At 42.5% G+C, this 144,179-nt stretch overlaps 4 protein-coding genes across 10 annotated transcripts; 2 read left to right on the top strand and 2 right to left on the bottom strand.

Annotated features, from left to right (window-relative positions):
* Nucleotides 1–75,870: 75,870 nt before the first annotated feature.
* On the bottom strand, nt 75,871–92,449 carry LOC112559406 (transcription factor AP-4-like). Of its 2 annotated transcripts, none has more exons than XM_025230639.1 (5): nt 92,238–92,449; nt 88,762–88,921; nt 82,759–82,930; nt 80,512–80,747; nt 75,871–80,295 (listed from the first exon to the last, which is right to left on the bottom strand). In XM_025230639.1, the coding sequence occupies exons 1-5, from the start codon at nt 92,324–92,326 to the stop codon at nt 79,804–79,806; spliced, it is 1,149 nt and encodes a 382-aa protein (XP_025086424.1). In that variant the 5' UTR covers nt 92,327–92,449; the 3' UTR covers nt 75,871–79,803. The 2 variants fall into 2 exon arrangements, with proteins under 2 accessions (XP_025086424.1, XP_025086425.1); XM_025230640.1 differs by lacking the exon at nt 92,238–92,449 and adding an exon at nt 90,106–90,668.
* Nucleotides 92,450–106,531: 14,082 nt separating this feature from the next.
* LOC112559459 (zinc finger protein GLIS2-like) lies at nt 106,532–129,204 on the top strand. 5 transcript variants are annotated; one of them, XM_025230740.1, is made up of 6 exons: nt 106,532–106,659; nt 107,356–107,482; nt 118,603–118,952; nt 122,821–123,023; nt 126,818–126,936; nt 127,364–129,204. In XM_025230740.1, exons 3-6 carry the CDS (start codon nt 118,614–118,616, stop codon nt 128,113–128,115), a joined length of 1,413 nt encoding a protein of 470 aa, XP_025086525.1. In that variant the 5' UTR covers nt 106,532–106,659; nt 107,356–107,482; nt 118,603–118,613; the 3' UTR covers nt 128,116–129,204. The 5 variants fall into 5 exon arrangements, with proteins under 5 accessions (XP_025086525.1, XP_025086523.1, XP_025086522.1 ...); XM_025230738.1 differs by having other exon boundaries at nt 106,598–106,659; nt 107,335–107,482; XM_025230737.1 differs by lacking the exon at nt 106,532–106,659 and adding an exon at nt 106,738–106,764 and having other exon boundaries at nt 107,335–107,482.
* Nucleotides 129,205–129,437: 233 nt separating this feature from the next.
* On the bottom strand, nt 129,438–135,502 carry LOC112559461 (mitochondrial import inner membrane translocase subunit Tim16-like). 2 transcript variants are annotated; one of them, XM_025230744.1, is made up of 4 exons: nt 135,424–135,502; nt 131,602–131,775; nt 131,007–131,129; nt 129,438–130,735 (listed from the first exon to the last, which is right to left on the bottom strand). In XM_025230744.1, the coding sequence occupies exons 1-4, from the start codon at nt 135,424–135,426 to the stop codon at nt 130,640–130,642; spliced, it is 396 nt and encodes a 131-aa protein (XP_025086529.1). In that variant the 5' UTR covers nt 135,427–135,502; the 3' UTR covers nt 129,438–130,639. The 2 variants fall into 2 exon arrangements, with proteins under 2 accessions (XP_025086529.1, XP_025086528.1); XM_025230743.1 differs by having other exon boundaries at nt 135,314–135,442.
* A 146-nt stretch (nt 135,503–135,648) lies between these two features.
* On the top strand, nt 135,649–143,814 carry LOC112559460 (leucine-rich repeat-containing protein 59-like). Its single transcript, XM_025230742.1, has 7 exons — nt 135,649–135,807; nt 136,774–136,833; nt 137,905–138,168; nt 139,646–139,718; nt 140,410–140,556; nt 141,802–141,849; nt 142,216–143,814. Exons 1-7 carry the CDS (start codon nt 135,649–135,651, stop codon nt 142,551–142,553), a joined length of 1,089 nt encoding a protein of 362 aa, XP_025086527.1. The 3' UTR covers nt 142,554–143,814.
* The last annotated feature ends 365 nt before the right edge of the window (nt 143,815–144,179 follow it).

Genomic DNA, 144,179 nt, shown 5'->3' with positions numbered 1-144,179 from the left:
CATAGGCAGCTATGCAAGCACGTGACCGGAGATGAAAAGACGCCGCGTGGCGAAGTGTTGTGTAATGGACACTTAATGGCTTGTGATCACTGTTGTCACCCATTCACAGAGCACAGCTTTCATGGACCGTGAACCACGGCTGGAAGGTGCCAGACACCATCCTCACAGTAATATATCTGACGACATGTATGTGCGTGTGCGCGCGCTTGACTGGGTTAGTTGTTGTTGTTGATGTTGATGTAGAGTCAATTTCAGTGTTTTTGTCTCTCGTTGCTGGATTTTCTTTTGTGTGTGTATGTGTGTGTGTGTGATCATTCGGTGCTTTGTTACCATCTTCCTGTCACGACTCAAATGACCAGACTGTGTATCAAACACAAGCACGTCACGTGTGTCTGCAACCTTAACCGTCTCGGTCCGGTGAGCTCGTGCTACTTTAACAACTGGACTTGGCATCTCGCCGACCTGACATGTCCTGTAACAGGCACGGTAGACTAGAATATTTGTAAACTGTTGTTTATAAGACATGCTTAGACAATTTTTTTGTTGTTGTTGTTTCGTCTGCCACTTATAATATACATTTCACAGAATCACTGAAAGTAATTTCAAAAGTTCTGTCTCTTACACACATACACACCTCTGTCTTTCTCTGTCTCTTTCTCGCTAAAGAAAGAATAAAAGAATTAAAACAGTCAACGGCTGATAATGAAGACATAATGAAGCTCTCAGGAAAAATCATAATAGGGAGACCACGTGACAAAAAAAAAAGATCAGCTCTAGACAGGAAGTGGTACATGGCACGAACAAGGCCTCTCTGACGGAAAATAGTAAACTTGAGACCGGAAGCAGGGAAGAAGAAATTAGCACAAGAAGGGTGGAAACCGGAAGTGCACAGGAAAGGGCAGGAGGAAACTCAGGACGTGACAAAGGACAGAAAACAAGCCGCATCTCCCTCCTCACGTGCACGAGAACGGACACCAGATGCCGAGGGACTACTTCTCGTGGCATTGATACGCGCCCAACATGGAGCGTTGACCTCCGCGGCCATCTGCTGGTCTCTCTGCACTTACATCGGGAATGAAATTTTTTTTCTTACCTCTACAAATAACAACAGAGTTAATCAGGTTCTGTCGAATCCCTCGCGAGTCTTATTCATTTCAGCTGGTTTCAAATTCCCATCTTTTCTGTAATGGATTTGCAAAGTAACAAATTCACAACAAGAGCTGGGAAGGAATCGTTTCTTAAACAATGAAAGGCTGGAAATAAAATGAAAAAGACACAGGTTGATGGATATACAGTGGAACCTCGGTTAGCGAACGCCTCGGATAGCGAATGTTTCGGATAACGAACAAAAATTTTGTTAAAAGTTTGTCTCGGATAGCGAACAAAATTTCGGATAACGAACAGCTTTCCAGAACGGATTAAGTTCGTTAACCGAGGTTCCACTGTATATAAATACATTTTTTATGAATATTTTACCTTTCACTGGTACATTCATTCCCAATACCTTACTCACGTGCTTACCTAAATGCATGAACGCAGACAATGTCCAAAGTATGTGAAATTCTTTACAATGCACACGTACACACACTCACAAACAGACAAGTAGCTAGCTCATTGGAGAACTCGTGTGCTGCTTCCCATACCAGTTTGGTTGTTCGTGATTTTGTTTCTCTTAATGAAGATTCGCTGATTCGATTTCGACGCTTCCTAGAATAAACTCAGAAAGAAAATTCAATTTATAAAACCTGCTCAGAGACGATGGCAAGGTTTCAGTTGTCAGAGATAAAGACGACTGGAGTCTTTTTTTAAACTTGCTTTTCCGGAGGCCAGCGTCTAAAAAAACAGCTCTACGACATTATGTTATATTCTTGAAAAAGAAAACAACTGCAATTTTTTAAAATTGAGATATTTACACATTCTTCTAAAAAAATTTGATTTTCGGGAACCAACAGTCTACGATCGAGACTGGTCACAGCTTCAAATTTATTCAAGTTTATTCAAGTGGCTTTAGAAAAACAAATGTGTTTATCGCCGGTTTATTAGTGAAACACAATTCCACACCCGACTTGCCTATGTTCAGTCTGTTTATAGCTGCTTCCGTCTGCTCGATGGCATCTCATCCTATAGTTCTGTTCCAGCACCTAATTTCTATAACTCACCCTTCAGTAATGTCTTCTCAACACCACACAAATTACACATATATCCCACTTAATTAGTGAACAGCTACGAAGAAACCCAAAAATATTTTCAGAATGCTCCATAAAATCAAATAATAAACGTTCTTGTTGCACTTTTCCCCGAGATAAATCCTTCAGAAGTTACCACTCCCCACAATAATGTCCTTTTCTTTTGGAGATGTACAACACCTTTTATGAACTTCCTTTTTGTTAACAAGACCAGACGACTTTGTATTATACGCCAAAAGTTAGCTGACATATTAAAACTATCATTGGACAGGAATAATTACTTATCTTGAGCAATACAAACTTCATTACAATTATTTCCATAACCCCGTCCAACATTACTATTGTGATGTAAACCGAATGCTCCATTCACTAAACTCATTTTTCTGAAAGAATTTTAAAAAGACAAAAAAAAATCGTTGAAAAAAAAGGAAGTGAGACACAAAGGCGAGACTATAAGCTTTATAACCTGGGGTGGCTTGCTCGGACTAATTCTGATTGCCCATAAAAGCACACCTAGATGTGGGTCAGGGCTGGAAAGTTGCAGCCGTTGACAGAAAGGACGAGCATCTTGAAGTACAGTCGTCCTCAACATCGGGCACAAGGCTACAAAGCCTTCGGTCATACAATGTATTCTCAGTTTTGTGTTCTTTCCCCGAAGCTTTACAACTTCATCCCAGGCAAATGCCACCAGCTGCTGTGACAATGCAGCTCTGGTCTTAAATACTGATTTCTGTCACCAGTGCCTGCTGTCAAATTAGAAAATAAATTTTAAAAATATTGATTTGTGAAATATCCTTTCGAATGAAATGCCGCTTTCTTTAAAAAAAAAAGACAGAAAAAAATATCCTTCACTGAAAGGATATCGAGAATTTAATGTAATTTTTTTTTATTTAATTGCAGAGACAGATTCGATATATTTGTTCGTTTAGTCATTTATTCGTCAGATAAAGATGTAACAAATTACAAAAATTCTCTACTACAAAAAAAAAATCTCGGGGAAAGAAGAAAACCCTTACAGGCAGGTCTGATGAATCCCATGGCTGGGAACTGAATAGCGGGGACAAACATGACAGGAGAGAAGGGTTGGTCGCCATAAAACCTTTAGTTTCCTGTATTTCTTTAGCTGTCGTTAATATAACTATTACTATTTTTTGTAAATTCTTCATCACTTGTAGCTACTTTTAGAGCTGCTGTAAAATCTATTCCCTATAAATCAGCCATTGACATCTTCCTCCTACCCGCATCTCACATTACATCATCGCCATTCTTTCAGTTTGATTGTAACAAGGAGGATATACATGGATAGTATACGGGGTATTCCCCTTGGCGATCTTTGTTACTAGCGCGAGTTCGGGTTGTGCCTCTTACAGTCTAGTGCACTCATCCCCCAACCCACCCGAAACAAAAAAAAGTGTTAGGCAGCAAGGAATCGATACCCTGAGAAAAGTCCACAAGAGGTTCCTGTCCCCACCGCTTCCCACTTCGACTTAAAGTGCAGCTTGAAAACAAGTTCGTGCCGTCGAGCAAAGTATCGACAGATGCAAGCAAGGGACCTAACCACCTCGTAGCTAAAATTGCTTGGCGACACCTGGCGGGAGCTTAGGTAATTAAGGCACTCGCTTAAGACGTCGTGCAGACGGGGATGCACGTGCATCACGGGGACGGAGGACGGAGGGCGGGGTAATGGCTTTGTGGTCACGCTGGGTCACATCCTGCATCGCCTAAACTTTTTCATGACATTACCCTCTGACCTCTTTTTTTTTTTTAAAAAAAACAACAACAACATTCACAGTCTATCCTTACCCTCAAGTTCCAAAACATTGAATTGAAGATGTGGAGGGCAAGTCAATGCCCGTCGTGCTTCGGGTCCCATTTGTTGCGGAGTCATGGCGGGCAAACGTTTTGCGGTAATTGGTTTGAACGTGCTGCACGTGGGCTACAGGTCCGACATCTTGATTGTTTTCTTCGTCTATGGAACAGGGCAATATAAGATATAACAGCACCACTCGAGCACTCACGACGAATGCAGATGGTGGGTGAGGTCAAGTTTATTTAGAATATCAAATGTGACAAATGTAGATACTTTTTTTCTCATCTACAAACGAGGCACTATGGTCTAAAATTTCATCTTAAGAGGACAAGCTTTGAGGGCTCAACCTAGTCAGTCAGGGTGGACTGCGAAACACACCTTGCATGGTTACCCTACCCACAGGGCTAACCCCATGAGTGTTGCCGAAGGGAGCTGACCTCCACACCCAACTCTGAGGGACGGGAAATGACCTCCGCCCCACCGCCAGCTTTGTGGGAGACCCTCGGGAAGAGGATCTGACTGCACACAGACATCGATCACAGAAGATGAAAATGATGGTATATGAAATGTTGGGCGCAGACCGCAATAACATACAGTGGGATGTAAACATACAAAAGTTATGTCTGCCAATGAATATTCACTTTGTAAGACCCCCACAAAAACTCCAAAATTCTACTGTTGAGATAATGGAAACTTTGTGCAAGACTTTGTTTATATTTCTAACAAATTTTACATTTTTATGACATTTACATCGATTTCTGCACATGACATCGATTATGATGTAAGAAAAGAACGGATATTTAGGCTAAATTTCCGTTAAGTTGGAACGGCATTGAAGCTTGGAAGTTGGACAGCAAAATCTTGTTGCCTTCTTCTGCGAAGCTCAGATTTATTCTTTACCACTCTCGCACCACTCACTCATTCGAATGTACGCGTGTATACTCAACCCTCTCACAAACATATATATATATACGTATATCCACATATGCAATCACTTAAAATCTCATTTTTCTTTTTGTCTTACACACACAAATGTACAGACATACACAAGAATGTGCACGGATCGTGGACATCAGCTTAAAAGCAACAGTAATCTCTCTATCACATAAATTGCTAGCGCGAAATTGCATAATAATCAACAGCAAAGGGACACAATCAGCGAAATGGATCGCTGGCCGGCATTGTGGCCAGCCACCCAGCCACCCAGCAATGGCACGAGACTCCAAAGGAAGCAGGAAGCAGGCAGGCAAGAAGACAGCATCACAAAGCCGCCTCATCTTCTAATGCTCAGCAGAAGAGACAGCTGCATCCGTGGGCGAGTAACTCAGAGAGGGATTTCCTCGCCTTCACAATTGTCTCCCGTTTCCAAAGCACGAGCCAGCCTGTCCTTAAAATCTATAATTTTATTTTCAGTACTTTGCCCTTTCCTTTAAAGGGAAACGCACATCAAGATGAGAGTGAGGCTTTAAAGATAGAGACTGGCTCTGGGATTAACGTCCGAACAAAATGTCGGCTTGTTGCAGCCTGTGGTCCTCAAAGGAGCAACAAGAATAAATTAAAACTAAAATGTCGGCTATCATCATGATATTTTACTTACACTAAAAGACAGATCTGAGGCGGTTCAAGTCGGTGGTCATGTGATGTTGTCGAGTGGCTTCTCTGAACCGTCGAGTGCAAGAGCTGCCTGTCTGTCTCCTGAGTGATCGGGGTAGTGTGGAGGGGTCGTTAAACTTCTGGCAACCTGCATTTCGAGATCGTGCAACGATAAAAAGAAGACTGTGATGAAAAGTGGAACGACTTGAAGAATAGTGGCGTGACAGAGGATAATGTTGAAATGTAGCTACTGCATGCTTCGACATGGCAATCGTTGTGGAGGAAGATGGAGCTAACGATTTCTTTGAGGGAAAAATACAAAACAAAAAACAAATAAAAAGCAGGCGCAAAAGGGAATGAACCCTCGGCGTGGCTTGCTTTGAGACATGTTCTACTGGCAGTAGAGTTTGTAGAAATCCTCACATACAGACGAAGTCGGTGATCAGCACTCACCCTTTGTTAGAGTTGGGACCAAAAGTCTGTTTACATTTCTCGCACGCTCTGCTTTTCCACATATTGAAAACCTTCCATGTTTATCGAAGATTGCAAGACAGAAATTAAAGTCAGGCTGGCCAGTCTGTAAAACTAATGACAGCACCTCAGCATCGCTCAACTGGTTTGTTTTTTGTTGTTGTTGTTGTTTTTCTATTTTGTTATTGTTGTTTTTCTTTTTGTTTGTTTGTTTTTTGTTTTTTTGTTTTTTGTTTTTTTGCAAAAGAGTTCGCTAACATGGCGGCCTTCATGAATAGACCTGTGTTTTAGATTGTTGTAAATAACAACCTGAAATGTTGGCTGGGCATAATACAGAACATCAGTATCTATAATTAAAACAAAACTTACCATTTGCGTTGCTGGTCCCCTTTAAAAAAAAAAACTCCTGATTTTGTTGCTATTTTGTGTGACTGACATCATCCTTCAGTGTCTAATCCCAAAGCCTGTCGTCTTACAAAGGTGAGCTACCTTACATTTGCATGTTCATGTGCCACAGTTGCGACTAATCGTGAACTATTTTTAAAAGAACAAAATCTGGGATTTTCCACTCCTTCCTACACGTGTTGCGTGCACTCAAATGCCCTCAAGTTGAATCGGCGTGTGTGTGTGTACAGGATTGGTTACAGGCAGGATGAAAGTTCAAAATAGTCGCTTTCTTTGATTTACAAATGTTTCTCATTATATGAACTATGTTAAGCACGTATATTTTAATTTTTGCTGTTTTCACAAATAGCGATTTGATGAAACACACTCACTGTCTGTCTTCTTACCACTGTTCGTAGTGCGTTGTATACATAGCATTGTCAGCTGAAGGTTTCTTACACTTTTGTTTAAATTGTTTACATCTTCTAAGGCACATCTGGCTGTATTCGTGCCTGAGTGACTCAGAAAGGAATTCCCTCGCCTTCGCAATCACTTCCCGTTGCCAAAGCACGACTCAGCCTGTCCTTAACATCTGTTTGTTACTCTCGGCTCTTGTTGTTGTTATTTGGTTCCTCTTTGTGTTTCTGTATTTGATTTTATTTTTCGCTTAGTACTGTTTTTTATTCTTTTATAGTTCATATGCTATTCATTTGTTATTCCTGTCCCTCGTATACTGTCCATGTTTCGTTCTTGTTCTTAAGCGGTGAGAACATGCTCCTTAGGAGTGTGAGTATGTATGCACTTTACAAATTTTGCATTTATTTTTTTTTTCAATATATTACCATTCCCTTTAAAACACAATCTCTTCTATTTTTTATTTTTTATTTTTTTTGCTAGTTCTTTTGGAACTCATTCCTAACTAAAGCCTGTGGTCTTACAAAAGGTCAATGACCCGCGCTTACATATGAGCAGCTCTTCTTTAAGAGCAACAAGACTGTTATTTCCGAATGAAAAATTAGAGTATCTTCGCAATATGCCCAAATAATCTATTCACATTTTTCTATAACTCCTGAATGCTTTTATCTTTTAAGCTGATTTGCCTGCTATATGCTCATATGAAATTTGTCTGCAGCACTTGTTCATATTTAAGATGCTTTCTTACCGTGTTCATGCACAAATACTCACATCACACGTACATTTGACTTTCACACTGTACACTTGTCTATTTTCCATCGGTTTCCTAGCTTCATCACATATTAGTTCGATAACTTTGAATTAAAATCACCTTTCAGGATTTCCACGCAAGAGAGTGCTGATTAAGTTCTGTTCATATTTTCTAGACATCTCTTCTGTCTCTAATTGCGGACAAATGTGACGATCTGTCACTTCTGTTTTCATGTCTTTCTGAAATTTCTGAAACTTTCGGCGCACACGTGCTGTTTGGTGAAACAATGTGTGAGGCAGAGACTAGTGAGTCCATCATAAAATGCATCAAAATAAAGAAAAGAAAGCGGGAAAAATATACGGAAACAAAATTCCGGCAACGCGGAGTGGGTCTGGGTTGTCTGTTATCGACTAATGAGTCCATTTGTGCAAAATGTCGATGTCAGCAGGTACAAGGGAACTTGTGTTTTGCCTTATTGATCCTCCCGCTATTCTGGGAGCCAGGGCGTGGTCTTCAAGACAAGTCCTCACATATCTGTACAATATGCCATGCAACAGACGAATTTCATGGATTTCTGCAGGTACACGTGTTATGGCTAAGTACGAACGCCAATCCAAACAAATTTTAAAAGTAAACAAAACACCTGTAAGTAAATAGGAAAAGTAGATGCATTATTCTGCTCAACACGTGCAACTTTCAAACCAGAAAAAAACCAGATCAGCAGGCAAGAAATGAAGTACAAAAATGTTGCCAGCAAACTCTTTATCAGCAAACATTAGATCGAGGAATAAATTAATTCCATCATCAAAACATATTTGTTTGGAAAACATTTCATCGAAAAAATATAATTATAAACAATTAATAACTAAACCAAAGAAGCAACAAACAAGTTGGTTAGCATACAAAACAAAACAACAGGTCGGCAAGCGCAAGTTCTGAGCAAACAAAATTGTGTGTCCAAAATAGAAATTACAGAAAAGTTTGGAGAAAAAAAAACTTTTGATTACCAAGGATGCACTTGATCAATATGAGACGACAAACACATCACAAATTCTTTAGTCCGGGCGAAAAGGGAAGCCACTCTAAGTAGAGCCATTTCTCCATCAAGCTCTTGACGAAAGGAAAGGGAGGTAAGCACTGGATCATTAAATGCAAATGAGCAATTAGTCAATAGTTTGCAACGATATAACACAAACTACACAAAAAACTTGACCGAACAAACATTTAGTCAGTTAATGTAGAAAAAGTCATTAGCTCATCAGACAGTGTTTGGTTAGCATGGATGTTGTCAACAGTCTGTGGTGAACTTGTTGTTCTCTTCATGTGTGTCTGCGTGGGCTTAAGTGTTTTTTGGTTCTTCTCTCATCTTTCGTTTCCAATCTTCTTCCCCTTTGGTATCTGTAGTTCATCTTGGGTTTTGCGGGTTTTTTTTAGGCGGGTGGGGATAATGGGGAATTAAAGGTGGTCTTTTCAGCTGCAGATCTTCAGAAATCTTTTCGTCTCTGTCTGTCAATCTGTCCAGCCACATTTCCAGCAAAAAAACAACAGAGGGAGTGTTTTCCTTAAAGAACATGAGATACTGTTCAGTCATGTATGGTCGTCACTGTCACTTCACTGCTGCTACAATCTGGGAGGAAAACAAATAGTCTAAACAACTTGATAACTGTAAAGTGCGCTTTTGACAAGCGCCCATCTCCTCCCTGGCGTCCGTAACCCTTGTTTTCTTGAACTTATTGTACTCTTGCACCATTACCTTCGCTCTTACATGCCAGACTATAGCTTGTGAGATGTTTACGAACCTGAGGTGAAACACAAGCTCCAGTCTGTGCGTGTATTCACTTTTGCTTTCTGCCACCCACGCTATCCCCCTTGCCCTTACCTCCCACCATCTCTTTCCCAGCCTCCACCAGCACCCCATGCCCAGGCCATCAGTTTGAAGGTCTATCATTTCAGTGAAGTTTCAGGTTTTCTTGGCATTTAAGTTTCTTTTAAGGAAAAATCATTGTCAATGCCGCTTGTCTGTAACTGTGTGGACTATCATGCCAATTTTTAGTGTCAGATTAGAAAAGTCTGAAACACCACAACAAAAGGTGACAAATAATGTTTTCTCGTCTTGCTTACTAGTCATATTATTTACCCTCAAGCATTCTTTTACATAAATATATAAGCATCCATATATCTGTATAACCTAACATTATTTATATACAATATTATTTATCTTGAACAAAGCCACATCCTAGACTACTGGCTAGCTCATGGCGCTTTACTAATAAAAATAATAATCGTTGCAAATACCTTCTCCTTCTCGAGGACCTCATGGTGTTTACAGTCTACACACGCACACGTGTACAAATAACTTAATGCATCCAATTGCCGTACATCTCTATACAACCAACCATTCCCTTAAATAATATCTCATACATTCGAACAGTAATAAACACCGGTGGAGGGGGAAGGGTCACAATCAGGAAAGAAGACATTCGAAAAAAAAATACGTTCTTACAAGCAAGATAAGGAAAGAGCGGTCTCCCTGAAGCTTCCTTCTGAGAAGAGAAAAGTACAAGAGGCAGATGAGTGCAGTGACTCGGTGTCGTTTACACGAAAACTCATCAGATGAGAACGTAGAAAAAGTCAGTGATGAATTGTCAGTACTTTATGGGCTCAAAGGCACAATAAACAATAGGAGTGCAGCACCAACTGGTCCACTCCACTGCTGATGTATGTTGGCTGTTTGGTGCTGAGGACCTCTTGCACGCAAAAATCCTGGCAGATGATTTGTTTTGTTTTGTTTTGTTTTTGACGTAGACCTTATCTCAGAATGGTTTAATGGTGTCCCGCTTGACAATGGAAAAGTGCACATACACACACATGCACAAACGCACCTACACTTTCCTACACATGCATGCTTCACAAACGTACATGTGTCGTTATTTATTCCCTACAATTACACAGTTATTACTTACAGTAGCAGCCAAGACCTGCCGACACATGCCACAACAATATCATCTCTTGTTGCCATTAAAAGCCGCCCGTCTGGCCGTAAAATGCCTCCCAGTGTTTCATCTCCGACCTCTGATCTCTGGCCGGTGACTGGAGCCACTTCTGGGATTTGACGGGTTGCTGCTTGAAATTGTTCCCTGGATTTACCCCTGCGCTTGAAGGATGGTGATTGCGCTTTGCCTGAAAGGCCTGAGCGGCCATCTTCCGATCTTTCATTTGTTGAGTTACGCCGGCGCGGACAGAGTCGGAAACGATTACGGGTAAATGAAAACAAGCCCGACAGGATTTCAAAGCACCTCAGAGGTTTGTCTTTAAAAAAAAAGCAAAACAAGACAGACCGCAAACTCTCCTGAGAGGGAGGTGAGATGTCACGGTAACACAAGATTTTATGGTCTTTCAGCATGTTGCAGCTGTAAACGGAAAGATGGACGAGAAAGAGAGACAGAAGTAGAGAGAGGGAGAGTTACAGTGAGGGAAAGATTAATTAATGGTCGGCCGTACATGCAACCTCGCGGATTCAATCTGGATGCCAATGAAGTCTGGAGACTTTCATATTTGCTTTGCCGACAAGTTCAGAGAGGTACTGTCGCCAGCCTTCTTAAGGTCTTTCTTTCATGTGGCTCTCAGAGCTGAGAGCATAAACTAGTGATTAACCCCTTTCATTTTCAATGGCATGTCCTCAAACATCATCAAAACCATGACACTACCCATGTCAGTCATACGTTGACCTCATGAAGACTACAGCCAATGGCAGAGCTGGGACCATATGCTGAGTAAGCGTATCCCTAGAGATTTGTATCTACATTGGTTGGACACTACGAAATGGTGACTTTTGTATATCTGTGTCTCAAAACCAGGAGAAGACTAATTAGTCCTAATTAACTGTTGCAAATTCAGGTCTGGGAAGCGAACTTCAGCCACCGTCATGCTCAGCTGCTTGCAGGCAACCTCTCTACTGCTGGGAATCTGTCAATGAATGGGTATGCGCATGCGCACACTGGCAGTCGGCTGAACCACTCTCAGCGCGAGGCACTCAATTACTGTCGTAAGAGCATGCATTGAGCATCAGTAAGATTACACACTTCACGGATTCCTCATTGATTAAAAACCCACTCTTTATTCAAACCCCTTGTACCGTGTCTGAGTATTTTCTAATGAAGAACATGATCCTTGATGTAGCCCAGGAACCTACAGGTGCGTATGCAGTCTTATCAAAATTCCAAGCAAATTAGGAAAATTGAACAGCTACCCTCCCCTCCCTCCCCCCTCAGCTACAACACACCTCCACTACTTTCCTACTTCGACACTTTCCGTAAAGCAATTTCCGGCTAATGAATAGTCAAGAAGGTTTTCGTAGCCAGGCTAGCATTCTTTTTTTTTTCAGTCTAACGAGGAACCCATTTCTAATGCATGACTTCGTAACCAAAGCAATTGCCCAGCCGCTCTTTCCCAACTGTCAATCACGAACACCTAGTTCCCTCACAGCAAAAAAAAAAAAACCAGATTGGTCAGGGTTCATCAATTTCCCTTAAACCACCGCCACCCTCGTCAAAATTCAAGATGCGTGGACAGTAACATCGATGAGAATGACCTCTCACCTTCCACTCCTCCTAAATCCTCTCTCTTTCTTCTCTCTCTCTCTCACACACCGCAGTACGCACTACATTAATATCTCCCCCCCCCTACCCGCTCGTCCCCACCCGGCATTGCGCATGCTGTATGACGTGGGACGTTCCGACCTGCTTAGCGATCGATTTCTTGCACTCAGCAGATCGATTACCAGACGGCGTGGGCGTCGTGGCGGTTGCGTAGCTGCTGTTGCAGTGGATGATGTCTTGGCTCGACTACGGGGGACCTTGCTGGTACTCAGGACATCCATGGCGGGCATTCTATTCTGTCTTCGTTCTTTTGTCTTCTGCTAACGCAATAGCGAGAGAAATCCCTCAAAGAATGGTTTTATCCCAGGATGCCATTCAGTGCTTGCGGGTTCACGAGTTCACTGCATAGCCAGCTGCACAATATCCTCTTTGTGCCAGGTTGTCTTGGACAGCAACAACCTCTGGAAATGAAAAACAATCTGTAACATAATGAATCGTCGATGGGACGTTTTCTGTTTTACATCAAAACACCAATCAAATTTTTTTTGGACCGCAGTGTGTACTTTATGATTATCAATAGTGAGAGCCTTTTCTAGATGCAGTTTTGACAGACCTATATTTGCATTTTATTATTATTAATAATAATACTAATAAAGTAACTGGGTGAACTGTGTATACAGGGATAAAATCACAATTAAAATAAACGAAATGCTTCATTAACAGGATGCAGGCTACACAGCAGGGACCATGACAGAGAGCAAAGAAAATGAGGAATGGAGGAGAGCAATATTCATTCAAACACTGCACGTGCCCACTCATGCACGAACACACCTACACGCGTACCTGGCGGTGTGTCCCGGTCCTTGGACATCATGGCGCGTGCAGACACGAGATCGATGGTGGCTGGTGAATAGCCTCAGCACTTCAAACACTCTGTCGATCAGAATTAAATTTGGTGTCAGCTGCACGATGGAGAAAATATATTCTTTAAGTCATTCGAAGGCAGTTCAGAAAAATTTAAAAAAAAAACCCAGCGAAATGGAGACGATGACTTGTGTTGGTGAAATACCAGGAGTTCACTGTGTCACTGGGTATTGTTGAACATTTTCCAATAAACTTTCGTGGACTGCGGAGACTTCTACCTGACAATACAGAGATTTACTGGAAACTTGTCATTCGAGGGGCTTTTCTTGTTGTTCAACACGACTAAACGGGTTTAAAAAGTTCGTTTCAGAGACTCAGAGCTGACTGTTGTGGCGCGCGCTTGTGTGTGTGTGTGTGTTTTATCTACGACTGAATTGAAACATTGCCATCAAAAACTGAAATTTGAAGCAATTATTTTGAATGCTAATACTCTTTAATAATCAAAAGGCTTACTTTAGAAGAACCGCCATTTTACGCGTTGATGCCAGGTATGATATGTCAGTCCCCCAAAGACGAAGGCAAACAGCATTTTTCAAAGGGCATGCACTGATAACGAAACAAAATAACTATATAAACCAATACAAATCAATTTCTTTTGTTTTTGTAAAGCGCATTTAGTGTACAGTGAGGAAATGCGCTCCATAAATGAATAATAATAATAATAATAATAATAATAATTATTATTTTCTTTCTGTTTTTCTTTAATTAATGTCAACATCACATTCTGGGTTTTTTTTTCATTAGCTCTGTCTTTATTACCTTTTCCCTTCGAGGTTCTAGACATCATTACTAGGAATCAGCAACTCTTTGAACATGTTAAAAGCTAATGAGAACATAATATTATTTGGAGAATCTTATGCCATGTTGGAAGAAACAATAGAACGTGAAAACGTTTGGATATTCGTGTAATGTTCTTTGATTATTCTGCTGAATTTTTTTTATAAAGCTGCATTCTACCATTATGTATTGACAGTCATTGTGTGTACATGTTTAGACAGGATTAGCAAGGAGGCTGGGCGATAAAACAAAAGTGAGAACCAGACAAGACATGAATGTATCTTTAAATGTAATATTTCTCAATCATAATAAGAGACAACAAAACCACACGAAACTATGGTGTTTCTTACCCTTTTTGCATTTTTTATTATTATTGTATTTTACCTTTATTTTCGAGGTTTCGTATTATTTTATAGAGTTTCATTTGTTTTGTTTTGCATTTTCTGTAGTTTTTGCTTTTGTTTTTAACCATATCTTTAAAAATTGACCCCTTGGAATATCGGGGTATCGGATAGGAGTAATAAATGGAAGTGTCCAATTATCCAATCACAATCACAGTTGCTGGCCCAATATTCCTGATGTCGACGACAGGATGGTTAATTAATTATAGTTCACAACTATATACACGCACGCAAGAGGATTCATTCAGACTACAGCTTTGTCCCCGTAACCAGGCTGGGTGTGATGTCGATACATCAATATTTAACAATGTTTACGATCGAGCAAACACACACGCACACACCCAGGGTTTTGCTTAGTCTGACTTAATCGTTGGCGACTTCACGCAGAGACTTACAGTGGAATATTTTAGCCCGAGGCAAACTTCGAGTGGATATGTCTGCTCACATGACACACTCGAGGGCCAAACACAAAAGAACAACTTCACAAACCAGAAGCTGAGGACCGCTAAGTTCTCGCGGTTTACGAACCTACGGGACGTCTGCAGGCTTTTCTTTGGAGTTGTGGAGGAGAGGGAGGGAGTTGGAGGCGACAGGTGGTGGCGGGGTTGTGGAAGGAGGTTTGCATGGGATTCCTGCCTCCTCGTCGTGATGCTTTCCCGGTGAACCACGCAAGTCCAGAGGGCAAGTCTACGTGAGGGAGGCAATGTATTTGACCTCCACTCCAACCCCGAAAATTCGACCCATGATGCTACAAGCGAGACTGGGGTTCATCCTCGCCTCTGTCACGTGACGGTGGGACAGGACTAGGTGGCGCGTTCTGCTGCAGTACATGCGCATGTCCGGTTGCGCAGTGGATGATTGATTTGACTGGAGGTGAATGACATTCGAGGGAGGAAACTGAAAACGAGTGATCTGATGTCAGGCAACGGTAACGTTCTGGAAGGTTCTGCGTGCCAACAGCCAATAGCATGCGTTCTTCTCTTTCTTTCTCACTCTCTCCATCCTCCTCATCGCCGTCATTGTCGTTTTAGTGATCACTCGTCATCAGTGTGGAGCGTCATTCGGTTCTAGTCATCTATGTGTAAGTGTCAGAAAGACGTGGATCCTGTGAAACAATTTAAGGTTGGTTGGTGTATTTAGTAGGAAAGTGCTTCCAACATGAGATGATTTGCACAATGGCGGAAGTGGGGAGCAAACCGGAGTATCAGAAGAAAACCCTCGATGCCCTGGAACCTGGAATATATCTGGTGAGCGGGGTGATCACCTTCTACGAAAGAGCGCTACAACGGACAAGCGCTTGATTAAAGGCAAAGCAGAGGAACAAGCACATTATGCGAAGTTACTGTTTTTTAAAGTTATTTCTTCTTTTTGTTTTGTTTTTTTTTTTCACTTATGATTAAGTCACAGAGAGAGAGTACGGAACAGACCAATGAGATTATCCCCTTTGATTTTTTTGAAATCTTATTAAAGTTTTATGCGACAGTCATCCTAAGTCACTTTTTCTAATGAGGAAAGCGTGGGTTCTAATGTTGCTAATAACTGCTTCCTCGATGTACCTTTGTTCTTTCAAGTGTTGCTGATTAGGGTCATTCAAATTACACGGATCGATATCTCATTAGGCTGGAACTGAAGTAGGTCACAGGAGATGCTTCCACGTGTTTAATCCGTGATATCTCTCTCTTACATATTCATTTCATCCTGCTTCCCGCTGTTTCCATCTTCTCTGGCTCTTCCTCTTAAACTTACATCAGAAAAACATACAGATGCATAATCAGACATACACACAAGATATGTCGCCTCCATTCACTGACCCTTTCCCCCGTATGCATAACACCAGTCATACTTTTCATCTACATGTGTGTATTCACACTCATACGTGTATGCACTCACGCATACTCGGAGAGAGAGAAAGAGAGAATCCGAGAACCATGAAAATATTTATGCACAACGGTTCAGTTGTAATCCATTCTATTTCAAACATACACATGTGATGCATCTAAGAAGTGCAACGTCTAGCTGTTGGTGTGATGCGTTATTATTATTTAAACCTTCTTCGCGCTCTTTCTCTTTCCCTCCCCTACCCCCGCCTTTTCTCTCTCAAAAAAGTCACTGAAATAGAATAACTCGCACTTCTGTCTGTGCAAGGCACGTGCACCTAAACAGTCTGGTACCGTTACACGCGGACAGAGTGAATGAGTGAGTCAGCTCTCCCTCCCTCTCTCTTTCAACGATATCACGTGATATAACCACCTTCTGACTGCCTAAAACATCTCGCCTCCACTCTTTCTCTCACAGAGAGAGTGCGTGGAAGTACACAGCCGCATTCCTCGCTCCATTATTCATCCCTTACCTCTGGAGTACTCAATCCCTGCCACACCCCTCCCTTGGCCCCTGCCGCGCGCAAGACGCTGACTTGGCGTTCTCGCTTGACCTTTGCCCTCCATTCCCAAAGCAGTTCTAAAGCGCCCACTACATTCCTGAACGAAGTTGAGCCGTGCACGGATCATATATCATAAAAAATAGAGGTTGCTGCTGAGAACTGATGTGGCATTTCCTTGGTCCTGGCTTCCTGTCGGCATGTGTGATTGACATGGCGTGGCCTCATTTCTTGTCCTGTATGTGTGACGCCGGGTCAGCCTCGTCACGGTCCAACAATCTGGGTGTGAAGTTACGGTCGAGGGCACCGCGGGGTAGGCGAGTTGGAGGGAAGAGAGGGAGGAGAGGAAGGTAGTACTGTTGCTGGCCGTCATGTCGAAATGTCGCTGTGTTAGGCTTCTTCTTTTGTGTGTCATCATATCATCGTCGTCGTCAATAATGATAAACAAAAATAGTGAATGAATTTGTAAACGAATAGCAAAGAAATTCTATTACCGATCATTTATTTTTCGTTTGTAATTTATTCGATCCATAAAGAAACGTTGCATGGGGTTAGAGGGAGACTGGTAACAAACAAGCTTTATCTTTATGAAAACAGTTTTGCTGATCTGGAATTTTACAGTAGAAGGTCTATTTTCGATATATTGTTTGAATTAAGCATCTTTTTTTACTTTATACGAAACGGTAGAACGATCCGTGCATGCGGACGACAGATGTCCGAGCTTCTGTGGTGATCTGGAACAAAGAGTTTTTGCCGGGAAGGTCTGCAAAGGGTGGATGCTGGTGGTGTCTCTCACTGCGCCATGCTGTCACAATGCAAGAGCGAGAATGTTCACGAGTTTCCTCTTCTGCTCATCGTTATCATTATCACCACCACCACCAACACCATCACCGCTAGCAGGTCAAAACAGTGAGTACCCATAGTTTTTCTGCTGCTGCGTCTCTTGGATGTCGCCGTAGGCATCCCCATCTGGCGACGAAGACTGACGATTTGGGTCAGTTCCTTTGGGTGGGTCGGTGGTGGAACCTCTCTGAGATCTGTCCCACCTGCAACTGCCCATTCTCGACGGACAGCCAGAAGAGTTTGTTTCCGTTTCATTGGTTTCATTGCTAGACGTTCGCCGGGCATCACATTCTTGCCTTCTTTTCAAACTCAAGATATGTTTACTCAAAGGGTCATCTCTGGCCACAGTGGAAAACAAGAAATACGAAAGCACTTTTTTCATTGCGGCGTTGTCCCTCTTCAACTCTGAGCACAGCATTCTCAACTGTGGAATATTGTCCCTCGAGGCTTTTTTCCTGCTACACATCTTTCACAAAGCTTCCTTCGATAATCTGGTGACTGTACACGCAGCTAGAAAGAAAACTTCTGCAAAGACTGGGTGAAAAGTCTCGTCCGATCACTCTACAGAAAACTGAATAGTGATAGCGGCGGAGACTAGCACACCGCTGACATCTTCCTCGTCCACGCGTGACGACCAGCTCATCGTTTTGACGTCAGCTCTTCGACGTCAAATGTGTCTTTCGTCATCATTTTTGTTTTAATTTTACGTAGACGTGGACTAGTGATAGACTGTATTACCATGACGACCAGGAGAGGGCAGGAACTGCTTCATAATCTTAAGGATGATAATGATGATTATTTTTATTATTATTATTATTATTATTATTATTATTATTATTATTATTATTCACCATAATGCAGGCTTCGTCTATAAAGCAGTTTGGCATGAACTTTATGGAATTAATACGAAACTTTGATTGTTTATGCTCGGCAGGCTGTGGACGTTTTTCTCAGTTGGGCGAACACTCGACGAACAGAAAATATCTGGAGAGAAAGGAAATCGTTGGCTGCATGCCTCTTCAGCACTGTATGTGTGTTCGTGTGTGTGATATGCATAGGTCCGCGTTACACACACACACACACACACACACACACACACACAGACACCTGCGCTCGCACGCACACACGTGACCGTTGTAATATTATGAAGAATGGGGAAATGTTTACCAGAAATGAGTAAGAGGTAGGCGAGTGCAAAACTGAAAGGATTTTCGCCTTGTCGAAAATTAAGCGAACACTTAATTCTTGTTAAAACCCTTTCAAGTCTCCCAATAAGTCCAAGTCTTCGTGTTGGGTCGACTTCACTCATCTGTTTGTGTGTGTGTGCGCGCGCGCGTGTGTGTGTGTTTGCCCTCTGTAGCCGGCCTAAAGACTGAACTTACCTGGAGATTGTGTGGGATTCAGAAGCAGCTACTCCTGTCGGAACAGTTCTAACGTGAACTCTCAATCCTCATGACAAAATATTTTTCATTAGTCAAAGTTCCGACAAAGAAATCGGGTCGATCCATGCTGGCGATTTCATACATGTCACTCGACTTCAAAGAGGCTTAGTCATAATGACACAAAGCTTTTGCCAATTCAATATCGCAAAATTGATCAAATCTGGTTAAAATCTGCGTTTAATTATCACTGTTATTAATTATGAAACGGCATTGCAAACTGTGGATCTCTCTCGGAGCAGCTGTCATTATTAATTTAAATATCCATTTTATATTATATGCATACATCTACATATATAAATTTTTTTTGCTTGTTAGCTTCTGAGGCAAAAATACAATCTGAACATGACTCGCAAGCTATGCAAACCTCAAAAAAAAAATTTTAAACGTCTTTTAAGCGTGCAAAAAAACTGTCTTGCAATACAATTTTTAATTATCCCGCTTTGCTTTCAAATTAACACCATCATTTTTTTAGCATTTCAAACAGCTTGTGAAGCCTCACCTTCACCCCAGCTACCACCATTCCTCCAGATCCTGCTTACTCTGCTAGGACATCGTGCCCTCTCATTTAACAAAAATTGACAGAAGTTTTTATTTCTTATCCTTAGTTTATATAATTTTTATTCAGAGTTTCTGAGTATATGTTTCAGATTTTAGATTTTTTTTCCCCTGGCTTCTAATGTGTTGACAACTGTCAGTCATCCTCCCGTAATCACCTTCCTATCTAGCGATGGCACGGTTTCAGAACCCGTTACCTGAGAAATACTGTCGAGTACAAAAACAAACCACGAGTTACTTAAGTGCCCCGGAGCTTAATGTTTAGTTTCGACAAAGTGGCATGCCAGAGTTTCTTGTTCCTTTCGAGTAAAAATAGGAAAGGAAAAAAGAAAGGAGACCCTATTTATTTGTTTGTTGTTTTTTTTTTTTTTTTTGTTTTGTTTTTTGTTTTGTTTTTAGAATAGCTGTGCGGTATGTTTGGGCTAATTCCTGCGGCAAAAGAATCTCAATACAGCTCAGCATTTCACCAAAGACGGAAAGCTAGGAAAAGACATCTGGGGAAGAATGCGGTCTTGTTCACCTCGTTACACAAACAAACAAATGGAGGCCAAGGAGAGAAACCAGACTGACGCAGTGTAACTATTTTAAGCTCTTTGCATTGCCTCCTCTCTCAGTGCATTTTGTCAACATGGTTTTTGTAGCTTTAATCTTTGTTTAAAGCTGTTAACACCTTCCCTCTATCTTAAAACGTTTTTCGGAAGGGGGAAATTAGACGGCAGGACTTACACAAACACCTCTCAGATCTTTTTATACTGCTTTAGTTGTTCCTCTTTCACATTTGCTTTATCCTTTGCTGGTATAGCGTTGAAAAAAATATTAATCTCTTTATTTTCTTCCAAGATGAGAGCTTTCTCAGAAAGCCCACCTGTGGCCAATTCACAAGCCGTTGGAGTGGAGCAAGGCTGAAAGGCAAGAGCACGATAGACGACCGATGCAAACCAGTGACAAAGATTTCTCCAAGGAGGAATAAACAACAGCAGTGACTGAGGCAAGCAAAAATACAAACAAGAAAAAAAAATGCGAGAAATTTGATCATGTGACGTACAAAGCAGACGTCAGCGGCTGTCACCAGCTCTCGCGAGACTTCAGTCTCCATAACAACACTTGATCGATGGCGCTGACAACTATAAAAAGAAAACCAAATTATGAAAGATGGCATCTACAACACATGTGCACAATGTCAGATCGATTCAGCAGAGTTTAGGAGAAAATTATCCAAGAATTAGCATAAAATAGAAGAACCATCATGACCAAGAGAGAAAGAGAACGGGAAAAAAGAGAAGCTTAGTCGAAGGAAGAAACAATGATGGAGAAAAAAATAAAGATTTACCTACCTGTATGCTTCCATAGAATACACACACATCGACCGACAGGTGGAGGAAAAGAACACTCGGTACTAAAGTAGAATCAAATTTTGCAGGTCTCAAAGAAAATGCAAGTCTTTCGAAAGCAAAGCAGGTGGCAAAATAATGATAAATTAGGGGAAAGAGAAAATGGGTCGCTAAATTTTTTTTAAACCAACCCAATATTCTACTTTCAATGTTTTTTGATTGAGCTTGATTTTGCTTTCCACTCTAGGCCGTAGGCTGCTGTATAGTTTTGAATTAATCAATCCTGAGGCCTCAAATGCAAAAAGGAAATTCAGGATTGACAGATGAAAACAGAGGCAGATAGTGGCAAACTAAAAACTCTCTCTCACACACACACTACACATATATACGTATATCAGTAGACATCCATGCATATATATAGAAATAAAATCTGTAAACATTTATTCACTACACACAACTTACAACTCATACGCATTTGCTTAAATAAGAGTATGCACACATACAATATGTAATGTATGTTGCTTTATGCAATCAGGCTCCCAGCCACGCTCACAAACACTTTCAGCGAATACTCGTGCACCCTAACCCAACAACACCCGACAGAAACACCAACTCGTCCAAACTAGAAAGACCTGACAAGGGAAAAGCGTGGACGGGTAACTTTAACAGGAGATTTACTAAAAAAAAGACACAGTCTGAACGACTCCATTTTCTCTCGTCTCTAATCTGTAAATGTGTTTCCTTGTATCACATTTTCTCTTCTCCATGTTGAAAGAGGGACAGACATAAAAACACAACTGCTGCTTCAGACTTCGTAAGCGTAATTGGAGCTGTTGCAGGAAAGTGCACCCCAACACTCAATTCCAGCCCAGAAATTGTTTTGTCTAGATAACCTCGGTGTAAAAACAAAATATTGCAGCTAGGTAATGAAACCTTATATACAACAAGGTTTTCTACTTAATGTATGCTCCAGTGATTTTCTGATGCCGGATAAAAAAGCTGACGTCACCTCTGGCGGGCATTAAACGTCTTCCATTGAGAAATCACGAAAGAGGAGGAGACTACTTCCGTCGAGGGGAAGAGGAGGCCTCAGCAGGCTTCAGCTCTTAGACAGATCGGTGTGTGGCAGTCTTTCTTTCTTCTGTCTAATATTTTTTAATTACTTTCATACAGCTGTGAGAGTGATGTCTCTTCGCCAAACAGGCAGGAGGGGGCGGTTGGGGCTGCTCTCTGTCCTTTTCTCTCGTCTCCGGGTCTACATCGACTTTTCGTGTCCCCCACTGAGCTTTATTTTATTATTTTATACTTTTGTAAACCACTAACCAAAGATTACAGCTTTTTTCAGGACAATACAATTTGGGTTTTTTTCTGTGATAACATCAATTCCATAGAAATCACACTTATGGCATTTCAAAACACTTTTTGGGTAAGAGCTGTCTGGGTTTGAGGTGGTGAAAAGGTTTTCCAGTGACGAAAGTACACGTTCTCTTCCAAATGAAACAGCCGCTTGCTATATATAAACTGTTGTGTTTTGTTATTAAAATATTTGATATAATAGCCTGTAAGGCATGCAGACGCTTTTGAGATATGTAAAAGATCCCAGGCTCCGAGGGACTGAGCTTAAAAAGTTGTGTTAATGTGACCCGCACTGTCTTGTGATACCTGGGGACAGAAAATGAAATAGAATTTCTTTTTTTTCACATGCACACAGCTCTAAAATGTTCATCGCGTGTTGTAGATCCTAGTTCTGTACACTTTTACTGTCTATATTCCCATACTAAACAAAATTTAGATATCCCAATCCAGTTATAACTTGTAAGCATACTGTTATATACGGTAAAAAATAATAAACAATTACAATTAATAATTAATGCAAGGGACTCGGAAGGGTCTTCTGCCCCAAGGCTCGTCCTGGCTTTTTCGGTGACACAAAATAATGTTTGTCCCAATAGACATCATCAACTCCTGTACTGTCTCCGACGATGGAGGTAAACTTCTGGCTTTCAAACTTTCAATCGTGAAGATTCTCTGCGTTTAGCCTTCTGCACAGATTTGTGATTGAGGATAGTCTGTCTACACCTAGCATGATTTTCTACAGCTGTGACCTTACTTCATTACACTCCAGCGCCCAGGCCAGCTGTGACCTTAGCTATACGCAGGCCTAAAGGTTAGCGATGACTGTGACCTTTAGATACACCTTCCCAGACAAGTTAGTGAGTCTGTAGCTGCGACCTTTGCTCCATCTCGGCACCCAGCTATGTCCTTAGCTACACCTCAGCACCCAGGTTAGTGTCTGTAGCTATGACCTTAGCTACACCTCAGCACTCAGGTTAGCGATAATGTTGCCTCTTCCCAGCAGCACAGCTATTGTAGCTGTTTGTAGCTATGACCTCTGCTCCAACTCGACCCACAGGTTAGTGTGTCGGTAACTACGACCTTGGCTACACTCCAGCCCTCGTACTTTGAGCAACAATGCAGGGCACACTGCACTTCCATGTCTTAAAGTGACATAATAAATATTTACTTTACATCGTTGAGGCCGTGGTTGTAAACAAGTATCGTAGCCTAGTTTCGATGAAGGGGCGCCAGGTAGTGTAGTGGTTCAAACACTCGCTTGCTACCACTTCAGTGAGCTGCTCAGGGTTCAAATCTCGTCTCGGGACACTGTATGTGACACCTGTCCACAGGGCTGGCCGTCGGGGGTTTTTTTCATAGTACTCCGGTTCCCTCTCCCCTTCCCTCTCCCCTCATAGTGCGAAATCGTCCAAGGGGGAAGCACTTTTCTAATAAATAAACCTACCAACCACCAATTAGTTTCGGGGAAGTGTAGCCCCAAATTCCTTCATTTATCTGCGCGCTCTGACCGTTACCCAACCATCCTGAAGTCACGACCAAGCTGTCAGGCTAATTAAGAACCCGTGACCTCCGGTTGTAATTGTGACGAGGGCGCGTGGTCTTCAGTAGGTCAATTAAGACACAATTCGCGTGCACTGGACAAAAATGGTCTTGCTTAATAAACCAGAATTATGCCGCCTATCTGAGTGTGTGGTGGGAGTATAGGTAGGTGGGTAGGTGCGTGCTATGTGCGTCTTCAATGTCGTGATACCTATTTTTAGAAGCAGATAAGCGATTGGTTTAAAATTGATCGACTTTTGACGCCTTGTGACTCCACCAGCTTGAGATTATCGTGGTCAAGGTCGAGATCAGCTGATTCACCGAGCTATGTTTATTCTCGCGTGTCCGCGGTTGTCAGGCTTTCATCATCAGACATCTGCTCGGTCGAGTGCGCCAATGAAGGGAGAGGCACACGTGTGCGCCAACTTGCCCACTCCACCCTCCGGGTCTGATTTAATAAGGATGTTATTACTTCGGAACCCTTGCATTGCTTTACACGGGTATCAGCTGCACGAGAAAAGAAACACGGTGAAGCCATGCTCGAGGGTCTGACAACACTCAGTGAAACCTAGTCAGGAACTGCTCTTACAGTTTGCCAAACATTTGCAGGAATCGCTCATCATAAGAGGCAGCCTGAGTGACGTCAGTGTATGTGTGTGTGATATATATATATACCTCTTATCTTCAGGCTGCATCACACGCCACGACTTTGTAAGCGAGCTCGACATGAACGAGACACCAGAAAGAGACAGAAGAAGACAGGAACGGGGGAAAAAATAAACGGCTATTCTTGTACTTTAATTAACCTTACTGACGCTATAGTCATGACAACAGACTCAAAGTTCACAATAAAAGTGACCATCGTTCATGTCCTAGCCCACTAAATCTTTAAAATGTATTATTGTTATTATTTACTTTATGATGAAGAATTTAAAAAAAATAGAATAATTAAAATAAACTTAAAGTGTAAACAAGTGTTCTTGGGTGACATGCCGACGACAAAAACAAAAACAAAAACTTAAAACCGGACGACATGCAATCCTACTCATTATTGTAAACACACGTCCCAGAAGGTCGTGGAAGACACTCGCCGCCGAGGAGGTTTGTGAATGCTGCGTGGCAAAGATTCTCACGGTGTGGCTGGCCTGCGGTCGCCTCCCTCTCGTGAGTAAGCGTCCTCCCCAGTGAACTCAACACTACGGTGCTACCTGATGCCGACTCAATGGCGCAGGCAGGTGAGAAGCGTAGGCGTTTGCGACAGCGACAACCCCCTTGTTTCGCCTCCTCATTATGTCCCCTACCCAGCGCCTGCCTTCGACTATCTACCTTCCAGGGTTCGAAAAATAAAGACCATCTGGTGTATTCTTTTCAGTAGCTCTGTCTCACTCCCTTCCCTATATTATCGTTACAGTCCCTCTCATGTTCAAAAGCTCATCGTCAACAGCCCGTGACAACAAGCTTCATCGAGCCATCTGTGCACGTGATCGCGAACATGGCCACTGCAAGGTAGGTAAAAATGTTGCCGAGCTGCTACCGTTCCCTTACCGTTCTATTCTCGTTTAATTTAGAAGCAACGAAAGCCGTAATTATCTTACCTACTTGCATATTGCTCTGTAGTAATGAAAAGGTCGTTCCATATCCCGCCCCCCTTTCTTTTTTAAGGTCGTTGGGAAGTGAGGTGTTGATGACCTCAGGGCGATGATCATTTCCTCTCCCTCGTTACCTTACTTTCTTCAACCCACGATGACGTCACAACCCAATCATTGCCTTTTTCGGCACAGGTATGATGATGATGATGATGATGTCAATTTGTAATGCGCAGGTATCCATTCAGAAGAATGCTCATTGCGCATATCGGCTGTAAACAATTGTTTCTTGTTATAACTTTAAACCTTTATCCATGCAATACATACCGTTCTGACAATTTTCACCGTTACTTTCAAAGTCCTTCCTTTAACCCTTTCCCACCACCACACCATCTCCCCCTCCCCATCATGCTAAAACAAGACATGAATGGTTGTGAGCGTGTTGAGCAATTCTATCTCGCTTTTCGTCCTGGACGTGACGAGACTACAATCTGGTGTGTGCAAACCGAGAGTTAAACAGGATAAAAAAAAACGTAAAAGGACGTGAGAACGCACTCACGTTACACGTGGATAAGATCGTGATGACGTCATATTCATGACCTGTGCCCTCCGCGCCACTGTGCGAGTCGATGACGCAACCAGCGACATTAAATTTCAGTCTGGTTTCAACCAGTTTAAACACTTACTTCGGTCTGGAAGACGAATTATAGGGGCATAACGGACTGAGCTATCTGTTAGAAATAAACGTTAGGGATTTATGAACAAAGTATGATATTAATAAATTTCGTTCACTCTAAAGAAGAACAAATAAAACAGGCTCTTTGGCATGATGATACCACGACGCCGGCATTTGTAAGCTTCCTTCAAGCCCACATTCCAGCCCCGTGTGTGCTTGTTTGTTTGTTTGTTTGTTTTTAAGTAAATAAAAGGGATCTTCTGCAAAGCGCAAATGATCTTCTCATCGTCTCTCTACTTATCACTGAGCAAAATTTTCTTCCAGTAATAATAAACCTCCAACAGCAAAAAGGTGAGGTTACCTCAAAGTTATCAAATGAATCGAATTATCGAGATTATCTACTTAATAATTAGCCTGCTGTATTTGGTGAAGCCTGTGGTTGTCGTTCCCCACCCCTGGTAAAAATCAGTCATGATAAATATCATTTTTACGTATTTGAAGTCAAGGCTATGAAGTCTCTGAAAAAGATATTTTTTATGGCGATGAATTTTATTATGATATTCCTCTTCTTGCCCTGTGGCGCTTTTTTTTAAGCATAAAAAATGCTGAGACACCCAAATAGGCTTAATGCATTTTTAATTGTATCTACAAGTAGCGCAGCTGGCATCTGAGATAAATAACAACCTCCAAGTGGCGATGATGGGTGAAAGACTGATGAAGAGCATGCTGCGTGTCCATATGGTGTGGACTGGTAGGCGGGGAGGGGAGTTCTTATAATCGACACTTAGCCACAACTATCAGTCTTACAAATTCTACCCCCTCCTCCTTTCCAACGACCGCACCATATGTGAAAGCAATTAAAGTTTTGATGGTTAAGGCCACTCACTCGTACGATGCACTTTTATCTCCTTACATTTGATCCCCTGCTTGCTGACTTTTTTCTCATTTCAACATCAGTTTGATTTTCAGTTTTAACGACTAAAAACACTTGTAAGGTTTTATCATAACATCTAGTTTCAGCCACATTTTGTTTACTCCCTCTCCCTACTTTAATTACCCTTCCCCCCTTGTGCTCCCTTTCTCCAACTTGCTGACCTGAATTTCTGTTAGATGACTTGTTTTCAAAAAATAAAAAGGTCCGATTTCAATCTCTGTTATGCATCTCTTCAATAAAGAGCTACAGGTATACAAAGCTAAGCTCAACCTTTGCTGTCAAAACATCGAGTTTCTCCTAGACTTTGCTTACTCCCCCTCCCTACCTTTGATACCTCCCCCCCACACTCATCCTATGTGGACTCCTTTCACCACCTTGCTGACCTGAATATTTTTTAGATGACTTGTTTTTCAAGCTATAAAAGAAGGTCCGATTTCAATCTTTGTTAGGCCTGTCTACAATAAAGTGCTACAGGTATACAAAGGTAAGCTCAGCCTCTTCCCACCATCCCTCACTTTCAGGTGTGGAGAGTGTGAGTCACTCGCGTTCAACGTTGGTTGACATCAGAAGTCAGTGTCCGAGCTGAGAATAGTGTGAAGGTGTGAACTCACTGTGAACAGCCGGTTTTCTTTTTTACCTATTTTGGGGAAATTTTTTAATTTGTTATTCTGCGTTTCCTTTTCTCAGTCACTGAAATCTTATACTCTGCATCACAAGAAGTAGCATAAAATTTTTCGATTATTTTCTGTAAAAAAAATTGATTCAGTTGCTCTTTCTTTGTTTCCATCTCTTTTTCCTCTCTCACACACAGTTGGACGGTTTTTATTCCCCCAGCGTAGGTCCAGAAAAAAGAAACCAACAGCCACATTTTTTTCAGACATCCCAGGCTATCTTTGCCCCCAAGTTACAACTACAGTTGCAGGTGTAAAGCAACTTCCATGGAGTCTGTAACCACGAAGACAAGTCACTGTCCCTGGATTTACTCGGGAAGTCGACTCGTCTTCGCTTGTTGAATACGACCACATGATACCGTCAAGGAAAAAAACGCTAAGCAAAATTCAGGGTACACTTTTCGATAGATGAGATTAGATGAAGATGTGTGTTGCCATGGTGCAAGCAGAGAGAAGAGGTGGTTGAGCTATTTCGCTGTCGACGTGCACAAAATGTAGAAACGTGACTGTACAAAATGGTGAGGACCTGTTGTTGGGAGGCAGAATCGAAGGCCCTAGAAGGAAACCACAATTTCACGATACCAAGCCAACTTCGAAAAAAAAAAACCCACAGGAAACTGCGTCAAACCAATGGGTGCTAAAAGCGAAATTAACTCAAAAAAAAAAACAACGCACAAAATGCAGAGCATTCCTCCCACCCATCCTCACCCCCCGTCAAGTCAGTAAGGGACATCACTCTCACACTAACGAAAAGCTTTGAATCTAACTGAATATTCATTGTTTCCTGCCTCGCGGACAACTCCGTCAAGGCTAGCAAGCCTCCTTCATCCTTCTTTGACAAAACGTGTGACACAGGACGAACAGGATTTCGAAGAGAGTATTGTCACGTGATCAGAAACAGACCAGTTCTCTAATATTTTTTCCCTCTCTTTTTTTTTTTGTCAAAAAGTGAACGCCAGAATTTGCATTTTATATCTATTATGTCTTCACCGTAAATCCTTAAGAAAAGGTGAAGAATTTTCTTGCTGACTGAAGAGAAACTAGTGCCTGGTGTCTTCCTTGCAAGACAGTGTGGTGCAGAACATTTTCGTGTTCTTGTTGTTTCTCCTCACTCTACAGATACATTTTACTTACCTCCCTCTGTCGTTTTCTCATGCCTTTCATGCGATCCGTTACTGCCCATCATGCCGCCTTATCTGTATGAAAAGTAACTGTAGACAATAGCATCCCTCTGATAACATCTCTCATCGATTAATAAACTAAAAGCGGAGTCAAGATCACTGACGTCAGTGATGTACAAGGATGACGCTAGCGGTGTCAAGGTCACAGATGATGGAAGAAATGGCGGCATGATGACGTCACGGGTTTGTCGAAGAACGCAAATGAAACCAAGCTGTCCAGCAAGGTGGTAGCCTTCTTTCACCTGTCCTGTGGTGGACGGTCCTACATTGCCAGTGGCGTAGGAACCCTGGTGGCAAGGGGGTAAGGGTACTTACTACTCAGGGGATAAGAATGTGAAAGTCGTTCAGTGTCATCATGGAGCCCCCCCACCAAAAAAAAAAAAACTTTGTAAAAATTATGAACATCTTCCTACGCCAATGGCTGCAGTCATGGGTCGTTTATAGGGGAGAATTCAAACTCACATAAGTCGAAATATCTACAGGGCAACATTAAAATAAAGGCGTTTGCGTAAATAACATTTAATAATTTATATTTTATATTACCTTACGATTTGTTTAGTTTTTACAGCGTATTGCTTGCATATTATTTATTATAAATGCTTCCCCTGCGGGTTTTGAATACAACCTTCGGACTTAGACTTTTAAAGTCTTTGCTGTTGCAATTCCATGCAGGCCTCCCGTCAGTAAATGATATGTATCGGATAAAAAGTAATAAACCGTTGATCCTTTGGTGCACATGCTAACACACACACACAGAGATCGTTTCAAATCGCAGACATCGAATGCCCCAGGGTTGGTTAACTGTTGTTAACGAGTGAGCTGTGAAGCTCGTCTGTCTCGGCAAAGTTGGGATCGTTTACACCCCTGCACCATTACCGAGCCACCCATACCCACTCCTCCGACCTCGGGGGTATCCTATGTGGCTTCTAAATGAGATTATTTACCTGGCTCTCTGTTTGTCCGCTGGTGTGAAAAGGAAGGTATTGTCAGCAAACGCGGGAGGGATCGCCCTGCGCCTTCACAGCCTTGTACAAGAAGAGTGATGACTGTTTTTGTACCTCCGTGTCATCAGAAGGTTAACGGTTTTGGGGGGGAGAGGAGGAGTTTCGGGAGCTTCCTGTTCAGTATTCCTGGAAGTTTCCTAACTCGTAATTAGCATCTGAATGTAGCGGGGTGTGTGTGTGTGAAGGAGGTGGAACGGGAGTGAGGGAAGAGAGGGGACAGGGGAGAAGCATCTGGCAGGTCGCCGCCTGCTTCGAATATTTCGTTAATGACTTTCTGATCGTCAAGACGAACACCGCGATCGCGAGCTCCTGTTTCAAAGAGAATCGACAAGAAGTACAATCTTGAAGGAAGAAAAGCATAGGTTACAGGTTGTCTTCTCGTTATTTAAAAATTATAATCAATTGCCGGGGTACCAAGTACAGTGTCTCATTACAAAAGAGTTAGTCAAACTAATGACTTTTCGACTGGACATTAATTACACCGCAGGTACAGACACAAAATATTTTAAAACAGGCAGAAGACGAAGCAGTTAAAAGACTCATTCAATACTGGGGTGGGGGACTTCGTGTCTTGTTTGCCCCACAGGACCACTTGTTGAGATCAAAGTCGGATGACAGAATGTGCTCGCCAGAACATGTCACGAGGGTGGCCAGCCTCGTGTCGCCTTGGAAAGTGCGCGGTGAGGCAAGATTTGTGTCTGTGTGTCGTTGTTAAACTCTTGTCGTGTGATGCTGCTGCTGCTGCTGCTGCTGAAAACAATGGACCCCGTGTAAGCCAGATGTTGTCACCAAGATCAATGACAGCTGACAGGTGCAGGACATGGGGAATGCAGACCCAGACAAGGGCAAAAGCTAGTTCACAAGGCATCTGTTCTTTTTGGCTTGGGGTTGATTTTTTTGTTTTTTTGTTTTGTTTTGTTTTTGTGTGTAATACCTGCAGAAAGGGTTGAGGTGCTGATAACATTTTGCAACAACGAGGAGAAAGGAAGAAAATATCGGAGAACGGTGACAGCTTATTCCTTTTTAAAACTTTACTTGATGGCCATGCAAACTTATCGGCAAGGTTGAGGCAAGGCGGAGGGGTGAAGGCAAGAGGAGGCATCTGATGGCTGATGGCATCTGAAGGATTTGATGGGAGGAGAGCAACGGGCGACTGTCCTCTCTCACTCATGTTGTTCGTGTTGACCTGTTTACATGAGATGTGTACTAGTAGTGGACACAAACAGAACTCGGTGGACTGTAGTCGCCTCTGGCTGAAGGGTCGAGTCTGGGTTGATTTTTAGACATTCGCCCGCATCTGTAAATGCAAACCTGTCCATATATTTATAAACATGTATGCTAACCGACACACATTCACATCCTTGTGCCTGTCCTCCCACCGACAGTTATTTATTAATAGTTTGCCTAGTTTGGTGGGAACGGTTCACGAGGGCTTTTTGTTGCATTTTTTATGGGTTGCGAAGTACTCGAGTCCTGCGAAAACAAACGCTCATCAGCACACCCCAGAGAAAAGAAAGAAGAAAACACGGGTGGGTTAGGGGAGGTGAGCACAGGCCAGGTCAGTGCAAGGTGAAGGACAAGCCAACTGCACGTTCTCTCTCTCTTTCTCTCTGACTTGTCTTCTCACACCTCAGCCGCCGTCGTTTCCAGCCCCAGCAGCCGCCTCTCCCTCAGGTCCCACGACATTATCAGTGAACAGGTCACTGGCGATTGGTTGCCTGAAACAGGTGCACGTGTGTCCGCGCCCTTCTGTCACCCACAAGGAAACAAAGAACACACACAGACAAGGGAGGCAAGGGCTCACCTTGGGGGCTAATAGTTCAAGGCTTTTGTTTTGTTTTAGCTTAGTTCTCATTTACTGATTTTTGTGGTTTTGTTTTGTTTTTTTGTTTTGTTTCTTTTGTTTTGTTTCTTTTGTTTTGTTTTTTGTTTTTGTTTTTTGTGTTTTTTTTTTTGCTTTTTGCTTTTGTTTTGTTTTTGTTTTTGTGTTTTGTTTTGATTTTGTTTTTGTTTTTTTTGGTTTTTTTTTTCTTTTTTTTTTTTTTTGGGGGGGGTCATCACCTAAAGTGTCTCAATGTCAGTACTGTAGTGGTGGCAGTATGGGTGGCAGTAAAAAAAAATTGCTCGGCCGACATTTACAGCAGATAATTAGCGGCGACTAATGAAACGGTATCTACATATCTATAGAGGTTTCCACTCCAAGGCGTTAGTAAATGAATGAAGCGCAGGATATTATATAATATACAATATGAGTCGGTGTAACATCTGTTAAGGTGAGAATCCAGGTGAGAAACCCTACTTAACGCACAGAGAATTAAAATACAACTTTACTAATGTGCATGGGCGACTATATAAGAGTCAGCAACGTCTGTACCTCCTGTGGACACTCAGATCTTTCTCTGTCACCTCTGTCATCTTCACTCTGTTCTATCAGTCCTTCATTGAAAGTCTCATCACTTTTTTTTCATCTCTTGGTTCCACAGCCTCTCCCAAGGGAACAGGAACAGTCTTGTCTCACTTGTTAACATGTTACTATCATGGCTGAGTGCGAGGGGCGGTTAGGTTATTGATATCGTCATCAACAGAGGTTCAGCAAGCCAAGGCTTTAAGTATGGATCGGCAAATCTTCTATAGGTGTCATGTTCCTGCTCTGTAACTTACCTTTACACACACATATATCAAGGTAAAAAAAAAAAACAAAAAAAAAACACTTATTTGATGGGGCCTGTCAGATGATAGTCGGCTAGACAGTAGTTTCGATTGCGGTCGATGCTGTAAAGTGCAAGGTGTAAAAAGTACAGGTCCTACACTACAGGAAGCACTTGCTCACCTCTCTCGGACCAGATAAATTTGCGAGACACTTCTCAACATGTGTGCACCCAGGAAGCGCCGATAAATTGATGATAAGGAAAACGACGGCAAAGATCGATGTGGGTCTTATGTGCAGTTGCTACAGCTGTCAACAACTGAAGTGGGTCGCTGGATAGTCTGTCCACCCCACGACCCACAATCTCCCTCTCTCTTTCTTTCTTCTCTCTCTCGTATACAGGTGAACACAGGTGTACATACCCAGGTAAATCTCCCTTAATGTCAAAAAAATAATAATAGAAAAATAAACACAGTTCAACGTTTGTTTTTACACCTGCATATGGATCTCCAACCCTTTAAACTTCACAGTTTATGTACCAAGAGACCTATTTTTCTTTTCGGGATCCTTGCACCTGTGAAAGCAAAAATATTTACTAAGCGTATACTTAATCATCTCGCCCGTGTTTTAAAGTCTCTTGGCTGCTGCCTGGAAACAAGGTAAGGAGGGGGAAAATACCGATTCCCATATTTCAGTGTCCTTACGACCCGGTGTGTCACTCAAACTTTTTTTACCTGTCACGTGGGCATTATTAATGTCAGGTACTACCGCTAAATCTATTGCCATTCTTATCGTTCCTGATGCTGCTACCACTACTACGTGACTACTACGTGACTACTACGTTACAGGCAGTCAAATGGCGGTAGTGTTGAAGGTAGTAGGCTTATATATGTCTCATAAAGCTGTTCTCTAATTTCACAGGTTCTTGTCGTCTAGGCTGGCTATGCGCTGCAAGTAGGTAATAACTCTTTCAGGTATTGTCTCTTTTTCTGTGCATCATTCTATCTCGTATACCACGTGGTAACTGGCCCGGACTTGTAATCACATGAAAGACAGAAGCCAGTGAAGACTAGAGGACGCTGCAGGAAGGAGCGAGTTGGGAGAATGAAGGATGGTGATGACAAACAAGACACGCCGATGATACAGAGAAAAGGGAGAGAACAGACACTTCTCAACATGGGTGTATATTTTCAACATTTTTGTTTTTCCAAACACGCGTGCTTGTCTTCAAGACAATTTCTCATGAAAAGAAGAGAGGGTAGAAATTGTGGATCTTTGTAAGCCAGTAAACTAGTCTATACGAGGCCAGAGAGAAGACCTGGCGAAAGATCCATGTCCAAGGCGCTGAAACCGCTCGTCTTTGGAAACAAGCAGTTATTTTTTTTCAAATGTTGAGAGAAAGATTATCTTGCTTTCTTTTTTAGTGTAATTGTTTGGTTTTTTTTTTGGGGGGGGGGTCTCTTTCTTCGTCTTTCTCTCTTTCTGTATGCTCCCTTTCTCCTAACATTACTTGAAAATATAGTTGGCGCGCGAAACACAGTGCAAAGCGCCGAGGTCGCCGAGGTCACTATTCAGTGTATGCATCTGGGTCACGAATGTGTAATTGTAGACCACCAGTAACAGGTGGTTGCAGCGGCTTAATCGATCTCAAGACAACAGAAGCTGGTCGAAGCAGGAGGTGGCGGGAGGGAAGGAGGTTTCAGCCTTCTTTACACAAGCTTCCTCTCACAGTACATTCCTTTGTCATGGCGCTTCACTCTCACAATACCTGTATGGCCATTTCCTATGTATTTCCAACTATGACTTCTAAATGTACAAACGACAATAATATCACCAATATCTATTTATATCTGAAATAAAAATGAAGTACGCTAACTGGTCTTTAACATCAACCTTGCCATCTCCACCTTGACCCCACGCGCCTGATGACGGCTCAGCTGACCTCTCAGAACTGATAGGAGGACTACTTGCGGGTGGCAGAAGAGTCTCACTGAACAATTCAAGCCAAGGTGGCGCTTGTTATGTTGTACCCACTGGCTCCCTTTCCAGTTGTTGTAGCAGCTAACATGTTGACTTCACGCACTTCCCATGGAGAGACGGAAACGTGCTTAAAATCTTCAAAGAACCTCAAGACGACAATGGCAATAACTATTTGATGATAGAATGTCACAGTACATTGTAGGAGAATATAAAAGAAACACAAGAAGACAAACAAAATGTATCTTTACGTTTTTGTTATAACAAGAACAGAATTTTAGATAATGTTGGTGTTGATGGCAGTGAGAAGAAGGGACTTGTTATTCATTTTTTTAAGACAAGTAATGGTGCACGGTTATTCAGTCCACCTTGTAATGGTGTATGGATATGTTACTCCAGTGTTGGGCAATCCAGAAGGACATTATCATCGTGTTTGCGAGCTTTTTGAACAGGTTCTTAAAGGTCACGCGGTCGGCCTAATTTTTTTAAAATATATAATCAGGGCGCTTAAGGAGGGACACACTGGAGCCTTCGCTCCGCAGATGGCCTGACCGAGTCTGGAGATTGTCAGAAGTTTTTTTGTAGGTCATTGCTATCTAGATAACTGACCTACTGGGTTTTTTTAAAGCAGGTCACCGCCTGCACGAGGCTGACCTAAAGTGCTGCTTAAACAGGTCACTCAATACAGGATGATCTAGATTCTAGAAAGTATACTCAGCAGTTCATTTGCTATGCAGAAAATGACCCCGAGTGATTTTTTTTTTTTTTAGTTCGTCACTCGCTACAGCAGAGGATGAAGAAGAAAAAAAAGATAAAGAAGAAATTACTTTCTCTTCATCTAACGTGAGCTATAGAAGCCATGTCTGCAAAAGTTCCTGTTCTCTTGTTAATTGTTATGAATTAAGTAGCAAAGAAATTAAGTGATGTTCCGAAAGTTTAAACTAATTCAACTAAAGTGATTCAGAATGACAGACAAAAAGGATAAGAAGACGAGAGGGTTTCCTATCTGAAATGCGCTATGAATGTTATTACTTATCGCTAGCAGTAGTAGCTGCAGCTGTTGATGTTGGTCTTATAGTGGATTTAATATTAGTATCCTGATATTACTCCTTACAGAAATAAGACCTCCGAAAATCAATGTGTTTAATGTAAACTTCTTACAAATGATAAGTAAAAGAACATTAATGTTTGTGTGTGTTTGAGCAAACACACACAAACATTAATGTTCTTTTACTTATGGGTGAGAGCGAGAGAAAGAAAGAGTGAGTGAGAGAAAGACAAGTCGCGGGAGACCCTGGCCACTGTTTCTCAGACAGACAAGAAGAAGGGCGTGTATCGGGTACCAGTACCCAAAAATCACTGCATTACACGGCAAAGTGTGACAAACGCCTCAACTTTTTGACACGCCCAGATGACGAAGCATTATGGGAAGCCTACGACACCATGTGTTTCATCGACCACAACCTCTCTCCATCTCTTCTTTTTGTGTCAGTGAGTTTACATTAATGTTTAACTGTAATGAAGAAAATCATTCCTTGATTAGCCCACAGAGCGGTCGGGGGTAGATTTCTGAATATCAAAGCAAATGGCAGATGAATCGATGTCATCGTGGAGGTTGCGTGTTGTCCCTCGTGTCGGGGCTGAGGTTGTAGCTTTGGGAGGAGACGTGCCAAGTCCTGTCGGAGACTTGCTTCTTGCCCTCTCTTCCTCCTTTTATCTCTCCCTCCTTCCTTCTCCCAACTCCCCTCCCCTTACAACGTACATAACTCTCAAACTGTTTGCCCAGTTATTGGCCCTGGCGTTTTGTTTTCGCGTCTGGACAAGAGAATTTCTTCTGTTTATCTCCCGACGCCTGTTGTTACGAAAGCAAAATATGGACAAACATTTTTCTTTCCAGAAAACGTCGTCGCGCACGGGACAGGCGCGTGTGGACATGCGCAGGACGACTGACCGTGCCAGGAACCAGAGACAAAAATGTTCGCGGACGAGGCTGACCTTCGCCCCTGGACCAACCGTGACACGTGCTGCTCGAGACCCTGGAATTTCACTTTCCGCTTGTCGCTGGAGACCTGGACGCGTCGGGAGCAGGAGAGGAGTGTTTGACTTGGTCTGGACATCCTGCTCCCACTCAGCCACCTCATCCCTCCTCTCCCCGCCCCAGGCGCTCAGCAGCAAACAAGAGGCACGCGGTTCGAGAGACGTGGATCAACTTTTTTTTAAAACATTCTTTCGTTTTGTTCTGATTTGTTCGCGGAATTCTCGTCGGGTGTATGACAAAAATATTCTCTCTCGATTTTTTAATAAATCTTTCGCTTTAAAGAAAAGACTGATTTACAAAATGTAGATGTTCTTGACAAGCTGGCATTAGCCGACTATGAGTCTACGTTACACAACATATATTTGTGCCATGCATGCAAAATATTGAATCATAAAGACAACAAAATATGTTCCTTTTGTAACTATACTAATGTAACATTATTTTTATTTCTCGCCTGCGCCTTTCCAAAGTTATCATTAGGTCCTGTCAGTAATAAGTTTCTGATCATTGAAGCTAGTAAAGTATAAAACGTTGAGTTTCAGGAAAGGACAAAAATTAAGATTCAATAATAATACACCACCAATACACTCAATATAATAAAACTGAAAAACTCGACAGGCACAAACAAAAATATCATAAAAGTAATGTCAGTAAAGTACCTCCCAGAATAAGTCGTGGAACGTTTAGGAAATGACATAATCAAAGAGTAATTAGTCGAAATCTCTCAGCGACTAGATCGACTGGACCTGCAACTGCGAGAGACAGCAGCTCAGGAAAGAAAGTTACCGTGTTTCCCCGAAAATAAGCCCTAGAATGATTTTTCAAAAACAAAAAAAAAAAAGTGAGAAAGGAGAAGAAGGTAGGAAATATAATATCGATAAAAAAATGGAAGGGAGAGAACAGTTGTTCACATATACATGTATTATGTTTCCATTTTATGACCAAAGCTGCCTGGGACTGAACTCATGTGAGCCTGATGACCTCTGCAGTCCGGAAGCCAACTACCCAACATTTACAAGAAATCTCTGTATCGGAGGAAATAATCGTTGCACAAATTATCCTTTTATCTCGCGCCGCTAGATGGCGATGACTGTTTGAGCGCAGGACAGTCCCCTCCACCTGTTGCACACCCGTCTTGTCTCCGGTTACTGCCAGGTTCTTGGCTGTCAGCGCCGCCTATAAAATTGTTTCCTTGGCTTTGTGGCCACAGATCCTTGTCACAGTGCCAGCCAAGGACTTCAACCTGATCTCACCTCCGTCATCATTGTCATCGTGCAAGACAAACCGACGGGGAACTCAAGCGAGACAAATTACCTTCCTGGCAATAAAGGTGTTTACAGCACGGCCACTTGGGTGGAGATGGGGTAGCTCGAGTTATCATAGTATTGATATCAATATAATTATTGTTATCGTTCTCCTTTTTTGTAGATGTGTGGTAGAAGTAATTAATAATGAGGTGACGTGGTAGTGTTATGGTAATTAGTGTGTAGTAATATGGAAATGTACAGACATTTTTTTTTTAAGTTCACTGTTGGTCAAGTCTCTTATCTCATCGCATTTCACTTATTTTCTGTCATGGACAATGTGAAATTGGTTTTGTTAGCTCATCGTTGGCGTCTCAGAAGGTTAAAAAGAATGATAAGCCATCAGCTGGATTCTGCACTTCCCACATCACACAAAAGCTACCTTGTTCTGCATGGATCTCTTCGTCCTCGTTGCTTGAAGAAATAATTTTGTTGTTAACTTCCGCCTTAAGGAATTTTTCACAAGGATTTCGTTGTTTTGCTGAGGTTCGACCAAGACACTTGCCGGCAATGTCGTAATCCAATCTGTACATCAAGTCAGGGTGAGAACAGGGTAGTTCTTTTTGTGAAAGTCTACTTCATATGTCTACGTCAGTCTCTCTCTCTCTCTCTTGTTATTTTTTTCCAGTGAAAATTAAGTGTCTTACATTGTTTCTCTATACCAGCAGGAACAAATGGACTGGAGCACCGGCGGTGTTACGACTTCTTCATCTTTGCTTCCAGCACCAAACAATCAGACGGTAACGATGACTGAAATGTTTTAAAATATTGCAAACTCTAATAGGCCTCTCTTTCTCTTCCTCCTCACTATCTCCAGAAATGACAAGGATCTTCATAAAAGTGCTGTATTTTCCCAAAGATGACTCCCTGTACATGTAATGTCGAAGTGTACATTGTGACAGCTGTACAAATATAAATAGTAAAACTCGCAAATAATAATAATTAAAAGAGGAATAGCGGTTTGTATTATGACATTTGTATGAACTTCTAAATAATGTTAAACTGAGGTTATACTGCAGTCCATCATTAGCTTAATGTTTAATGATATATAAAGATTTAAATGAAAACAGCAACATGTGTACCTATGACTTCTCCAGGATTCATTCACTAAAGGTTTTTTCTTAACTACTAACTTACTAAGGCTAGACGAAAGACTGTCTTCATGAACCTGGCCCCAGCCTCAGTCTCTAATATGTTACAGAGGCCGTGAACTTGCTACTCGGCACCTGAATTTGAGAAAGGTGTGCACCTGACACGATTTCCGTAAAGGTTATGGAAGTATGGAGGCAATGCACGCGCAAAGGTTGATGTTAGTACGGCATACGTGCGTTCTGTCAGAATGTAAATCCGAATTCTCTACTCGCGCGCTCTCTCTCTCCCTCACCGCAAGAGAAAACGAATTTTAGCTTCTTGCTGGCACTTGCTCCTCCGTATCCGGAGTTCTTTCCCCTTAGCGCCTGCTACAGATGTTGCCCCCGGCGGGTCAGCCAGTCTATCAACATAAGACAAGAATTGTGATCGCCACCCTGGTAGTAACACTTACCAGCACCTACAGAACAACAACAGCGTGAGTCTGGACGCCGTGTGTTGCGCTTCCTACCCAGACAATGCCAGCACTCGGATGGAGGGAGGCTGCGGTGCTGCGGCCCAGTCGCGGAGACAGGAAGCCGAGCAGACGACAGGCGAAGGCCAGACTGGATCGCTGTGACTCGGTCGAGGCTCAGCTGACTCCTCCATTGCAGGCGACACGGGGGAGGGCAAGGAGGGAGGAGATACCCGTCTTCCTCTCCCACCCTCCCATCACCACGTTCTGCAAACAAACCTTGTTTTGTTGACCAAATAGCCAGCTCGGTGAAAGATCGACACCATGCGACAGCAGACAAGGGAGATCGTCTGCTCCTGAGCTCTAGAACGATCCGGAGGGTTTCGGTAAGGAATTTGCGTGATTGGAGGTCTGCGTGGTGATGCGTGAACAGAACACTCGAGACACGTCTGACCTGTTCACTTCAGACCTCTGAGAGTCGATGATAATGAGAAACAAAGAATCTTCCACACCAGCATGTACACTAAGCTTTACAAAAAAAAAAACAAAACAAAAAAAAAAAAAACAAACAAAAAAAAATTACAGTATACTAGGCAAATATAGACTAAAAATGAAAATTCTTAAATGGACCGAGAAAAACAGTAATAACTCTATAAACAGCGACACTTCATCAAAAGTACAGGAGACATATCTAACAGTCAAGGTCTTGCCAGTAACTTACTGTAACTAGAGAAGGTGTGAACGACGTCTGTGTCAGATGAACCGTCGCACGTTTGAACGTAACGGCTAGACAAGCAAGAAACATCCGAGAGTTTGTCACACCATCATGGCACAGTGAGAGAATTAGTCTTTTTTTTTTCCCATCCCGCCTCCTATATTTCAGGTGGGATGTGATCTTCCGTCTGTTCATCCTGGCTTGATGATTGCTTGATGGATGCTGGTTGCTGGAGGCCATCCAGTGGCATCCCAAAGTGTACATCATATGTCTGAGAATGTGTTGTTTGCTAAAGGGAACAAGAACTTCTCAGAAACTTCTCGGCGCCATGTTAGTGCGAACAGAGCATTTGGTCAACAGTCATCATGTCTTCAGCGTTCTTCAACGACAAGAGACTTTGATATCAAGGCGAGCTATTTTACACCCCTTTAATGTCATGAAATTCTTTGCTACCTGTACTTTGCTTCCCAAATCGTTAAGTTTTAAAGAGTAGTAGTGGGGGACTTGTGGGCTTTATGGCGAGATTTTAATTGACTGAAATATGAGCATCGTACTTAACATTCCCTTGTATCATTATGCTGAGGTGGGTAGTAAGAGTCAGAACTCTCACCCACGTGTCCAGTTCTCCCGCGGTCAATGTTTCGCGTTCCAAAATAAACGAAGGAACATTGTCTACCCCCAACATCTCCTCCCCTCAACGATCCACACTGATTTGTTGACACGAGCTTTTACCTTCTCCGCTGGACTGCTAACAGCGGATTGATTAATCGGACGGTTAGGCGCGTGTAACGCAATCCATTTCCGCCCACCGACACCACCACAGCACCACCTTGACGACAAATGGAAAGACACCTCCCACCATGCCCTTTTCGAATGAGAGAGAGACGGAGATGACAACAGAAGGGGTGAAGGATAGAGAAAAAGGAGGGAGGGGGATAGGACAGAATGCTGCGGCGGGGAGGCGGTGTCTAGACAGACCGCATTTCGTGACTGTCCTAGACCGCGGTGCCAGCTTTATCTTTGACACAGAGGTGATCCACACACGTCATCAAGTGTCTTCTGCGGCGAAGGCATCAACCGACGATATCGGCAGTGAGGGAGGAGGAGGAGGCTTGTGGCTGTCTCCTCCTTCCCTCCTCCGTCTTTACAGAGGTTCGAGCTCGCACTAAGCGGTTGTTTTGCTCGTCAGGGTGACGCACGTATGCTTTCGCTGACTTACATACCCACCAAGTGATATTGGGATCCAGTTGATTAAGCCTGTGACACACATGTCATTTGTCTGAAAATCCTGACTAGAAATGTCGACCGCGTACTGGTGTGCCACTGTCAGCACAAAGTTATCGCTGAAAGGCAAATTTTTATTTGTTTGAGTTTTTAGGCATTTACCATCGGGAGATATTTCTAACTTTTCTCCCATTTTTTTTTTAATTTCCTGTTGTGGCCGATTCTAACACAACAGCTATCTCTTTCATTTAAAAAAAAACATTCTTATAGTAGAGGAAACTGAATGAGTTAACAAATTAAAACCCACTTCCGCTCTAACTGCCGACGAGCGCGCATTGCGTGATGTCACGAGATGGCGCCACAGAGAGGTAAACCTGCTCATCTACAGTTTGTGACGCACTCTGTCAGCAAGCTGACTTCTCTGTGACCTTTAACATGGTCAGCGTCACAATCTACGTGACACCAACGTGACTACCTGGCAGACAAGAAGTGAGAAGATGGAGCAGGGTGACAACACACGCACGTTGGGTGGCTGGTGACGTGTTGGGCCTGTGACGTGAATACTTCGCGCTTTCCAGTCTGTCCGGTCGATAGACCTGCTACGATAGACTGTCGCCTGACATGCGCACTGAGCACCATTACGTGCTGCTGTCTCCACCCTGCAGTCAGCCATTTCCGCTGTGCTGTCGCAGGTCTCTGTGTGCAATGTCCCGTGATTAAGCTTTATTTTTTTTTTTAAGTTTGTAAATCACCCTATCGGTATTCGAGAATAATGGTGGCTTCATCGATTACTAGACTTTCGTAACTAAGGAATAAAACCCGGAGACATGTAACAAGTCAGATCCCCACCCTTCCTTCTAAAGATGCTTTTAAGTTGTTGGAGGGAAGAGGGGTCCAGTACCATCTTTGGAAGATTTAAATCAGACATCTTCCGTGTTTCTCAAAAATTACGAAACACAAAACACAAAACTGCTAAAAAAAAGTCAAAAAATGAAACTCTTAAGAAAAAATAAGATTGAAAAGAAGCTACAAGCACAAGACTGACAAAAAGTAAAGCTACAAACATAAAAGTAACAAAAAATCACCCATCAAAAGACCGACAAGGAAGCATCAAAGCACAAGTCTAGTAAGAAACACCTAAACACAAGACTAATAAGAAAACATTAAACAGGTTTGGTCAGAAAACACAGACACACTAGAAAGCGGAAAAGATAACAAACAATACTGTTCCAAAAAAAGAAAACAACCCACAAACACAATACGGGGTGTGGAGGAGAGAAAGACTAAAAACACACGACTGGAAGTGAAACCGCCAGACAGAGGGCAAAAGATTTCAGACCCGAGACTGACTAGTCGCAATCCTACAAACACAAGGAGGCAAGAAGGTCACCAAAAAAAACCCTCACAAACACACATGCATGCGCGCAAACACACAGACATAAATAACAGTCAGCAGACGAGACAAACAGGAAAGTAGCAGGCTGACAAAAACCCACACCCAAGACAAACAAGAAGACAAATCACACACCTTGGCTGTGACATACAAGACACGTGACGTCAGCAGAGTTTCCAGACGAAGGGATAGGCTGAAGGAGGGGAGGAGAAAAAAAGAAGCCGCCAGCTAGTCGTCCCACCGCGAGGCGGAAGAGGAAGTCCAAAAGGACGCATGCGTCAAATGAAAAGTCGTGGCCATGGAGAGTAAATGAGGAATGTCAGTGAAGAAGCTGAAATGCCGAGAAGGATGAACTGGGATGCAGCAGTGGGTGTTTGGGATGACAGGAACGCCGCACACAGGCCAGACTGATTTATTAACCTCCTGGCACCTGGCGAACAGCGCGTGCGTGTGTCCGTGTGTGTGTGGGGGGAGGAGGGTCACGTGACAGCATTACAACGGTCAAGTGTGTGCGTGCACTTCTACTATCTACCCACACGCACGCGCATTACGATCTGAGATGTTATATTGTTATTATTAAAGACTCCTCAATCACGTGGTGTTTATTTCTGTCGGTGTAGTTCAATGTGTTGACATCCCTGTTGAGACTTAACAAGCAGATGCATCCTGGGAAAAATGTTTCTAGGTGTTAAACTTAGCGTAAACATCGTTAAGTCCTCCTGTTTGTAGAAAAGGTGTTGCTTAGTATTGCGGAAGCTTTCTCAATCTAGTTTAATTTTTAAAAAATCGTGTCAGTATATTTGTGTTTGTTGTTGTGCGTGTGAATGAGAGAGGGAGGGAGGGAAGAAATAAGGTAAGCTAGAATGTGTTTTTTAAGCATACAAACACCATCTCCGTTGCCACATCTTTAGGTGAGAATGAGTGATTCTACCCAACACCCCACCCGAGTGGCACCGGACACCTTTTTGTCTTTTTTTTTTTTTTTGTTATCATCTTCGTCTGTCCTGCTGAAGGCGCTCCCTCATCACCAGACTTTAATTTGGCGCTGACGTCAGACTGGTGTTTATCGGGGACATCCAACCTGGAAACTGTTTACTGTGCTGGTCAAGGTCACGATGTTTCTCCCTCCGCATCCCTCGAGGCACGTGAGGAAGTCGCTCAGATATGAGTAATGTGTTGTCGTCTTTCTTGTTAAGGCTCTGCCCTACAGCGACTTTGATTTACCGACAGAGCTATTTACCGGGGGAAGCGGCCGCCTGCTTCTGATGTCTTGGGAGCTTTGGATGAAAAGATTCGGTGCTGAACTCACCTCAACGACCGGCACACCGAACCGAGGGCGCTGGAGCAGGCACGCGCGCGAACAAACACATACGCAAGCTCACGTGCACGTACAAAAAGCTCTCTTTCACACACACTCATACAAAAATCTGATTCTCTCTCTCTCTCACACATACACACACTATAAGTACAATGGCCTCCTTGTTCTGCTAACTGTGTTATCTGCAAAACATGAGTTGGTTTCGGTGCTTACCTGAGTGGTAGGTGGGTTTCAATGTGCATAGAACTCTATGTGTGTGTATGGTTTGAGTATAAATATCATACACATCCATCATGTACATCCACGCCGTATGTCTAATCCTCACCAAATCTGGCATATTCTTTTCGACTAACAGAAGTTTTTACATGTTCATTGCTCTGATCGTAATTAATATTCTATATTTTTTCTGAAATGTTGGGTAAACAATTAAAGACAAAAATCAATCACTATATCTAGCTATCTATCTATTCCTCTTTGTGCATCAGGTTGCACATAAGGCCTCAACCAGAGTCCGCCACCGATGTCGATCGGCTGAAACACGCTCTAGGTGACCCCATGTCCAGCCTTTCTTTCATCTCCCTTTCCACTGTTCTTCTCCAAGTTTCCTTTGGCGGCCTCGTTTTCTTCGGCCGTCTGGAGTCCATCGTAGGGCGACTCTGGAAAGGTCTGCTGTCTGCTGGCGGAGCACATGTCCGATCCATCGCCAACGCCTTCGTTGAACCTGCGTGGTGATGGACTCGGTTTCACTTCTTCGGTGGAGTTCTTCGTTGGTGATGGTGTTTGGCCAAAAGATGTTAAGTATGCGCCTGAGGCATCTGTTTTGGAAGACGTCAAGCTTGTTACTGATGGTTTTGGTCATCTTCCAAGATTCTGATCCGTAAAGGAGGGTGCTGATCACATTTGACTTGAAGATTCTCAGCTTGATCTTCTGGCTGATGTTTTTTTGCCTTCCATGTGCTCCTGAGTGAGGCAAAGGCCTGACTGGCTTTCGCAGTCGGGCTCTAATCTCCACCTCCGCATCCCCAGTGTTTGACATTTTGGACCCAAGATAGGTGAAACTGTCAACTTCCTCAATCTCTTCTCCATTTAGTTTGATGCTGTCTTGGACTCTGGCGTTCACTCTCATACTGTTAGTCTTTTTTGTGCTGACCTTCAAGCCAAGGTTTCCAGCTGTTTCTGAGAAGGCCTTTGTTTTTCCTGCATGTCTTGGTGGCGGTGTGACAGCAGGGCAATGTCATCAGCAAAGTCCAAGTCTTCCAGTGCTGTTGTTGCTGTCATAGTCATGGTCCATCTGAGCCCTCTCCTCTCGCTGTCGGTGGAAGTCTTCATGATCCAGTCCATGGCCAGGATGAAGAGGAACGGCGACAGAATGCAGCCTGCTTCACCCCGGTACTGACGTTGAAGGGGTCTGTGAGCTCCGTGTCACAGACAACCTGGGATTTGAAATCGCTGTACAGCATTGCAATGACCTGAACAAGTTTTGCAGGGACTCCGTAATGCCTCAGGATCTTCCATAAGGACTCGCGGTGGATGCTGTCAAAAGCCTTCTCCAGGTCGATGAAATTGATGTACAGCGGTGTGTTCCATTCGTTGCTCTGCTCCAGAATCTGTCGCAGAATGAAGATGTGTTCGGAGCAGGATCGCCCAGGGCGAAATCCTGCTTGCTGTGGTCGGAGGTCTTTCTCAAGAGTTGCCGTCAGTCTTGACAAAACAATCTTGCTGAAGACCTTGCTGGTGAGGGAAAGAAGTGTTATGCCCCTCCAATTATTGCAGTCTCTTCTTGGTAGACTGTGTAAACTGTAGGCCGCAGTGATGCCCAACCTTTTTCGGCCAGCGGGCCATACACACCCCTGTGGGACCCCGGGGTATGCTTGCCTAGCAAGCATTGCAAGAATAGGGTCCCTGCCATCCAGCCAGGCATGTCGTAAGAGGCGACTAAGGTGGACACCTCACCTAGAGGTAAAATAGGTTGTGGTAGGGCTAACAACCCCACCATGTAAAAAAAATCCTGTTACAGAAACTAAAACCAGAGAACTCGTCACAGATGGCGAAGGTAATGAAGCACACCAGGAGACTGGACTAATGACGGACGACAGCCAAACCCGAAAGGGAGCTGGCGCCCCGACAGCGGATTTACTGAAGCCGAGGCAGAAGTTGAGGGTGGGGTGCTGGAACGTCCAGACCTTGTACCAGACTGGCAGGATGCTCCAATTAGTCAAGGAGTTTGACAACTACAACTTGGACATCCTGGGAGTCAGTGAGGTCAGATGGACCGGCACGGGAAAGAGGAGACTAGCGTCAGGACATACCATCTTGTTCTCAGGAAGATCAGATGCTCAGCACTCTGAAGGAGTAGCTCTACTCCTCAACAAGAAAACGGAAAAGGCACTGCTGGAATGGAAGCCTTATGGACCCAGGCTTTTGAGAGCAAGATTCCATTCCAAGTACACCAAGCTGACAGTGCTAGCCTGCTATGCACCAACAAATGACTCTGAGGCAGAAGACAAGGATGCTTTTTACGATCAGCTCCAGGCAGCCTCAGAAAGCGTTCCAGCCCACGACATGTTGCTCATTATCGGCGATCTCAATGCCAAGGTGGGAAGTGACAACACCTGCAGGGAGCATGTCATGGGCAAACATGGAATCGGAAGCATCAATGACAACGGAGAGAGACTGGCAGACTTTTGTGAAGAAAACAACCTACTGATTGGAGGCACACTCTTCCCACACAAAGACATCCACAAGGCAACATGGACATCACCAGATGGGATCACAAAGAACCAGATAGACCATGTCATCATCAACCGAAAATGGAGGAGCTCACTTCAAGATGTTAGAGCCTACAGAGGAGCAGACATTGCCAGTGACCACATCTTGTGATAGCCACAGTTTCTCTGAAGCTGCGTCGATCACGAGGAGAACAGGCACGTCAGCAGAGAGTGGACTCCGGCAAACTAAAAAATCCAGCCACCGAAAGGGCCTTTGCTATGGAAGTAAAGAACAGGTTCCAGGCACTAGGAGACCAACAAGAGATGACCTTAGACGACTTCAATCGAGTCTTACAGGAATCAGGAGAGAAAATACTGGGCTTCCAACGGAAAAAGAAAGAACAGTGGATCAGAGAAGAGACATGGAAGAAGATAGAAGAGAGAAAGTCAGCCAAACAAAGAATCAACAGCACCAGATCTGAACGCCTGAAGGAACAACACAGACAAAGATATGCAAAACTGAACAAAGAGGTAAAGAGGATGACAAGAACCGACAAAAGAAAAAAATCAATCACGCACAGTCAATATTTCTTGTAGTCTGGTGTCCTGGGCATCAATCAACCAATAAACATTTGATAAATTTCGTATGGCGTGTGGTTTAAATGAAAACATAATTTCACTGGGTCTCACAACACGATTTCAGACTTACTGACATAGACAAGGAGACATTTGAATCCAAAACAGCTTTCACGGTTACTGTCGTTGACTGAAATAATAAACTTACATCGTGGGCGACAGAAACAAACTCAGACGATGACAACGAAGTGTGACCGAGCCCGCTGACCTGAAGGAGTCCGACACGGTCTGCCTGCGTCTGGAAGGGAGGAGAGGTTTGAAAAAATAAAACCGTTTTCGTTCATTTAAACTGTATGTGTACATTGACTTGCATGTACACGAGCGATATACTGTTAATAAACTCGTCTATAAATCCCATTTAATAATTGTAAGGGCTGTTATCTAACAAATGATAAAATGCAATAATGCACTAATTTATTTTCATGTGTATTTGAGGTACTGAAGGAATATATACACACATTCTTCTTAATTTGAGGACAGTTATGTTTCCATGTTTGTGTGTGTTTATGTCGTCGTAAAAAAATTATACATAACTATTATTTCCTTCTATTACTTTTATGCGGCTTTTTCAGATTTTACAAAATCATTTTCGTTACATATAATACGTTTGATGCTTTCCTCTTTGGGAAATGAGTTTTTACACCATGGAATATATATGTGATGTATATTTACACCTGTATATACTGATAATTTGTTAAACACATCACGGTGCAACTTAAAGGCAGTCCAAACATCGCTGCACATTTCTCTGTTGCCTCTGAAAGGATTCGTTCCTGTCGCAATATTTGTCAAGCGAAAGCTCTGTGAATATTTATTACAGTACATCTTGTAGCAGTTCACATTTTCACACTTTCTCTCTTTCTCTCACACAGCTGCTATTTCAGAATCAATATCAGCAACATGCACTTTCTCCCGTCTTTTCTCCAAGCCTGGCAACGATAGTTGAGTTGACACTGTAAGCAGTTTTTTTATTAATTTAATTTTTTTTTTCTTCGTCGCGAAGGTTTCACTTACTCGTGTACCGACGATGTAGGATCGAGCTGATTGAACACGAGTCATTTATCTGAAATTCTGACACGAAATGTCGACCGCATACTGATGAGTTTTCTGTCGGCACGAAGTTCGCTATTCCTGTCGTTTGAAATTCTTTTTTTTTTTTTTACTTCTTTACGAACGTTTACTCGTTTACCATCGCGAAAGAAGACAAAGTAGTTTTTCTCCTGTTCGTCTTTTTATATTTAATTCTCCTTGTGACGATGGCTAGCACAGCAGGGATCTTTTCCGCCCACGTTAGAAGATTCCGATAAAGACAACTCTGGATGACTGACAGCTGCGTCCCAGCTTCCGCTTTGACCACCGACGAGTGTGCACTGCGCATGCGCTGAATAGTTGACAAAGTACATTCATTACGACATATCTCTAATACACAAGATTAACTTTGGTCAACGTGGTAATTTGAGACATTATCGGCGAGAAAGAGAGAAATGAGGAGGTAGGGGGAGTCGCTTACCTCCCTTTACTGAAAGGTGCGGGCTATTCTCTCCCTTCGCCACAGACAACGGGCAATGACGAACACTGACATATACTATTTCTGAAAATCTTAGCTGAACGTGATGGGTGACTGTGTGTTTGTCTGTCCGCCTGTGTCCGTTGAAATTACTCTGTGTGTAGGTGTGGGAGCGCCTGCAGTGATGTCTTCTCACGCCTTTGAAACGGTGACAACGGCTTAGTATGAAGGCGTTTTCAAGCTCACTTCCTATTGTATTGTCTGCTAAAGTGGAGAGGAGGGGCTAGGGCACAGTAGTCCACCCTGACTAAGATCTTCATGTCTTCATTTGAGATTTCAAAGTAAACAAACTGTCGCATGATGTAATGAGAGGTCGATAGGTCGACAGTTCAGGAAGGTAACCAAATCTGTCCTCAAAACGGCAGGCAATAATGAAATCACACTTTCACTTTCAGTAACGCAGTTTAATTATCTGGGAAAACGACATACTGAGTATCTGCTGATTCTCTGATCCTCTATCCATCAAAGAAAACCCTCGCACAGTCTGTGATTTATCTCGTATATAACCGGTATTCTCTCCTGCTTCTTGACTAATAAAATCAGCTTTTTCTCCCAGTTCATCTCTAACCAGAATGGAATTGGTCACTACAGTGTAACATCTGTCTGCAGAAGTTGATAGTGATGGATAATGGGAGCCCATAGACCACCAGTGACTATCACGAAATTATGTGAATGATTTAAAGTATCATGGGCGGGGAAAATGTTGCGTTTTACACTTTTTTCCAAGCAGGTGTTTGATTCAAGTGGCTGTTAGTGCAAACATGTAGAGACCGTTACTATCTTAGCACATATTAGGTGTGATCCACGTAGACCTGTACAGTTCTTGTCCTGACCCACATTCATTACCGACAGCGGGAAAATAAAAGCATCGTGTTTCATCTCATACTCATTACAGCACTGTGTACCATGCCATCCCTACAACACAGATGATAACCTTTGAAGTTTAAGTGCTGTAGGTGGGTCATCTTCAATGTCCTTGTCAGGCAGTTCAGAACTCCGATTTGATAAGAGCTATGAACTTTCTAACCTCAGCAACACTCTTCCTCTCCATCTCTGTGTATGTATGTTCGGACACTCGTGCAAAGTTTCGCTTCTTTCTTTTGTAGAAAGGTGTATGATGCAATTTGTTGTCCTTTCCAAAGTTACCCGATCGCACGAAAGTGGAAGTCGCTAATCAGTTTCAAATGACACATTATGGAGAGGACAATAAACTTCTCGCGATGTGAATGTCAAACAGGGTGCAGAGTTGTGTTCTCGACGATCGTGACATTACCCTGTTCCCGAATGCTTGTCCAGGTCAGGTCATCAGCAGGTCAGTGCTATCGGCGTTTGAAGAGCAGGTGCGCTTTTCCGCCTGTTTGTTCTTGGTGATGTTCTGTGCATACCTGCAACAAGGGATCTGCACACAGTCTGTGTGTGTGTTGCACGCACGCACGCGCGAGCGCGGAGGTGGGAAGTGGGACGAGAAAGGCAAACATAATCCGACAGTTTTCCCCGAGAATAGTCAACCATTTTATATTTTCTAAGTGATGCCACATGGGTGACCTTGGAAGTCGAGTCAACAACCCTCCCCCCCATCTCAAAAAAAAAAAAAAAATGCGTCGAAAAGAGAATCGCACCTTGGGAAGATGTGATTGAGGGCATTTAGCTTCCCCTCACCCCCAGCCCCTACTTTAGCCGAGCAGTCTACGTCGTCCACGTTTTTCTCATACCGTTTGTACGACAGCTGCGGCGCAGTCAGATGCTGAAGTCTCGTCTGCGCACCTGAGGGAACTGCGCAGTGAAGTGTGGGAAGAGAGGTCTGCGCATGCGCGTGGAGGTCTCGCCGCGTACCGTAACGCTGGCGCCCATCCTCTGCTACACTCGACTGTGACAGGCTTTGGTGAAATCCTGTTCCGTGATGCCGGCAGATTATTTGACGATGATCATACTACAGCATATGAAGCTAAAAGACACTAATCCGATAACACAGCATCGATTAACAAAAACAATACGAAACACTGTCCCAATCGTGGAAAGGACGAGAAAGTTTCAATAATGTCGAGTATTAAAAAATTTCTGGGATTTTTCTTACAAAACTCAATTAAATTGGAAGTATAAACAAAAAGAAACCTATTATAATTGTTCAAATTAAACCGTCTCGGCAGGATAAATCCGTTGTTGTTCTTGTTAAAAGTATCACCAGGCGTGAGGACCAGACTATGTTTGGGTGTAAGTCGTACTAACTCGATCTCGATACCCTCGAGAGGATAAAAGTATCTTGTATCTTGCTAGCGGGAGCCTGCGGCATGCAGACCGTACCTGAGCGGGCGTGCACGTAACGGAACGCAGGGATGGATGCCGGAGGAGAGATGAGCTCGCGCGTTGGCGCAGGTGTTGGGGCCGATCTGCCGACGCGCCCAAAATAGACGGCACGCGTGACGTACTTCGCCTGCCGCCAGCAGCAGCAGCAACAGCCTCTCCAACCACCACAGCCTCCACTCCTCCCCGCCACCTTTGGCGGGGGCCTGCACGTGTTGCATCATCACGTTGCAGGTGTAGCGGGCTGGCGCTGGTGCTACCACGGGGACGAGTTTTTACCTGAGGGTATATAAACCGTCGACATTTTCTTTGTGAACGCTGAAAAGACTTGAGTACGGGGACCGGAAGTACTAGCTATTCCCGATGTTGCTGCTTTAATTCTGTCTATGGCCACAGTCTCAATGACCGCTTTTAGACCTTTGACCTTTTTTAAAATCTCATCTGACTTTAGCAGACGTCCCTGCTTCACATCCGTGGTAAAGTTACCACTGCGAGCTGTAGCTATAGAGGTAAAGTAGCCCTTGAGGGCAAACGGTTAGGTCAGGTCTCCATTGCCCCTTTGGACGTAGGTAAGGACATATAAACACATGTAAACTATTTGCCGATTACCAAAACCTATTTTGCCTCCAGTTCGTAGCTTCTTTCCAGGTAGCTTTAGCTCCCACTGGTCCACCATTTCTTCAGGTTCTGTCAGTGTTGTCCTCACTATGTCATATTGATGGGTTAGGGTTAGGGTTAGGGCTAACCCTGCACAATAAATATTTATTGTCTGTAGAAAGCGAACGGCTAGGCTGACCAGAGTGCAAAATTACAAAATCTGTGTGACATGCATTCAATTTTCGAGATACAAGTTAAAAAATTATCCCAGTCCACAAAAGTAGATAAGACTCGTGAAATGACAAATACCCATTGATATGCTTTACTAATATCAGGTCCAAGCTCTTTGATTGGCTGTAGCCTTGACAACGGCAGCATATCCACGCACATTTATTGTGACAAAGTTTTGACCCTTTATTTTATTTTTGTTTGTTTGTTTTTTGTTTTTTTTGGCGTTGGGTTAGGCATGGCGATGTTTGCAGGTTAGTATCTAAAGAACAGAAATGAAAAACTCCCTTACAGGGTGCGTGCGTGCGTGAACTGGATTTATTTGGAAAAATAGATATATACAAATATGTACAAAACAAAATATCACAAACAAAAAGGTTGGTGGACCTTTGACAGTAACGAGCACGAAGGCTTGTTTAGACTTGTTGTATCGTCGATGGCGTAAAAAAAAAAAGACGCAAGGAAAGAAAACAAACAAACAAAAGAAATCTTACTGCCCCGCCCCCTCTGCTAGCTTACCTTTCCGTCTGACTGTTGACCTCTGCTGCTCATTATACCCAGCCTTTCCGAGGGCTTTCTTCAGATGCACTGTTTACTCTACCTTACGCTCTCTGCTCTCTGTTCACCTCTGATGAGACGAGCCCCGAGGTCGTAAGCCAGATTTTTGTGGCAGGCCATAAATTATGATCTCATTTCTGCACTGCCTGGTTCAGGTAGCACATTTGTGGGCCAGGTATCGAAAGAGGTCTGCGCGCTACCTGGCATCCCACAATGCATGTTTATGTCGCGCATTCATTGATGAATGTTGGAAGCCAAACACTTGTCCGCCATCACCGTTCTCTCTTTCTCGCCCGAGCATTAGAGGACGCCAGCGCCAGGAACTCCCAACCACCCCTACAAAATCCCCCCGGTTGTTGTTTGCACATTTGGAGACCGTAAACAAAACCTCCTCGTCTTCCTCCCCCGCCACCCTCACCAACAACGATCTCCCGCCTTTGTACAACACCGCAGACCACGCCCACACGTCTGGGTGACCTTTGTGATCTAATGGCGCGTGCTTTGAGGTTATCTCTAATCGGTGGTGTGACTGCCGTACCTCTAGTGAGAAATTCGATGTACGCAGTTGATGACGGAGACAGCGTACCCCGTGTATATATGTATATACACACACACATACTGTAAATAATGCGATGGGGGAGGGGTAGGTGGAGACCTGACCCTCGTGTGTCTCGTGTGAGCTGACGCAACCGGTCCAGTCATCTTCATTCTGTACTGTATTCCGACACCGACATTGCGCAATACCTCGTGATACTGAATTACAGCTTGAGAAAAGGCACGAGACACTAGGGCAGGGTGGGCAACGTCCGGCCGTGTAATCACCGCAGATTTCAGTACATCTACCCGCTTTGTTTTTTTGTTTTTTTTTTTCTCATGGCGAAGTAAATTTTGAGGGACAAGCAAGGAGCATCATTTTACGGGGGAGAGAGGCACGTACAAGCATATGGACATGTATGTTTCTCATCGGAACCAGATGGAGGTAGGCAAGGGAAGGGGACAGTGCCACCTCAAAGAAGATTCACAGAAGGAAAGAATGTGAGCGTTGTTCACTGTCAGCATGGAGTTTGACACACACACCACAACCTAACCTCCCAAAGCCGATCATCTTCATACACCACTGCCTGCGGGCTATATGGACGATATTGGAGTATTATGGATCTCTGTGATCGTCACTCAAAGCCCGCAGTAGACGACTTCCGGTTATCGGCTGTTGACAAGCGGAACGTTATTCGACCCTCTCGGCTCATACAATAATAACAATGATCGTCGATATTGCTGTGTGCCTTTGGGTATAGTTCGGGCCTTCAAGTATCCAATATATCCTAGATAGTAGGAAGAACAATGAAAAAGCTTTGGCTGGTAAAACGAGTTTGGGTTTATGATTTTATATGTGTATGTGCAAGTATGTCTGTTTGTAGCCACGTGCATAGAAACTTTGTAAATGCCACGAACTCCATCAGTATGTATGTATTAAATAACATTATTATTAATGTGTTTTTAATGCACAATCACAAACAGAAAATTGTGCATTCAGAAAAAAAGGGTTTTGCTACTATATACTGTCTCCTTCTAGGAATTTTCGATTATAAACAGCTGTTTTGATATGCCATAACTTTCACGTCTATCAGTTTAGAGTGTTATCTATAGCATATTTACAGCGCCAAAGGGAAAGTTGTTACAACATATTTGCTCACACTACCTTACTACCGAGGAATGAACGGAGATGCATGATATTCTTTATGATGGACTATGTCGAGAGGTGACCAAGCATTTGTCCTAAATTATTGGCATATAAAGTAGGGACGATTAGATAAAGTGCTTCGCATGTTTGAGTTGCTCTCAACATATTTGTACACAGTTTCTAACGATCGGTGTTGTCACATAAACACAGCTTGTTCATTGAGTCGTCTGGACGTTCATGCAACTGATTTATGTCAGGTCAGAAGATCGGCCAATAACTCTCGTCAATATTGTAGAAGATTCGTCGGTGTTGATGAAGACGCCTACAAGATGGTATATTAATGTTTTATTTTGTTTGTTTTCATTCGTTTCGTTTTTGTTTTTGTTTTTTTAATAAAGTTGTGGTGGCATTAACACTGATGGAATGCAGTCCGACTAATACAACAACAACTGAACAAAGAATTTCGAGGGTAGGGGGGGCGAAGGTTTCAGGTGCTCCTGCCATGTTGAAGACGTAGTAGTGAGTAATTTCTCACTCTGACTTCTACCCCTTACTACCGACCCGTGGCGTGCGGAGATAACGATGAGAGAGAGAATAGGCGAGAGACAGAGAGACAGCAAGAGACATGAATGGGGTGGGAGCTGGGTAAGGATGCCGTTCCCACAATGCCTGTGACGGTGGGATTGCTCAGGACGGCGTGTGGCGAGCCTCCATTAACCCGCCGTCTGGCCTGGACGTCCCGGACACCCGTGGGATCTGCTTGCTCTCGGCGCTGGCCGTGTATGAGAGGGGATGCCAGCGATACAATTCATTATATTTATAGAGTTCATTCTACAAACATACAATTCATGCTATAATCACAGAATGTGGAGCGTAGGGACACAGAGAGAAAATTTCAGTAAAAATATTTTTTTTATATTATGCTGAGAAGCTATGCAATTCATTTTACTTATAGAGTTCAATTCTATAACATTCTATGAATTGCATAGCTGCATGATTAAGACAGATTGTAAGAGGCAAAACACCAGCAGTCTGCGCTCGTCGGCCTGATAGACAAGCATGTACCCGGAGATGTGACAGGCGAGGCCGGGTGCGTGGCGCACGTGCAAAGGAGTTGTAAAGCGCGTGACTTGCAACGATTCTTCCACGTCACGATTCAAAAGAACAGAAAACAGCCAGCGACCAGCGTGACTTTAATTTCATTCTCTTCGTGAACAAGGAAATCACACTTTGTTCTTGACTCCATCCCAAATACGTTCTTTTAAAATTTGTTTCCCAAAATCCTGAAAAAATTACAAAATATCCACACCATGCATTCTCTTCAGGGTTTCTTTTTCTTCTTCTCTTTTTTTCAAATGCTCCGCAACTAAAACTTTGACTTGGGTCTAATTTATATTATTAGGAATTTTTATTCCTTAACATGTAAGACCATTGCCAAAAGGAGTTAAAATGAACTATTTTCCATCACCGCTCATTTGTTCTTTTATAACAACCCTATCGCCATTGGAGTCACCACACAATGCAAGAACGTTCGTTTACCCATCGAGCAGTAGAATGTAACATCACATACAGGTTGCCATCTTATTCTGTCTCGTTTTCAGTTAACCTGCCGGTTTTTATGCAGTATCTTAGCTCCACAAGCTCCAGCCTTATTTTGCGTGTGACGAAAAGGGAAAATTGCGGCCAGGTGGGACTTGATATTTAGAAGAGGCGGCAATTAATGATAGGACCTTTCCACGTAAACACCAAAGCACTTTACATAGTTCTTCGCAGATAAACGAATAGCTAGTATCTTGCTTTTAAAAAGGGCAGGCACGTCTTCCACGCAGCTGACCAATAGCTGGACAGTTTCGCACACGCTGGCTAAACATGACGGATGTTTAGAAGTCAAAGGTCAACAGCGGAAAACTCGTCCCGAACGCCCACGACCAACGTATGCGACCTTGGGTGAAGGTGTATCCTGGTGCTCCTGGGGCTAGATAGCATGTGAGGTCCTAAGTCAGACTAGACTTTAAGCTCAAATTTCTTGGTTTAACCTCCACAGAAATCTTTGATGGTGGGCAAGTGAGGTTTTGTAAATTTGTCTTATCCACCGGTCTCGGCTGGGAAGACGACCATTCAAACCAAACTTATTGAAGTCGACCTGCATTTGGCAGAAGGGATTTAAGATTTATTTTTGAATGCAGCCCAACCCAGAAACTAACCTGTTTGTCACAACAATCGGACTCCGTCCAGTAGATGATAACGAGGGAAGGCAACAACAAAAATGTGTCAGGTGCTCCAAGGCTAACAAGAGTCAAACACGAAGTTCGGAGTTGTTTTCATGACATCGTGGTGTCATTAGTTTCTCTCTCTCCCACACACACACAACAAAATGCGTAGCTGTTTCTTGTTTCCGTTTGACTTTGGGGATGGAGAGGTCCTCACGGATTCTACTGTCTGACGTCACTGAAGATTGTAGCCAATGGATTTAAATTCTTATCCCAGCACTTCTTGGCCTCCATCCACAGGGAAAAATTACGATGTATCTCGCGGTCAGAACAAACTGGAATAAATGCAATCAAATTTGGAAAATTAGTACCTTGTTACATGAACTAAACCCAGTCATGTGAACATAATTTTAATAACACTTCGAGTGCAAGTGTGACTGGGAGCTTTTTTGTAGTCTAACGAGCGGACAAGTTACTGGTTGGCTGTTTGTTGTTTTGAGGGAATGAATGATTTTTTTTTTTCATATTTGTTGTATTCTGATGGGTTTTATGAGAATAGAATACAACAAATATGAAAAAAAAAAAGCAGTGCAACGAGTGGAACACACCGCTGTACATCAATTTCATCGACCTGGAGAAGGCTTTTGACAGCATCCACCGCGAGTCCTTATGGAAGATCCTGAGGCATTACGGAGTCCCTGCAAAACTTGTTCAGGTCATTGCAATGCTGTACAGCGATTTCAAATCCCAGGTTGTCTGTGACACGGAGCTCACAGACCCCTTCAACGTCAGTACCGGGGTGAAGCAGGGCTGCATTCTGTCGCCGTTCCTCTTCATCCTGGCCATGGACTGGATCATGAAGACTTCCACCGACAGCGAGAGGAGAGGGCTCAGATGGACCATGACTATGACAGCAACAACAACGCTGGAAGACTTGGACTTTGCTGATGACATTGCCCTGCTGTCACACGCCACCAAGACATGCAGGAAAAACAAAGGCTTCTCAGAAACAGCTGGAAACCTTGGATTGAAGGTCAGCACAAAAAAGACTAACAGTATGAGAGTGAACGCCAGAGTCCAAGACAGCATCAAACTAAATGGAGAAGAGATTGAGGAAGTTGACAGTTTCACCTATCTTGGGTCCAAAATGTCAAACACTGGGGATGCGGAGGTGGAGATTCGAGCCCGACTGGCGAAAGCCAGTCAGGCCTTTGCCTCACTCAGGAGCACATGGAAGGCAAAAAACATCAGGCAGAAGATCAAGCTGAGAATCTTCAAGTCAAATGTGATCAGCACCCTCCTTTACGGATCAGAATCTTGGAAGATGACCAAAACCATCAGTAACAAGCTTGACGTCTTCCAAAACAGATGCCTCAGGCGCATACTTAACATCTTTTGGCCAAACACCATCACCAACGAAGAACTCCACCGAAGAAGTGAAACCGAGTCCATCACCACGCAGGTTCAACGAAGGCGTTGGCGATGGATTGGACATGTGCTCCGCCAGCAGACAGCAGACCTTTCCAGAGTCGCCCTACGATGGACTCCAGACGGCCGAAGAAAACGAGGCCGCCCAAAGGAAACTTGGAGAAGAACAGTGGAAAGGGAGATGAAAGGAAAGGGCTGGACATGGGGTCACCTAGAGCGTGTTTCAGCCGATCGACATCGGTGGCGGACTCTGGTTGAGGCCTTATGTGCAACCTGATGCACAAAGAGGAATAGATAGATAGATAGATAGATGGGTTTTATGATAAAAGACTCTAGGGTTGAATATTTTCCGCAAAGGTCAACAAATTATTGTAATTTATCATCGACATCTACGACAGGTGTACTCTGTCACTATTGAAAGCAGAGGATGATAGTCTTCAGTGTCAAGCAATGTCATCGCAATTAACATCCACATCGATTTAAACTTTATGTTTTCCAAAATACTCCACACCTTTTTCTACTACTGCTGCAATTATTTTTGAACTGGTTCTGGAATGTTGTCAGACAGCTTGACATTCCTTAGCCTGTTGCAAACTAGGCTACAATTTTATGTTGCTCTTTTGTGTGTTTCACAAGGCAACAAAGTCTTAACTCCAGTGTTTTCGTCCCCAGTCACGAAGAGTCAACAACCTTAAGTCTGTACCTGCATGCATCTGACTTTTTTTTTTTAAATTCCCCCTTGTCACCTTGCTTAATGAGAGAACAAAGTTCTCGCGAATCCTCGTTATGTCGCATCAACAACACCTCTCTGTCCTCCGTCGAGTCCAGACCCGTGAGATTTGACTAATCTCTGCATTCTTTCGATTACATCTTTTCACTTCCACGCTCTTACCTTCCCCATAAACATCATTGTTTTTGTGCGCGTGTCTGGTAAGGTGGCAGAACTACTAAGGGGCCATACCATGGGTCCTTGCTGGCGCTGGTTAGAAAACAGGGGACTGGGGTCTGTGACTCACGGGTTTGGCACCAGCCCGAGCTGTTTCACGCCTGTCATCACACTCTCTGAGGAGGTCGCCATTGTCTCAAGCTATTTGCTTGTTTACGTTGATGCTAAACTTAGTCATTGTCATGAGTTCGGCTAACCTCGTGAGGGGCAGACTATGTGAGCCCTGACTCATTTCTCCACCATTGCCGACACATGTGACCGGTTCTCGTGACAAAAGGAAGGTAGGGTGCACCGCATTCCTTCTTAAAGGCTTACCCGAGTGCGAAATTAATTTTCAGATAAGAGGATTTAACTCGTTACAACTGTTCCAAAAATCTGACAGGAAAACAATGAACTGTTCTGTTTGCGAGAGTTTAAATACTCGGATTTTGACAATAGGCTTAACACTTTGTTTCATGTGTCGTCACAAAAAACAAAACAAAAAAAAACAAAAAAAAAAAACAACAAAAAAACAAGACTGGTTGGTATATGCGTGAAACTTTTTGCACTTGCTGTGGTTTATTGATGTCAATAATTAAAATTCAAACGAAGGGCTGGTCACATGTGTTTCTTACCAGCAACGAATAATTAAACGAAAAACTAATTTAAAATTCACAACTTATTTTTCTAACAATCCAGCGTTGTTTGGGGGAAATTGCCAGTAAACATTGGATTAATTTCAATATTAGCTTGGGCTTGCCTTTAACTGTTGTTGTTTGTTTATAATCTCATTTTACTTCGTGTTAGGTGACATCCACCTCCACATTTGGTGGCTCGGTGGCGCAGTGGTTAGCGTCTGTCGCCAACACGGGGAGGATGTTGTGTTGTGGGTTCAGATCTCGTCCTCGGGCAGGCTGGCTGCTTTGCCATGATGTAGCCTTATTTGCTGGCTTGTCGTAAAACACCAATTATTCCACCATCCATCAAAGTTCACGATAGCAGGAGTAAACCAAATTTCACATTTTTTGAATGCAGGTACAAAGGAAGGATCCCCAGCTTCAACGCATGCACTCAAGCAATCTGACATACACGTGCGTGCCTGCCCGCATAATTTTTTTTTTCTGTAAATAATCTTTAATTTGTCTCTCAGTCTGCACCGCGGCGACTTCATCACATCAAAACTGTCGCACGCACAGCTGGGGAAGCCACTCGCGGGAGGAGAGAGGTGCAGACGGGAGGAGTTATAAAGTAACAATAACATGTTCAGGTTTATTGATGGAGAGGCAGACACTAAGTGCAAAGGAACAGTATCTCGGGTCTGCTGACCGCCTGCAACCAGGCAAAGTCGCACGAACATTCTGGGTTTTGTTGATGGACTGACAATGGGGAGCAATCGGAAAGGTGACAATAGCATGCTCAGGTTTGTTGATGGCCCGGGAGACATTAGGTGCAAATAGGCGATGCCACAATAACAAGCAGGATTTGCTGGCGGCCTTGATCAGGTAAAGGTCATCCCCTAACCTTTCCAGGTCGTTGGGGGGTAGATACCTCACTTTTCTCGGGGCTAGGTGTTGCTCATCTCCTCTCCCTCGTTGCCTTACCTTCCCATCCCTCTACGGAGTCAGGTACCCATCCCCGCCATCTGTGTCGACAAGAGAAAGTTTGCTGCGCTAATCGGGCATTGAACCAGCGTGCTCTCAGTTCACTCACCAGCGCTCTTCGTTACTCGGATATCCATTTCCTTAATAAGTTTTGAATATCTTTCGGAGGAACATGGAGGGAGGGGAGGGATGTCAAACCAAGGTACAAGATTTCACTTCGCACTGTCATCTTTCTTTTGTGTGTAGGATTATGTCTCCAAGATGAAGACGGATGTTGATCCATGGGATTAAAATAGCCCGATGCATGAAGAAGAAAAGGATGGGTTTCACCCACAGACACTTTATATAGGTCAGGCGAAACAAATGGGGATTAACGGTCTGGTCTGGTTTTCGACTTCGTAAACATTTCATGTTCTTCATAAATACATCAATCATTGGCTTCCCCCACAAAGACGTGGGTGCTGACCTGAATGAAATCATCTTTTTTTTTTTTTCTTTCCCCTTTTTTTACTGAGATGGACGAAATTATCCTTTTCGTGATGTTTTCCTTCTCCTTATTCTTTACACTTTTTCTGCTTTATTCCTTTAGTCTCTGTTTTCTATGTTTCTTGCTCTCTGAGGGGAACTAACGACTGTTGATGGTCATGCGAACCAGGCTAGGTGTTTTGTTGACAGCGAAACAGGAGTCAGTCACGTGCTTAGCGTGCCGAGCCTTGGCTCCAATGCAGATTGAAAAAAAAAAAATCAGAATATCACGTGATCGTCATGCAAGTTCTCTAGAAAATCGTCGTCTGCTCTCGGCGATGACCGCCAAACATGGGCGATGACACTGCATCACAGACCTACCTTCATGTTAACGTAGATCCAGGCTGCTGTGTATATACACCTTCTGATACACCTGTCCTCAAATTTTTACCTGTTTGTAATTATCTCCGCTTGATACATGCGGCCCTACTAACAAGCCGTCCGTAGCCAATCGCTGGTAACAGAGCTAACAACTTGGGGACCTCCACATCAGCAGCTGACCTGATAGGTCTGCACCTGCTCACAATTACAGAATCCCACAACACTTCCGGTGTATAGCAACCATGAGGTAACCTTATCTCTGTTTCATGATTACTGACCCTGTGAGATAGCCTTGAACCGCGTCGTCTGAACTTTGTGTCGAGAAGTCTCGAGTTTCGAGAAGTCATAGCGATCTGCGGCTTTTCTTGTAACTTTTTTTCTGTGAAAAATCATTTCTACCATGTTTTACAATTTCTAACCGTTCCCTGTTAGGCAGTCTTATAAAGATGTTCGTATGAATTTCTCCAGTGACACTGAAGGTTTCAATGTCATCACCTTTTACAATTTACAGTATTAATTCCATCATTCGTGAACAGAACACCTGTGAATGTCGACCTATCAGTGTCCTGGGCGCATTTTTGTGGACGCCGACAAAGCTCATGTTGCGGTTGTCGTCAAAAGAAAGTAAACACAAAGAACTTAATGCCAACATCTTAAATTGTCAGTTAAAACAATTTTAATCATCTCGTTAGCTCCAAACAGCATCAGTCGAGAACTAGTCATTCAGGTGTGAGTATAAGGTATGTACATCGACACGCATGGGTAATTTGCATACAAACAGCGTAAGCATTCAAATGAATATGAGTATCATTTTTCATCATAGTCGTGTTTCTTCTTCATCCCATCCAACGGAGGTGATTTTTGTCTTTATTACTTGCAAAACTTTCATAGCATGAGCCTATTTTGGCAGATAAAACAGGAGTGGGGGGTTGGAAGTTGCATACCATTCTTCTTGCCCTCTGAACTATCATCTTCCGCATTCCCTCATGCTCCAGGTGTGTAACGCCTGCAAGATCCCTGCTCGTTCCTACCTGCCACATCGCTGTTCCGACGAACACTGAAGGTCAGGTATGCACACGTGACTGAAAGGTATGTGAAGACATTCGAGGAAGCTTTCTATTGTTGTTGTTGTCTCTGGCAAGTCTTACAGCTTCGCCCAGTTTCTCATTCTCCTCTTCCAAGAATTAGTCCTCCTCCCTCCCACCCACTCCCACATTTAGTTCGTGTTTTGTACATTGTCCAATGGATTTAAAAAAATATATATAAACTCAACAAAATGGCGGATCATATCAGAGTCCTTTTGTCGAAGGAGAGTCGTTTTGGATTGGAAAAAAAAAGTTTTAAGACATTTCTATCCACAGAATCCATTATCTCTCTGACCGTCTCTGTCACTTCTCTCTTCTCTCCGTTTTTCCCTGTTTACCTAAGTATCTATCTCACACTCAGTAACATTCACACTCATACCATAGGCACAGACGTACGCAGTAAATCCCACACTCACTCACTTATCCGCTGTTGTTATGTTAACACATATTTATAAAAGTGGGTTTATGAAACGTGAAGATTGTTTGTCTGCTGCAGAAAAACATACCTCTTGGTTTTTATTCGTTCGTTCACATATTTGCTGATTAACGTTTCACCTGTATATCGTATGCACTCTATGTACACACACACTACCTGCAAGAAAACTGAACAGTTCTCACTCAAACACAACGTGTGCACAGCGCGTGCAGTATTTACACATTGTGATTGCCGACAGTGCCAGCGATGTGGCGAGACGATGAAGACAAGGACCAGAAACTTTTTTTTTAATCCAACGACGACCAACGGTTCAAGGAGTATAGGGGCGAGGGGGTGGAGGACACGGTGCGGGGGAGTGGTGCAGTGGCCGTGCATCACACCGTCCTACGTGCGATGTCCGACAACCAACAACAAGATGCTGGCTGCAGACACGCGCCCTGCTGCACGCACGTCAGTTGACGCTGGCGGAACTCGGTTGTCGTAGCGGTCTGCGAGACGTGCAACCTACGCCGGCGCCGCCACACGCACCGACAGGTGGAAAAGCACAGGTGTGGCACTGTTAAGAAAAAAAAAACAAAACTGAGGAGATAGACGGGAGTGGGGCAGGGACGGCACGCGTGATTCATGGGCCACGTGATTCATGCGTCTGGAATGCCGTCAAAATCGTTTCGAGCTTCCCTGTCCGCGTCCCCTTTCCCAATACGCCCCTCCCACCGACCCACTACCACCACCACAATCCTCCTCCCTCGTAAGAAAACCTCTCTCCCCTCCTCAAAAATATATGAAACATATCTTTAACATTTCTGTTTTACGACCCAAGATGTCTGAGCTCATTGAGTTTACCTGTCGTCAGGTATGTGTGTCACCACACAGGTGTATTTCCATGACATCGTTTTTGTGTGTGCTGAGCGTACAGATGACATGTCATTCATCGTCTGTCTCCACATGGCCTGAAACTATTCGCTCGTTCGGGTTTTGTTTTTTTTTACTTTTGCGTTTGTTCGCGTTTTTTTGTTCTGTCTGCTCTGTCACTCTTTCGATAGGATGACTTGAGTTCTTAAGTTGCATTTACTATGCAAGTAATATGTAATAATAAAAAAAATTCAAAAACTTCGATAATCGTATTTATCTTCGTTCTGAAGCAACTGTGTGAGTTATTGTAAACTTCTGGTCTTCATCTTGCGACTGCAGTCATTACACAGATGCCAGACTTACAAAGAAACCGTGCGTCCTGCCACAACCGATAATTGTCTACCAGACAGGTCCTGCCAGCAGTAACATCACTGTTCCTAGAATAGTTATTCATCAGATTGACAGACGGAGTCTAGAACTCCCCGGTGCTTAATGTTACTGTACATTGTGGAAAAAAACATTCCACACTCATCCACTCTTTGATATAATACTTGCCATCCTACATTCTTTGAATAGAAGAGCTATGGGCTGGAAAGAGAAAATTGTATGTCACAAAGAACTTTATTTTTGGAAAAGTGTGAAACTTTCATCTATATAGCCGTCGTCTTGTCGGAGACCTATAAATGTTATATAAAAAAAAAAAAAGAAAATCCGGAGAAAACCTTAAAGGGCGTTTACAATGTACTAAGCAGGATCAAAAAAGAATTGTGTCACGGTTTGAAATGTCATCGAAGCTGATGGCATTGAAGACTGCAACGAAAATCCCGGACTGGGGAAGAGAATATTTAATGTTTTAATATAACTCTCAAGCTGACTTTTAAAGTAGCAAAGATTCCATTGTTTGAACAGAAGAATAACAAAGCAATATGTTAATAAAAAGTCATTACTGAATTTTGTAGCTTTACAAAATTATCTTTGAATCCGTCCTTGCCTTGTCCCATTGGCCCGTTCTGTAGAAGACATTTACTCCTGCTGGACTTCTCCAACTCTACAGTGTATGTTGAACTGTTCTCCTGCCATCTCCAGCCTTTCCCTGACATTAAAACACGAATTATCTTCGTAGAAGCCTTGCTCTTTTCTGTAGTGTTATTAGAGCGATTTTTATAACAACAGCATTTTTCATTTCTCTATCCTTTGATAGGCTAACCGGAGTCAAAGGTCATTTGAGCTTAAAGTTGCAGGAAAGTTCTTCGTAGTTTGATGCATAAATTTGTTAAGAATTTTTTAATGATTATGTTTTGGTATGAGGGAAAATCACTTGTGTGTTAACCTAAATTCCACTTCTTGGAGTCGCAGAAGTGCGGGGGCTTCAAACATGTGCTAATGAGGGTTGTCCAATTAGTCAGCCCACATTTCTGACTTTGCAGGAAATACATTCCTCATTCCCAAGCACAGAGGTGCGTTGTCCAAACGCAAGAACAAATATTTATCTAGTGAGGCTAGTGTGTCGATTTTGCCGACTAATTCTAGTGATGGGGGAGGCACATGGACGAGAAAAATGTGACCACCATTGTTGTTGGATCTTTTGTCATTCACGATTCAAATGTGAAATAAAAATAGCATTCTTGGTCCGCTTTGAAAGCATGTAATACTTCCTGTAACACGTTCGCTCATTTCTTTGAAAACTGTTTTTATTTACATTAGGTTGACTTATTGCCTTTTATTACTGTGTAGAATCGTGCAATATTCAATGATTACATGTATTGCGTTATCTTTGGTGTACTACAGTTTGTATATAGTCTACTAAAAAAAAACCTATTCCCAGTTCGCTCTTATGTTTTGTCCAGGACTGATATACATGTACTTACAGTAAATTAATTTAGTGCTTAGTTTGTATTTTCAGGTGTATGATTAAATATCCTTACAAATGTCAATGCATCAAAGCAAAATCAGTAACAAGTTTGGAACTGCATGATTTAACAGAGTTGTGTGATTTCTCCCCCTCACTCCCTCCCAACCCTTTATAACCAGCTTAAGATGTTGTAAATCACCGACTGTTCATTTTATTTCAAACAATTTTTCTCCATATTACGGGGAAGGGGTTGTTGTTTTGTTTTATTTTGGTTGGATTTATTTGAACAATGAATAATTTGTGTTTTAAGCCAGGAACCAATATCATACACATATATCTAGAAATTAAAGTGCAAGACTCCAAGTTGTTGTTGTTTGTTTGTTTTGTTTTGTTTTGGTTTGGTTTTTGTTTTGTTTGTTTGTTTGTTTGTTTGTTGTTTGTTTGTTTGTTTTGGTTTTTTAATAGTTAATACTCTGCCTTTGAAATGAGCCCCGAAGTAAGAGGCACGCCGGTTCGATACCCGCATAGAGCAAGAATCGTCCCTCAGTCGACGTAGTTGTTGGGAAAGGTACCTGACTCAGTAGAGGGCTGAGGAAAGTAAGGCAGTGAGGGAGAGATGGGCATCGCCCTCACATAAAGTTTGCCCCGAGAAAAGTAGTATAATCCTTAGCACCTTACTTTCCAAAGACCCGAGAAAGGGCATGGGACGACCTTTAAGGTGTTCATAAAACGTTGATAGATTCTTGTAAAGCCGCCATTTTGAACGTTGTGCAGCGTTATCTGCCCCTTGCTTCGTTGACAAGACACCTGTGCAAGGTGCCTCAGATGAGAGCCTCAGTGTTCAGCGGCGTGTACCTCGAGAATGGAACAGAGCTTTTACCGTGAGACTTGTTACAAGGAATCAACCCACCCGATGTAACCCTACTTTCGTTATCCCTTTGATGTTCTGTATTCTTTGAGGTGCAGGACAGACGACTTTGCTGGGAACAGGTGAGAGGCATGTTCCAGCGCCGAACATCGATCGACAGGTGTGACGTCATGCTGTGCCACCGGACGCGAGATCAGCAGCAAGAAATACCTGCGACACGCACAGGTAAAGCAGGGTAGTTGCGTGTGCGTGCACGTGCGCTGCCGGCCATTACACCATTACGACACACCTTGCAGCACTGCCAGGGTCCCTACTACCCTCTCCCACCTTCAGGCTTGTCAGAATGGGTGGGTGGGGTTTGGTGGTGGAGGGGAAGAGGGTCAAACATCGATTGGCGCTGTGCACCTGTCACCTGGGATTAGCGCCTCCTGGCGGCGGGGTTGAGTAAGGTGGGGTGGGGGAGCCAAAGAACATTCTCGATGGCGTGGCTAAGAACATTGAAGTCAAGGAGGGTGTTGATAAGGGGTTGGAGCATTTGAACACCACGACGATAACGAGTGAGTTACGACCCCTGTCTGAAATACAGATCACTACCTTTTTTCTTCTGACCTTCCTTACTTTCTGCTTTTCTTTAATTAAAACACTGAGTCCTGAGTCAGATATAGTCATCGCACGTAGACTTACTCAGCCGACAAACCTTGAAGTCCACAGAAGACATTCAACTCGAGACATGCAAAACCAGAAACATACACAAACTCAAAACACGGAGAAACAGAACATAGATAAACTCGACACATGTGGCAATTACAGAAAAACAAACTCAAGACACGTAGAAACAGAACATAGACAAACTCCAGACATTTAAAAAGAAAATGTCGCATGTAAAAAAAAAAAAGTCTGAAAATAGAAACTTCTAAGGCATCGAGCACTAAATGTTAAAGCCTACAGACATCTATAAAATAAGAAAGCAGGAAATCAGTGGTCTCAGAGGAAAGCTCGCTCTCTCTCTCATGACATTCAGCATCACCACAGTGTGTATGTCAATCCCTGAAACATGAAGAAGATACATTAAAAGCTGAACAAAACTAATTTTTTTATTATTTTAGAAAAGGGTGTCTGATGATAAGTTAAAATTTTGCTACTTAAGGCATTGTTTTCATTTTTGTACACCATGTTTTGACAACCCCATGACCATGAGTCACTGAATCGTATGCCAGCTTCAATAAAGGGTCCTTCTCTTTCTCTTTATTGGGTTGGGGTATCGTGGAAGTAAGAATATATATAATACAAGCGGAAGTATTAAATGGCTCGGTGTGTCATTTGTTCTTACAGGTCTGCATTTTTGTGACATAAAACTATATCCCTTCAGAGTGAGAAGAAATACATAATGATCATAAAAAATCTCTGGTGTCTGATGGTCACAGATAATTATATTCTCCGATTCAAACGCAATAAAAATGTTCATTCTTGAATGTAGTTTTATTTTTAAATTACCTTGTTAATATACTATGCTTGAACTCTCATCACCCCACAACAGATAATGAGGTTAATGATATTAAAGTGTCACGTGTCAAAGTTTCTCTCTTTTCTGTCCACAGCTAGGTGTATAGGTGTACTCCTACATGTGTGTCCGTCGTTGTCTTCACCGCCTGTGGCCAGGGTACATCTTGCTTCGCCAGTCTTTCCTTTCTTGACGTCTGTCGCTCCCTGCCCATGTCGGAGTCGACATTTCTTCTTGCGGGATATTTTGATGTCCGATGGAAGGTCTCTGCATGTGGCAGTGTTTACAGGTCTGGCTGTAAAACACCAATTTCCCTCTCCCTGGTGGCACGGAACTAACTTGTTCAGAATGAACAATCTGGTAGCTGGTGTGTTCTGATCATTACTTTATTTTTTCTTTTCTCCTCCTCCTCTCATACTTGCGCGCGGCAGCTTTGCTACAAGAAAAACTTTTGTCTGGCATTCGCTGAAGACGGCTCAGGCGCAGTTACCTCTACCCGTCTGGCGACCATTGCGTGTACATAACATCCACCCACACTGGTGTGGAAGGGAGTGTAATAATAGAACCTCAGACGTCTAGACATCCAAGTATGCGTCACCATCTCTCTTCCGCTGATGCTCCCTCACCACACCACCCAACCTCACCCACTCAGCCTCCTAACCTCATCTCACCCCCAATTTTCTTCCTCTTCCCGATCTCGCAGCGTCTACTGGACGCGAGTAAATCAGCTCGACGAGAAGATAGTCAAACGGGGGAAGGGGAGGCTCCGACTTTCTACCATGACGTCACCGCAAAGCGTTAATCATCGGCACGCCCCCTCTCCCCCTTCCTCCCCTCCTCTGTTTCTTTAGCTCTATCCCCCAACACCTCCACCCAATCTTGATAACATGGTTTTCGTTGAGCCTGGCGTGTATACTATAATGTCTTGCCGCTCGTAAATTTTGAGTTGGTTCGTTCGTGTGTGTGTGTGTGCTCGTGAACATGTTCCTGCCATGTGCGTGCGTGTGGGTTTTAGAAAAGATCGAGAAATAGATAGGTTAAGACAGGAACTCATCGATATCTGTGTTAGCAACGAGGGCAAGCAAAGTCCGCTTTCACCTTCTGTTTATCCTGACGACATCGCGCCAGTGAGGTCAGAGGGTCATCATCTGGACGGACGTTTTCACACGTTCTTAACTTCACCATGCCTGGATCCTTGTGACGAGATATCGAGTTAAAATATCAAGACCCACTCAAAGACAATATGACACCAGTCGATGGGTGACACTCTGCCTGCAGGCCATACTTCTGCGAACGAACTCTTTTTTGTTAATCAAACTGTTTCTATTCTTAAACCGTCTCTTTTGTTAACAACTCTTGTAAGACTTTTGTTTTTGAGCAGACAATATCGAACCGAAGAAATGTAAGCTGGAGAGTGAAGAACCCGGACATGTGTCGTAGAGCACTTGAGTTTCTTCCACATGGAACTATTTTGTCAAGAAAAAAATTACCACCAGCAAAATTGCGGTTTAACCAAATGTCGGAGGGTTCTGAAAATGATCACTAAGTGACTGTATAAAAAAGACAACGATTGGAGGCTAATAATGGATCTCTCTACATCCCTACATCGAAATAGTTTTCAGTGAGAAAGAGCAGAGCCATGGTTGCCTTATCTAGAAAGAATCAAACTTATGTGTGAGGAGAAAAACCCAGACGCGAGCAGGACCCAGTGAAGCACATCCGCCGAATTCTGTTGTCCAACACTGAAAATTAATTAATCTGACACCAGAATCTGTGCGATTTGACGACAGGCTTTGTGTAATCCAACTTCATCTCCAGGATTTGTGTGATCCGGTGTCAAGATTCGTAATACCCAGAAAAGATTGCAACCTTACAATTAAAGAGTCTTGGAGGTGGGAGGGATGAGGAGACTAGAGGGTCTGCAACAGGTCATCTTCCGCATTTCAGGAGAGAAGTTTTTGAATTCTGACGATAATCGCTGGCGTGTTAGCCAGTTTATCCTTTTCAAGGCAAGGGCTTTGTTCACTCAGGCCTCCTTCTAGATGCGACATTTCCTATTAAGACGATTACTAGGTCGCGAGGCTCTTGTCTATTCACTCTCACGACTTCAGTGTTTCCTGTTACAGTTCCTTTCAGGAAGGTAGCCATTGACGAGTTTCAGTTCAGCCATGTGGTCAGTTTAACCTAGCACATCTCGGTATATATATATATGATTGAGATATACAATGTTACTGTAAATGTTGGGGCATGTCTGATCATGCTGACTCATCCAGTTGTGCGTGGGATGAGGGGTTGCGGGAGTGGGGTTGAGGGTGGGTGAGGTCTGACAGGACTTAGACATAGAGACACTTTGTGGGACCTGTTGGCGAAGATTTGGAGTCAAGAACTTTTACAGTTTGAAAACTGTTTTTTCGTAGTTATGTAACGATTTAAAGTAATGTTTCTTGTTGAATTAAAGGGTTTGTCAATTATTTTGTTATTTTACAGCTTCATTTTAAGTTTGCTTTTTTAGAACTACATTGGAAGAAGGAGGGAGGCAACTGGAGCCCGCCAGCTACCCAGAGGCTGACCTTCCAGGGTAAGTGAGTGATCAAAGAGTCTGGTAGTAAAGGAGGTGCCTGTCCCCTGATGTCAATCCCCGTAGGCCTTTGGAGACCATCTCACTTCCTTCGGAGAACCCTTACCTGTTGACCCTTTCGACATTTGCTCCCATAACCCATTACTCCAATCCCTCTCTCTCCATTGGCTACCCTTTAGCCCAGGGGAACGCAGTTTGCCGTGCTCCCCACTACCCCCAACCCAAAAAACATAAAAACGACGATCTTACATTTCCAGAGTGTACACTCACTCCCAGAGCCACTTCGTTATGCTCAGCATGTGTCCATCTGCAAATTATCCGAGTAATTGGTGTGAGTGATGGCTGAGGGGTCTAGAACTAGGGGAACAAGATTCCCTCTACAACAAGTGACCCACTCCCAGCCATGGGTTAACGGCCCTACTGCCTTGTAGGTAATTTAGGGAAAGATAAAGGCAAAGGAGAAGGGAGGAACCCCCTGCAGCAAATCGTGATGTTATCACTGGGTGAAGGCTTTTCCCGAGGAAAACACCGGCCGCGAGTTAAGACCAACATGTTGGCAAACAAGGCAGACCAACGATCGGCTCAACGATCACGGTCTGAGGTCTGACCTGGAGAGGAGATGGTTGCCAGGACATGGATAAACAGCAGAAACAAAGTATCATTCCGGATCGTTCAAGGTCAGGATTCATAACGATCTTGAACTCTACCAGCATGCGGTGGGGGCAATGAAATGTGTGCTACTGAAACCCAACCGTCAATAATGCTTAGGGAAGGGACATGCGCACAAGTCTACCAAGATGGACGAACTCATCCATTAGATACAACAATGTGCAAGTGGGACATTGTGGGACTGGATTTGGGGACCCGTGGAAGACCACAGCCGGGAGGAAACTAGCTTTCTCATACGTAGAATAGTGGTGGCAGTTGACACTTTACAACTGTTCTTCGGAGAACCTTGGAGGTTCAGGTCCACGCTGATGTGGACAGTGGAAGAAGAGTTTACAAACATAAAAAATATTGACTGGTTGTTTTATTCAGGACCTGCTCAGTACTAGCCGGTGGTCTATCCAGTTGTTACCTCCGATGAACGGTACCGGCGGACCAGCAAAGTCTTTTTTCAACTGGTGTCGCTAGTCATTGGATGAATGAATGAAAACAATAAAGCTTAGAGCAGTATAAAGTAAATTTAAATAATACGCATTAATAATAATGCCAGCTATCAGCTTCATTGAACACTTACACAGAGTTTTGACATTCTAATATTAGTTTAGTCGTCTGACTACCATAACGCTGATAACGAAGTCTGTCGAGAGTGCCACGTGTTTCAATGAAACTGATGGTTGGCAAACCCGCACTTAGTGCATTCCTGAGTGATGACTCCATTACTGGCAACCATGGTGTCCTTGAAATTCATGGAGAATTGTGCAATGCTCGATGTGTAGTGGCTCTGGGTCAAAGCGCCACCAGCCAATTAAACGCCCCCGTCGCTGGAAGTGGACTGGTACTTCCTAGTCTGCTGAACATCAACTTGTTTTATGCCTCATATCGTATACCTTCTTCCTCCTTCCGTCCTGAGAGAGAGAGAAAGTGGACGTCTGCAACATTCAGTCAATCGCAATTATTTCTCTTTGCTCGGGGCGTAAACATTAGGTCAAAGTTTGCTTTGTTCGCGGATGCTGCGGGAGGTTGATGCCGGATTACCCTCGTTGCCCTGTTCAGACGTCCTGAGTAGGTCACGTGGCTGGTGTTAGGAGCTAGACACGTGTAAGTAATGCATGGACAACAACAATCCTGCTCAACATGAGTTCACGTTTTATAATTCGTTAAAAACGTACATACCTGAATGGTCTAGCAGGGTGCAAAAGAAACAGTTTATTTTTGATTCCTGGCTAACGCTCATTTCACGAGATGTGCGTGCCCCTGGCAAACATCACCAAGCAGCGAAAGGGGTCAAACATGTGGAGAAATGTTTGTACACAGATACGCCTATTAAGACATCGCTCCAGTTCTCCTAGTGAATAAAGCCTTCACAATGGCGAAATATCCATGTAGGACATTTGACTATTATAAACGCTCAACAGACTTATGCAGTAATGATGAAATCTGTGTATGACATTTGAACTTTGGAATAATAAAAAAGCCCTGAAAACGTACCCGATTGTTTGTTTGTGACGTCAGTGAGTGTATCCCAACCTCTAAGAGCAGTATAATTTCAGGTTGAGTATACTTCAGGGGCACAGGTAGTTCCGAAGCCACATTCCATCCACACGCGTTGGCTACTCCACAGTCCGACATCTGCCTCCGAGTCAGGAAGTCATCTGTCACGTGGACGTGCAACAGTATTTCGTTGTTACGACTTATGTCAGATAGAATATATCTTATATCATTTCCTGTTTAGTTTTCGAGCGACCTCACACTAAATGACACATTGGTCTCAGTGGCTATGCGATTACACGCAGTCGGACACTTGAAAAACGAACTTGGTCGGAAGTTTTTCTTTTACCTTGCAAAGTGTAGAAAAACAAATACAGGAAAAAGAAACTAACGGAACTGAACCCAGAAACTGAAAACGTTGGGATTGCTTTTTGAAGCAGAACGCACCCTCTGACCACCAACATCACCGCCCACCTACCCATCACCTCCAATACACACACTAGTTACGCACAACAACTACACTCAAAAGGCATGTTTGGGGGGCAGCGGAAGTTCCTCTAACCGATTAGCTGTATGCTAAATATAGTAGGATGCAGCAAATTGTGGAGGGCGGCAGGTCTCGGATGATTCAGTTTGAACTTTTCGCGGCATGGGGAAGAGTGGAAGGGGAGCGGTGAGAGGAAGATCGGTGAGGGAAGTCGTCCACCTCGTTCATGGCGAGTACTGTAAGGAACTGTGGCTGATGGCGCTGCTCATCGTCTCTGATGGTGTCATCATAGCGAGAAGGAGTGAAGTAGAGAGGCAAGTGGGGTAGGGGACGGAGGTACGGGAGTAGGGAGTGAGGCAGTGCGAGGGTGGTGAGAGTAGGAAGTAAAGATAGTGCCGTATTCTTACGCAACGATAACAGGGAAAAAGACGGTTTGAACCTGACAAACCCTGATGTCACGGGGGGCTGCAATAGCTCTTTCGGTCTTTTGGTCCGCCTACTCTTTTATGGAGAATCAAACTGATTTTGCACATGCTTATAATATTGAGTGCTTATCACAGCCCTTTATAGATATATACTATTAACCACACATGGATATGCATAGTGTATATACTATTCACACCCACGGGTAGGAGGGCATTGTAAGTGGCAGAGTAGATCCTTTCTTTAAACAAGGGCAAGACTTTCCGTCCATGAAGTTCACTTCCCTGATGATTGGGTGTAATTGAGTAGACAGGCCTATGTATAGCTGAGCAAAAGTTCCCGGCATCGTGGGGCCATGATGTCTCATCCGGACCTGCTTCCCGCCTGCAGCATCCGTTGCCGCTCGCCTCCCCCTCCCAAAACATTTCTCTCAAGGACGTTTTTGTCGCTCTTGACGTTTGACTTTCTGGCTGTGTATCAACCACAATGAGGTCTTTACTTTTAGAAATGAGATTTTTGTCAAATCGTCGTCCTTTTATATTTTCTCTTCCCCGGTGAACCCTGTTACCTGTCAGTTATCACCCTCTTACGTCAAAGGTACTTCTGGTTAGAATAACTATGAGAAGATATACCCCGGGGTTGCGAGATTACGGATTGCAATCTGAACACGTAATTGTAGATCCTAGATGGGACCCTAATGACGAGAAAAAGGGAAAAAAAAAAACCAGAGATAATAAAATATGTCTCTTTTATCTAGTTTCGAAAGATCTTCCATCTGCAATTTTTTTTTAAAAAAAAAATCCTGTAAGGAGTATATATTTGAAGTTATTGAAATCGTGAAGTATTATTATCCATGTGCATAACTGACAAAACATTTTCATACATTTTCGTTTTATCAAACATATGGCCTTCCACCACAGATTTCAACTTAAAATCAAGCCTTCTATATCAAGGTAATATCTTTTCCTCAGGACAAACCCAGGGTGCACAATGCAAAGTTATCTCAGTAACAGGGCCGTGGCCCATCTCAAGCACTCCAGCGGTCTGTTCTGTTTAGGGTCCAGGTCCTCTCTGCTCCAGTCACGATTCCAGATCGTGAGTGACGTGGAAGCAAAGAAAAATATTTCAGCCACACGGCAGTGCGGTGCCACCTTGATAAAAGGCAGTTTGATCAAATCTTTGTCGCCCTCATTACCGCGTTACGAAATGTTGGAAAGTAATTTGTTAGGGGCAGCCGGGCAGGCACACATTATCGGCCCTAATTTTAGAGGGCGACGTGAAGGAAAATGTTCAAAGCTTTCTTTTTAATCTGTTCTAGCAATTTACTTCCTCTTCGTGACAACTATTCTTCTCTCCCTAATCCAAGCCGCTCGCTCAATCCATCCGTTTGTACGTTGACCACCTACCTATACTCCTCTCTCTCTCTTACCACTCCCCTTCACCTTTTAAAGAAAATTACTGGAAAAATGAAAAAAAAAATCGCCTGTATTGTATTCGAGCAAGTCTCTCGTTTACCAAACACCTTTACTTAATAATAGATTGAGTTCTCTTCCGTGTTGCGTTGCCGAACAAGAGCCGTCTGGGAGGAGCCCTTAATTATCGACTGAGAGGGAGAGATGTTGAAGCAGCTCCTTCTATTGCCGGTCAGTTCCTCCCCTTCTTCCACACCACCCTTTACTATGCAGCAATGTTTTAAACTCTTTTATTAGAGTTCAGAGCATTCCTTTCAAGCAGCGGGACCCCGTTTCCCCTTCCCCCATACACTCCCACAAAGCTAAGATAATGTTATTTCATTGTGCATGTCTACACTTGGCAGTTGCTTGCTTCAAAGGATCAGAAAGCCGATGTGTCCGTCTTCTATCCCCCTGTTCCATTATCTGGATGTTTGTTCTGCATTTCCCCCTCCCACGGATTGTTTCTGCTTTACAGTGATGTCTTCACGCATGATCGCTCTTCACGCTATCCACGTGTCCGAGACAAGCTTGGGTCAGGAACAACCGATTCCTTCCTATTCCTTCCCAGGACCTCCCAACGACTGTCGTACGAACGCGTTCTCAACAAAAACTGCATTCAAGAAAAACCTGCTGAAAATGTATTTCCCTCTGGCATTTGATATTTCGAAAATCTCTTTAAGCCTGACGACCATATGTTTGATCTTCGTGAGATAAGATGTCCAGAGAGCATCTTGCGGTCTTCTGTTTGCGTCAGAGCCTCGTGCAGTAGTCAAGACTAGAATGTTCTCAGCAAATGTTGATGGAAGACCAGACGTGCAATGTGAATGGCAAGCATTACAAGACCTTTGTGAAAACACACACACACAATCTTCTGTTAACACTTAACTCAGGGTCTCACGTACACACCGACAATAACAACCAACAAAGCCTCGTAGTACACCTCAATAATTTTATTTTTTCTTTCTTATCAAACAAAGCTAAAAATTGTATTTTCAATCTTAACACATTACGTATAAAGCAGACTTGGTAGAACAAGAAAAAAAAACGAGAGAGAAAAATGAAAATGTTGACAGAACGCTGCCCTTTTCTAGAAATGCCGAGAAAAGCCATGCTAAAAACAGTCTGGACATACGCGACAGCACACCCTAGTCTGGAAATATTCAAGAACTAAGTGACGAAACGGAAAAAGGATGCTCTTGGAGCCAAACGCACACGCAGAGTTCTCGGATATAAGGCTACTGTGATAGTCCGGTACTTTTGTTCCGGAAGTGAACGGAGAAGATGGAGGTGACAGATCGATGCTTGGTTGCTATGGGAGACGTTTAAATGTCACCGTTAATTAAACGCCCAACAACCCCACTGGCTCGAAACAGTCAACAAACTGCAACCAAGGTCTGTGGACACGACTTTAAAAAAAAAATCTCACTTCATCTGAAAATTTCCGGAAGTAAACTTTTTCCACGATTACCTTAGATAACAGCCTAAAGATCTCTGCCCAGCACTCGGTGCTTTACGGGGATCTCGATGGCTTCCGTATATATGTATAAACAGGTCTTATTTATTAATTTCATTTGTATGCGGACAAATGTCTAGCATCACGCCTTCTGATCAGTTCCCATGTACCTGAGATCCACCACATGACATTTTCCGTCCTGAAAGTCGAGACTACACGAGAAAGTAAGAACTGTGACAATAAATGCTTGGTGGTGTGATAGAAAGTGACTAGTGACAATATCCCTCCCTTACAATTCCTTTGTTAAGTTCGGTGGGGTGGGGCTTTGTTAAATCATACAAACTCGCACCCTATCCTCTTTGCATGATGCTAGAAAACCTGTAACTTTTAAAGCCTGAATCAGTTAAAAAAACATATGTGTGTATGTGTGAACAAACGAACAACCGATGCCTCCACCCTGAAAAAATTTCAAGGAGCAAGTCTAGGAAATATTACAGCGCGGAAGAAGGAACGGGGCTGGTCCACACTGAAAGGCAGTAAAATAGGCGGCCACAACCGACTGATAAATAGCATGATACACAAGTGTCCAGATATGGAATACGAACAGAAAATTCAAAAAAAAAAAAAAAAGTCTGACTGATGGACAAAACCCAAGCCTGGCCCTTGAATCGCTCGCCTTGACGCCGACGCAATATTTCGGACGAGGTTTGGTGCTTCCACCGTGTTGCATTGTTGTGTGCATCGTAAATGTGTTCCATGTTAGAGAAGCCCAGTTTCACTAAACAGCCACTTTGACCACCAGGAAAACGAAGGCAAGACATGGAAAAGAAAAAAGAAAGAGGGCTGAAGACGCCAAGACGCACGCGGTCATCCACTCGACTCCTACCACAAGCTCTCCGCAACAGTCATCCACTCATGCTGGTGTGGACGGGGGGAAGGATGACGAAGAAGAAGAAAACGTTAAAGAACGGATACAAGGCAAGCATTCTCTCCGGTGCTATTGAACTACACAGAGTGACGCAACATTTTCACGGCCAGTCCATCGATCAACGCCTATTACTCTCGCCCTTTAAAAATTCCAACTCGCCCCCTGTTCCCTCGCCTACCACCACAGGAAAAATCAATTTGCATCTGGAGTCTTTCCCGCGCTTCCTCCCAGAAAAGACGTTGTGACGTGGCTGTGAACACGATGCCACAGCTGAAAAACTAGGTTTCCGTCTACAGGAATCACAGGAGCGCTCTTCTGATGGCCAGTGGCCTTAACCTCCGAAATAAGTGCATTACATGCATATAAAAGTTTGCAGATTGGGGGAAAAAGAAAAATCCTTACTGAAATGTCTGCCTAAACAGTATTATACCAGGACAGCGTCCTGCACCCCACAATCACGACCAGTAAGCAAGCTCACCACCAGAATGTTTTATCAATGCACAGCAAATCACTCAAGATTTGTTTTACAGAACAAAGAGGACACAGTATCACGCACACAGATAATAATAAACATCAGCAGAAATCCAGCCCAGGCGGGAAAAATAAAAATCGCCAAACAGTCTTAACATTCCCACCCATCGTAGGTAAGCTACGTTAAAAAAAAAAGGCTTAATGAAAGATCATTTTAAACTTTTAATTCAGTATTTTAAAGGCGTAGACAAAGAGGAAATTTGGATAGGAAAAAAAATGAACCGCGCAGAAGCAGCTTTAACTATTTCTGAGTACGGCTGCTAAGCTCTACCTAGGAGGCATGCAAATACTTGACACCCATGCCAGGACTGGTGAGTATCCCCTATCTTACGAGAAGTTTTAGCTAATTGTTCTCCATCAACACTTGAAAGGAATTAATAACAGTTCCTCCCCCATTTGCTTGGTGGTTTTGTTTAGGATTTTTTGTTTTAGTTTAGTTTTTTTTTATGGTGGGGGAGAGTTCTATTTGTTTATTTGTCAGAAATGGTGTACCATCTCCGACAGCAAAATTACTGATATGATTACGAGCTGACGTACATGTCTAAACTGTTTGTATTTGTTATGCACAAAGCCTTCAAAAATAAAAAAAAAAGGCTGGAGTTGGGGGCGAGGAGGGGGGGGAAGGAGAGAGTGGGGGGAGAGGGAGAGGTGAAGAACGAAAAGCAGAGTTTCAAAATGCTTTGTATGACTCGTATCTACAAGCGTCTTATGTACAGTTCTTTATTTTATACACAACAACCCACAGCTAAGAAGGCTTGGCTGCACACAACACTACCCCACTACTCATCAGTCCGCACCTTTCATGACAGGCCCGTCCGACAAGCGAGGGGAATAATATTAACAATATTTTCTTATAAACAAAAAAAATCAACGTCAAACAAAAACCATGCAATCAACACAAGAGAACCAAATGCGTTACCAAGTCTGAAGTTAATGACTTCCGGTAAGAAAGCCACACAAACAAATGCCAACCGCAAGATTCTACAGTTTGCAGCCCCCACTCCCCCAATTCAACACGTTTTAGAACTACGCCTTCTCTCCTCTTTTCTGATACATCGAGAGAGAATGTGAAGAAAAAAGCGAAAGATACATCGACTGGTACCTAATTTAATCTGCAAACGGGATTGATCAAGACTTTTTTTTTTAACCAACGACTTTAAAAAAAAGTGGAGTAACTGTATCTTTACATTTGAAGAATTTTTGGACAGTATGGCCTTTTCCCTCTTGCAGCTCGTCAAATAAAAAAAATTAACAAAAGGCAATGGAATGTTCCTGGACATAATAAAATGGGCAAGGCTCAGACGTTTATCACCAGCCTAAAGACACCAGCAGCTCGAGCGTTTTTTTTTTTTCTTCCTTTGCCTCCACTTAACCTCCCCTCTCCCAAAACTCTCTTTTCACCAATTTCCAACCCCATCCCAAGTCCTTCAGTTCCTTGCAACGGACGTCATAAAATCAGAAAGGGCTCACGCAGTTATTAAATGTACAAGACAGCTGTGAGGAGGAAAGGGGTTGGGCGAAGGCGAACTTTCCCCACCCATCACAAGTGGCATGGGAGAGAAAAAAAATGGCGAAGGGGTGAAAGAAAATGAAACAAAATATTCCGCACACAGTTATTCTCAGGCGTGTAAAAAATAAGTTACATTACTCCATCCCTATAACCACCTTGTGTTGCTTTTTTAAAAGGTGTTGATGACAAGTAAATGATTAAGAAATGATTGATGCATTAGGACTTTATTCCTTGACAGTATGTGGGAAACCATGAGGAGAACAAAACAAAACCACAACAACAAAAACCAATTACAGTGTCCCATGAAGTTCTTTCTTCTCTTCTGTGTGTGTGTGTCTGTGAGATGATTACTATGATTTCCAAATCAAAATGATGAAAAAAGAAAAAAAAACCCAAAATGTATAAATAACATAGAAAGCAACAAGCGAAGCCAGGCCAGTCCTCAGGACTTGTGAACAATGACCCCTGGTCTGTAGTACTGGCTATATGAGGGTCGGTGTAGTAGATGCGAAGCGATTGGGTATTTCTCCGAGTAGCTCGCGTGAATCGTGGTGGCGCTGCCTGTTTCTGCTGTCGTCGTGGTGAACGCCGACGCCGAAGCTGACACAGCAACAGCAGCCACACGGTGCGCACACAGTCCCAGGGGCGAGGGCGAGTCCCTGCCCGACCCCTCCGACTTTGATTCCTCCTGGTCACTGACACTGCTCTCTTTCTCGCTCTCCTCGCTGGTCAGCGTGGCGTGGCGCTCGCTGTAGAACTTGTGGTCGTCGCCAAGCGCACGGTCGCCCTCGATCTGCCGTATGGCCTCCACGAGGTTCTCCAGGTTGCGGCGCGGGGGCGCTGGGTGATGGTAGTGCGGCTCGCCAAGCGCTCGGTCCTCGTGAGCCGAGACTTCCTGCACGTTGCACGTGCTTTTACCGACGTGGGACTCGGCCTGCGGATGGGAGGAAAAAAAATAATAAAGCAACGAATTAAGCTAGCTAAGTAGCTGAGGTGGACTGTTGATTGTATATCAAGCGATATGTGTTTCATATTCACACTATCACGCAATCTGACATCCCCTTCACCCCACCCACCTCCCGTCGTAAACAAAGGAAAAGCGCGGCCCCAGTTCAAAGCCCGGAGGCGGCGACCTTTGCTCCTTACTCACCACTTTCAGGTTCATCTGGGTGTGCACGAGGGTCGGCACGTGGGAGTGGTGCTGCGGGTGGTACAGCTGCGCCTCTAGAGAGCGCGTGCGGTCCTCCAGCATCACACGCAGCAGCCGCTCATGGTTGAGTTGCTGGCGAAGCTCCAGCATTTCTCGCTGAAGATCCTCTGTCGTCTGAAGGTCCTCGGAACTGTCAGACGCCGACCCACCCATGCTGATTCCTTCGTCAGACGATTCTGTGAAAGACGGAGACAAGAACACTTATTTTTCTCTCTCTCTCTTTTTCTTTTGGCGTGGACCCTTTTTAAGCGGCCCAATATTTTTGTAAAGATAAGTACAAGATTCTTTATCGTGATAGAGCTTAGACGCTGACAAGGCGTAAAAAAAACAAATTCCACCCACCACCTCTCTTTCCACGCCCATCCCCCCACCTCACTCAGACGGCTATATATATACACACAAGCAAAACGCAGACAAACATCAACACAAATATGCACACCCGAGTGCGCGAAGCAAGATCAGATGACTTCTTTCTAAACCTGCTCCTTGTACATAAACAGAAGCCCGCAAAGACGGGGTGCGCGCTCGCCCAGTGTAGGGAATCAGCACACCTTTTTCAGGAGTGATTGATGGACCGACGTGTCGCCAGGAGATGAATGAGCGAAGGTGCGCCCCGTCCAACCACGGCGACAAAATTCCCTCAATGAAATCGCGCTCCCTACTTTAAGGCGGCCTAAAGTCGCTGCACCACTCTAGTTTTCTCTCGCTAGCTAGAGAGAAATCTCAACCAACATTAAACGCCCTTTAACTCGAACATAAGACGAAGTGCTCCCCATGAATTAACGCCAACCACACCACCGCCATCACACATTTCCTTCGCCATAGTACTGTGAAAAGCAAGGCCTGGGGTTTAACATGTGTCAGCTGTGCTGCCTTAAAAAAAAAAAAACTAGTCAGCTAACCCTGCATTACTTATTCATAGCTACCACCCAAGGTTTGCCAATGGAATGACAAACGGTCATACGCTCCCTCGTAAACAGACTGGAGTGAAAAGTTCAGCCACTCCCAGCGCCGGGCTACCTTAGCCGGTACGAAGGCACGAGAGCTGCAAGGCTGACGCCCGTACAAACGACCGTTTCTGCCACTTAACGTGAAAAAAGATAAATAAACAACCCGTAAAAAGGAACCTGATAACAGATCAGACCCCAGAAGTGGTCCACACACCCATCCCACCCGTTAAAGTGCACAAGCGAGTCAACATTGTTGTCGACATCTAACATCAACGTCAGTCAGCACTAAAAACCAGACTGTCTTGGAAAGTGGGGTTGATACCACAAACATTGCATTAAATGCAGTTGAAGTTTGGGTGGAGGTAGGGAATGAACCCATTTGAAGTTTCAATGATCGATCCTCAATATGAGGTATTGCTGTACGCTGTATGAGGTATGTACTACTGCTGTACAATGTCTAAATGCTGCATTGTAGGACACGTGACACGAAGTTTAAAGCCAGAAAAAAAAAACGGTTATGAGGAGAAAAATAACATAATACACATACCATGGAGACCGCACGATGTCGAACAATGCCAAAGCAATGCTAAGTCCCTTTCCCAACAAGAAAAGAATGCAGCAGTATAGCATGAAGATATAAATACCACCGTTCGCTATTACATTACTCCTGGCATGAATCAAAACCAGTTTCCAATAGGAAACAAGGAAGCGCGGGTTTTTTTTATTCGGAGGAGGGGGATACAGGACGGTGGATAGGGGGAGCAAAAGAGGGTCGTTGGTTGTTTACGACAAAGCCTTCGATGACACGGGTGCCAGGTGCAGGCAGTGCAGACACATACCTACCACAACATGAATACCTAAGACTACTGGGGGACCAGGCAGCTTGACACTTCCACAGGTCCCTCCTCTCTTTATTAGTGTGGGCAGGACCTACTGACACGTGTACATACGGACAGAAGATACAAGCGTGCCAGCCATGCATGCCACTCCCATCCGGCTGTTCCTGCCACCATAAAGATCTAGGTCATGGTCTGGTCAGAGCAGGAAGCGATGAAAGGGCACTTTGGGGGTGGGGTGTGACTGCGCGCCCGAACGCGCGCAAAACGTAGTTCCTTTTTTTTTAAATAGTGCTATTGGGGATGGGAGGTATTTATGAAGCACAAGAACCGTTTGCCCTTTCAGGACGCGCCTGGTGAGGTCGCGCGCACACACTGGCTGCACGTGTGCTAACACATACCTGTATCTCTTTTCTTGCGTTTCGGCGGCGGCGACTCGTTCTGACGCTCGATGTCGCGCTCGCGGCCCATCTCCAGCACCATGCGCTTCAGCTGCTCGTTCTGCGCCACCAGCTTGTTCTTCTCCTGCTCCATGTTGGCGATGTACTCCGTGGTGTGCTGCAGGATGGCCGCCTGAAAGACACCCACACATGCCCATTGAAACCAGCTTGTCGTCAAATCAAACATTCATATAAGCATACACAAAGGACCACCGCTCTCGACATGTTTTAAAAGCGCTTAAGATAACCTTGTTTCACCCGTCCCAGCGAAGAGGGGAAAGGAGTGCGATGAATGGTCACTGTCCACCTGAATATACTTGTAATCGTTTTTGCCTTTCAGTGCATATCTATGCCCTTTCTCTATTTGGGTATCTCCATTTGAAGGTCGCAAAACGCTCATGTTTGCTTTTTTTTTCTTTAAAAAAGGAAAGACTGGAGGTGGATTGTGAATGAGACGTCTGATGTGTAAGGGAGGGGGTATTTTCAATTTCCTGACTAGACAGCAGCAGTGTGCACAAAGAAGGCATCTGTTTTCTTGGGGGTGCCAGGGTAGGGGGTCACTGTACTAGGTGAGCACAAGGACAAACCATGGGAGTGGCGGAGAAGTCTGCGCCCCTACCCCTCACCCGTCTTAATCTGGGGGATAAGGGCGGAAGATAGGCGAGACCCACGGCGATTCTTGAGGTACGAGAGAAGAAAGATAAAAGACTAAACCTGTCGCATCGTTTCACGTGCCGTGCAACAGACCGGAGAGACCAATCCTACAAGTTAGGGCCACGTCGCACAAGGCCGCTGGCCCCATTTGTTCGTTCTTGGAGCTGCTCAAGACTTGCGCAATGCAAACTGTCACCAATGTCCCCTTACCGCACCCCACCCATACATTTTTTTGTTAACGCAGACTCTATTCAAGACTATATTGCTCAGACTGTCATTGTGGCGATTCGGAACCGCAGCAAACGCCCGACCAATTTTAAAACATGAAAACATCTTTCAAAGTCTGTCATTATGCTTGTCTGCACCGCCATATTCGACTTCCCAGACTATTTTTAATCGCGTTGTTTGCCCCCCTCACTTCAAGTCTAGTGATGATCAGGGTTATTTGTAACAACAACTATCCAGACCAAAAATCTGTGATTAGGTCCAAGATGTTTGAAGAGTTTGAGTGTCTCGAAGTCGACAAAAACAGCCTGTGCGCCAAGAGATGTCGCCACCATGCCCTACCTCGTGACCCCTAAAACCCCATCCCCCTTCACACACGCACCGCTTCTGCGACCTAAATAGCAGCCGCACCCTTTACACAGGCATGCATGGAAAATAAGCTCAGGTGAAAGGCCAGGAGGTCACCTATCAAAGGTATGGCGTGGGCTTGTCTGAGGGACTATTTTGTGTACACAAACAGACGTCGCTTGTCAGTCTCGGAGAGAAGGTAACTCTACCTGTACATCACGTTTTTGATATCACAGGGTGGGTGGTATGAGACGTTCTCTCTCCCCTCTCACCACACGAGCTCGCACACATACAGAGTAGCCACCGACGCCTTTCTGCACGTGACATTCGACCTTCTACAAACTGTGGATGTACTACAGTCCGGTGACCAATCCGTCCCCGAAAAATCCCATTTAAAACTGGTTTCTAGTCTCCTTATGCGACGCTGGTTGGTTGGTTAATTTAGTAGGTAAGCACTATGAGGGAGATGGAGCGAGGAGGAAACCGGAGTACCCGGGGAAAAAACCGACGCTCAGCCCTGTGGACAGTTGTCACAGATAGTGTCCCAAGACGAGATCTGAACCCTGAGCCGCTGACTGCAGTGATGACAAGCGAGTATTGTAACCACTACACTACCGGGCGCCCCTGCCACGACGCTTCAGACCCTTTGTGACCCCTCTTGCTTAGTCACATGACTCCAGTATCAGAGGCCATAAAAATACCACCGCCGTACAGCAAGGGGCGGGGGAGGGGAGGGGACCGGGAAGCGCTCCTGATCCCAAGCAGCTATTGGCTGCATTCAAACTCTTCATGAATGGGCAAGTCAGGGAAAGGCCAGCGAAGGACGCGCACGGCGCTGGTGGTGGAAAGGGGGACCACGTGGAAGACGTAGTGGTAGTGGAGGGGAGAGTAGTGTACGCATGGGTAGGGTACCGATTCAAACTTTTCTCTGTACAGTGTATGCGGGGTCGCCGAGAGCCAGCACGGGTCCGGGGTCAGAGTACTCTCCGGGCCACTTGTAATTATAATTTACTTTCCCAGTACATAATATGCTTACGATTCCATTGTCAATATCTACATTTCATTCAGTAACGTAGCACAGACTGCGAATATTAGGACAAGCGCACTAATACCAACATCACTACTTGAACTTAGAGCTGTTTACACGTGATTGGTAAGTGAATGAGGAAAAAATGACCTTATAGGATCAAACTTGTAGTACCCCGCTCCACTGAAAAAAATTCCAGAGTGAGGAATGTTACTTCAACCTTTCTTTTAAAGAGGAAAAGAAACAAATCCACTGACCAAGGCTGCTCCCCCCCCCCACTACAGCCGCGGGCCCAGATACACCAGTCCCCTCCCCCTCTCTCATTAGGTCTGAGTGTATGTACAAATGTCTAAACGCATACCTCTCCTCCATCGCATCCATCAGACGCACAGCAGCAGTGCGTCCGCGGACGGGGAGGAATAGAGTGTGTCTGGAGTTGCTCCGCTTTGTTCATTCAGTCCCTCCCACGCAGTCGTGATTTCCGAAAAACTTACACAAATGGCAACCGCGGGCGAGTGGAGGGAGGCAGAGTGGAGCGGAAGAGAGAAGCCTTGCCGACACAAGCAGCTGACGGTTTCACTTACAGTCACGTAGCCGCGTCACACACATCACTGAGCGGCGCGAGATTCCTACACTTGTGTACAAGTGTGCACATCACTTCGTCACGCGCCAGATAAAAACATATTCATCCTGCTCCCTGCCCACTACATGTCGGTCACGCGTCTACTCAAGATTAGTCGACTGACAGAGAGTTACAGTCGGCACTCTAGTTCCACAGGGTTTGCCATCAATAAATGGGAACTGTGTAGGCGTGGCCTGCTAAAAAATGAACATGTAATATTTTATATTTACTAAAACATATATGTGAAATATGAAGGTGACTGTTAAGGATTTTTTTTTTCTTAGAAGGGTAGGGTATTTGAACTCAGTGTCAGATCTTTGTTGCAGACCTTCAGCCCATAGGGGTTAGGTTTTCATGTCTGGCCTTTTGGCAAAGGTGCGATGTCTATTAACGCTTGTCAGATGTACATGTTTGCCGAATCCGGTGGGTAGTGAGGCAAACATCAGATAAAAAGTTCGAGAATAGCTAGGACAACCCGATATCCTTTTTTAATCCCCGCCTACTCCTTACATGTGCTGATTGCTTTCTAAAAACCATGGTTTTATATTCAAGAATTTGTCTTCGCAAAACAGGCAACAATCATCCGCATCCTCGGCACATCATTAACTGTGACTTTGATAGCAGCTGATAATGATGACTGGGGGTTAGGGGGAAGGGGCAGGCTAAGACGTGGGATGAATTCCATGGCCATTTGAGTTGTTTTCAGTTGTGCGCGGTTCTCGAACCTCCTGTCCCCATAAATGTTGCGAAATGCGCACCGCCACTTTTAGCTCCTGTGTAACATGGGGGCTCAGCTGACTCAATGCACCTCGCCAACTTCCTGCTTCCCCACGACAGGAGAAACTTCGTTTAGCAATGGTCGGTGAGGGCCGGGGGACATATTACACGTTCCGTTTCCACCCTTACGCAAAAAAAGGGGGGTAAACCCGACACGAAAGGAACAGGCCCGTTTGGGGAAGACGGGAAAAAAAAAGGGTGAAAAAAGATATTACACTACCTATGCGCCATCTGAGAACGAGTTCTCGCCGAGGGGGGTAGGAAATGGCGCTTGTAACACAGTCACGGGACCATTCTGTTGATAAGGTGAGAAGTAGGGGAAGGGGGATCGAGACAGAATGAGTAAAAAGATTGGGGGGTGAAGGGGAAGGGACGCATTGAGAAGCCAATACCCAAGGAGGCGAAAGAGGAGAGGGGGGTGGCGAGAGGCCATTAGCGGGCGCCCTGGCAATGACCCACTTTCAGCGACTGCCTACTACTACTGACTGCACCGGCTCACACTCTTTCTATCGAGGGCCGCGTGGATTCAACCTTTCGGTTCGTCCTACGACGCTTTCCCCTCCTCTCCCCATCTCACCGACACCACCCCTCCCATCCCTCACCCACCCGACAGCCCGCCCCCACACACACACACGCATGCCAGGCGGCTGTTTGACGCACCGCCCGCACAGACCGGCCGCACAGCACCTCACCGCGCCGACGGGCCCTGCCGTGAGGTCGCGACTGGATGGGTAGACGGGGGGGAAGGTTACTCCCAGCACGCAACATGTTACGTCATCCCAACCCGTGGAAGCATCCCTCGCTGTCAGCAGACTCGGACGGCCGACAATGTTCCTACACGTCAGACATACTGCAGGGCATTTCCAAAAATAATAATAATCCAGCCAGACGTCTCCGCTCGATCAAACTTAAAATTGAGAGGGAAGTAAGAAAAAGAATAAGGCCTTAATGTATTGCACTGAATGATTGGTTTCTTATTAAAAAAAATTATCTTTACCTTTTACTGTAACTTCAACTTTCCATTTCTCTTTTTGATGTGGTTTATAAATTACAAGACATGTCGCGAGCCATTAACAGGTGCTGGCTAACAGAAACTTTTTGGGACATTACATAGGTGGGATTGCTGCTGGTACTAGGAGGTGGCCTCGGTAAAGAGCGATGATCTCGCCAAAAATGTACCATCAGTTGCCAAGTGTAAAAACAAGTCCATTCTCACATCTCTACTTCTGAACAAATCACAAAAGAAATCTTAACAAATCATTAAATCCGCAGATTAAACGGTAAAAGCAAAATGATGTACGGTTGTGGAGGGTCGGATATGAGAAGAGGGCAGGTTCGGAAGGAATACGGTCACCCACGGAGCTACCTCAGCAGAAAGTTATGTCTCGATCAAGTTTCTCTTCCTGACTTGCCGCGGCAGGCGGTCGGGCCGCCATACATGGCAGCGGGCCACGTGGCGTCAGCAGGAACTGCCTGTCTACCTACCCCTCACTCCTCCTCTCTCTCACCCTCTGTACCACAGTAAGCATCTCCTTTGTCTTCTCGGTAATGTATACACGGCACTGCATATTACCGCCAACTCCCGCCAATCTTCTACTCTCCTCTTTACCGTCTCTCTCTCTCTGTGCCCCACACACGTTGGCTGTGGAATGTGGCTTTTTTTTTTTTTAATTCCTCGCTCGTCATGTACGTCAGTCGGGTTTGTCCGGGGCAAACTTGCAAGCCGTCTTTGTGTTGCAAAGACAAGTCTACCTGGCTAAGAAGGGGGACAAGTTCATGAACTTTCTAGAGCAGAGATGGCCAAACAATTCCAACACAGATTTTTAAATAAATACTAAGGAGAGTTCCTAAATACTTTACACAATGCATAATTCTATGGAACATGTAGTGTAGTCTTCATACTGATATATGATAAAGCTGAGTTAGGTACTGCTTTCAAGGATGTCTAATGGGGAGCTTGTCAATGCAATTAAGACCTACAAAGCTTCTGTGTTTTCATATTAATTTTTTTAATCAGGATTTGAATGTAAACTTTCATAGGAAAAACATTAATCTGGTAACTCTTGCTCTGATACATCTTGAAAATAATAAAAGATAAATCAAACAACGGCGTTCACTCAGAAAGTGAAGTGTATCTCACAGACCTTTAGTTTTTTCCAATCATGGGAACGTGATAACGACTGGACTCCTACATCAGAAACGGTCCCGGGAGGGTAGGGGTGTGGAAGCAAGGGGTAGGCAGACTTTTCAAACACACAAGGGCCAAGGACTTTAATCATTGTTTCTCCTCCAAAGAGACAGACTGACTCACCTTGCTGAGTTTTTCGCCGTTGAGCTGCGGCATGAGGGCGCGCAGTGACTGGAAGCCTGCATTGATGCACTGCATGCGTCGCCGCTCGTTGCTGTTGGCAATCTCGCGCCTCACGCGCTTGTCGTGCTCCAGCTGCGCTTTGGGCGACATGGGCCGCGACCTGATGAACGACAGCAACAACACTTTCATCAGCAGTGGCTACTCTCACAACATTCACAGTCACGCCGGAGCAAATCCAAAAAAAAAAAAAAGATAATTCAGGGGTAGTGGGAGTGATGGTAGGGACGAAACCAAGCTCAAGGTGACTTAAGCTTAATATGAACACGTGCATTTTACAGCGAATATTTTCAAAGTTAAAAGTATGTCTTTAGTACATGACAGGTGGGGGAAGGCAGGTGAACAGGAAACAGGCTACAAAAATTTTTTAAACTTAGTAACACGCCAAACGGGCTAGATGTTTAAAACACTATTTTAAAAAATATCGAAAAGCACTGGTTACAAATATTATCTCACCCTACCTCAGATCGTCTGAGACAAAAAGTAACCAGCCACGTGTCACAGTTTATTCCTGGATTGGCCCTTCAGCAGGCTGCCCCTTATGTTTTAATACACTCGAGTGTTAAATGTTGTCGATCTACTAAACACTCACCTACAGCTGCTTTTCCACTACACAATGGAAAATAATACATTACATAACAGCTTCCAAATTTATCTGAAAAAGATTTTACCATGGAAATAAATCACCCACTTTGAAAAGTGTTCGTAACCAGACACCTACTGCCCAAATTGTTTCCATGTTTCGAGATTTTTACATTAACGCTGTACCTTAAAAAAAAAAAAGTTTCGTGACAGCTGTCGTGCAGACTGCATTTTCCACAACAGTCGCCACGAGTTATCGAACCGTTTCAAATTCGTCACACAATCCTTTTTTTTTTTTCTCTCTCTCTCTCATGTTTCTACCTCCATCGTACAATCAGCGGCAAATTGTAGAAACAAAAACATCGTATAAAATCCACTGCAACTGGAAGTTGAAGCGAATTAACATTTGTCAAAAAGTGTTTTCTACTTGTCGGATGTCAGAATACCGGAGGTATAAAGCGATGTTTAAATTAAAAACTGTTTTAAATGGAAAGGATGTCTTCCACGTTTGTTTTTATTTAATTTATGCAAACAAACCAAAAACTACTCACTAAACTGTATGGAAAATTTTAATTGTTATCAACAGCGTCGATTTTTAAATGTAATTAGGTGCCAAAAATACTTTTACAATTTATCTCAGAAATATTCCGTCGACAGAATTGTATTTGTTTAATCTACCGTTAATGTTACCACCTTAACACACACCTTTTTTTCTTTTCCACAATGTGAAACAGCATGAGACTGGCGTGGTGACGCAACAAATATCCAAGATGAACACGCGACTCCACTCAAAACACACCCTTATGAAACAGGGCTAGGGTCTGGTTTCAAAAACACAAAACACCAGTTTCTCAATTTTTCAAGCACACACAAAACCACCGTACATTCCAAGGCCTGAGGGGAAAAAACGCATAAAACAACGGATCATCCGGTGAAACTTTCTTCTCGCGGTATTCCACACATAAGGCAAGCTCGTTTCCCAACATGAAGGCGAAAAAGAAGTCTCGCGCGGCTTTCAACCGGGCGGGGAAATTCTGCGACCCAGTGAACAAAATGATGTCTCTGCCGCCGCCGCTACGCTCACTACTCTACACACCGCTCACATCTAGAAAGAAAATAGTGCGTGCGTGCACTCCGTGCGCCGGTGAATGCGTGCGTAGCGTCTGGCACTGTGCCAGCGCGCGCTCTGTCGCTGTGGCGGGCTGGCAGTGCGCGCCGACGTCCGGACAATCTAACCTTGGCAGCGTAACAGCCTTCTCCTCGCAAGCGCTTGACCCGCCCGCGTGTCGCCCCGGTCGCCGCGCAATACCGCTGAGCCAACGGGACCTCAAAAAACGACTAGAATATTCACCTCCACCGGCCAGCCGCCACCTTACACATTCTCATCATTTCAACAGAGAGAGAGAGAAAAATTTATTTCTAAAGTCCTTAAGGACACAAAAATTGGATGTTAAAAGTTGTGGGTTTTTTTTTCTTCTGAAAGAATTAGAAACAATGGGTTATATTCTGTCCCACTTCCTCCACTCCTCCATCCAGCTGCTTACTAAGGCTTGAATCACACGACATCACATGCGCGGTGATAAGGGATTTAAGTACATTCATTACTCACAGACACAAGCCAGCAACAGGCCTGAAATATCGTCCCATTATAAACAACAAAGCTAATCAGTATTTTTTTTTTTTATACCGGACCAGGTTGGGAGTGTATACAATTACCTTGCAAATTCGGAACTCGCACCCGTTTTTAATTCACCAACTGATTATTAATTACACTTAATACACATTACGGTCCCCGAAAAAAAAATTACTCAAATATACCGACATACAAATTTTTAAATACTTTATAAAAATATTTGTTTAAAAAATACTGTAATTATAGTGCACACAACAAAAGAGAACGAGAGCAGCTCCAACAACAAATGCTGATGAAACTGTGTACGAAAGGAAACCGGCATAGTCAGCCACGCAACGGGCTTTCCAGCGACAGCCATGATTGTAGTGCGCAGGCGAGCCCCGCCAACAGCTGTGCCACGCACGCTCAGGCCAGTGCGATCAGCTGATGCGCCTTCGTGCTGCCTAGTCATGTCGCCAACATCCGTTTTCAATGTTGTAATGGCTACTGAAAAATTCTTCCACATTTCTCTTCGCTAACTTGTGGCAGAGATAAAGAAAATATTATTTTATTTAGTTGGGGTTTTTTTTTATATAAAACGGTCAGTGAATAAAAGTGCGTTTTGAATGTACTGAGACGGTATAGCCTGCTCAGGTGGGCGGATCCAGCAAGTAGAAATTAATTATGCAGATCAAACGAAAGCCTGCACGATTAATCGAAGTGCAAAAATATCGTTATTTTATTTTATAAAAATATTTTAAATTTAAGATTTTGGTTATACTGAACTGACGAAAGTTTACCTTTCAAATATATACCATTCAGGTACAAAAATCTAGCTAGAGGTGGGTCTTACCAAAACCCTACACAAATTTAAATTTAAATGTCATAATCATGGTTTTATATAATAAAGAAGAGATATGAAAATACGCAGAAGCTTTCGGTTATTTTGCACACAATGCTGCAATAGTAGATAAGCGACAGCTGTAAACGCGTCCGGTATCCTCCACTACAGAAAACTACGAGTAGAATTTTTACCGCATTACGTTAACAAAACGAGAAATGTTCGTTCCCAGAGGTAATGTGACGAAGTAACACACACATGGCATGCAAATATTCATAAGTAAGAAAGTAAATGTGGTCAAAAAGTCTCAAACAAGCAGACGCCACGCGGCGTCTACGCCAATGTTTATGCGCACAGAGCATGCGTACGATTACTACAACTTACTTCCCGGGGTCAGCTGAAAGATTTTTCTCCCGTAGACAGAACTCCTCGCCAAATCTTTTCTTTTCATGTGCCGAGGCAACAACAGCCATAATCGAACACAAGGACAGTAGTAGTTGTAGTCCGCACAAGCTTGAGGAACGTGTAATATTTACGGTTGTAAGTTGCAGCCCACATCAACCACAGCGTAATACACAAGCAGAATGAGTAATAATTGGCGGGAAACTGCCGTTGGACGATTCACACCGGTAGTTGGTGTACTGAGCATTCGTGGAGTCTACTAAACTCAAGCCACGTAAGAGCTAGGAATTAGGAAATATTTAAATAAATAATTAGTTTCAAAATAATAACTAATCAGAAAAGGTTATTAATATCACAATCTTAATGAATTTTAGTAAAACATGCGGGGAATATTTTCTTGTGAGGAAGCCGCTGATCGTCTGTTGTGACTGGACCACGGTTGGCAAGGCGCGGGAAAGTGAAAATAAACAAATGGAGTGCGCTAGACTGGCTGGCCAGGCAGTGGTAAGGAGAATTTAGCTTTTGGCGAAGATGTTTTGATGAACCTCAAGTAACTAGGTGATCGTGACGCATTCAAACATTTAACATTTTACAAATTATTAAGTCAGTATTCAGATTGGGTAACTTTATTTCTCATTACTGTTGAAAGCTTTGCAGGAAACTAAGCAGACATTGTCAAACAAAATGAATTCTTCCCCGCTAGGGTAACCGTCTGGAATGCAGACAACCTACGACATTACCATATTCGCTACAACTTGGGGGAGATTGATGCGTCAGCTGACTTGTTCCACGCATTTGATTGGTGTAAGCCGTAGCACAACCTTTCTACTTTCGCCGAAACGTGAACTGAGTCACATGGTTGGCTTCAAACATGTTAAGAATTGTCTCTGCCGATAAGATTCTGAGGTTATCTTTCTGATGCTTAATCCAGAGATACAGTAATATCCGCCCCAAATTATCTCCAGTTTGATTAATTGGGGTATTTTTGCAGAATACTCGAAATAACAGGTTTTTCTTGAGAACTATTTTCACGCATTCATTTCATTGAAATATGGATATATACGCTAACGATAACGTTTCTACGTTAACAGCTGAAATGGATATGGCAAGTTGGAAATTGCTGAATTCAGGCTCATTTTCAACAACAAATTCCAAGCAGTGTTGGTTTTTTTTGTTTTTTTTTTTGTAAAAAGCTAGATATCTTGATCCTTTGGACAGATATATAATAATGTTGGAAAAATTGGAGTGTTACGCACATAATGTCCCAACCGGACACTGTACTTATAGTGTCACAGGGTTCAGCTGGATGCTTTTCTGTACATTTGTTGATCAAACGTTTAGGAAAGCCGTTCAACTCAATAAAAAGGACATTTGTCGACTGTCATGTGCTGGCCAAGAGCTGCAGAAAAGCATTTTAAAGCAACTATTAAACTACAGAACCACAGCCAATAAAATCCATTCAACAGTATATATATATACACATCACTTGCATAATTATTTATTTTGTAGTTATTCAGAAGTACAAATGTTTCAAACGACTCCACAAGACGTACTAAGATCATATTTGAAAAGAAGTATTGAAACTTTTGTTTTAAAAAAAAAAAAAATAAAAAGATGCAAGATTTTTGGCCATTGACTTGAACTGCATTAAGTGATGCGAATACTTATAGATGATGTATTTACTTATAGGCATAAAAATGACTTTGGTACTTCGCGCTGAACCCCTAGTTTTCTTTACTCAGTGAATATCCATCCATATGTCTTTAGTCATACTGCTAGCATTGCCTTAATTGTTCGTTATGTTAAGAGCATCACAATTTATTATTGGAATGTATGGTTTGACCATACAGTATACACATACACTCCTGCTCGAGCGCTGCTGTCCTTGTTGCCTGTTCAAAAAATGTAAAAATGAGGTCAAATTATCTGTTCATTTTATCATTACTGATATGCGCAGCAAGTGCGATCTATCTTGGTTGTGGTGCTGTGCATTACAAATACCCATTATTATTAATTTGATAACTGAACATTCTTTTGCAGATGTTGTAAGGTATTGTCTAACTTCTGTTTTATTTATAATACTTTGATTTTCAAAATTCTTTGTATCTGTTTCAGTATCAGAAGTGTGTGCTGTGTTGTTGTTTACTCAGATCAACTGTACAATGTTATGAGTGGTGATGACAGTGAAGAGTATTGTGTTGTAGTACACAAACCTATCTATTGGGTGATAGGGCTGGGAATTTATTTAATGGAATACTAATGTGGGCACATGAGCAGTGTTAGGGGATGTAGGCACATGAACAGCGTCAGGGGATGTACGCACGTGAGCAGTGTCAGGATGTGGGTATCATGAACAGTTTCAGGGGTTATAGGCACATGGGCAATGTCAGGATGTGGGGATATATGCACATAAACAGTGTCAGGGGATGTAGGAACACAATGTCAGGGTGTGTGTATCATGAACAGCATTAGGTGGTATAGGCCATGAAAAGGGTCAGGTAGGGGTGGGTGTCAGTATGTATGTTGAGATTAAATGTAAGAAACAGCATGAAAGCCTTGCATGAGCATGAGCATTCATTTATGACAGTTGTAAAATAATGAGGTCTTGCTTGGTTTGGAGATGCCATGCTATCCTAATCCTATTTCAGAGCATCCAGAAAAACTGTTTGTGATACCAGCATAGAAGTACCGTAGGGAGATCTTGAAATAAATAGTCCCTTTAAAGGGAAGGCAGTTGCAAATGGGCATTGGCTTAGGCTAGGCATCTGGCAACAGCTGTTAGGGCAGCCTGTTAGAGATGAGTACTAAAGGGGGAAAAATGTAGAAACACTAATATGTTCATTCTTTTCTGTATTAAACATATGGTGGTCCTTGGAGGTTGAGGGTTGGAGGTCCTGGGTTCAGCTCTTGTCTTGGGCACATTATTCTTTCTTTGGATGTGGCATCTGTTTACAGTGCTGGCTACCTTGCCGTGATGTAGCCTTAGTTGCTGGCTTGGTTTAAAACACCAATTTTCACACACACACACACACACCTCTCTCCCTGTATGAAACATAAATCTACTGAAATTCAAATCAATGCAAAGGAGTATAACCCTTTCTGATCAATTAGCAGGTTTGTACAATATTGTTTATAATATTGGCATGTGTTCACTGAAATTCATTTCTCCTCTCATATCTCATATGTGTTTCTGATTAATGGTCCCACCACAGTTTTTCATGTTGTTGCCTCAGAATTTACCTTTATGACTTTATAACACATGTTGCAAGGTAAAAGTTTGCAGAATTGATGTCTTTAGACCAGTTACTCTTTATCTACCATACACAGATATTTGAAAGCTAAAGTAGTTAAATTCTAGAAAGATAATAAAATATTAAGTAATCTTTAAGTGACCACTGACCAGTAATGCTGTAATGTGCATGTAGTATGAATGTACTTTTGTGATAAGAACCCCAGGTCTGTTTATAGTTACAGGCAGCATAAGGTACATGATGCATCAGATATACTACAAGAAAATCTTTTCAGCAATATGTCACAAGTTGTTTTTAATCTTTTATTTGTTGATTTACAAAAGGGTGTGAGAATTATGCTCATTGTAAGAGAATTTGAAATGAGTTCGCCCTTTCTTTCACTGGCAGGTCACATGGTGACCTCTAGCAAGTCACATATGGTGACCTCGGTGGTGAGGTCATTATGTGTAAGTAAACAGTCTAAAAAGGATGAGTCGACATTTGTGATATTTTTAGTTTTCTTCTGGTACGTTATTCTTCTTTTGTTGTACTTATCACAAAGCATTATGACAGTGATACTCTACAAATGTCACTTGAATATATTTTATGCCATTGTCGAAAATAGATTTTAAAAATGGCCTGAAATAGAGAATCAAAAATTGTATTAATAATGTGGACAGCATATACAATCATTCTTATATTTTTAGTAAGTCCGTTTAGTTGTCGAGGGGATGACAACTCCTTTATTTCAATGTGGTTGTTAAAGTACTATATAAAGATTCAAGAAGCGGTTAAAGTGCCAAAGGACCTGTGTTGCGGGCTCCTGTTGCGAGAGCGATGACCTTGTGTAGGTTGTAATGACTCGATCAAGTGCGCGCTAAAAATAGCATCATCCTCGGGTTCACGCGCTCATTGGTGTCATGTGCAGGTCGACGTCTGTCCCATGCTCCCGCTCATCGATTTCTTTTCTTCTTCTCTCTCTCCCTGCAGTGTAGCAGTGACTTCGTGTATTCCTCTCAAATTATGACTTCTAGAATTTCCTCCATGCTCTGCAAAGCGCAGAAGTTCGCCCAAGTAGGCAAATTATTGGCAAACAAGTTTGGACTTAGCTTTGCATGTTGAGTAAATTTATAATTAATGTCATCAACGTTCGCAAGAAAACAATAACAAAACTTTTACAGAGTTCGTCAAACTTCAAATGACTTTTGTAAACTCCATATCCCTCTTCTCCCTCTTTCCTTCCTTCCCTTTCAAAAAAAAAAAAAAAGAAGATGGATACGGTCAAAGGATCAGGCAGCTTCATAATTTTGACACATCGTCGTTGATAAATACTGGGATATATTGTTTTGCATGAGATTTACGAGATAGAAATTGTGGTGGTGATTCGATGCCCCTAATTTCAATCAAGAACAAGAATCCCTGTTGTGAGATCTGGAAGGACACCGACATCAGTTAAAAGGACAGAGCACAATATTTCACACTCGCTGCCCTGTGCTAATCGCACACAATGTTGCAACATCCTGCGACGTCGCACAGGATCATTATATGTGCTTCCTGCTTTTCTAAAACAGTTATTTGTGGATTTTGTTTTACTACCTTCTTCTTCTAACCCTCGTTTGCCGAGAGAATGCGGATCGAGCTGAAAAGGAGACTTAAAATTAAAAAAATAGCCCAAAACCACAAACTTTTATAATCTCAGTGGCCCAGACTCTCTCAAACCGCTACGATAATAGTTCGGGTGGTGAGGATCGACTGAGAAGAAATAGCCGGAGATGACATAAGAATGCATTTCGTCCCCATTACGTTTCCACTTACTGCCTCGAGAAGGAGAACGCTCGTCTGCATAAAACACAACTTAAATCAGACGGGCGCTTTTTTTTTTTTTTTTCTTTCGAGTACTTTTGCGATGGCGACATGCTGCACTTGTCGCTTCGTGTCAATGTATAAGCAGAGACCTTGACCCCACACCCCTCAACAAAGTGCCAACGATTTCAAAGTGACTGGCGTCTGCCTACGCATCGTCTGCACGTAAACGTACTTTATGGTCGTGCTCTGAATGTGAGAAGAGAGATTGCATCACATTTTAGCCCTCTACCCATTTCTTCACCTTCCTCCAACACATGTTGCGTGTTCCTGTGTCGACTCTGCTGCCCACAACCTCGTATATTTAGTTCCCTCTTGGCTTGATCGGCCATTTTCTTTTTGTGGTGAGTAGTGTAGGAGGCGTACACAACCAGCGAGATTCGTCAAGAGTTTTATAGAAGCTGCTGACTTGGGCCGGGCTCCATCTCGTGTCTGGTACCAGCTGCTTGCCAGATGACAGGAAAAGGGGGGCTTTTGTTCGGCGGACAACGAATCTGGACTCCACAGAGGAGTTGAAGTGGAAGAGGCCACCGGCGTGGTCAGAGATCAGGAACCTGTGGGTGTGTAGTAATATCACATAGTTCCCATGCTGCCAGACGTTTAGTCTGTAAGTGTTCACTGTGTGTGTGTGCTCGTGCGCATGCGCGCGTGGGACTCTTTGATAAGAAACGGCGCCTGTGCATTGGTGGGCGTGATGTGCCGGTCCCACTGTAGAATGCCCGGATTCAGCGAGACCACAGCTTTCCACACAGTCGCGTTTGTGGGACATAACTCAAAATGACATATTTACTCACAAAATACGATCTGTTTCTTCTCCGCCAAATTGATTGTCACAGGTGTCGACAGACCAATGAGTGTGTAGTGATACGGACTTCCGCTAAGCGTCCGAGGGGGGTGGAGTGGTTGAGGGGCGGGCGAAAGTTCACCAGCTAAAGTATTTCATCACTAAGGAATTTCAAAGACCACACGGTGAGCCCGCCGAGCACCCGAAAACCACTTGCTCCTATCGGAGAGACCGGAAGCGTGAAAGAAAACCCGATTGGAAAGGAGCTGGTCCGCGTGTTTCACATGGGAATGGAATTTCGCGGACGAGGTCACGGGCTGATGGGATGGGAGGGTAGGGGAGGATCGTAGAGGTGGTGAGGGCCGACAGCCTTTGTTTTGGGAGGGGAATCACGCTCTGCGCCCACGCGGAAGAGAAAGTTGAGGTTGTGGGACAGGATGACGCTCCAGGCGAAAATAGTTAATGATTTTTGTTTCAGCAGCCCACGGTCCTAACCAGACTTCTGCTTTCTTGAGCTGCTATTGGCGTAAACATAAACTTTGACAGCATCACTCTCATGCTGCCCTGGCGGAGATCATCCCTTCCTCTCTTTCTTTCCGCCCCTCCACCATGCACAGCGGACGAATCTCCTTACATTTCCTCTCTCTTCCTCACCTTTATATCGTCGAAACATGCTACGAATGCCTGCATACGGGAAAAAGAGAACAAAAGAAAAATTCTCCTCAGGTGGGTCAAATACACGTCCATGTAAAGTCTGGCACTGTGCATGAGTCATTGCGTCCCCCTCCTCGAATCAAATATTAATCGGTTATAATAACCAGGCTTTGGGTGATTCCTGCGGAGTCAAGTGATAGGAAGGCGGGCTTTCAGTTTCGCAAGTCGCCGTGCTGAATCTCACCGAAAAACTATTTTTAAATCGCGGCATTTCACTTTTAAGGTTCCGGGAAGGTTTGTGTTAAAGGTGGAGATAAGTTAGCAGCAAATGAAACAGAGAAGCATCGAAATATGGGTACATCGGGGGATTCTACTGCAGTATCCAGTTTCCTGTACATGACTACCACAAAGTCACATCAGAATCCACCCCACGAACGTTTCCCAAATCCCGGTGGTTTGCATCCTAGTGATCCTACAGGTAAAACCAGGACAGCAGTAGTTTGGATTCCTCCAGATGTGTACAGGCATTTTGCACAAAACCCTATTCCCGTTTCGTGTACCGCCGCGCTCACAAAGAAAGATGAAGCATTACAAAGAATTATGATCGTCTTGTCGGCAGAGTAAGTGTGGTGCCCTACGTGACCTCACTCTGCCCTCAGCTGATCTTTCCATAAAGTGCGCATTCGCCACAAGGCACCAAACAGCTAAATACTGCCGCCTCCTCCTCCCCCAACAAAGAAAGAAAAGCCTCCTCATCACTATTTTTATTGACGTGGCAGTTGGCGGCAGTTGTGAAATCCGTCGACGTGGCCGCCCACGGGGGGAGTTTGATGGACGCGAAGGTCGCTAGGCTGTGACGTCAGACTTCTGTTCTACTACAGGTGGGTTTTCTAGAGACCCTCGTGTTCTAAGCAGAGCTCGTCTGCACACACCGCCATGACTGGCATGTGAACAGCAAGAGGTTGGAAAGGTAGTGACCACCCGAAATTTGTGGCCTTCTTTTATGAGTTTATGTCATAAAGATGCTTATTTAAACAGATTTCGTGTTAGGGTATTACCCCATTAAACCCTTGCTTTTGACAGAAGTCATTGGCTTCGTCATCTTTTAACAGCTGGTTTAACTTTGTCATAATCAAAATAGCAAGTTTTATAACTTATGACGACAGGAGGTATTCCTTCACTCGCCCAAAAAAATAGGGAACGCAAATTATTAGATAGCTTTTATAAAACTTGTTATTCAAGATTTGTATACGGTTGTGTATGAATGGGTTAGAGAGCTCAGAGGGCTTAGATATGTCTAAGCTCTCTGGTAATATCACTTAGACAAAGAAGATAATGCAAAATCAACTCTCCTTTTTTTCAAACATTAGCACCCAGCACTGGATGGCACAGGATGAGCCATGATCTGGATTTAGCACAGTTTGCACAAGATTTGTATTGTTCGTGATTAGGTTCTAATTTCAGCCCACCCATCAAGACACACGCGGTGGAAAAAAGCGCTTGGTAAACGACACTCTGCAGGTAAACATGTCCACCAGATCCCAGACAGTGCTAGAAGCGGTGCACCGGTTGTCATCGAATCTGCCACTCGTGTCATTACTCTTTTCCGTTTGAACATAGGCTGCCGATAAAAGCTGCAGAAAACTGAACGAGGACTTAACGGGTGGGTGGAGGCTGTCGTCATGTGGACGCTATTTATAGGCAGCTGCTTATTTTGAGAAACACGGATTATGTAAATCGTGCAGAAGCTGTCGTGAGAAACAATGTATCTGGCGCACTCCCGTGAACCCGCCTCACCACTCGTGTTTTCAAAAACAACAGGGAGCTGGCAAGGCCGAGAGGGACCGCGTCATCACCATCAGCCTACACGTGCACTCCACCTTGTGATCAGCCCATGCTGTATGTAGGGGCTGATTATGTTTGTAGCGTCCAGGAAATATTTGTTACGAAGAAAAACCTTCCACAAAATATCTATCACTATGCAATGCAGTTTTAATGCGTTGTTTATTCCTGCATTTTCTTATCATTTTCGTATCATTTGGTGTCTGAACGTGTGGCATTTTTATTCATGAAATGTGGTGATGGATTTAAGCTGAATTAAAGAGCTCATATATATTTATTTAAAATTTTTATTCTCAATAGTAGTATTTTAACCTTTCTCGGCTACCATTTTCTGGTAGTTTCTGAGAAACAATGCCTTAATGGCAGAAGTGATCAAAGGGAAGCAGCTTCCATTTTTAGTGGTGTTAAGCCATCATAATTCCCTCCCCTACAATGGCATCATCTCTAAAACAATGAATACATCTATCTCTGTGACCAAAACTAATCTTCTCAAACATACTAAGAACCCTACATGTCAAGATATGTAAGGTACCTGAATAGCTTACAGGAACAGAGAAAAAGAAGAGAAAACGGAAATGAAGAAAAGAGAAGAAATAAAACTAAAGAAGAGAAAATAAATAAGACGACTAATATATAGTCCGAATAAAAAATTATTTGCGGAAGATAGATCGAAGAACGATCAAATTGCCTGTAGGTGAAACCATATTGATGAAGGTGGTTTGCTAAAGGCCAATGTGAAAGCATATCATCAGGAACGGTAACTTATGGTAATCTATATCATTGGGAATGTCACTACTACGTCCCTTGCACAACATGCTACCTTTCTTCCCTACCCCACCCACTCTCTCTTTCAGTGTGTTTGGGGCTTTTTTAAATTATTATTTTACTTTAAGTTCTGAGCACACATTTTCTGCACATATTTTTCTTTTCTGTACCAGGCACAAACACTTTGGACACCTCACTATTCTGTTAATATTTATAATGAACAAAATGTTTCCTGTCTCTCTCTCAACACAGCTGTTTGTGACAAACTTTTTATAACATTTTTCTCCAGAAAGCATGTCTTTACGTTTCATAATTTCCTATTATCTGGTAAGAGACTTTATCAAAAGGTTTCTACCAGTAAGGGGCATGATATCGATGCTGATTAGTGATTACGTACATCATGTGAAATAGACCAGGAGCATCTAAATACTGCCACAGTTTTGTTTTTGTTGTTCTTTGTTATTTTGTTATCAAGAACAGTTTTAGTATTGCATTTGTTTGTGAACGACGTTACTTTCAGTATCGCTAATGTTTTTGAATGGCTTACCTAACCGACGGTATAGATTACAGCAGATGTTGCAAATGTGAATTTAAGTGAGAAGTCTGATGGGAAGGCTGAGAGAAAAGATCATAAGAGGAACAACTCGCGACCGAAGGGGAAACTCGCCGGTTAGAGTTATCTTTCGTAACTTGTAAAGCAAGGTGGGCAGTGTAGTTCTGCAATAACGAACGCCAGATTTAAATTAATATCGAAAGGTAAAGCTATATCGAAGGATGAAGAGAGGTAAGCTATGTATTTATTCTCAATTTAACATAAGTGTACTGTAGCTGAGAGCCGTCTACTACAACGCGGTAGCTCGTCGCTATGAATAATAAAATTTCTATAGTAATTATACTGTGAAAATGAAATAGATTCTCACTACTAAAACTTTTTATAATACATGTATCATCATTTAAGGCATTCGTCATTTGGCATGACATGGTCCCGATTGGAAAGGGATGCCCAGAACCGGGTCCGATGGCAGGGTGTGGTTGCGGCCCTATGCTCCAGGGAGGACGAATAGGACCAAGAAGAAGACTATTTCAGTATACATCAATATATAATACATGTATCTTTTAAAAATGTTAAAGGGAAATAAATGTGATGGTCTCTCACAGAGTCAGGTAAGTTTCTAATAAACAAACAGTTTTGTGGAAAATACTGAGTGAGACAGTTAAGATTTTAGAGTGTGGCTATTGCAATGTTGACCAGTTATTGCCTGGTAAAAAAAGTTAAATCTCAGTTGATTCACTTTCTTTTGGGATAGCTAATGAGCAGTGACCTCTATTGTCTCATTAGTGTATATGATCTGAGTGTGATTAATCTTTTTATCAATGTTCACCTTAATTTTTGTGTGAAAAGTAGCTCTATGTCCTTTTTTGACAAAGGAATGAAACAAAATTAAAAAAATATTGAAGCTACATTATTTGTAGGCTTTGAAAGTGAAGTAATTTAAAATTGTTTTAAAATAATGTGAAAGAAAATTAAATATCTATTTAAAGTACATAAATGTGAAGAAAAATTATTCCTTTGAGTACCTGCTTGCTGTATATTTGTATTAGGCTTCGCTGATTTCTTGAAATTACTTGTCCAGCAGTATGCTTACAATAAGGGATATGAATGGATATGGATATATACATAGCTCGGTTTATTAGTAGTATTATGACTTGTTGAATTAAATGAGAATTTATTGTTGCATGCTTGAGTGACAAATGTGTAAACAAATTTTGATGTAAATTTCAACATTTGAGCAAGTCTTCTGATTATGAGCATGTTTATGTCACGTTTATATTCATGAGTAAGCTGTTTTTTAACTTATTTTGTTATCTTCATTAATGAAAATTTATGGATTTTAAATAAATGCAAATTTATGCTCATAGATTTGCTTTTTGAATGTATAAAAGTTATCTTTTTTAAATACAGTCATCTGTCATACAGGTATTCAAACTCAGAAACTCTCCTCGTCTATGAAATTCCAATGAATAAAAGATACAAAAACCTGTTTTTAGAAGAAAGTACTTTCACATTGCAGACACCCATTCACTCCAAAGATAAATTCTGCTATGGCGACGACTTTTTTTTAGTAATGGTTGATAGTAGCAACTGCCATGTAGCATCAAGTTTCGAAGGAACACAACTGCGTCAATACTTTTCTTAAGCAAATATGCACAAAGGATTGCTCCCTCTCATTATCTATCCTCTCTGGAGAGGGGGAAGGATGGAGGGACAAGAAGTCCGAGAGAGAGCCTCCCTCACCTGATTACCTCCCTTCAATCTGTAATCAGCAGCTGTCAATGAGTCGAGCAGAAATGACGTCACTAATCCACCAGGTGCGTCGTTAACCGCCAGTCGTCAGTTGTCAAATCTAGTGGCCTTTGATAACATATCACTTACATCATGTTTTTCACCTGTGGAATGCCTAGTCCAACCTTTCGATATATTTCTCTTCTCTCTTGTGCTCGTCATGCATAGACCAATTTAAAACGGCTGGCAGTTTCGTTTTTTCATAGTGTTGTGAATAATTAGTAAACACAATAATCCAACAGTTTACTTTTACCGTGCTTCGATTTATTAGGAAACATACGTGGGCAAAAGTTTACTTTGAGATTAGCTAGATGTGCTTAACAGTTTTCATTTCCTATGGTGCTGTTAGCAAACATAAGTGAAAAACAACTTACCATTATATTGCTGTCATTATTTAGTAAACACAGGCCAACATCTGACATATGTAGTGCGATGACTACAAGTCAGCAAGAGTGACTGTCACCTAGTCCTGACGATGACCAACTTCTTCCGCGAAGATGTGTACCGACTTTCTTCTTCCCCATCTTAACTCGAAGGCAGATTATTTTTCCAACTTGCTGCGAAAAGTAATAATGAATAGCATAAGTGAAATTATTTTAGGAAGAAGAAACACTTTTATTAAAAGTAGAAAAACTGCATTTCAAATTTTTTAAAGGGAGAGTTGGGTCAGTGGGGTTTTTCTGTGAAAGAATGATGCAAATGTGTTTATGCTTGTATTAAAGAGGAAACTGCTAAGATTTCATAAGAGAAAGATTAACTAAAGATGGAATACAGATGCTTAGCTTCCATTACTTTAGCTTTTTCTTAATTACACGATAATATGTACAGACGACAAACATCAAAGAAATTGATTTTTCTTTTTAAATGAAGAAGATCCATCCCTTACAATATTGGAAAATAATCCCACTGTGAGAGAGAAGAGAAAAGTTTAAAAGTTTGAAAACACCATCAGTACTATGCTGATTAATTGTCGCGCACTCCTAACATGCTAGTTACACTAGTTTTAATTACTATCAATCATCAGATGACGTCTCACTCCCTGCTCCGACACCCCTTCCCCCCGCCCGCCTACACCTCCACCCAGCACCCACCCCAGCAATCGTCTTATCATACCCCAAGCGGCGCTGGCTTAAGTGACGTTGTTCCAAGAGGACGGAAAAAACCACAGGTAATCTGGTCAGGTGTGACTGTCCTTTGCGTGTCCTGAACCAATCAGGTGACTCCGAATCAAGTGATTAAGAGTAACCTTTTAACATCAATGCCCTCATTTCAGCGTGTCAAGGGTATTTAGTTCTCAAACGCGCTATTCTGAATTAAAGGCACACCCTGGAGCACATTTGTTTGTCCGAGGGCTTAGTACAGTCTAAGATATGTATTATCCAAATCTGGAAAAAAAAAACCAAAAAACCTTTCTTGTAACAACCTAGCATCGACATGCACAGACAAGAGCTAGTGTAAATAGCGAGGAAAGACCTGGATCATGAGCGATGATTTGAAAGCAAAGATAGACGATGAATGCGTGATGCGAATAGTTGAATTTCAAGTGATCTTTCTATGAACAGAATCAATAAAAACAATGCGAAGGACTTTAATAATAATTATTCATCATCATCATCATCATCATCAGACTTTTTTAAAGTTTGTAAAGTATTCTCTAGCCTCTTTGAGTAATAAAAACTTACATCAAAACAAACCATAGCTGAAGAGAGAGCTGGAAGAGCGATTCTTGTTCCTAGTGCATGGTGACAGTGGTTGTTATTTTGCAAATCATTATCTTGCAATTAAACCACTGACATGTATAGGTGGATTGCTGTCTGTCTGCCGAGACCAACGATTAGCCTCTTTAGAAATTCCTCCGTTGTTTCTTGGTGAGCCTATAAAAACGAACGTGATTAAATCGGAAGCTTTGTATACACTAGCCTCGTTTTAGTAGATATGGGGAAAAAATCGTCTGCAAGCAGTCCAATAACACAATTTCGTGATTAAACTGAAAATTTTTATTATGAACATAAGTTCGAACTCATTCTGTTAGTTCTTTACTGTGCCTATGATCACACTTAACAGTACTTCTGGGTGTCTGACAATGTTTAGGTGAACGCAGCTTTCTTCTGACGTGTCCAGGAGAGGGCAACGTCTTCTGACATGCTTTTTTGTCGGACTTGCTCAGAAGAGAGCAGCTTGTTGTCTGGCCTTCCTCGGCATCAAACATGGTCCATACACCAGGATGCATCGAGCCTGAGCAAGAGCAGCAATGCCGCTGGCGACCGGAGAAGCCCGCCTTTTTTCTCCACCCGCTTTGTCCACCCTTCGTTACACAACGGTGCGTGGCTGGGAACAAGGTGTGTGCAACTTGTGATCAGACCCCACGCCTAGGGTGGCGACCCTTTGACATCGCAGAGTTAACCTTACGCGAGTTACACCCCCTGTCGCCGAGCTTCGCCCCCTCAAGCCCTCCCTCTCTTACCCCCAGTCGTCTCTGATTGTTTCTCTTTTTTTCTCTCCTTTCATCCCGCCACCAAACTGCCCCATTTCTCCACAGTAACAGCACGTTTCAGTCAAGACAGAAATCAAAATGTCAAGGTTTTCAGTTAACACGAATAGATTTGAAGTGGGTTGTAACTGGGTTGCGTGGGGATTGGGGTGAGAGAAGTAGCATGTAGAACGAATGTAGTGTGTGTTGAGGGGGTGGTTGGTGGTGGGGTTGTTCAAAGCTACTGTACAAAGACCTTGTGCATCATGGCAAAGGTTTCTACAATGGCACGACAAGACAGAGGCTAACATAACATACACAATGGAGGCAATCGGCCAGTATTGATACGCGGAATGTAAGACAGCAGATGAAGCGATAGCCTTGCAGAACTTTGCTGACTGCACTCCTGACGGGGGTGCGTGCGGTGGCGAGACGGTCACAGGTAAGAACAGGTGAGGCCGCCACGTCAAATGTCTTCTTAAGATCATTTAGTGTAATGTGTCTGGTGTCGTGAATGGGCATTGTCTCCCTGTGTGTGTGTGAGGATGCTGTCTAAGGTATGTTACATTTGGTCTACTGTGTGACTTTATTTGTCCATGATAAAAATGTCAAATTTATTTACTGACTCTCCTGTATGCCATATACATTCAAGCAAGAAGTCGTGTGCACATTTATGGGCGCGCGCGCGCACCCACACACATAAAAATCATTCTTTCACCCTTTTTCTCAGCTGCAGTTAGTGTCAATATCAATGCCTCGTGTGTCTGGCTTTATGTTAAATACGTTTAAATTTTCCCGTAAGAAATTTCCATTGTGACATTCGTATGTTTCAAAGACCGAAAAAAATATTAAGGTCGAAAGCATTAAAGTATTAGCTACAAAGACTATTTTGCCCGTGACTTATCAGTATTCAAAATCATTACAACAGTATACAATTTCATTCTGTGACATAACCTTGACACGTCTTTTGTAAACTCTTGATACTCCTTAACTTTCTCATTACGATTTTTAGAAGTCTAATTATCGTTCTCATTAGCTTGGACTAAAAAAATACATTGTTCTGTCTGCATATCCCGTCTGGGTATTTCTCTCCAATCCCTTACTCACTGTGACATTTGAAATTGAAGGAAATGGTTGTGTGTGGGAAGCTAACTCTAGAGGACGAAGACTTAACGGAGTCACGAGTACGAGAGAAGAGAGAGGAAGGGAGAGCACCCGTCCCTATCAAGGAGGATAATAATCATCAGCTGAACTTCAGCAGGACCGATGTTCAGGGTAGATATCTCTTTAAACTACTCTCTTCTCCCTCCTACTCTCACATCTTCCCTCAATCTCATTCCATGTGTGTTGTTGTTGTCGTCGTCGTCGTCGTCGTCGTCGTCGTCGTCGTCGTCGTCGTCAGCAACAAGAGTAAGTGGGACTGTGGGGGTGTGGTTTTTTTTATTGAAATGCACTTACTTCGCAGTCGGGGGTCTCCCGCAGTTTTACCTGTGCTTTTTCATGTTGACGGCTGGTTCGCTGGGGGAGGGGAAAGAGAGAGTTTTATTCACACATGGCCTGTCTTTAAATCTTCTCCTTTTTCATCAAGGCAAAGAGATCCAGATAACCGAGCAACAAAGTAAACACACCTATCATGACTTCATCCGATCAGTTCTGACACACAGCAAGGCGCGATCACCGAGGATTAAGTCCTTAGGATGATGTATCGTTCGTTAATAAAACACAATTTAATCTTCTCTGTCACTCGCGCCCAGGGCCACTCGAGGAGAAGACAGGTCTATGTCTGGTTCATGTCTCTAAATATTCTGTGATGAGCTGCTGAGCACTGTACTATCACATTCTGTGTTTCTCGGCAGTGACAATAGGCAGGCTTAACATATCGGTGCAAATTTAATGTAATCGAAAATGCAAACAACTGGGCTGGCATAAATCTCTAAATGATAACATTCTGGCCATTAGAATTTTTTTAGCTGTTTATGAAAAAGTTTCGTTGTAAACTTTAGTTTTTTTTCCCCCAGCTATCTTCAATTTTACTCTTAAATATTTTTCTCGTGTTTTTAGGGAGGTAAACACTACCCCCTTGACAGCCTTAGGCTTGCATTTGATCATCTGCTTGAGCGGACAGCCGAGCTGCTAGAGTCCGATCAAGAGGCACTGTGTTCGATACCCGTGGGGCAATATCACCCAGTTGATCCAGCTGCTGGGAAAGGGTGGCTGACTCCATAAAGTGTTGGGGAAAGTAAGGCAGCGAGGGTGAGGAGTCCCCCCCTCCTCTTCCTTTACATAAAGCTGTCTTCGAGAAAAGTAAGGTGGTAAGCAGTACAGTGGTCAAAACACTCGCTTGTCACCACTGCAGAGGTAGACCCTGGTTCAGGATCTCGTCCAGTGAAACTCTCTGTATGGACACTTGTTCGCACGGCCGTTTCCTCCCCAGGCCTGACGAGAGATAGGTCTGGTGTACCCGGGCCCGCGGCCGTGAAGGGGGTCCTGCCTTGGTCAATGGATTTTTTTCTTCTTCTTTTCTTTTTCTCTGTCTTTTGAAGAAGGTGTGAAGAAGGAACATCCAAGCATTATACATGCAGATGTTGAGTTTCAAGGCTGTACACTATAGTATAGACCTGGCGGGCCTGGGGTGGAAAGTATACTCAGAGGTATCATATTCTCGCTGGACACGCTTGGAGTCGAAAAGGTCGCTAGACACCGAGGATTTATCGCGCATGAACGTCTAGAAGAACGGTCGTGCATTGAGATTGCTGAATTTAATGTGCCACTAGGGGGCAAGCAAGCAAATCGGAATTGACAGTGAAGGGGTAGGTTTGTTACTGATGTGTGGTCACTCTGTGAACCGAGAGGATGGCGGCCCGCCCCTGGTGCTGCAGCCTCTAAGCGAGAGGTCAAAGATGCTTTTTTTCATAGTTACAGTGAAACTTTCTCTTCCCGTGTCTCCATCACCAAACAAACTACATTAGTCTACAACTCTACATCAGGGGTGGGCAAAGTATGGCATGTGGATGTCTTTGGATGGGCCCATCTGCCAAATGTGAAATGTACTTGTTTTCATTTCTTTAAAAAAATCACCCGAGGTTAATTTTATTCAAATTTATTTTATCAAGTACAACAGCGTTAGAAATCGCCAGTCCGTGACATGTTTCACACAAATAAGGTACATAGATAACACAACACGGCTGACATGTCTGATATGGTCGTTAGAGAGCATCAGATGCGGCTCCCTTCGAAGAAGAGGCTGGTTTTAATGTTTTTGTGAGCGAATTCAAACAGATTCCTTTACACAATAAATTCGGTAAGGGAAAGCCATTATGTACTCATTTGTTGTACATTCCGTTTAGGTTTGTTGTGTTAACACCTGGATACCATTTGAACGACCCGCCGCAATGACTTAGAACTTTGAGACCGGCCAGAAAAAAGAAAACTTTGTCCACCTTTGGTCTACACAGCAGATCTTTGATATCACATCAGTGCCAGTAATACTATCACAGCCAGTAAAATAAGAACACATACATTACAAAAACATTTCTAAAATTGATGTCCCGCAAATAGTTAGGTTTATAAATTTATCACGGTGGTGTCACAGCCAGTCACAGGAATTTGGAGCGGGAGGATGATGAAGTTGAAAGTACAGACGGTGTCAGTGCGGTGGGTGGATGGGTAGGTAGGAGGTAGGGAGGAAAGTTAATGCCACCGGGAAGTAGGGAAGAGGACACTCCGACAACCATAGCCAAAGAAGGTGACACCAGGGAGTTACATGTAACTTAAAACCTTAGGGGATGATCGGACGACCTCCGCTGAGACCAGCATCGCCGTGCAATAATACATCGGCCGGCAAGTCATTATCTTTCTTTCCACTCTCACCTTCTTCTGCTCTTCGCCCAAGGTAAGGATTTCTTAAAGAACAAAGAAAAGGAAAAGAAGATGGAAAAAATCCTCCGCTGGACACGCTTGGAGTCGGAAGGTCGCTTGACACCGAGGATTTATCGCGCATGAACGTCTAGAAGATTGCTGAATTTATGTGCCACTAGGGTGGCCTGCAAGCTAATCGGTATTGAAGTGAAGGGGTAGGTATGTTACTGATGTGTGGTCACTCTGTGAACCGAGAGATGGGGGCCCGCCCCTGGTGCTGCACGTTTCAGCGAGAGATGTCAAAGGTGGTTTTTTACACAGTGAAACTTTCTCCTCCAGTTTCTCCATCACCAAACAAACAACTTATATATATATCCACTGACCAAGGCAGACGCTCCTGTTCCCCCTTCTCGTCAGGCCTGACTGTGAATGACAGCAACTTCCACCCAAGGGCCGGAGTGCATTGTTGCTGTCCACCTGACAAGAGAGGAAGGGAGAGGACAGTTTCTGGAAGAGTCGACGTGGATAGGATTTCATGGAACTAACTGATTGGGGTTTGGAAGTAAAGACCGACATCTTTATGAGTCAGCAGTCAAGTCCAAGTCGCCGTGTGTTTGACCAGAAAACTTTATTTTCTTCTCCCTTTTGCTCGGAGTCCTTGGACCAAAGAAAGCTTGGACTGCTGGACATCAGAGATAACTACATCACACTCAGTTTAACATCTTTTCACACCGCGCTCTCCTGTCTGTCGCACGCTGTATTCTATACTCGCAAAGCTGCACTTTGTTTGGTAAGTACAGTATTTTTTTAAAATTTATGTTTCTATGATTTTCTGTTTATTGACAAATAGCATTTGACAAAGCAGGAACATCGGTGTCGATGAGAGCGACTAGCAAGCGTCTCACATTGACTGACAATGAAATTTGTGAGAAAAGATCATAAATATAGCATCACAAAGTCCTTATAATAGTCAGCAGGTAAAAAGACAGCATTGGTACTGCATAACTTTGTTCATATTACCATTCAGTCCAAAATATGTTATACATATTTATTTTACTGTCATGTCACAAATCCCTCTCCTTTTGATCTACTCAAATATTAAAGTTAATAACAGTTACTGCTGGTTAATGAGTCTTTAAAACATTTACTTTAAATTTACTCTAAATCTGAGCAAGTATTTTAACGGATGTATAGGGACTAAATGGGGGTCTCTGGCTCGCAAGAACAATCCATTTTATAAAAAAAATGTTAACTTTTATTTATTCAATTCTGAGGCTGACCTGCCGACCTGTTGGGGTGACCGAGTGTACGTACATCAGTGTTTGTATCAGTCAGACACTGTAAGACACTGGACTTCTGCCAGTGACATAATAATGACAATACTGGTTGTCCAGTGATCACTGGATGACAGCTGGGTAGTTAGAAAGTCTCAAGTCAGGAAGCAGGGTAGCAGCAGTTCTTACTAGCACGAAGGCTGCCCGAGCCGGATACAGCTGGGAAAGTGGTTTCATTACAGCTTCGAGTGGTTTCATTGGACTGGGCAGCTGCACATCCTGTTTGTAGTCTCTCGCTGGCTGAGGCACACTGATTACAGCAATAGTCCTGCTTAACCGACATTTGAGACAGAAAAACAGGTGTTTCATGAATTCAAAATCATACTGTTCAATAAATAAATAAATAAGTGACCAGCAATGCATAGCCATCTTTTTGTAAAGACAGTACTAGAGATTCAAAATAGTTTTAAATAAATAATTGAATAATCTTACCCATGTCTTCATGATTTATTCATTCCCTTCATTTCACTCATTTACATAACAACTGACGTGTTCTCTCTCACACACACACACACCTCGTCATGAAGAAAGTGTGTAGGTGATATGCAGTCGCTGTCATGGTCGGTGACCGATGTTCGAGGGCCACCCGATGAAAATGGGAGGGTGATAGTTTGGGAGGGTGCGGAACAGCGGCGACCAGCTAAACCCCCCCCCCCTTATTCCCACCCCCCATGCATGTATGTCGCTGATTTACACCTGACAGGGACTTTACCTGAATTTGCATTGCTTAAAGTTTAGCCCCAATAAGACTCTAGCTTCGAGTGCGCGCTTGCAAAGGGGAGCTTACAACTGATTGCCGGGGGCTTTTTTTATTATTCCTTTGATTGCTTATCAGCTGCCATCGAATCTTAAAGTCCCCAGCACAATGGGACCCATTGACTATGCCAACAAGGGTTTCCCCACCCCCTTCTGTTTGTCTCACCCCTTGCTGTTCTTTGTGCAGTCCTCCCTTGTACAGGTAGAGGGAGCTGGCATAACACACCTTTGTTTTGGAAAACCGTCTTGCACTTTCGTAGAAGTCTCGCAAAATCTCGCGAATTAGTGAACGCATTGTAGTCACAATATTTCTCGCAATTAGTCTATCCTTCTTCATCGGTGAAGAATCCGTCAAAATATTTTTCAACGCGGTCTCTCTCTCTCTCTCGTGTTAGATAGAAACGCCCTGTGGATGAGTGTTCATTTTCTGACAAGATGGAATACTGATCTTTTCGATGAATTTTCATCCCCAGCATCTTCTTTCTTGTCAACCTCCCAACACCCACCTCATACACATAGCCTCATAAAGTATTTTTCCTATGCTCAACGCACGTGGAAGGAAAATAAAAAGGTTTATTCGAAACTTTCCCGTCTGCTCTAAAGGGTGTGGCTTTCCTTGAACTTTAACTGTCAACGTCTCTTTTAGGAGACCGTAACATTTTATTTATGTTTGTGTCTTGAATGTGTCTGCACTTGTGTGCAAATCTGTATATCTGGGACACAATATGTCGGCTATCTTTGCTGTGGATGTGAGCGGTTGGTTGGTTTATTTAGTAGGTAAGTGCTTCAACCTTGCGGCGATTTCGCTCTATTGTGAACAGATGTGATTTAGTAATTTAGTGTTGGCTGCCGACTGAAGGCAATACTGGTAGATGTCGAAATGTTGATGATGGTGGTTGTGGTTGTTGTTGGTGTTGTTGTGGTGGTTGGTTGTTGTTGTTGTTGACAGAAGCATGGGCGCGCCTGCAAATACAAAACTAAATACAATTAATATATTATATTGATGATTGTTTCATTATTTCCAGTTTCAGACCGGAATCTGTCCAGACTAAAGAAAAATAGACAAATACTCTATCACCCATGTGTTTAGTGGAGATTATTATTATTATTACTTTAGTCTGATTAACAGAAATTTTAAATATTAAGCTACAGAAAGTTATGGCAAGACTAGATGCTATTATAGTTTGCCGATCTCCGCTGGCGATACAATGAGGTGCCACTGTCTTGAACTTGGTTTTTATATTATTTTTGTAAGCACCTTTTACTACAGACACCTGTTCCACTCTAGAAAGTCTCGAGGCTAAAAACCTTGCCACACTACACCTACACCTGCCTTTCATGTCACTAAGCCCTTTTATCCATAAACGACCATTGGGTTTTACCGAACAATGTCAATCGCTCAAACAATGCTCGAGGCGAGAGGAGCATGCTTAGTGCCTGTGAAGAACGAAAACGCGGACGTGTGCGTGTGTGTGCGTGCGTGTGTGTGTATGTGTGTGTGTGCGTGTGTGTGTGTGTATATGTGTGTGCGTGTGTGTGTGTGAAGGAAGGACGACTGCAGCTGGCACTTGGCTGTCACCGTCTGTGAATAGCCACTGCTTGGGGTACCTGGTTACACCCAGCGCCATCACAGAGGTGAGAGAGCGACCCTATACGCGGGCCGAAGCTATTTGTGTGACATGGGAAAGACAGTCTCAAAAGAACCAATCAACTTCAGGAGAATATCAATGATAAATAAAAGAATACAGAAAAAAAGTTTAATATTAAATAGTGAGCAGAGTCAGATTAGAGAGTGTTTATTTTTTAAATAATGAGAGGAATATTTTGAGAAGCTGTAAACCGTTATACGTCATGCACAATATAATTTATGCTTTCTTATACAACCAGTGTATACTGTAGACGACTGTAGAAGTGTCATGTCATGATACCTAGATTGCCAGTGGCAGTGTCATGTCTGACGTGTCGGGAAGTTTCTTTTTTCATTCTGTCTGTAAGGTGCTGACTTCAATGAGAATTATGTCAGACCGAATCCTGTTTTGTTTCCCCCCCAGCCGAAAGAACTCTCTGCAATTCTATTCGAAATGGTTAAGTGGAGTAGCAATGAATGAAAAAACAGGCCTCACCGAGTGAGTGAGAGGTGACACTGAATGCAATGCCGACAGATCTCACACTCCCCTTTCAAAGCACTTTGCGGAACATAACATCTTAATTAACCCTTTAGAAGTCAACGTCAAGTTCACAACCCCACAGCTGGGTTATTCAGTCTTTCTGTCGCAAAACATGAATCCGCAACTGGTGTATTCCTACTCAGCACAGGATTGAGTACACATTTAACGTGATTAGCAATACATAAACATTCATCGGCAAGCATCATTGTCGGCGACGACATGGAAAAACTTAAAAGAACTCAGAGGTGGAGTCATCTTCCAACCCTCCCACTCCGTATAGGAATGGCGCGATAGAGCGATGCACGGGAACAGGCATGAATGAACTAAGGATTTGCTGTTGTTGCCTGGACAGTCATACGAACAGTCTTAACACTAAGGTGCACATCTATTTTGTAGCCCATGGTCCCTAAGCATCGTCACCACTGAGATAGTTCAGCCTCAACTACCCCTCCAACTGCTCCAAGCTACCCCGCGATAAGATGAAGGAAACTCCGAGACCTGCACATGCCTGCTTTCTAAGGTTTGGGTTTTTTTTTTTTTTTTTTTTTTTGATACTTGCGCTAACAGAAGCCTCGCAGGTGGCTATACCTTTGTGGTCCTCAGCCGCAGGTGAGGGCCTTTAAGTGGAAGGCGTCTCAGGTTCTTTACAGGTGATCTTAGACCTGGCCGTTACGCAAAAGGGGCATTGGTGGCAAGAGGTTGTTTAAAAGTGCGTGCCGTGGATGTAAGAAGTTTCCGAAGTCTTGAACCGATCTATGGCATGGGAATCATCTGGAGGGTTTTTTTTTTTTAACTTCAACAGGTGTTTTTTATTGTGGTTTTTCTTTCGGGCAGATGTTGGAGGGTTCGTGGGTGTTTTTTTTATGTTTTGATTTTTTGTTTTGCTAGGTTATCTTGCAGGTCTTGGAATGGAGTGGACTTCAAGATAAGTATTACACCACTCGTTTTGAAAGGTAAAATAATATGTTCTGATTTATGTTGGGAATGATTTGTCTTTTGTAAGAGTCTGTAGAAATGTTTATCTCTCTGACAACAAGCTTGCTTTCCTGAGCAACAGCAACTTCATTTTTGTCTGCAGCAAACGGTTTTCGAAATGTTAATGATGATTTTAGTTTTGGTCTTCTTCCGTGTCTCTGACATCAACGTCCTTATTGTCTGCAGCAACTTTTGCTTCTTTTCTGGAGATAATTATTTTATTTGCCTTCAGTAAGAGTAATCCGACCTTTTTCAAGAGTAATCCGACTTTAGTATTTCTTGACCGTGTCAAAGTTTTTTCCTGATCAACAATTGGTTTCAAAAGGTCGCAAAAATATTGTTTTTATATTAGGAAAGTGTGTTGTTATGTCTGCAACCTGAAGTATACCCAGAGTGCCGTGACCCACCCATGATATGGATGCTTGATGACACTTGGTTTTGACGATCAGCAACCAGCCTACGCCGGAATGCAGAGTTGTCGCTCCTCATGTGGCACTTGCCTCCCTTACCCTCTAGCCAATGCTTAAGAAGAAGACAGTAGTTCCAGACATTTTTTAATCTTTGAATACTTCTGACAGTTTCCTTGAGGTTTATGTGCATGTCCGACTTTGACTTCCGTCGAGGACATACTTGCCAGTGAGGTTGCTCGATAAACGGATGTCACAAAAATATGGCCATCCATGTATATAAATACATAGAAGAAATAAATTCAGTTTGTTACGAGGTTAGCCGCCACAATGTTCAGTTCGCGGCCATCTGGAAGATTCGTTTGTACTTTTGTATGTAGTTTGGATTACACGAAGAACGGTTTGCTGCTGATGAGGAGGAGGACTGAGGATGGTGAGGAGCCGGTGAAGGATAAGGTCGTGTGTTGGAGGGAGGCGGGAGAATTTATCATTTCTTTTCTTGCCGCCACGGGTGTACCTCAAGAGGGGTACCACTGTAGGAGACACGCGCGCCCCTCGTTATCGAAAACTGCTTAAGGTGAAGACCGATTCCTGACGGTACTTCAAATCAATCTCTATACGCCCTACCTTACCACAACCACTCACCTCACCCCCCACCACACACTCCTAAACTTGAGTTACCTCCCAAACCCCTATGCCACTCTTTCGCCTCCTGTCACTCACCAGACCTTTTTGATTCCCCCCTCACACACACAGAGGACACACACCCATCCGAGGTGGCCTGTAAAGCTAGCCACTCGTTAGATTACCCCCTATTGACTTTGCTCACAAATTATATCCTCCCTGCTTTTGCTTTCCCACTCAGCGCCCAGGCAGGTGCAGGGACAGCCGGGCACAGGTTACCACACTCTTTCTTGGCCCACTTTCGATAACCGGCTGTTTGTTTCGGGACCAAATTCGGGTGGACTCGCATTCTTCCGAATTTATTGGGGGTGCATGTTAGTGTGTGAGAGAGAGAGAAGGGGGTTTGGCGGGGTGCGGACTGGGTCGGCCTCTGACCGCTTTCAGCAAGTCGACAGTCGGGAGAGAGACATCGGAAGGGCGAGCACTCCACGAGGGCGCGAGTGTCGACAGGACATTGTTGTGGTTCTTTTCACCTGAAGTGAACCTTTTGGCTCCAACGACGCACCCTTCACTGCCGAGACGACTATACCACACGATCGGGAGAGGAGTGTGAAACAGGTCTTCCGGCCATTGTCCAGTTTCTTGCCAAAGGTTTAAACGTTGTCTCCCTTCTCTCGCCAGTGTGCGGTGTGTTTGTCCGATTCGCAGGAGGAACATATCACAAAAGATTGGGAAGGACATTGCCTCAAAGAATGTGATATTATCCGGTCTCTGGGAATAGTAATCATCAAGGTGATCGATCTTAGTTTTAAAATGTCGCTGTCTCCGGCTACAACTTAAGAAAGCTGGGCCAATCTTTGAGAACAGAATCATCGTGGTCCAGTGGATCCGGCGAAAATTCCCAGTGGGCAAAGGGATCCCATCCTCAACCACCGCCCCTTCACGGGAGAAACCACAGCTTGACTCTAAGCCTGAAAGGATATGCAAAAATAAGGACCAGACTGTGTGATAACAGCTAGGACTGTATGATAATGCGTTCTGTGCTGGCATAATTGTTGGTATAATTTTCAGGACAGACATCGCTGTTCATTGATATGTCCTGTACTGTGACACTCTCGGGGAAAGTTCTATTTGTCCGCGACCCTAACGTTGGCTTTTATGAGGCGTGACACATAACGCCTTTACCAGTGAGTCGTGAAACCGTTAGGACTGCTTCTAGGATCTGAATTTTTTTTTCCTTAATTCATGACAGTTTTATTTAAAACTAGAAATCGGAAAATTGAGTGCCGCCACACATGGGGGTAATTTAGTCTATGAGAAAGGGGGAAAAAAAGTGCACACCCCCTGTCGAGACTCACGGCAGGACAAAGCGACGGTGTCAACAACTATCGCAAATATGTGTATTGTGGTGGCAAGGGGACAGACGAAGCACCAGCGGCACCTCGCACTGCGAACAAAAGTCAGGGTGTTTGATCGGCAGGCGGGTTCCAGCCAGACCAGGTAACGTGCCCTACCTTGAGTGAAACCTCGTTGGTGAAAAGGGAATGGACATGCGAAGTGCCAACTGCCTGTGGAGGGGGAGGACCTAACGTTCAAAACATTCTACCAACAACACACTGTTTTTTTTTTTCTTGATGTGACACGTTTGCTGGAGTATTAGACGGAGAAGTTAGCAGGAGTGGAAGGGGGAGACGCCCCTCCTGAAGGTTAGAGAGCCCACAGTCGTTATGCTGGACTGGAACCTCGACACGCTTCTGCACGTTGGACGAGGAGGGTTGCTGGAGGTCAAGCGGAGGTACTGGACAGACACAACGCTTGCTGACCAGATTTTGTGTGAGTAGTGTGACTGTGAGACCGTTTAACATGTTCTCGTGGGAGTAACCTGGGTGTAAGGGGCGCCGTTTGAAACATGCTTTCGTGACCTGTTCGCGAAACACACCCGTTTGTGTGACGATCCTGTCTCTGTTTGTGTGTGTTGGGGGTAATGGGTGTATTGTTTAGCACAGGATTGTGTGATCACCCTGTGTGCGCTGAGCGTTGGGAACATGCTTGTGTGAACACTCCCTGGATTTGTTGAGCACCTGTTAACGTAAGTGATCTGGTGTCATGGTTGCAGTCCTCGGTCATCCGTGCATCCGAAAAGGGCCCATCAATGAAAAAAAAAATAGATGTGACATAGTGAGAGTTAACGTGGTGTGGAGAGAAACGGTCAAATAAAAATTTAGTTTGGAGCGATTTTTTAAAAAAGTTAATTTTTTTCTGTGTTGTCTCAGATGGAGCTGCCATGTCGCCGCCATGCTTGCAGGAGTCCTCGGCAGCTTCCAGTCCTCACATCTCCGCGGATCAGACGGCCAACTTCTTGTCTTGCGAGCTGCGCAAAAGGAACGGCTTCCAAACGACTCTGCCAATGTGCTGTCTGAGCTATATTCACCCCTACAATCCTCCTTTTGCCGCCACTACCGCAGGGGGATTTGCTCCGGGTATCGGGACACCCAGCTCCTTGCCGCTACCTCTTCCTCTGCCCTCACCCGCCATGCTACCCGAGGCCATGCTCGTGCGACCGACGATGTTGTCACAGTCGTTTACGGTTCCTCCACCTCCTCTGACTGACAGTGGGATAAAGGTTTGTGAATGGGTTCTCCTGCAGTCGTCTGCTCATTGTTTTTTTTATTGACTTTCTCCTCATTTATCATCACAGCTGTAGCGGTCGTCAACCTCCTCACCATCAACATTTCAATTATCAAACAAATCATCATCATCATCATCATCATCATCATCATCATCATCATCATCATCATCATAAGAAGAAGAAGATGATGAAAAAGAAAAAAAAAGAAGAGGGGGAAGAGCAACAAGAGCCTACATTCAGAAAATTGGAATAATTTAAACAAAACAAGGTTAGAACCGATGGTAGCCTTACGGTTCTAAAAACATTCATAGATTTACAGCCTTTAATAAAGTGTTTGACCTGAAAATAATGCTATATGATGGACATACAGCTATATATATATGGTGGTAAGCCCATCCTCGACTAATGGTGCTGTTGCTGCAGACGACTTTGGGTACTGATGCCAGACACCTTTTTGATGCTCTTGGGGCTAGTGGCACAACATGCTTCTAAAACTTAAAGCTGTTCTAAAGAAGCGAATTTAGAAACTTTTTCAAATATCGCTCCTAAGTCACTTGATATGTGTGGCATAAGCGTATATGAAAACTTGTGCTACCGGCACGTAAGTCTGGCTTAAACAGTTTTATCTTGTTTAAACAGTTTTAAAAAATAGTTGGAAAAGCGTATCGTACCCTCTATTTCTATAGAGCTGATTGTCAAAGGCCTCAAATTGATTAAAATTAAAAATGTGCCGTGCAACTGGTGATCGACAACAAACATTGAAATAGCTCTGTGGATTAGGTAAGGGTTAGGGTTTGTATTTAGAGATCCGTGAGAGGGTAATTTATTTATTTTTTTTTTTTTATTTATTGTTTTTTGCAGAATAAATAGAAAAAATTGCTTAATCAATGTTAAGGTTTGTTAGGATGTCAACGGCTGTTCGGCATACATAGACAAGATCAGAGGCAGATATTCACTGAGAAATATATAATACAGGCCGAGTCGTCTGCGTTGTAAATTTATCCACAGCAGATCATCCGTTAGGAGGTACCAACATTTAACAGCAGACACAAAGTGAAAACAAGCAGCAAAACAAGAAAAAATTGAAATAAGTGTAGGATAGGCCTGGAGTATGGCTGACACGCTCCTGAGGAAATAATGGAGGTCAGGGCAGTTCTCTTTCCATGCGCAGTAGTAAGTTTTCTTATTCGTTTTTGATTGCTGTGTCGGTCTTTATGATCTGTGTGTATGTCTACTGCTACAGGGCAACAGTCCTGTGTTGATCTTCCAGAAGACCTTTGCTATTATATTCCGAACTATTGTGTGTTCTGTTAACATGCCGCAGTGCGGTTCGCTTCCATTGAAGCGATCTATGTATAGTCAGTTGTGTGTGAGAGTGTGTGAGTGAGAGAGAGACTGTGAGAGAGAGATAGTGTGTGTGTGAGAGAAAGATTGAATCTGTGTGTGAAAGAGGGAGAGAAATTGTGTGAAAGAGAGAGAGAGAAAAAGAGAGAGATCTAGTTTGAATGCGTGTGTGGTGTGTGTTAGAGAAAAAAGAGAATGAGTGAGAGAATCTGTGTGATAGAGGGAGAGATTGAGTGATCGAGTGTGTGTGTGAGAGATGTGTGAGAGAAAAAAAAAGAGTGTGTGTGAGAGAGAGAAAAGAGATTAAGTGAGTGAATCTTAGTGTGTGAGAAGGAGAAAAAAAGAGAGATTGTGAGTTTGACTGTATGAGACAGAGAGGGAGAAAAAGATATTGAGTGTGTGCATGCGTGCGCGTGCGATGTTGCACATGCTTCATACAGCGCGAGTGTAGAAGGTGGAAGTTTAGCGGAGAACTACTTTCAGGCTGATGTCTGAGTCACTTCTAACCCTAAAATTTCCTTTCCGAATTTTCTTTGTCCTCTATGACCATTCCAAGACATCTGAGACAGTATTTCCACAAACCAACGATGCTACAGAAAAAGAGATAAAAAATAAAATAGCAAATAATTTTTTTAATCTTTTCCCCTCACTCCTCCATTTTTCTCGGTCTGATACTTTTTCTTATTTCTTCAACTTGAAGTCCAGTTTGATTAAGAACGATGCAGTCATCTTTGCCGTGATTGTCCTTCTCGTATTCGTTTGTACATGAAATCATTACCTTGGGTACATACTATTTGTCCTTAATTGTTAGAATTATCGATAAAGCAATTTTTTGTTCTATAAATAAATGTTAGTTTCATCATTCGTCAAGCATGTTATCATGAATGTTTTTGGAGGATGGGGAAAGTTTACTAGTTAGTTAGTCAGCCACTTTGTTCGCGATCTCTTTGCCTGACTGACCGGCTGGCTGATAATTATTCGTCTGTCTGTCTGTCTGTCTGTCTGTCTGTCTGTCTGTCTGTCTGTCTGTCTGTCTGTCTGTCTGTCTGTCTGTCCGACAAGGACATTGGCGTCCCTATGGCGGTGTCCGAGAGGACATGCCCTTGACCTGTAGTCTTTTTCTCTCATTTCTTTGTCATCATCACAAACTATGGGAACAAATGTCTGGTGTGAGCTAGACAAGACCGCCACCCATTACTTCTCCTGTTCTACCTGACCCCGTCCTGAAAATCCTCGCTGTACCTTCGATTTCTTTTTCTTTCTTTACTTTTTTTCTCCTTCTTATCCTTTTGTGCAGGTGCTTGTCTCTAGGAACGTGTCGGTCCCGGCAAAGTTTGTTCGATCCCCCGGCCAGGGTCATCACTTGCGATCTCAGTTAAAATGATATGCTTAAGATTTTTTAAAATACTCTTTTTTATACTTTAACCTAATCCAGCTTGTCTACAGTCTATTGAATGATCGTAAAATGCTTTAGCGCTCCACGGAGTAAAGAGAGTGGGATGGATGGGTCGGGAGAAAGGGGTGACGATATTGCAAAAGCCGTTTTAATGTTGTGTGACGTGTTGTAAACAGAGGAGATGTGTGCAGTGAAGAGTAATTGTGAGATCGGAGATAAAAGGCCCCGAGCTGTCTTCTTGTGTGAAAAAGAGACTCGCAGGTTTTTTGTTGGGTTTTTTTTTTCACAAGTGCGACAAAAAAGTGTCGAGTTTAGCTGTTAATATTTGTTTGACATCACGAACAGCGCAAACAAAAAATAAATCCTTTCATTTCTAAAAGAACTGTCTTGTTAACGCTTGTAAACTTCGTATGACTCAGCCTATAATTTTTCTTTTAGTGCACAGACTGCTTCTTATCTTAACTTTGAAGGACACTACTGGATCAAGTTCTTCTCAAAGTGAATGCTTCAAGCAATTTAAAAAAACTTTACAAAACGCATCAGTGTAACCAAAAGGACATTTATCTTTTACCATGAAAAATTAAGCACACGTCAAAATAGACTGGCATTATAAAAAAATCAAATCCAAATATTATCCAATACCTTAATTATCATTATATTTTTCATTCGTCTGAAAAGTTCTTGTCCTAGAAATACAGATGGTTGCTAACAGCAGCTTGACAGACGCAGAGTCTGTTTGATTGGTTCGTTCGTTCGTTTTTGGTTTTGGTTTTTTTGGTTGGTTGGTTGTTGGTTTGTTTGTTTGTTTGTTTGTTTGTTTGTTTGTTGTTTGTTTGTTTGTTTGTTTGTTTGTCGTCGAGGTGATAGTTGGGTGAAGGAATGAACGAAAAGTATTTTCATTGTCTTTCCATCCGTATGTTTCGGCTGGACTTTTAAGTGGATTACCATCAAATCGTGTTGTTGTTGTTGTTGTTGTTGTTGTTGTTGTTGCTTAGCTGCTACTGCTGCTAAATGGTAAAGTGTTGTTACTATCGTTGTTACATGGGTAACTGTTACTATTTCGCTGTTGTTACTGCAACAACACAAACACCACTACTAGCATGTCACGCTGTGGGGTTTCAGGACCGCGTGACGCCGGCCAGCACGAGTGATGACTACAGCGAGATGTACGAGTGCCGGTGGGCCCGCTGCGAGGGCCGATTCCAGGGCCTGGAGGAGCTGGTGGCCCACGTCAACGAGCGCCACGTCAAGATCGAACGACCGGACGTCGACTACCAGTGCCGCTGGGAAGGCTGCCCGCGACGAGGACGAGGCTTCAACGCTCGGTGAGACGACGACGACGATGATAATGCTTAGTTCACTTTTTTTTCCCAATCTCTGATTATTCTTTATAATAATCGAAACCTCCAGATTCATTTCAGCTGTGTGCACTAGTTCATTGCAGTCAGGTTAAACATTTTGGGAGAATGTCGCATGCCTGTCCTTTGTTTTTCTTCTGCGCATGCGTGTTGTCTTGGCTGCACCCTTGAGAAAGTTGTTCTTAAAGATAGAGTTTAAGATAAACTTGTAGTTTCATGACGTCTCTCATTCAGATCGTGTTTGTCTCTGCGCAAAGGTTAGCCTTCTACGTCAGTGCTGTGCACATATCCGGTTATTCCACCACCCCATCCACAAAAAATTCGTCTCTCGTGGTTTAAAATTCCGCTTTGGAATAGCACAATGTCCGCTTTTTTGTGAGCGATTCCCAAGTCTCTCCTTTACCTTCCAAGTCCATTCCATGATAAGGTCAAGCTTGGAAAATACGCTGCGTCACATCGGTCTCGAACAGTCTTGTGCGCGAACCTCCGTGTTTGGACGCCGCTCCTCTAACCTCTACGTAGGATACCCGCTTCCATGTATGCTACTGGCGAGGACTGTGTCACAGCCTGCAAAATTCAAACGCCGCACCATTTAAAACCTCGACAACCGAAGCCACCGTAGTAGTTTTCTTTTTAGGTCCTCCTCACCCCTACTCCCCACCCGTCCTCAACACACTCGCAGGCTTTGCTTTAAGAGCCAAAAAAATGGAAGTGAAAAAAAAATTCGTTGCCGTTTGTGCAAGAAGAATCAATCTCCAAGCCACCCATCACCACGAACACTGCTTCGTATTCTCTCGGGCAAAATGTTTTCGCGTGTTATGGAAGCCCGACGTTTCCCCGCCCATTCACAAACAAGACGCACTCCAACATTATTTATTAACAGAAGCGTGCGCTCGGTTGGCGATCTGGCAGTCCGCCCTCACCGACTCTCCTGGCATTTAAGGAGCTGCTACTATCATTCTTCCCCCAAAACTGTTCAGCCACACCCCGCCAAGTTCGTTACTAACTCTTGAAAAGTAGAAGTAAGAAGGGAGGGATCACTTGCATGGTTCCCCCTCCCATCCGTTTCTAACGGATTCGCTTAGCGATTTGGGTCCACAACACCTCTTTGAAGGGTTTACATGCTGGCTGTCATTATTCTGCTCCCAGGGCCCTTTATGGTACAAACGTGGCGCAAAATCCGCTCGCAAGCTGGTGCAAGACAGTCGCTGGGTCCACTCGATCTGCAGGATATGACGTCGGAAGACCCAGAACTCTTTGCCATTTAAGGGGCTGGCCTTGGAGACAGTGCCAAGGAATATGTCTTTCATAAACAACGAATAAGGATTAAAGCAGTGGTTGTGTGGCTGGTTCATGTTTGTCACTTTTCTTTTCACTCTATACGCGTTCAATTTTTGCTCTGTTCTAAACACGAGTTCAATTTTCAGTCGATGCTAAATCCGCATTCAAGTTTTTGAAGAATGATGAGAAATGATGTGAGTAAAAGTAGCTGAAAATAACGCATAGCGAGAAGAATAACAGACAAATAAATCCACGCTGAGTGAAAACGATTGAGTTCGGGGTGTTGGGGCGGAGTGCCGGGAAGACTTTGAACATTTTCAAAAATAAAAATGTCTAGCAGTGATTGGCATGAGTTTGGTTTGTTCGGGCTGTCCGATTCGCAAAACTAGCAGAAAGAAGTTGAAATAAATACATTCGTTGTTTTATGGTCTATTCCCGTGTTTTTTATTATTACATTTACACAACGTTAACATAGCCATGCATCGGCACAGCTATTTCCTTGCAAGTAATTTCTTTTCTACTGCATAATTGAAAGCCCTGTAAAAAAATATTTTTCTTGGATTTTTAAAACTTTTCTGCTTTAATTTTAATCTTGGAGTCCATTATTTGACCTGTCGTAATCCTAGCGATGTAACTGGGCTGTGTTAAATTTCTTGATCGTGATATTTTGTTTTACTTCTTCGGCTTCAGTTGATCCGTTGATCTCTTTCTTCCGCGACGCCATTTTCATCTCAGTCCAGTTTCTTGTTTGTGCACGTCGACAGCGAGATGAAACATGTGCAATAGTCTAAACTTTTTGATATAAGGCAGCAAAACTGTCTACAGCTTGTGTGACCTGAGGAGGTATAATTATCATCAGCATTCTTGATCTGTTCTAACGACTTCTCCGATGACAAACAATTGCAGATCTAAACTCTAGATCTCTGACAGTGAGTTGTGCTCGTTATTCCCCTTTCTTTCCTGTCCTCGGTTGGTTTCTTCAATTTCTCCCTGATTATTATTGTTGTTATAATTAATTATCATTTTAAAGCGCCATGCGCTTGCTCATAGGGCTGGGATATGGCGCTATAAAAACAACCTTTTTTATTCTTATTATTAGTCTTTTTTTCTATTAGTCTTATGATTAGGTGTTTATTTGATAATTAACTTTGATAATTTGATTTTTTGATAATCATTTGATAATTAACTTTGTCTGCTTTATTGATATCATCATACACTTCCGCTCTTATCCCGGAAATAAACTTTTACTTCGTGGTTACTGAAGAATTATTGATTCAGCGAGCATTCGATCTTAAACGTGATGTAGAAGGTATCCGTGCAGAAATAAACTAAGCTATGCTTCCGACTAGCCGACACCTCCAGCAACCTCTCTCATTGTGGTCTGTGTATTAAATGACTATCGCTGAATTTCACCTGTCAAACATATTTGATGTTCGTCAGAATCAGATTTAACGCGGATATAGCGATAAGGAGAAATGCAGTGATAATAATAGGTAGGTTGTATTTCAAGCTCCAAAACGCTTCCCTTGTCTTTTTAAAAATCTAATCTCAGCGGTCCATCTCGCATTGCCCAAACTGGCGCCGAAGTAAAAATAAAGTTCAAAGAATCAAAGACGTATTGACAGTCATGCATTAAGCCACGTGCCTCCGAGGGAAGACATAGGTCAAGACCTAGTCGTGTGTGGGTGGTGAAGGAAGGAGGGGAAAAAGTGTTAAACACTGGGTAGAGCTGATAAGTTTCACTATCGGAGTAGGGTATCTCGTTTCGAGTTTAAAAAAAAAAAAAAGAAAAAGAAAACCATGACAGGCTGCGTGTTTGTTCTTTACTGACAACAGGATCGTGGAGTGGGTGCAGGCGAGGGTTCCCTCCGTTCCCTTCAAGCAACTTGATCATTGATCTCGGTGTGGGTGTTTCTTTCTTACTTTTTTGTGGGAGGGAGAGGGGAGCAGGGTTCTAAATTTAACACCCACTTTGGCAGAAGAGTTTGGAAGACTAGACAGAAGCACCTGGTTGTCAAAGTGAAGTCGTTAGGTGCAGGCAAGAAAGCTTCGCTGAGAGGACATATTTAACGGAAAAGCTCTTGTTGCACCGAACGATCAAAAGGGGGCTAAAAGGGGTTGAATAGGCGAGACACATTTCCAAACAGGATTCAACCAGGACGACATCATGGCAATTTCGGAGTATACCCACGTGACAGATTTGTGCGCTGAAACGAAAATGGACATGGCGTTAATTTGTGCTCGTGTGGAATATTGGAGTAGGCAATAAAAAATTGTTCATCGTCATGAAAAATGAAAATGTATATTCTTTAAGATATCAAAATTATATATCAGTAGAATATTATTAACATCGTCACAGAAAAACTTCCAAATTAACTCTCATGTTTTTGTTTTCTTTAATCTTAAGAAAATGTTAATAACACGTGACACTTTGAGTGGATATTTTGTTGCTTAATTTACTCCATTGTTTTGTTTGTTAGGTACAAAATGCTGATCCACATACGCACTCACACGAACGAGAAACCACACAGGTGCCTTATCTGCAACAAGTCCTTTTCTCGACTGGAAAATCTCAAGATACATAATCGCTCACACACAGGTCTGGTTAAAGTACTGTCCTGCTCCTTTAATTTTGTGTGTGATCTTTTTAGAAATACACTTATCTTTCTAATCCTTATGAAGGACAGAAAACATACATCAGTGGTGTCAACTAAAATTCGCGGTTGACAGATATCCACATCAGCATCGCGACAGCAATGGATTGACCATACAAGGCTACCCGTCTATTGTACTTCCCTCCAAAACGATCGGTACCAGTCAAGCAACGAACGAACGAATGAAAGAGTTCATATAAGTGAACTGTTTAAGTATAGTTCATATATGGCCAAGAAAAAGACAAGTAAAATATATAAGGTGAACTACAATGATATATTTTGCGTACTGTCTTAGAAATAAATTATGTACCAGCATATAAATTTAAGCCGTGTTTATGATCTGAAATTCAGTTGGTTTTTTTTTTTCTTCAGGTGAAAAGCCTTACATATGTCCGTTCGAGGGTTGCAACAAAGCCTATTCCAATTCAAGTGATCGCTTCAAACATGTGCGTACTCATCAAGAACAGAAACCATACATTTGCAAAATGCCGGGCTGTCACAAGAGATACACAGATCCCAGCTCACTGCGCAAGCACGTACGTACTCATGGACACTTTTACCGCTCAGGAGAGAGATTGCCGAGGTCGCCAACGCCTTCTTCATCCTCCGCATCATCATCTTCCGGGCCACTTGCTTCTGTACCCGGCGGTCAGCAAGTAGAGGCTTCGCCCAAGATCTCCATGCCTATGATTCTCTCCCCTGCTCAGTCGCCGAGTCGCCTGACCGTCTCCCCGCCAGTGTTGACAAGGGACATACATCTAATGAATCCTGCTTCAGTCCCTCACCCCCTGCTTTCACTGAACAGCTCAGGCTTGTATCCCCCACCAAGCAGTTATCGCTCTCATTTTTCTTTTCCCTATGGATTGCTTCCGTCCTACTCTTCCCACTTTGGACCGCCCGTGGCGGATTCCTTGCCAGTTGTTGTCAAGCCTATACCCATCTCTCTCACCAAGTTGGATGGCAAGAATGGATTAGTTCCGTTATTGAGCAATAGTGGTAATCTCCAGTCCCAGGACAGACCTCTTGACTTGTCGAGAGCACATTTTCCTGCCTCTCCCAGCCCCTCTATGTCAGCCGCAAAGTATGCTTTTTCAGGGTTCATCCACAGAGCTGGAGCAAAATGACATTTAGTACATGTACATGTATTGGGACAATTGCTATACTGTGATATGGTATTACTGGTAAGAGATTTTGCTAGTAACAAATTAAGCTTACTATCACCGACTGACTGTTAAGCCAGGTCCAGGTCCATACTTTTAATCCCTTTACTTTTCAATACAAAATTTCCAGTTTTCAGGATACCAGTAAAACTTAACACATACTTTATGTAATATTAATATGTACACATTTACTTCAAAATTAGATACATAAAAATTTTGCCATATTTCACTACTTAAGGACTTTAGTCTTTCACCTCCACCAAAGTATAACAGTTCTCTAAAACTTTCTGGTCATAAGAGAGTAAGGAGATAAAAACTTAATTTCATGCGCAAACTCTAAAGCCTACCGTGATGTAGAAAAAGGTACTAATATAGTTTCAACCACCAGCCAGATGTCTGATAATGGTTAACAGTTGCATGCTGTGTCAACTTGCACTGGTGTATAGCATCATTGGTTTTACCAAAGATCAGTTGGTGATATTTTTCTTTCTAGCAATATTCTGAATAATTTATCATTTCTCTGAAAAACACACAAGCCCTAGTCAGACCTTATTCCAGGTATGTGTAAAAACTAAGAACGAGACTAACATTTTGGGGTATTTTTAATCTATGCATCAATGCATATGAAATGCCTTTTATTAGCAGTACTAACTTCACAGTTTTTGTTATCTTTGGCACTAAAAATTCCTGTCCTTAAAGTCAGCAAAATAATATTTTCTCAAGTTTATTACAGCATTTTTTTTTAAGAAACAGGTTCTTGAGTGTAGCATACTAATCTGGAATCTAAATGACAGAAATACTTGAATTGTGAATAGAATGATACAAATTTCTCTTCCCACTCATCTGGTCTCTTAGTATGTAGCAATGAACATTTTTGTACTAATTATGTTTGTTATTGATGGACTTAAATATTTAGGTACGATGTTTTTCATAAGTGAAAAAAGAAATATCGCCAACAGCATAACTGTGATGCCTCACATTCCTTATATTGATTCACAGATTTGTGAACCATTAGCCTCCAATAAAAAAAAAAAAAAAAAAAAAAACATCAAATGGTTTGCTATGATTTGCCACAACATATTAGAGTGCTGGATGCACAGCTCTAGAATGCTTTGTGTAACTAAAGTTGATATAGTGAAAATATATGTATACATCTCAGGAAGAACTACCAATTTGACCTACTTAAATACATCTAGCCTTTCTCCTCGCAATAAAATGCATGTTAATTTAGTATAGTGCAAATGACAATCCTGCAGACTAAAAAATTCTGCCCGAGACCTTCATCAGCCTTCCAAACAAGTTTATTCTCATTCATACTGCTAATCCATTTTAGAAAAACAAGCCCAAGACATGTATTTCAATGCAAAACAGATGCCATACAATCCTTTTTTTAATTCTTTAGATTATGCCACTTTACAATCAAACAATCTAGATCAGTCTGGGAGAATTCAGCATTTATACAGCCTATTAGCCTGCACCATGCACAACCAACACTGAATTGTGTAAATTAATTTGATTCCTCAACAAGTACACTCTTGCGTAGATACAGGTACACATGGCTGCTGTATGCAGCTATGACCACAGAAAGAAACCACCTCTATAAACAGATCTAAAAAGTCCCCATCCACAAATATTTATATATATTTTTAACACAGCATATATCACTGAATCTCTTGCTGTGCCCAACAGGCCCTTATGGAATCCAAACCAGAAAACATGACATTTGCAATATGATTGCTATTCCTTACTGCTGGAAAAGTGTAAAACCTGAAAAGCATAAAAGAGGAACTACAAAGAATATTCTTGCCCTACCTTATTAAAAAAAGTTATTTTTCCACTATGCAAAAATACTTACCATATGCTTATTCTTGAATCTTGCTTCTTTTGCTTTCATAGCAAGTGGAATGGGGAGGGGGAATTGAGGTTAAATGCATTCAGCAATGAAGGCAGTATCATGGCTAATCACCTATTATGTAAACAGGTGCCACAAGGACCACACTAGTCTATATAATAATTGCCTAACAACTGATCAACGCAATAAAGCTGGTGTCACAAAAAAAATTTTCTCATCCTTGGTCAATAAAACATATTATAACACCACCTTATTTTCTTGTCTACTGAAGTCAAAATTTTAAGTTATTTTTAGCGAAGTCTCTGAAAAAAGATGAAGGACACTGCCTTATCAACGATCAAATTGGTTTTCCAACACGTGATTGCGTAATAAATTATTTATACAGAGGTAATGTATTGTTGAGAAAGTATACTTTGAATTTTTTTATTTGTACCAATATGCCAAGAGCTATCTTCATTCTTCAGGTATTTATTAACATATTCTGAAAATAACAGAACTTTTACCCTCTTGTGCAACAAAAGTAGATCACAATGGGTCTTTTAAAAGTCTGTTTTATCTCTAGTAGCAACTGCTATAAAGAATATTGTCTTTCTTTTGCCTTTTCACTTGGGAGATGTCACATCTCCCACACAAAGATCATGTTTCATTACTGTTCTGCTTGGACTGGGATCTTTTGGCTTCTTCCATTTTCCCCTTTAATTCTGCCTCAATTCGTTCCTTTGCTCTGAAAATCTAAAACGAACAAAACAAGATCATTTTTTACAAAGGTCCCTTTTCACCAGCTGTTGGTTTATTGACATGTTGGCTAATATCAAAAACATTCCTTTCAAAATGTTTTTAAAAAATCTAAATTAACAGCTATGATCTTCAAATAGGAAGATTACCAATAATCCATTTGTGAAAGTTCAGAAGTGCATAAGAATGATAGGTAATTTCACTATATAATTGTATAAAATGGCAAAATGGCAGCAGAGAAACAATATTTTCAGTTAGCTACACGTACCTTTGATTGCAGGTAAAAGGATCCTCCTTTAGCTTTATCATTTAGTGAGAACAAGTGTTCGTAATTTTTCTGGAGAGCCTCAAGGTCATCAACACTTCTTAAGTTTAAAATCTGCATAGCTTCCTGATGTGAAAGAAATAAAGAAAACAAAAAGTGAAGATGTAAGTCCTCAGTACCAAACAAAAAATGAATAAGCATCTCTTAAAGCATAAGGAAATAAGTGATCACCATATTATAAACAACTTTCTTGAAATCTTTATCTTTTTAGCAATGAAAAAGGATTTTCAAAAAGAAAATAAACAATAACTACTATTAACATAGACTTTCAATCTTTTTGGATTTTATGGCTGTTTGGTTGTTTTTAAGCAGGTACAAAGAGAAGATTTAACTAACCTTTTTATTTTTTAATGCTTTTTAAACTTCAAGAAATCTGATTCTGAGACTCGCACCCATATCAGCAATGACAAAAATCTTGTTTTCAATCAGAAATAACCATACCTCATATAAACCACATAGGCTATCATACAGTAGCTGCACAAAGCTAGTCATAAACTATATTATAAATAAGAAATAAAGTAAAACTAATTAAGATTACCTGAAGTGACATGCCAGTAATTGTGTCTGCTGCCGCCCGTCTTGCACCCTGTCTACCGCCACCTGCTCCTTGTGCTGCTTGTTGGCTGGCCTGAAATTCCTGTCTCAAAGCTCGCACAAATGCTCGCCCAATCACTTGTGAACCTGCTACAATAATTTGTACCAGATATTTGGCCTGAAAAAAAAAAAAGCATAATTTATAAACGTATCAGTATATGAGTCTTCCCTCCATCTCTACTCTAATTACCTCTTTTCTTTTTACTAGGTTTATCTGTGTGCACACACCTGCATGCAGGGTTAATTCTTTATGCATACATGTGCAAAAGAATAAACTGTCAAATAAAGTTGATCAGCAATGACAGAATACAACGTGCGCTCCTTAACTCCCTTCCCCAGGGCAAGTTATTTTTCTTCCATCCTAAGGTAGAAAATCAGCCATTAAGCCTGACATGTCTGAACTTTGCTTATTACTTATGAGGCAAAATTTCCACATAGCTCAGCCATCTTCAATTATCTCCCTTTCATGGTCCCCATAGGTTTCTCCCCCTCTATAAGGCTCCTTTAGTTAGGGGTAAACCAATCTGTCTTTCACATTAGAAGCACTTCAGACATTTAAACAGAACTATGTTCAAATGTATATATGAGTTATACAATAAATATGGTAACTAAAATCTGATATTCTGTCCTGATGAATGCAAAAATTTTGCTAAAAGTCCCCTCCATTTAAGCCTTACACAAAGTCAATTCTCAAGCGCTCATATGTTAAGAAATTATCAAGCTTAAAGTACTCCTATCATTTCTTTTTGTACATTTTTTTAATTTTGCAACACAGACCCTTAGATGGAGTTTAATTCTGTGACACAGATGGCTGGTTTGCTTTTACACTACGCTGATGAGTCATGGGCTGGGTACTTAAAATCATGCAGCCTGTGTTCCTGTTGTTTTCTAAAATAAATATATTCTATTTAACTTCGCCTGGAAAACCCAGGTGACCTGCTAGTCCCAAGCCCAGATGAAGAAGGGTGGGGCGTGGGGCTATCATTCCCATCCTGTGTATATATAAAAAAACATGCTACAGAAACCGCAAATACAACACAAGCACAATGAGAGCCTGGACGAGAAGATCCCTCATTGAAAGAGCCTATGGCACATGCTGGCGAAAGCCCTCAGGTTTTTGCAGCCCTTTTCTGCACTAGGGGCGATTAGGAACAAGAAGAGAAGAATTTAGCTTTAATAACAGGTCACCAGGGTATCATGGTGATGTCTGTTCACCTAACCAAATCCGGCCTTAAGTCATTTCCTCCTACAGCAAAAGTCAATTTGTCTCAGCTAAGTCCATTTCGTTCCAAGATAGAAAAGTCAAACCATCCCAAGCCCAAAAGATGAATCGATCACCAATAAAATAAGTAGCTATTAATGTCAAATATTACCAAAAGAGCCTTACATTATTCAAACATCATTGTATTGTGAACTTGTACTTTGACTTATTATTATACGCAGAGAAGTTGGTGATTGGGTAGTTGTTTAGCCTGATAGTGAAGCACATCACATTACAGTAGTTCACGTACACCACTATCGTCAGTTGTGAAAACTGCTTTAAAAAATGTTGAAAATGTGCTATTTAAATTCATATTATTATTATTCATTTACAGCCATGCTGTTTTGTAAACCTTCCCCAGCTCAAAAGACTGGTCTAATTATTCCTTAGTTGGAGGTTCATTGTTGAAAGGTCGCTATTTGGGTTGTTATTTAACCTGTGTTTGTGATGACATGAAAGATTTTCGTCCTGGACTAGCCGCGACCCCCATATGATTGTCAAAACAAAGGCTTGACTGTGAACTACATTGACAGCCAGCATCAAGTGGCCAGAGTACATCCGTCACCTCGATCGTCCAGACCAGTCTTTAGAGCCTGGGACGGTTTACAGCAGCGGTTCTCAACCTTTTACATGTGACGACCCCCCTGACGAACACCGGTACGTCCGCGACCCCCTTAGCCAGCTAGGTCGGTGGAAGAGCGGGGGGGGGAGAGCCTTAGCTAACCTCGAACGCCGCGTCGAGGAAATCAACAACGGAAGAACAAAGTTCGTATCTGCAAGAAGTATAACTGTTAATGAAATTTTACTAAAGCAAATTCTGGTGCTAATAAATATTATTTTATTGGACACTCACTTTGATTAATGAGAAGGTTGAGCCTGCTTGCTGTTGCATAGAGAAGCGAACCTGTGTGCGATGTTCGTACCCACTGCTATTCGCAGCTCAGCCTCTGCGTCCACACGATTTCTGCATTGAGACTTCAGTGCTGCCAATGCTGAAAATCCTTGCTCACACATATATGAAGTTGAAAATGGCAGAAGAACTTTCATTGCTTTCTCAGAAAGGAGAGGATATTCACCGTTGATGCTAATCCAGAATGTTGGCACTGGTGTTGTTTGGAAGACCATTTTCAGGGATTGGTCACTCGAAAGGTCGATGAGCTGCTCTTCTTCTTGCGTGGACAACCCGCTTGTGCTAGGATCAGCCAGAAATGGATTACGAATCCAATCGTATTTAGTCACATCAATTTCAGCGAAATAATGCTGAAACCTTTCTTGCAGTCCGCTTAGATGGGCAATAATTACATTCTTCACCTGATCAAGATTCAAGTTGTCAGCCTTGCACTTACACAAGCACGGAAACATCAAAAATATTTTCTTGGAGTATCTTCTGCGTCCACAACAAAATGTTTCGGACGAAAGCATTCATCTTGTCAGTTGTTTGTAACCTTCCCTTGTCTGGTCATGGCCTTCTGTCAGGGACCTATAGAGTACTAGGACTGAGCACGTGCGAATGAAAGGGTGTGAATGATGGACGTTTCCTGAATGCCTGCCTTTTAGATGTTTAAAAAAAAAGAGAGGTGTGACTGGAGAGGGAGAGGGGAGTCAGCGATGAGAGATTGGGGAAGAGAGAGGGCAAAAGGCGAGAGGAGGAGATTGGAGGCTTAATTGTTGAGAGGGGATTGTGTTTGAGTTTTGGAAGTGAGAAGTCACTGCATTGCCGAGACAGTGTACTTGAATAGGGAGAAGAGATTTGGAGTTTGATCGCCCTCACCACTCGGTTACACAATGTAAACTAATTTCACTAATACCAGTATAAGAAACTTTTTAAAAAAATGACCACCTTCGCGACCCCCTTGTAGGCACGTCGCGACCCCCCAGGGGGTCGCGACCCACAGGTTGAGAACCGCTGGTTTACAGCAAATACAGAATGACTATAAATTAACGATAACAATCACGTGGAGTTACATAGCACATTTTAACTTGTTTCATCGGTGATCGATTCGTCTTTTGGGCTTAGGATGATATGGACTAGCTGGGACGAATCTACTTTTGTTGGGAGGCGAAATGACTGCCTCCCTCTCCCCCCAAACAATTCTATAGACTGCTGGAAAGGAAGGATGCCGCCGATCGTTTCAAGTGAAGGGGAACCGCTGGCTGTCTCTCTTTTTACTTATAGTCTACTTAGTATCATGTTAAAAGTTTGCATATTCTAATCTGTGGAGTAGTGACAAAACTTTTCTGAGAGAAAAAGTTCTAAGAAACCACGTTTTTTGCCCAGAGGAGAACAGGAAAGAATCGAAAGCTATATTTGGTATAAATTCCAATGACTGTTGCGAAGCTTTGAAGGACACCCAGTCGATGTTTTAATTTTATATATAATGTGAGCAATACTTACGGCAAGTGACATGGCTGAATCAAGCCTAATCAATTGCAGTAATAGTTATAAAATCGTGTATCTGCAAACAAAATGCCATTCCTCAAAACGTTCACTTTCTAAGTACTAACCATTTCTCCTGTAACTGTTCCTCCCGATTGCTTCACATGGCGAGCTCTAGACCGGAAGACATAAAAATAGTTAACCGGCAAGAGAGAAAATGTTTTACATAATTACCAAATAAAATAATTATTTCTTACATAAAAATATTATATTTTATATCATATTAGACTATAATAGAAAGCTCTTCAGTTATTATTCAGTATTTATGTTTTTTTCAAAATTTGTTCTTTCAGATGCGCCTGGCAAATCGAAAATTCTACAGCTTACGTGTTACTTGCAAGACTAACGCATTCAGTTTAATCATGCCAAAAGAAAGCCTTAAAGACAAACTTGAAGGAAATGAGCTGGATCTTAGTCTGAGCAATTTAGAAGTGGTCCCAGTAAAAGAACTGGTAAGGTCACTTGAATCAATGGGATAGCGAAAGCGTTTATGTTTAGACACACCCAGATGTGGCAGGTAGTAAATAAGATGCTTAGATCTGTTTGCTTTAGCTTGATTTCACTTCTAGATAATTAGGATATAACGAGTATTTTCATAAAGTTTAACAAAGAATCTTTATTTTATTAAGTCGCCGGGAAGATGCATTTGTTTAGGTATCTTAAACGTGACATCTGCCACATCGATTGCCCCAAAGCATGAACGTAGATCCTATCTACGTCCATGCCCAAAGTCCTTGGGGTTTGTTTTAAACAGATTTAAGCAATAATATTTTGTTGTGACCAGAGTCGAAGGATTTTAGGGGGTGTTTAACTGAGATTAGTGTGGCACATGTACAATGTTTGACTGTACTGTGTTTGTCACATCAAACTTTGAAAAAAGAAATCTCTATCAGGAATAGCTTTACAGGAAGCAGTGTTCTGGGGCCAGTTTCACATTTCTAATTTTATACAATTTTAGCCCTTAAACCTATTTAGATAAATTAGTTTTAAAAAATGCACATCATTTTAGAACTTTTAATTGGTCTGACATAAAGAACATTTTTACATACCTGAGTTGGTCTCAGGATGAGATTCTTAGATAATCCTTCCCTAAATTTAAGTTACATGTAGTAACAAATCTTAATTGTTCTTAAGATAAGAACTACAAACTTTACTTTGTTCTCAAGGCTAAAAGTATAACTAGTAGCATAACTGAACCATGTTAGCTGTGGGCATATTTGACATTGGTGATATTTGTTATGTCATGATGATGGCTGCATTTAGTGCATATTTAGATGCTTGTTTAATGTATTTTAATAACCTTAGTGTTGTAACTTGGGAAAGTTCTGTACACATTTTATAGTTGATTATCATGTAATAAGTTTATTGAAAACTGACACTATTTTTTACTAAAGATCCTGTTGCTTATTCTGTTTTAGGCATCCATTCCTAAAGCAACACAACTTGACCTCTCTTGCAATCTGTTGAGTTCTTTACCAGTAAGTATTACATGTCTTGCCTGTTTTATGTCTTGTACCTTCTCTTTTAAAACAATTTATAATCATCTCTCAAGCAAAGTCAAAGTCTTATTCTACTATGCATTAATCCAGATGTCTTTTGAGTCTGGATGATTTTTCACTTTGCCTCCATCATAAAATCTCTTCTGTAATTCCAAGTATTTACTTCATTTTTAGCTCATCATGTACATATAATGGTGTGCCTTGTGTATGTCTGTGAATGTACTTAATAATAATAAATACAAAATTTGTAAAGTGCATGCTCGAACTCCTAAGGAGCATGCTCTTAGCATTTAAGAACAAGAATGCATACAAGAGACAGAAAACCAAATAACACATGAACTATAAAAGAACAAACAACTATACTAACAGAGAATAAAATCAAATACAGAAAATACAAAGAGGAACCAAATAACAAGAACAAGACCATAGAGTAACATGATATTGCAAAACGAAGGGTGGGAAAAAGGACTAGCGTTATGGGAAAGGGTGTTAGAAGTAATATTTACAGAAGAGGTTCATTTTCAGTGCACGTTTAAAAGATTCAATAGTGGGTAGGTGGTGGATATGGAAAGGGAGAGATAGATAAACTCATATAGACAAACTGCACAGTCATGTAGCGCAAGTTGGTGAAAGGAGATTTGGAAAAATCGAGAACTATTATAAAAATAAAATTCAGAGAGATTTCAAAAATATAAAGCAAGACAAACGCAATAATAGATACTAGAGGAGAATCTAAAGTGAGGCTAAGTTTTAGAAAATAGAAAACGAGCAGTAAGAGTTAGATCTAAAGTAATGGTGGAGAACATAGCCATTGCAGTAAAATCCGCAGAAACAGAAAGCAAGGCAATTATAAGCAGTAAAAATGGTTGTAAATGAAAGTTTAAGAGAAACAAATACAACTTGTAACTAAAAGAAATATGTGGAAAGGAATAAGCAAAGACATGGCAGAAGAAAGGAGAAAAATCTCTGAAGAACAAAGCAACTCAGGCTGTCAGGCACAGCCTCATTTCTGTATTATATATGTTTCCATATATGTTTGTGTGTTTCAAGGACAGTTTCTGCTCATTGGTGCACCTGGTAAAGATTGACTTGAGCAAGAACAGACTCACTGAATTGCCAAGGGACTTTGGGCAGTTGGAAAACTTGCAGCATTTGGATCTGTTGGGAAATCAACTGGTATCATTGCCAGAATCATTCCATCGCCTGCAAAAGCTCAAATGGCTGGATCTGAAGGACAACCCTTTGGAGCCTCAGCTGAAAAAAAATGCTGGTGATTGCTTGGATGAGAAGCAATGCAGAATTTGTGCTCAGAGGGTAAGTTCAGAAGACTGTTGCAGATTCATACTCAACATTGTTCTTGCCTCCATGGTCAAATATAGTGACCAGCAAAGTAAATTAAGATTCTGCAACCTGCTTGTTGCCAATTCAGCCAGTTTAAAGACCAGCCATATACACAATCCAGACTGTTAACTCAGAGGAAATGAGTGTATTTTTTACATGTATCCAGTTTATTCTTCTGCTTATTGCTTTTTTGCTGACCAATGTGAATGTTGCCGAAATGGTTTTTCTCACTTGATCTTCTGGGTCTCCAAAGTAAAGAGTAAAAACAATGTTTTGTCTAGTTTGAGTTACTAATATTTCTGCATTCACTTGATCCTGTTTTCTTTGGATGTTAAGTTAAACTCCTTATCTCTCTTTTTTACCATGTGCTGCAACTTTATTTTCTCCTGAATTCCCAGAACTTTTCAGATGCAAGCATCCATGTACATCCTTGGGTTGACACACTTATTTTAGTAGGGCAAATTTAATCATTTGCAAATGGACACCTGTAATTTTTTTTTAACTTTAAAACAATTAATTGCATAAGGGAAAGAACTGAATTCAAAAGCTTAATTAGTTTTTCAAAGAGTTCTTTCCCTTAAACTTTTTTCAATTCTTGAAGATATAGATGGTTAAAAATAAACAGGTATTTAACTAGTTCTTAGTAAATATGACAATCAAATGCACCTGATGGTAAAAAAATTTACAACCTTATGTATCCGACGGATTCCCTTTTGTTTGGATGTATATGATGTGTGTGTTGGTGGTGTGTGCATGTTGAGTAGTTTCAGATAAAAATTTGAAAATGGTCATTTTTAAAAATTAAATTTTTTGCATGCAGTATAATAAAAGGGATAGTTATGTATAGTTATATAATTATTTTCCATCAAAAAGTTGAAGTCATCTGAAAACTGAGTCTGTAGGTGGTGAACTGATCATTTACAGTAATATATATTTACTTGATCTAAAGTACTTGGCCTTCAAACTAGTTTTGAGGAAGCCATATTTGTCATACATACTAAACAGGTGCCGTGTCAGTTGTATTTCCCATGCATGTCTTTAGTTTTACATCTGGAAAGAAAGATGATCCAGTCAGAATGTGTTGAAAAATTCTGTCTTGATTAAAAACCCACTATACATTTGTTAACTACATCATGTACAGAAAAACTGGTTAAAAGTCTATTTTTTCCTTTAAATTTCTCATAGCTGATGTTTGATGGATTTTCTCCTTCTTCATATTGCCACATTCCATTCATCAATAGTGAATGCTTTTTCTTGCATTTTTCATTTTTTTTATTTACATGTTCTTTTTTCTTCCAATGTATTTACTTACAAATGTACTGCACTTAAATCTTCCATTATAAGAGACAGGTATGTATTCAAGCTGTTATTTTTTGTTTCAGAATAAAATATTGTACCAACCAAATGAAATGAGCCAGCGACAACTAAATCTGTGGCTTCCTCTTTTCAGATTCTTCTTTTCATGAAGGATCTTAGTGAAGAGCTGGAAAAAAAGAGACAGAAAAAACTGCAGCAACAGAAAGGTCAGTTGAACTTGATATCAGCACAGTTGTGCCATTACTTGATGTCAGCACAATTGTGCCATTAGTTGCAAAAAAGTTCGGAGTATTTTGACTGAGATGCATCCAGAACACCATACTATCCCTAAAAAGAAACATAACAGTTTTTGGAAGTAATATGTTTATTAGAAAATAGAGTATGTGAAAGAGATTACAAGTGTTACAAATCCAGATAGTAGAATCAGCGCTGTTACTAAGAGCAACAGTTAAATATTAAGAAAAACAGGTTAATTTTCATACTTTGGATAGTTTTTGTGTTGGTGAAATATATAAAGTCAGGAGCATAGACCCAAATTGTAGAAATAAGCAAAACAAAAAAAATGGGTTGACAGATTTAGAACTTTTACTATTTTTGTTAACATTAATTTTTTAAAACATACAATTAAAAAAAGCATATAGCCTAATAATAGAGTAGAATAATAATTCTTTTAATGCTTCTGCCTTTTGGCTGTCTAAGACATTTATATGACTAGGAAATATTCCATTACATTGCATCATACTTCATCACTTATACCATTGGACACAAAGATATACCCAGATATTTAACCTGTATCACTTTAAAATTTAAGGGGTTTTTTAAAATAGTAATGTAAATGTGTGTGCGTGTGTTGCGGACATGTGTATGGGCTCTATATTTTTTTTTCATACATTGAAGATAAAGAAGCAGAGAAAAAGGCACGTGAAGAAGCACTGGCGAGGAAGAAAAGAGAAGAGAAGAAAGCAGAAAAAGAGAGAAGGAAGCGTGAAGCTGAAGCTAAGAGAGTCGAAACAGCAAGAGATACTGAAGAAAAAGTGAAAAAGAGTGAGCTGTTGTTTTGAACCTTTCAAACGAAAATTGAGGCACAGTATTATAATGTGGTAACTTTAAGTCTAAGCTAACAACAGCCAGAGATTACTTAAGGAATTCAAAGGGCCTATGTACAGGCTTTTACAGAAGCCATTTGTAAGACAGATGGCCTTGTGGCCAGAAAGAACCAAGCACAATGGACAGTGGCAGGCTTCAGACAGCACAGGTGTGAACATAGAGAGGACAGGGTCCTTTTTGCAATTATTGAGCCTGATGAGAGAAATCATCAAAATCAAATCAAAAATCTGTCCAGGAGACCCAGGACAGAAATTTGTCTTCGCTCACAAGGGCAGGCATACATACATACAGACATTTAACACACAGGAGTAAAAGTGAGGAGTAAAAAAGTGTAGATTGCACCATTCCATCAAAGCAGATTATGTTTATCCTAACAACAAACCTTGGGTGACCAAGGGCCTAAATCATTTGAGACCTTGTCACTCAGGGAGAGAATTAGTCTTTCTTCTCTACTCTGCCACCTGTGGGCAGGGTTAGAACTAGTCCCTGGTCAGGTGGAGTGTGGTATTCCTCTTGTCTGTGCTGGCTAGCTGAGTGATTGAAGAATACTAGTTGCATGTGTTCGTTCGATGGGCCTGGCAGCTTGAAATCTAAGGGCTACACAATCAGAACTTGGGCTAGCTGTGATAGGTAAAATCCCAAAGCCTGCGGGAGGAGTCTCCATTCTCACAGGAGAAGAGAACAGTTGCATATTTACCTGCACTTCACGGCACCAAACTCAAAGATTAAGTCACATCGGGTTAGGGTTACAAGTGTAACAAAATGTGTGTTGTATGAACCATTTTTCTTGTGAACTCAGCCTATTTCCAGTATATAGGGTCTTGATTGGCTGTTCTCACCTGTCATTTGTCAGATGCTGATGATGAGCAATGACTCATTTGTTTCAGTTATGTTTTTATTCTCTCCCTTCATTATTATTATTTTTTTGTAGGGGATTGGTGGCCCGATTCCTGCCATAGTTTACATATGCCACTGCTAGATAGGAGAAACTGATACATGAAGTACATTGGAAGCCATTCATATAATAAGCTCACAGCCTGGCAGCTGTTTAGTCTGACATAATTAATGTGTTTAAACATATGACTGGTAGACAAACAAAAATAAGTATTACTGTCATTGTTACATAGTACATCATAATAATATTTATTATTAATTTTGGATTTCAATTTTTTTTGCTCTTAGATGACTCAACTCCTGATGTTGCCAGTAAGAAAATTCCAAAAGATTCAAGTGAGTGTCTATATAGCAGCAGAATTTAAAAATATATGTTGGATTGTTTTTGTTCATCCATTGCTATTTATCAGCAGATTCTATTTTTTACTTTATTTTAAAGATTTGTTTTCTTTTAATCACAATGTTTTCTCAACAGTAAGAGCTTACAAAGTATTGTATGTGTACAGCTACTTGTATTTCTGCTGATTAGTAAGTGTTTGATTTATTGAATGATGAATACGTGCGCTCTTGATTATGTTTCAAGAAATGTGGTTTTTAAAAAAATATAATTGATGGTATAAGGTATCTCAGAATTTACATTCATATATAATGGGGTAGCATTATCCAAACTAAGATTGCAACCATTATTTTCTCAACCTCCAGGGCCTGGCAGCAGTTCCTGTTGCACTGTTCTCCTCTCCATCTTTATGCTTCTAGTCGCCCTTGTGGTTGGTATTGTATTCCATTGTAGATCCAGCCTTCAGGATCAGCTTTGTCTTCAGTATTACAACCCAGTGGAGACGCAAGTGCTTGAGGCTGCATATGTCACTTTGCAGAGCACTGAATCCCTGTACAAAACCACAGAGGAAAAATCTACAGAGTGGTATGAAGTGGCTGCTACCAAGTCGGTTGAAGGTTATGAGCTGTTATCAGCTTCAGCAAAGTCTGCCTTCAAATCAGTGGTGGAATTTTTCACATCTAATGATGAGACATCAAGCTAATAGTGGCATCTGACCATAGTGAAACTGGTGGAGATCATACATAGCTTGGAAGTTAAGAGAGAATGTCATGTTATGTGTTCTCATCTGCAGAATGATTGAAGTTAACATTGAATGAAACAATATACTCACTAATTTCATGCAGCAACATTGTATTTTTAATCTTTTTATATGATTTCAATGTTTGCATGTAACAACATTTGTACATGAAATTTAATTCCCAGGAACAACGAGAGGTAATTCTCACAGTTAACAATAGTTATGAAAGCATTTCATCTTCATTTCTGGAATGGAGAAGACAATAGTCATACTCAGGGTCCAGCGTGTCAGTATAGTATGATGTCTTCTCTTTATATCTGTATAAATATCTACAATAAAGAGTTCACAAAGATATTTCTATGATTCTGAATTGATAAAAGCATGCTTTAAATGTTCTGATTAACATTTCAGTTGTTCGTAATCTTTAGTCAGTTTTGCAGCTTTATGCTTTTTAAAAATGGAAGGACTTGTTTGCTTGTTTTGAAGCTTATTTCTTATTTACTGTTTATCCTTAGTAAATAAGAATGAGTTAGTTGCATTGGAGTCTTACCACAAAGGCTTGTGGGGAAATGCTAGCTTACCAAGTCATCAGCTGCATATGGAAATAACATGTGAAAGATCTTTGATCTTAAGGTCAAATTTACTGTCATATTTCAACGACTGTGATTTCTTCCATGATTTCTAAGTTTACTGTGCCCATACAATGCTGTGTGATGCTTTTCTTAACTTTTTCATTAGACACTTGCTTATTACCACCATCAGACAAATTACATATCCTATGCTGCTTACATTTGAAGATAGCAGTGGTTGTTGCAAAGGCTTTGTGCAGATATTGGGACTTGGGCACTGGACATGCAGAAGTAGTTAAATTTCATCCCAGGATTTTCTTTCTTGTCAGTTGGGGAGCAAGTTGTTAAAGACCTCACTTTTCTTGGGGCCAGCTTTACTTGAGGGCAATGCCCATCTTCTCTCCCTGCTACCCTACCTTCCCCAACCCTCTGTGGAGTTACACAGGCGTCGAACTAGCACTCAGTTCAGACACCACTCAAGTTATCTACTGTACCATACAACCTTTGCTAAAACACACTGACTATAAATTAATTTTCTAGAAAATGACATGGCCTGTATTTTAAGGTGGTGCTTAATATGACGGATCTTCAACTTCCAGTTTTGTGCAATCAGATGTTATATCCAGAAAATAATAAACTAGCCTTAATTTTTAAGAGTATCTTCATTTTTGTTTGTTTTGTTATAACATGCATTTTAAAAATGATTTAATTCTTGTTATCAAGCTTTACATATATAATTCTCTTATTGAGTATATGTCCTGCAAATAATGAACAATACTGCAGTTATAAAGCATTTATGGTGTGCATCATTTATTTTCATCGAATGGTCAATAACCTGGTCATGTTTACTCAACATTTTGAAAAGCCGGACTGTCATCCAAAAGACTCGTTGTCGCAGGTATGTATTTACAGGTACCAAAATCGGACTATAGTGATGTTCAAATATATCTACCCCAGGCCTGAACAGAATTGGACATATATGTCTCTTTACAATATCTCATGGTGTAATCGATTCAAAATG

This window comes from Pomacea canaliculata, linkage group LG3 (assembly GCF_003073045.1).
Source record: "Pomacea canaliculata isolate SZHN2017 linkage group LG3, ASM307304v1, whole genome shotgun sequence".
NCBI lineage: Eukaryota > Metazoa > Mollusca > Gastropoda > Architaenioglossa > Ampullariidae > Pomacea > Pomacea canaliculata.
The sequence above is the reverse complement of the archived record's forward strand: the minus strand, read 5'-3'. Positions and strand labels throughout refer to the sequence as shown.

Coding starts and splice junctions, on each gene's coding strand:
- LOC112559406 (XM_025230639.1), bottom strand. CDS start 92,326: ATGGCTGTTGTTGCCTCGGCACATGAAAAGAAAAGATTTGGCGAGGAG. Junction 82,931..88,761: donor ACGGCGAAAAACTCAGCAAG/GTGAGTCAGTCT, acceptor GGTGTCTTTCAG/GCGGCCATCCTGCAGCACAC. Junction 80,748..82,758: donor ACGCAAGAAAAGAGATACAG/GTATGTGTTAGC, acceptor CGTCTTTCACAG/AATCGTCTGACGAAGGAATC.
- LOC112559459 (XM_025230737.1), top strand. Junction 107,483..118,602: donor CAGCAGGACCGATGTTCAGG/GTAGATATCTCT, acceptor GTGTTGTCTCAG/ATGGAGCTGCCATGTCGCCG. Junction 118,953..122,820: donor TGACTGACAGTGGGATAAAG/GTTTGTGAATGG, acceptor GTGGGGTTTCAG/GACCGCGTGACGCCGGCCAG.
- LOC112559461 (XM_025230743.1), bottom strand. Junction 131,130..131,601: donor TTACTGGCATGTCACTTCAG/GTAATCTTAATT, acceptor CTTTCACATCAG/GAAGCTATGCAGATTTTAAA. Junction 130,736..131,006: donor CCTTTTACCTGCAATCAAAG/GTACGTGTAGCT, acceptor TGTTCGTTTTAG/ATTTTCAGAGCAAAGGAACG.
- LOC112559460 (XM_025230742.1), top strand. CDS start 135,649: ATGCGCCTGGCAAATCGAAAATTCTACAGCTTACGTGTTACTTGCAAG. Junction 140,557..141,801: donor TGAAGAAAAAGTGAAAAAGA/GTGAGCTGTTGT, acceptor TTTTGCTCTTAG/ATGACTCAACTCCTGATGTT. Junction 141,850..142,215: donor GAAAATTCCAAAAGATTCAA/GTGAGTGTCTAT, acceptor CTCAACCTCCAG/GGCCTGGCAGCAGTTCCTGT.